The sequence below is a fragment of the Lepeophtheirus salmonis genome, chromosome 13 (genome assembly GCF_016086655.4).
Source record: "Lepeophtheirus salmonis chromosome 13, UVic_Lsal_1.4, whole genome shotgun sequence".
Taxonomy (NCBI): Eukaryota; Metazoa; Arthropoda; class Copepoda; order Siphonostomatoida; family Caligidae; genus Lepeophtheirus; species Lepeophtheirus salmonis.
Window position 1 is genome coordinate 23,684,079 of NC_052143.2, and position 144,179 is coordinate 23,828,257.

The following is a 144,179-nucleotide window of genomic DNA, read 5'->3' on the forward strand; positions in this document are numbered from 1 at the left end:
CACTTATTTTTAATATACGTATTATTGATTTGCCTGCTATAAGGATGTTTTTTATTACAAAAGTATACCTAATATTACGATAATGATGTCTTCTGTCTAAAGAAAATATTATTAGTAGCTTACAGTCTTAATAAACAAAGATACATGTTTTTTTTTATATATATCTACAAGCGTACAGTATAAAAATAAGATCAAACGTAAGTCCCAGATCAACAGCTATGCATACAACGCGGCGTTGCTTTCGGTTTATTATGTAGTTTGTGAGAGAAGTGAATTGACTAAAAATCTTTAATACATAACTAGTAGATTTAATCGAAATGAATTTTGTTCATAACAAACGGCCAAATATGTATATTTTGTTGTCGCTATAGTTTTATTAAAAATATAAATACCAAGAAAAACAAAAACTGAGTGTGTAATTCCTTAAGTCCTTTTTTTTATAAAGAAGCAAATGCTTAAACCTCTTGAGGTTCTTTGGGTGCGGATCGATCCGTTACGCAACCAGAATAAACTAAATCCTTCCATACATATTAAATATTTTTATTATTCTTAATCAATGAAAAATGATATACACAACCAATAAACAATCCCATTCATCTTAATAATAAATAACTTGGAAATCGAACTTGACTTATGAGTCGAAAAAGTTTTTATCATGGAATTATATACACTTGGAATTATCAAATATGCAGCTTATCTTGTTTTTCTTTATTTATCCTCTTGAAGGAATAGAGTATAAAATGGTTTCGACTATTTTTTTTTCTTTCTTCAACCAATCAATCCTTTTATATTCCCCTCAAGTGGGAATAAAAGTTCCACGTCTTTAGAATGTCATAGTTTTCATATACGTTTTATAAATACAATGTGATACCGTTACAATAAAAAAACACAATATGAAGTAGTTTAAATTAAGAGTCTAAGTAATTTGTGATAAGTATCTGGTATTGATTGAAGCTTTATCATATCTTCAATATATGTAAGTAATGGAGTAATACTAGATTATTTTAATTACTATTACTAATTGAATGGCTCATATTCTGTGACACATTACAAAATTTTTACAATTAATTTCAAATGCATACGTAGTATTAATGGTTTAAAATGAAATGATTGCATCAATTAATAGTGGGTAAGTAAATTACCTGGTGTTATAATTTGTTATGAGGTTATGAAATGTACAAATTGAAAATTGTAGTCAATAAATATATATGAAGGAACATACCATGTAGAATTACTAACATAAACTGAATGTATTTCATCAAAGTTCTCAAATAACATATAAAATGGATCTCAACCTGTCTTGTATTTAAACTCCCATTTTATATATACATGGTTGATCTTATCTAGTTGTACACATTTTATTTTTTCCCATTTTTCAAGAGTAAAATTTAAACGAGAGGATTTGAGAGAATATTTATTTTAACAAAATCCTCTGACAGTAGTGATCACTACAACTTTTATTCAATATGTGAGCCCTCATCTCTAATAATTACCTCAATGCGAGGCCTAAATCCTTTGTATACCTTGACTATGCAGTCACAGACTTGAGCTTGGTCCAGAAGCTCTAGAGACTGGACACTCCTGTGAGGAGTAGAACACACCATCTTCTCCAGAAGCGCCTAGATAGAGTAGTTTAAGGAATTTGCATTTGGAGAGGAGGAGTGCTACATTTTGAGGTACAAAATTCCGGAAAGTTGTCTCTCATGAATGGCTGGGTCTTAGCTGCACGATGACACGAAGCTCCGTCTTGAGTAAAAACCCTGTTGTCCCCGAACTTTTCTATGGCCAAAGGTGGCACTTTCCTATCTAGAAGATATATGTAAGCATCTGCATTGAGCTGCTCCTTCCTCTCCACAAAAATGGGAAGGCAGACTTCGCTTGTGTTGGTCACTGATTTTTTTGTTCTCAATACATGTCTCACTGAAGCTGAGTCATTGTCTGGATGTTTGGTTGTGATGTAGCGGCTGTTCTACTTATTCTTATTCACTGTGACATCAATGGTGATTTTTTTTTTTCATCAGAAAACAGCAAAAATTTGCCCGATTTTTTTTAGAATTTAAAATCGTCTTTGCTCTTTCCAACCATCTCAGCTTGCTCTGTTCAGAAATAAGATGTCTTGTTGTCCTCCTCCGTGATTTTGTACGAATATCAATGTGTACCACTAGATAAGATCAACCCTATATTAATATTTCTTTAAACTTATTCAGGCATGAGGATAAACAATACCTTTCACAAGATTCAAATACAGGCTATCAAGAGATTACACATTTTGTCATATTCAAATTGAAGATCAATACTTACAAATATAGGAATGTATACATAGCTCAAAAATAAAAGAAATACTGAGTATTTGGCTTAGTCCTCTCATTTATCCTAAAAATGTATACACAAATGCTTTGTATTTCCTGGTTTTCTTCTCGAATAAATAGAATGTACCATTAATAATAATAATATCTTGCTGAAACTTTGGTAACAACCAATATGTAAAGAAAAAAACATTGTTGGAAATTGTTTTCCAAGGAATTGTGAATAGAATTATTTATGTATCTGGCAGCCACTTTCTCAGAAAGTTTGTACAAGGTACATACATTGCTCAATTTTATGTTCATAAATCAGAGAGAACCTAAGAAATGTAGGCATGGGAATAAATATTCACAAATTTAATCCATTAATTTACTCTTGTGATTCTTTCAAAAAGTAACTTTTTGGACTATTATTAATGATTTCTACTTTCTAAAATTCATCCTTCATAGCTATTTTTTGGGAATTAAGCATAAAAGGAGATAATGAGGTCTGTATTTAACGTGAGCAGAAAATAAGACAAAAAATAAGTGGGGAGCTTTGTATTTATTGTCGAAGTGACATTTATGTTTGACATCTTGTTGGATGACTTTATTTTAAATTAAAAGATATTGGGATCCTGTTTTGTTATTAAATATTTTTATTATCAAAATCTATTTTTATAATCAAGATCGAGGCACTGAATGCCTCCCCACCACTGTAAAATAGGCTAAAAATTGCTTCATACAATGACAACACATCGAAGATTCCTGTTTAATTTAAAAGACTACACTCTAAGTTGAAGATGTTCAACTTTTTTCTTCATAGTTCGTTAATCACAGACTTGCTGTATTTCAGGCCTATAGAAATTATTAATCTCAAATATTTATCACGAGATTTAATTTGATTTCAATTGTATTGAGGCAATATATCCTACATAGTATTAAAAAAATTTATTAATATAATAAAATGAATTAAGAATTATCTTAGATCTCAACAATATAAGGATTATATTGGTTTGGTTTGGTTTTCTTATTTGATCCATCGGGTAAGACCGAAAAAAATATCTCCATAAATTGAGACCGAAAAAAATCGGTCAATAAAGTGAGACCAAAAAATTAGGTCCACGGTCTGAGACCGAGAAATCAGTCTCTAAAAATAACATAAGACCTAACTGAAAAATAAATCGGTGTTGGACCGAGTCTCAACACTAGTTTTTACTGTATACGGAGTAGGATTTGTGTTGTCTTTCTTTCCAATTATCTCAGGGGTACTCATAGATAATCGAATAAAACGTCATGACCACTAAGCTGCTATTCCCCAAGGATTTTTCAAATTGTCAGGGTGACATTGTTAATTATCGGTCTCTTTTTAACATACGGGTGGATATCATTATTATTTTCATCTCTGGAAGTCACGCCCAGACTGCTTTTACCTATACAGCCTAAATACCGTACGTTATAGAAAAAAGTAAGTTATCCTGCTTCACCTTGTACTGATAGGACTCGTATAGGTTCTATGATTTAATTTTGGAAAGTTCCGAACTTTAAATCACTTTATTCAGCCTTCGATCGTACGCGATTATAAAAATGTAAAAATATTTTGATTCTTTTTGAGAAGGAAAAAATGAGAATTTCCTCGATGATGACGTTAACGATTACAATCGTCATATTTGATTTTGGGAAATATTATAGCACTCTTCAATTGACTATTAACTACCTCGTAATTTTTTTTTTTAGAAGAAAGATTGAGAGGTGGAATGAAGATCACAATGTATTGGAGGATTATCAAAGTTCAGCCAATATACATAATTTTTTTAAAGTCAATATTTATTTTACTTTAGTGACATATTTTTCCTATATATTGACATTTCACAAGGACAAATAAGGAGTTTTAACTATATAGCATAAACAGCAACATTTTTTATATATGTCAGTTGATTTACAATTTTTTTGTTAAGGGTATTAAGTTTTTTAAATATTATATTATGTATGTTTGAATATGTGAAGCTTTGTATTGATTACTTTGTGATAGTTTGATTGTTTTTGGTTTTTAGGTTTTCGGAAGGAAATTAATTTTTAACTGTAATGTTAAATGGTGTTTTATGACAAACGCAAATGTCATTTTATAAGTTTATTTTGTACATCTTATACTTTAAGTAAGATCTTAAAAGATAGAAAGAAAATGATGATAGTTACTTAAGATGTTGTTCCAAATAATGAAAATAATTTTATGTTAAGTAATGATGAAAATTCACAGTAATTTTTAGCTCTCCTATTTTTTAGAATTAGATTTATTTTTATGTTTTATTTTAGTTATATAGATAAATTAAGAATATTACAATATGGTTTATAAAAAAATTATTTTTATAAATTCATATGTATACATTAAAGACCAATGACGCCTTTTGGAGTCCTATTTAAAAATTTTAAAAAATCAATTTGATCAAGTTTAGAAACCCCAAAAGACATTATCTTTAAAATAATGATTTTTTTAGACAGTGTTTTAATAATTCGACAAATAAAGGGATTTCAAATTCTTGTGTATTTTAGTTTTATGGCTATAACTTCTCATTGTTGTAGTACATAATTAACAAACTATTAATAATATATTTCAAGTCTAGAGCATTTTATCTTAATCTGAAAGTAAATGGATCCCGTCATAGTTTCAACCGTTGAATATATTCATTGTTCTATAATGATAAATAGATTCCACTAAAGTAAAAAATCAACTCTACTCTAGTATGAAACTTAGTTTTGTTCAGTTTCCTTCTTCGGCCAAATTTTCATGATATTACACTCCCGTAGATTTTAGAATTTAAGCATCTCTTGTTGAAGATAAAGTTTTTCTCGGGTCTCTTCTTTTATCTTAATTCATAAAGAAATTATCATCTTCATAGCTAACAGAGTTGTCTTGACAAGACGACCTATTAGCTGTATGGTTGGATATGAGTATATAGTATAATTAGCATTGGCACTTGAATGAATATCGGCTATTGCCGGCGGTTGGCCATAATAACATAAACATATATACACAATATTATGTTACACTTAATTGATATCTCTAATTTCACAATGGACTTTGAACACAAACAACTTTTTGTTATCTAGCACGCCCCCGCTTCACATATAAATAGTAGTCGGTTGGCCTCTACACACTTCAATTAATCAATGGACTTTTGTCTATGCAACAACACAGATCTATTCTGTTCAAATTGCGTTTGTTCTTGCTATCAATACGACGATGACATCTGCCCTGCCTGCACTAACGATTACAACCTCGCCATGTCCAACTCTACCACCCCTACCCAACAAGCCACACATTCGTCTACTCCCGAAGCTATACCTGGTCCGTCTCACGAATACAGTAATAGTCAGTCCTCTTTTGAGTACATCCTTGAAGGCGATTGCCGATCTAGGCCACCATCACTTCCTCATGTACTCAAAAGAGGACTGACTATTACTGTATTCGTGAGACGGACCAGGTATAGCTTCGGGAGTAGACGAATGTGTGGCTTGTTGGGTAGGAGTGGTAGAGTTGGACATGACATATTCAACAAACGCAGTTTACCAAAAGGAAAAACACTTTTATATTCATAATTTGTCCCTCCATTTACTCAAATATTTTTATATGTTATTTTTGATATATTTAAATTTTATTATAATATTCATGTTCGGATAATACCTAATATTTTGCTTAATTATAATAACGTATGGTACATCAAGTATTTTATTTTATTGAATTAGAATTGCAGTGTCTCAAAAAGGATGTATGATTTGACATTAACGAATTCAGGATTCATATTTTATCACTTAGTAATAAATGTAACTTTTTACTTTTTTTTAATAATCTTTTTAGAAACAATATTCCTGATTTATTTAAAATGAAAAATGTTTAATTTTTACAGCACCTGTAGGTGAATTGTTATTTTTATAACTGGCAAGAGTAATCTTTAATGATTATTGATTAATTACAAGTAGCATACATAAGGATTTTATTTTTTAGACAACTCTGAAGCGGGTTTGAGTAATATGATATAATATAAATCATTTATGCAATCATTTTTGGCACTATTAGTTGCAATTGATATTTCATATGATCTAAGATCTATTAAAAACAATACCCTATCGGAAATTTGAAAACAGATAACTATAAATACTTTACCATAAAATTTACTTTTTATCCCTCTGGAAGATATATAAATACAAGTTTTTATCCTAATATGTTTAATATTAAATGTATAGATAATTTAAAATCTCAATCAAGACTTGAAAATGTGTCTAACCTCAAGTTATTCTTTAATTTAATCTTCTTATTTCAATAAATTTCTTGATGACCTCTGCTATATGTTCTGATTTTCTCATCCTTTTCATAAGATCAGAGTAGTTTCATTTCAGCTTAGCAAAATGTCTTCAACTAATATTTCTATACATATGTGCTCAAATAATCCAAACTTATTTTTTATATATGTGGTCATTACGCATTTATAGGTCAGAGGAGGAATATAAATGATTTAACAAAATATACTTACTTGGCCTATTTTAAAATGCCAATAAGTAATCAAGATAAGTCGGTGTCAGGAAAAAATGAAAAAATGCAAAGGAAAAATATCAGGAAAAAGTAGAAGGAAAAGTGTCTAGGTGTCGTATCACTAAAGACCATTATTATTTATTACAAACATATAAAAATTCGTATTAGAAGAGGCTATAAGTCACTTGTTAGGATTCTCATAGCTTGACTTGATATATTAGAAGTATGAATTCACAGTTTTAGATAAACGACTTCGATAATTATATAATGTAGCCTGTTTCGTTCTCTTTGAACAAGAAAGAAGGTTTATGAAGTTAAAAGATACAAGATAAATAAATGTTTCAAAGTGCAACTTTTATTTGATCCATTACACCTCATTTGTTATTTTGAAGGCTATGTGAGATGACCTATTTTCCAGCAAATGGTACCATTAAACAAAGCAACGGATTAAACAAAAAAATTAAACTGGGTGAAAGATTAAGAATTTATCTACATTAAATATGAATCATGTGAAATTGATTTCCCCTCCTTTAAATAAAAAAAATAAAAAATTATGAGAAACTCCAAAACACTTCTAAACTTCTGCGCACGCCTTCCTCCTTAAATCAACTACTTTTAATATACTGTAGACAATGTTACAAGAACAAGCTTAGGCAACAAGAAAATGGCTGCGCAACAAAGCAGATTTATTAAATAAATATCCCTTTTTCTATTACTGGTGACGTGATAAAGATGAGTCTTGATTATTAATACTACATAAATTTATGGTATCATGATACCTAATGTAGTAATATTACCTGGTTAGAATTAATATCTGAGATTAGAAAAGGAAAAAATGCCTAGGGGCATTGTTCTTTTTTCGTTTTTGTTAATTCTTTAATAGATTGTCATGGTGCTAACATCTTACATTGAATGATGAATTTTTGGTGATTGGTAAAAATAATGGGGAAAAATGGTCATAATACCAACAATTCTTTGTAAAGTATTAGTAAACGTCTTTCAATTAAATGTTAAAAGAAAGAAACTATGAATACATCAGTATCCAAGATAGGAAAATGCAAAAATATCCACAAGCTAAACAATTTTTTGATACAATCTCTTAAAATGTTCAATTAGTTTGTTTTGTTTCTTTAAATGAAAAACCAAATTCATTTTGCTGACATAAGAAATATTTTTTTTTTAGGTAAAAGCAAGTTAAAACAACAAATCAATTCACTCCAATCCTTTATATGATATATTAAAATAATGCCTAGAATTAAACTTTATGAAAAAAGTTTGCGACAGATAGAAGGTCTTCAATTTTATACATTGATCTAACCGATTGGAATATCAAATATATAGAAAGGTTCACATAAACAAGTTAACTAATCAAATATTAAGTCCAAAATTCATCATAAATTATGATGTAGCAATTTTGCACATTGCCCACTCTTACGTGCATTTTGTACATTGCCAGTAACACATTCATACACATTACACAGACACTTAATTATTAATTAAATTTAATACGCTTTAAGGCAAGTTTTGTGTTATGGGTTTGTTGTAAGACCATGGGACCATGTTGCACGAACCATCAACATCAGTACACAATTGCATTGATATTTTTTGGGTTCTTAAACGTAAGTCATTAGTTACGTCAGAGTTTCGTCAGTGTTATATTATAATCTTCGTCAGATATCGTCATTGTTTCGTTGTAGTCATCTTTTATTTCCTCTTCGTCAGAATCTCGTCTTCGTTATAATTTTTGTCAGATTTTCGTATTCGTCATGATTTTTATTAGATTTTCATCTTTGTCTCGTCTCAGTCATGAAAAAAAAATTTGTTAAAGAAATGATTTCGTCCCGTCAGTCTTGACGAAGTTAACACTGGTTGTCTAGGTATATTTTATTTTATTGAGCAAAGTCTCCGAATGCAATCATCAAAGGATAATGAAAGTTAGTACTATACTTCTTTATTATTGAATAATTATTCGTAGACGTCTATAAATCCATAGATGAACCGTCAACTACCCAAAACAAATAGAGTTCTTTCTATAGAGCAGTAGCCCCGAAGTCAGGATCCTCTATTGTAAAAAGATTTTTTACAAGAACCAAGATGGAACAGCATGTGGGAGCAGTACCCCTAATATGGGGAAACATTCAAAGTCTCTTCATCTTGCATAGTTTCGTAAAGAGTCTAAAAAGCTTCCTAATATATCAGAATACATGTGTCGTGTCATAAAGGTACCCAATCCTCGAAAAAAGAAATTCGACAATCTTGTTTTGGAAATGATTATCTCGTAAGTTGAAGATTCTGGATTCCAAAATTTGGTCGCCAATCTTGATCCAGGATACGTTTTGCCTAATAAAAAGACAATTACTAATTATTACTCCCTCTTAAGTTCGACAAAGTGAAGACTCCTCTCATGGGTGAATTAGCAACTGCAGAACAGATATTCGGACTTCCTGTAACAACACCGCCTATATTATTTTGACAGCACAATTCATCAATCGTATGCAAAACCCAGATTTAAGTCGTTCTTTTCTTCAGCAGAAATGCCTTGCTTGTCATTCATTTATGGCCACTCATAATGCACATAACATTCAATCTTTCATTGAAAATACTCTCCACGAGCTATCCATCAAGGAAAAAGTTGTTGCTATTACAATCGACAATGTACATGTTATGATTCGGTCTATTAAAAATACCAACATCAAGCATGGCAGCTGATTTGCCCACTCTCTTAATTTGGTAGTTCAAGAGGGGAGGAAGAATAATACTGCATTGGATGTCCTTAGGAATAAAGTTAAGTCAATTGTAACATTGACAAGACAAAGCACAAATGCGAAGCGACTACTTCATTAAGCCTAATGTATTATTGTTTATTTTATGATTAAATAGCTATAAAATATATAACAAGATAAATGATATAATATTTTCTCGTTGATTACCAGCGGGTAATGAAAAATACTCGAGTATCAATGAAACTCTTTTAAGTACTCGAATTATTACACGGGTTTACTTGGGTCCAAAGATTCATTACCCGCAATTGCCTGTCCACCAAAAAAATATCCAAAACCCGTCCCTAATCATAATCAAATTCTTGAATAACAATCGAGTTTCTTCTCCATAAAATGTAACAAACAAATACATGCAAAAATTTTATATGATATTTTCTTACTTCATTTTGTCTAAAAAATTTATTAAATCAACTAATAACTACAAAAAAATGACTACATACATTATCGTAGTATTTTCATCTATGTTGATGAATTATTTAAAAGACCGAACCGATAAGAAAAAAGACTGATAGAGAGAAAAAAAGGCAGATTTGGAATGGAGACTTAAGACCAATCCAACACTAGTTGTAATCTCTTTTTTTTTTTTACACACAGAGCATTTTAATAAATTTTTATTAAAATAAATTAAACAAAACGATGATAACAGTAAGGGTATATTTGTTAACTTACTTTCAATCTCCTTTATTAAGTTTTATTTGATCAGGGAAAATCTAATACTTTGCTGATATTATTGTAAATAACGGAAATTTTGACTTTGATGCTTTGTTTAAAATGAGATACCGTTTAGAATTCAAGGATGTACGACAAGAATGTACAACTTTCATTATAAAGAGAGCCAAAAAAAATTTCGTGACTATCATTGGAGGGTCACATCAACATTTCTTTTTTTTTTTTTTTTTTTTTAATTATTATAAATTATTATTGATCTATTTGCGGGCCGCACTGAGTAAGAATAAGGGTCGTTTGCAGCCACCGGCTGCCAGTTTCCCATTCCTGGTCTACGATAATTGAAAATGGGTGTTATTTTTTAAATGAAGTTTTCGTTTCATTTTTACTTTTAAAGTAAACTAAGAATATCCATTATTATAATTATCAATAAATCAAAATCTCTTATGTAATTTCTACGTATAATTCGCAAGAATGATGAATTGTAATTCCAATTTCTTGGGTGATTTTAATAAATTTAAAAAGGTATTGCTAGTGAGATCACATTGTAATATTTGTAGAGAACACATAGTGAAAGAAATACTTTTGAAGTAGCAAAAATGGATTTTCTTCATTTTCTTATTTTTTTTAAGAAATTTTCATTGACTTTTAATTTATATTTTAGAAAAGCAATTTTATTCTTCAGAGAATTATCAGATGTTTTGACGGGATTTGAGTTATTCTATACCAAAGGAAGGGAATATCTGTATATAGGGTTGTAAAATCTAATCGTTTTTTAGCATGCGATTATTGTTATTGTTGCCAAGCTGCACCTGTTATCATGACTCTTTTTTCTTCAAGTGAGAATATTAAATTATGAAGTAATCATTAGTGCGTGAAAGAAAAAGAGTAGCACATAGGTTTAAGTCCCTATTGTAATCAAAGTAGAATTGAGGATTGATACTGTAATAGTAATTGCTGCCAATGTTATGGGATTTGTGTTTGTTTATTTCCTCTCACAGCTGTTTTAATCAAAATAAGTATTAATGACAGAGTATTGAATGACTAGAATTCTAAACGAGGGCCCTAAATTGATATAGATGAAAATCCAAATCTTATGTAAGAGGTTATAAAAATCAAAAATGACATAATCAAGGACATTAAAAGGGTTACTGCACAGTATATTGAGTGTAAAAACCCTCAGTTATTGCACTTTTTCTAAGCAAAAAATTGAAAAAAAAATCCTACCTCCTATACAAGGTGACTATATATAAGGTCTGTCTATAAGAAACTTGCAACGCAGTCTAGTTGACGTTCACTGAAAACTTTTTTGATGACAAGGAAGGTAGGATTTAGTAATTCTCAATTCTGATTGGCTTAAAATTAGAAGCTGCTACATGTTCCTCCAACTAGGTACGTAGCCAATGGGATGGGGGAGAGTAAAGGAGTGAGTCTCGCCTAGTGAAAAGAGAAGAATAATGGCGTTAGGAACATATTCTTCCCTGTGTTTTCGATTGAATTATTATTTTCCCTTGACCACTCTTTTCCTAGAGTCCTTAAGTGTTAACTCATATTATTCCAAGAATTATGTCTTCTTTTAGAGTTACCAGGCGTATTTGTGCTGTCGAAGCCTGTACAGATCTATCAAATGTCTACTATTTTTGTATACTTATTTAAAAATTTATGTGTGACATATTTTTCATTAAAAACAACTTCTAATTTTTTTAAACATAATTTTAGTACTAATCGTCGGAGAATAAAAACTTACACGTATAGTTGTGATAAATATTTAATTGTTCCGTTTGTTACTTATAATATACATCCGGTGGTTGGAAGCAAAACGTGGACTGAATAACTGATTTTAGAAAAATGGTAATACGATTTTTTGATAAATAATTTTGACTTCTTTTAATAAAACTTTAAGACATGACCTTCAGCAGCAATCACAGCCTCCATACGGCAGCGGAAAGCCTTGAAGGAGTTGATGATGAACTAATCGGACAAGTTGTTCCACTCCTTCACAATGGCGGCCTTCAGGGAGTCCACGTTCGAGTGAGATGTCCAGTTAGTTTCCCTCTCCAAAGTGCCCCACTCAACAAAATCCAACTGGTTCAAATGCAGCGAAGATGATGGCCACATGTCCTTTAGCCGAAAATCAGCCATGTTGTCGGCGCAGAACTTCTGGCATTTGGCCGATGTGTGTGAGGGTGCACCATCTTGGGTTCACACATAATTGTTCTCTGGGTAAGTGGCCTTGAGGTTATGGTGAATCTCAGCACCTTGTAGTATGCCTCCTGGCCGATTTTCTCCCCAGCCTTAAGCTTTAAGAAGGGAGGCATCTTCTTTCTGTCAGACGCTCCGATCACATTATTTGGGCCAGATGTTTTGAACAGTACACCCCCCCTTGACCTCCTCTGTTGATTCCCCAAGCCAACGGTCGTAGACCTGGTCCACGGAGAAAATTTTCTTGTCAGATAAATTTTTTACTGTGGATCAATTTGCTTCGATCCAAGCACGAATTTTTTTGCACCTCTGCAGTCTCCTTTCCTTCAGAGTGTCCATCAACAGGTGGCATGGGGTCCTGGTGTAAGAGGGAAACCCCAAGTCCTTCTTCACAGCCCTCCTGATTGTCCCCTCGCCCACGTTAAACTCGTTGGAGAGGCGATTCATGAATTCTGTGGGGTCCTCCTTGATCTTCTTCTTAAGGTTCCCTAGAAACTCAGAATCCCTTTTCAAGTTGTGTGCCCCACTTCCTTCTTTCCTTGAAAGGTCTTTTCCATCCTTTTTCATCTTGGCTACCTCGAAAATGAGGCTCCTGGAGCACTTCACAATGGCCATAATCTCTGCCACCTCAATTTTACCATCCAGAAGGTCTAAGATCCTCTGCCTTTTTGCTTCTTGCTCAATTATGATGAAAGATGTCAGAAATTTGTATTATTGTTTACTTAGCAGAAAGGACAGGAGATTCGGAATATGCAAAAAAAAATTACAAAACCTCTGTATTTTAAATACATGATTATGCCTCCTGTCCCAGAAAATATTTCTACATTAAGACGAGTACAAGGAATGTTTGCTCACTATTCCAATAGGTACATCATTTTCTGAAAAGCTAAGACCACTTACAGATATCCAACGTGACCGAGAAGAGTTAATGACATTCGAGACTTAAAAAATGAAAATTGGCAATTGGAGCAGTTCTAATACATAAACGGAAGACCTGTAGCCTTCTATTCACGAACTTTAAATAAAAGTGAAATTTGACATTTATCTATAGAAAAAGAAACCTATGCCATTGTAGAGGCTATTCTTAAGTGGCGTTATTATCTGATAGGAAAACACTTTATGGTAATCATTGTTCAAGAAGCCGTCTCTTTTATGTTCAAAACAAAACACTCAAGTAGAATCAAAAAATGATAAAATTCTTCAATGGAGACTCGATCTTTCGTGTTTTTCATATGATATTAGTATTACACATATATCAGGCAAGTAGAGCGCTACAGCAGACTTATTTTCCCGAATCTGTGCTTCAATTCAAACAATTGCGTGACCTCAAAATCTTACATGAAAATCTAGCTCATCCTGGAATCAGTAGATTAGCTCACTTTGTCCGGTCTAAGAATCTACCCTATTCTCTAGAAGAGATAAGAGGAGTAGTAAATAGGTGTAAAGTATGTCTAGAACTTGAACCAATCTTTTATGAAGGTCATAGTTCGATATTAGTCAAAGTAACTAAATCGATTTTAAGGGCCCTTTACCTATATCCAGATCTTCAAACAGATACATTTTGGCAATCATAGATGAATATTCACGCTTCCCAGTTGCTTTTCCATGTCGAAATATGACCTCACCCACCGTAATAAATTGTCTTGACGAATTATTTTCGTTGTTTGGAATGCTGTTCTACATTGAGAGTGATCTAGGAGCATCGTTCATCTCTAAAGAGTCAAAACAATTTTTACTAGAACAAGGAATCGCAATGGGTAGAACAACTCCTTATCATCCCTAAGGAAACAGACAAGTTGAAAGATACAATGATCTAATTTGGAAAAGTGTTTCCCTTATGTTAAAAACAAAATAATGAAGTTAAAATTGATGGGATTTGGTATTACCAGATGCTCTTCATTTAATACGTCCTTTCTTAAACACTACTATCAATTGTACGCCACAAGAAAGAATGTTTTCTTATCAAAAGCGATCAGCAAAATGCTCAACAGTTCCGTTATGGTTACTGAATCCTATAAAAGTGTATATGAAGAGGCATGTACGACAAAGCAAGTACGGACATTTGGTTGACGAAGTTGATGTCATCTCAACAAACCCAGATTATGTTGTTGTACCTCTTCCTGAAGGCGATACAAAAACTGTCTCTTTAAAAGATTTAGCTTCGAAATAACATAGCATGATAGTTCTTTCACATGGTACTGCAGAAAAATTAGATGAAGGAATTAATTAAATACAAACGGAAGATATCTTAAGATCTCAGGAAAGAAATAAAAAAATAGAATAACAACCCCTTTCTACGGAATCTGAGTCAAACTGATGCACAGGTGTTGCGAAGATCCAAAAGAAATCAAAGATCTCCAGCTTATTTATGATATTAGGAGGGTGTGAAAGTAATAAATATTTCAATTGTTCCGTTTGTTGTTTATAATATACTGTGTACATATATATAATGTTACCTAGACAAAAGAAGAGTAGTAAACATCCGTGAACCATGTCCTATATATGAAATAGAGGTTGTACATTTTTATATTAATTATGTTTGTTTGTAGTTTTTGTTATTATTATTAAATCATTATAGATTGTAGATATAGTTGAATAAAGCCTAAATTCGGTTACAACAATAGTATTGTCTGATGAGAAAATAAAATACTATATTATGTATTCATATAATTTGTTTGATCGAATTTCCTCCTAAATTGGCTCCTCTGTGACGTCATCGAAATAGAAAGTAAACAAAAGCAAGGAAATTTCTTATCAACACATCTGATATGTAGTCACCTTGCTCCTATAGCTCCATCTCTTTATGTTTATCTTTTTATTTACATTCAAAGGCAATTTCATTAAATTAAAAGGTTATAATTCAAATTATAAATATTTAAAATACAGTAGTTAATAAAAAATTTAAATTATAGCTAATAAAATACTACATACAAACACACTTCATTTTGTTATGAATTATGACATCACACTTTCAAGTGAATGCATTTTTATATAGATAACGTCATGACCTCTCTTGTATATTTCATTTTTTGGTTCTCGGTCAGTGATTTGTAAAAAAATTCCCAGTCCAATAATGGTTATGTCAGTAGACATAGTTTTATTAAATTATTCCACTTTGTAAATAAAAGTTTAAAGTTCTGCACGTAGGTAACCGGATATGTCCAAAAGCTAAGAAGAATTAGCTTTTTTCAAGCACAAATTATAAAAAGTCAATTTTGAATGTATTGGAGCTATCTAAAATTCAATTTTTCATACACAGAGTTGTAAATGATAAAAAAATGTATTCGTTGCCATCTACAAATATATTTTCTATGTCTCGGAGCCAACTAACGAAATATGTAATTGAAAATTAAATTTTTACATTTCCAAAATGTATGTGTTAGCTAATATAATTTTATAAAATTTTGAGGGTTATTTTTAATTTTTTTTATAGAAAAAACCCTTAAGCCTTCCGAGTTATACCTGTAGTTTTCCGTTAATATCTGAAAGTTGACGAAAATTAATTGTTTATAAAACGCAAATTTAAAAGTTGATTTTGAATGTATTATAGCCAGTATCTTAAACATAGATGACATTGCGCCCCTACCTTCTGGGGAATTTTTTATATTTATGTCTTGTCTAAAAATTTTAATTCCGTAATTTTTGGAAAAAAAAATCCCTTTTTAAAGATTAAAATGGTTATTTGTGACATTTTTTTCGCTTCCCAAAAAACTTATAAACTCTAAAACCACAAAAAATGGAGTAAGGTAGTTAAAAGGACAGCACACTCGGAAGATATTATTCTTAGAATTGATATCTTTGTAAGGGGGAAGAAGAGCACAAGGAGAAAGCAGGAGCGAGACATATGGTACTCCTGAGTTAAGACCCTAGTTAATATCAGCTCCCTGATGTATGATTTTGGGTGAGAAAAAGAATTACTGCTAAAAAGTGGAGTCCCTTCTACATTTAAAATAGCTTCATTGCAGGGAATATATAACAATTATATTTAAATTCATATATCTATTTTATTAGGCATTTAAAAAAAAATAGACCAAAGATAGGGGATAATGCTTACATAAGTGGGAGAAGTTAACACTACGATGACTTATTACTTTATAACTTCCTCATTGTGATCTTTTATTAATTTATAATTAGACTAGCAAAGGGTTCTCCGGCGTTGATGGCGCCAAGGAGAGGGCAGGAAATACCCTTCAATATGCTACATATATAATGCGAATATGTTTTGAATTATAAATGTTTAGACCCCTATGGTGCGGGCGAACATTATAATAAATGTACTATTATAAGATTGTGATATAAACTTTAACTAACATACCTACATATATTCGTGAAAAAAATTGTATGGATGAGAAATTTTTCTTTCATTTTTGTAAAAAAATGCGAAATAGAAATCCAGGAAGAAAATTGCAAAAAACTTTTTACGAAAATTTTGCAATTAGTAATTTATAGAATTTATTAACATTTTAAAGAGGAACACAAACCTACTAATATTTTTTATATGCTTGCATAAACGAAAAGTTACGGAAAATAATGTAGTCTATAAAATAACCCTCCATAAATGGGCCATTTGTGCAAATATTGCACAAAAAAAAATAGAAATAAAATGTTCCAGAAATTGAAAATACTACGATTAATGTCCAAAATGCATTGTTTTGTGGCATTTCTTCTTAAAAATTGAAAAGTTATTCAGAAAATGACAGATATTTCAGTTGAACATCAAATCTATTTGTCAAACTTGATAGCCAACGCATTTCCATTCAAATTTCTACAAACTATTCTATTTTATATACGAATCCAATATTCTATTTAAAATCCATTTTTTGCACCTGAAAGAATAAAAAAAAACTGAACTTCAATTTTGACCGATTTCTTTTTTTGCCCATAACTTTTTTGATTTTGAATCAATTTAGAAAATTTCCGTATTCGTTTAGTTGCTTTTTGCGATGCCACTCACTTTTCGACTTATAATTCAACCATTTATCTAGTTTCCTTGAGCTCCAAAAACAGCTTTTCTGTTTAGAATAAGCCCCCCTTATATGTCCCCGCCCACCCTCAATAAACAAAATCGCCATTCCCATCTTAGCTTGACCAAACTCAAAAGAGGCACTCAGGTAATGTTACAATTTCCTAGCTCTAACGGTGTGGGCACCCATAAAGCACACATACACAATAAATCTATTTTATATACAGCGTTGCTTTTTAAAATTGTAGCATAAAAAATTTGCTCAAAATCAAAAACATCAAGCTAAATTTTATTGAAATCTTTTAAAACATTTAATTTAACTATTACAATATTTAAAATATGAATTAATTTAATTTGGCCACCTTTACTCTTTTTTACAGCAACCAATCTCTACCAAACCATATTACAACTGGCATGTACTACATAATCTGAAATTTGGTTCCATTTTTTCTCTAGGGTTGACATCATTATTTCTTGAAGGACAAGTATCGATCTCCCTCTCTAGTATTTCCAAAATGGAAAAGTCTAGGGGATTTAAATCAGGTGAAGAGGGAGGCCACATAGATTTGTCCCAAAAATACTGGATTTTTTTTTACCAGTTTTGAACTGAGAGGGTACAATGAGCTAGAGCTGAATCCTGAGTGAAGCATACTTCTTGACTGGGATATGCTGTTTCAATCTAGGGATTCACTTTTGTCTTCAAAAAGTCTAAATAAATTTTTTGATTAATTTTTACCCATTCAGTAATCTGGAATATAGGTAATTTTGCCCCATTTGAAACCACAGCGACCCTAACCTTGATTGACTGTTTTTTGCAATTGAGGACAAATTTTTGACTGGAATCAATGCTGTCATATGTCTTTGTCTAGACTCAGTCATTTTGCTTGTTGAATTTCCGACTTAGAGTAAATAACTTTTCATCATAATGACATTTTTATGTACTGCATAACAGTTTGAGCAAAACTTTGCTTCTATCCTTTTCTTTGTAATGGTACCCTTTGACAAAAGATGACGCTTCTGAATTTTGTAAGTATTAACCGCAATGCCATCTTTAACAATCTTGGTCATAGTGGTTCTGCTTACATTGTGATCCTGGGCCAGCTTATGTATAGATCTTCGTAGATTTAGCCGATTTTTTTCACTGAGTGCCTTGGAGTTCTCACAGTTTTGGTTGTTCCACTACCTGACCTCCTATCAGACACAATTCCATCCTTCAATCGCTTTTTGCACCCGAAACAATTTTTCGATTGACCTTGGCAATAATCTGGATTGACTTGGAAGTGTGCCCAGTTTTTAATAGTATTAATATGCTCCCTTTGAGATTTTTCCTTTTTTTGCAAAAATTATATATCCCACGGCAATTATGGAATTTTAATATTTTGTTTACGTTTACTTTATGAAAAAAAAAAAAATATATATATATATATGCAAAAGCATGGACATATAGAAATAACACATAGACATGGACCATGTCTAATCTAGTCATTTATTCGCGTATCATTAATTATTTGAAATCGTACATTTAGCATTTCTTTCGGTCGAAAAATTCAACCTATACCATCGAAAATAAACATTCCGGATAGGAAAAATCTCATATCAAATGGAACTGCAGTCAGAATATCTTTAATCATATTTACAGACATTAGTCTGTAAATATGCTAATAGATACTCTGAATCTATTAAAAATTTATACAACAGTTTAATCGAGTTATTTTATTCCATACTACGTCAAATCAGAACAAAATTCCATGTCATGGTAACTTTCTCAAAATAATAATCGTACTTTAAAAATCATTGGTACACATTACAGACTTGCCAATCAGTGTATGAGTACTGTGTACACTTGTTGAAAAGTATTATAGCATTATGCTCCCCAAACTATTTAGCCAATGAATTTAGGAATGATGCAACGAGTTTATTTTAACTTATTACCAACACGAAAATTATCCGATGATAATGCGTTTATTTTTCAAAATATAAATAAATAAAATAAAAATAATTAATTTTATATATTTAATCAATTACATGTTTTTATACAGTTTACTTGATTTCTTATCATGGATATTCTACAACAGAAGTTCTCGTCAGTCTAAGAGAACATATATATGTAAATATAAATATTTGCTTATGTGTATAGGTAGTATACATAGATCCATATGATGTATGTATCTAAAAAGAAATGAACGAATTTGGTTGATATTTTTTCAGACTGCCCAAGAGTCTACATTCCGTAACTCAAGATAAAGCTCAGTTCAATATATTGTGTACCTTGTTGTTAAAATGATTTTCTTTACTATTTTTATTTTAAAAATATTAAATATACCCAAATTCATCATCGTCGTCTGCAGTTTTTACGTTGTCCATAATACTGAGTTTGTCATTCGATACATCCTCTAAGTTGACTTGAACATTTTCTTCAACCTTTAATTCGATTGAAGAACTCTCTTTTTTAGAACTATCAATGGATTGAAGGTATTTAATGATTTTCTCAGTTGCTTTAATTCCTCTACTACTAGCCACAGTCGATGATGCAGTAAGATTCATAAAATTGTAAAACTTTTTCAAAATTGACATCATTAACACAAAGTTTCCATTGGGCAAGAGTTGCCTCACAGTAAGTTCGTGTTCCTTGTTATCAAGGATTGTATACCCAACGATAAGTGTAATGTATGATGCAATCAAAGTATCTTCCATATGACGACCAGCCTTTTGAAGTAGTTTCGCAATGGTTTCGTCAATTACCTCTTCCCTAGATTTTTTCTGATTTTCCTCTTCCTTATCTTCCGACACTCCATCCAAAATATTATCTGTCTTGGATTCTTCGTGTCGGGCACTAGATTCCTTTTCGATGAAAAGGTTTACAAGTCCCTCGACACCACTGCAAGACTCCTCAGGAGTATCACTTGGTATTTTAGTAAGGAGCATTAACTTTCTGTTATTCTCACAGTTTTCTACCAAATTGATGAGAAGAGTCAAGCATAAAACTGACAAATCGAAGGATTTAACGATGGGAACATAGTTGGGAAGAATAAATATACAATGAAAAACAATATCAATAACATCAGACTGTCCACCCTTCTTTGACCCGATAGAAGTTGTGTGGTAGTCATGCACAAGATTGACGTATACGCGAATTACGTCTAGTAAAACCTCACATAATATATAGCCAATGGATTCTTTATCTGTACCATTTTTGTCAGGATATGAGGGAAGTGCTGTGCTTAATAACTTTAGTAAAGAATGAACAAGGTTAAAACATTTTCCTTCCTCATACATTAATAAATATAAGCAATTTTCTTCATTTTCTGAAGTAATATTTTCTAAAACCTTTAGAACTCTATCAGCCTTGCGTAGTTTATTAAGTAATGCTTCCGTCCACATAGAAATTTCGTCTGCTAATAAATAATTAACACACTCTGATAATGTCCTTACGAGATGATCTAGGCCTCCAAGCTCCCTTAAATCCTCCTTAAACCACTCCCCTGCTCGTTTGGATGTTAAAGACAAAAGCGTCTCCATAGCCAAATGATCTGCGCTAATATGATCAAGTGACAAACTTTTAGCATGTCCCTTTGTCTTTATAGCCGCACACAAATCCTTTACTTTTTCTCTGTTTTTTATGAACTCCTTCTCATCTATTTCAGAGTCAGCACATGGATCCTTGTTACGAGATTCAGTATCTAATAAGTTCAACATTAATTCCAGAGAGTTCTTGTCCAGATCCATATTTAATCGATCTTGACTTAATACGAATAAGACAGCAGCAGCACACAGTCCTAGACTTGCCTTTTCTGGAGAATCTCTCAGTTCTGTAAAAAATTTGGTTGCAGTACCATGCGCCCTAAGATGCATTCTAAAAGAGGATTCCATACATTTAGAAGCTAAAGTAACGGTAGATAAACAACGCGTCGATAAAGGATGTTGTGAGCCCAATCCACCAAGTATGTAGTCAACATCGTCGTTGAACTCTTGGAACTCACCCGAGTCCTGTATTTGATGAGCTTTTTTAACGCTTTTAACAACAGTGAAATAGGATTTTTGACTTCTTGTACATTTGATGGAAGTGATGGTCTCCTCTTCCTCACCGGGTTTATTTTTCGAAATTTTTACCAAGTTTCCATCAAAAGATTCATCAAACTCATTATCTACACCATATACATCCGATGTAGACAATGAGGCGTTAGATGAGGTCGAGGTTTTACCTAGACCCCCATGTATCATATCCTCTTTGTCTTCATGTCCACTTGGATTCCAGTTATGCCTATATTTGACCTTACGTGAGCCACCCTTGGACTTGAAAATGGATCTCTTAGAAGTGTTGTTGGTGATAGAAGAAGTCATTGTCAAGCTTTCTTCCTTTTCTTTAATAGAAGAAGTAGTTAGAGTATTTGTATTGGACTCTGAGATTAATCTTTCCAAGGGAAATGATTGTGATGCATCTGGACTTGAAGGATTGGATAATTCAGGTACTTTATTTTTTTCATTAGTAAGAGGGGGAGAGTCCGTCTCATTCAAGTCCATATGAGAGGAAAGCACTAACGAATTACAAGATGAACTTTGGTAAGGACTCTTGGTCAAAGGAGAAGTTTCCTCAATCTCGTCCTTGATGGAAGCCTCCTCCTGATGGGAGGATGAAGCTTCCTCATGTACACTGGGAGAAGGGCTTCCATCCCATAACTTTAACATGCTAATATCCTCACTATTATTATCCTGCGACTCATTCGAGTGTCTGGATGTCTCATCCTCAAAAGGAGTGCAGCTCTCAAAGTTGCATGAATTCAGTTTCAGTCTCAGTGGCGGAACTTTGAGGCTTTCCACTGGTTCCTCCACAGAATCGGAGGTCGTCATGGACCTCATCAAGTGACCCTCAGGTTCCTTGGCATTCTTTGAAGTAAAAAATCTCTTTTTCTTGGGCACATTCAGAGTTTCTCCCCACTTCTCACTCCGCGCTTCACGCAGGACTTCAATGTTGCTATTCGGAGTCTCCATGGCCTCATAAGACCCACTTTGAGCCACAACCCGAGGCTCTGTACGAGACTTGAAAAACTTTTTCTTTTTGGGGGGCTCAGAGGCGGAGGACTCACTTGGGCGCACAGAGGAAAGAGCGCTCACATTCCAACGGCCCACAACACCTTTTTGACATTGCTCATTCACAAGGCGATCGAAGGGAGTCGGACCCTTCCGCCCGTAACTTCGCTGCATTCTCTTCCTCTCACGATTTCAGATTCCAATCCTTCTCCTAGAGTGATAGACAACTCTCACTTACAGTCTGGAAGACTGACGAGGCTAATCCAAGCGAACAAGCCAAAACTCAACACTCCCCGTCAACTTTAAATCCATCTTCTAACATAAAAAACATTTCAAATAGAATTCTTCGGGAGGGAATTTTGGATACAACTCACGCAACCTCTGACAGATCCTCCACAAGGGATCACCTCGGCTCGAAACCCCCCCAGACCACTCCTCTCCCTTACAAAACCCCTTTTCCCCACCTTGGAGCATAAAAACATATCTGTCCAATTCAAGAACATTTTTATTCGTTTTCATAAGGATATTTTATCCTTGATATATATCTTTTTGATTCTCCAATCTGCGTATAGGAGTCATGTTTGAAGTTTGAGGGATCCTCGAGGTATCCCTACAGTGTGTAGTATTTAGGAGTAGCGTTACCGGCAGGACCTGGCTACTTCATTTCAGTCCACAAGTTCCTCGCGCTTTTTCCTGGAGGCTCGCCCAATACTTACTTATTATTTTTTGTTGTTGCCTTGTCCTCTTTTTTTCCTTTTTCCTTTCCATCTTCTTCCTTTTTGTTTCTTCTTTTCTTTTTGTTTCTTTCTTGCTGTTTCTAATAGTGTATAGGAGCAGCAGTGGGAAGCAGCAGAAGTAGAAGCAAAAGCAGCTTATTCTTCGGGTTTCTTCACTTCATTTGTCTCGTTCCACAACAACCTTCAGACTCTGCAGGTCCTTTTCTTTTTTCAGTGTTATTCACTTCTTAGATTCGTTGTTACTCGTTTCATATTGATATTTATGTGCTGATTCAATGCGTCTCTTTCTTAAATAGTTTCCTACAATTGAATAAGTCTATTGAATATTCAATATTGTGCTCCCTCGTCATCAACATTATCCTCATCATGACGTGTTTGGATTCGGATCTACGATTTGGAAAGACGTGATTTGTAGGGTAAGGTCGTTTTACTACTTTTAAATTATAATATTGAATGAATATAAATAATGGTTGTTAATGTTTCAAAGATGAGTGTTTCTTCCATGACCGGTTTGAGGCTCTGCTTCGGCGTCATCCCCTTTGTTTTGTTTTTATTGTTTGGACCTTGAGTAAGGTAAAAGAGGAGAGGAGAGGAGAGGAGAAGGGATTGCGGTCTCTATTATTCTACTACATTCAGTGGAAGGGAATATGTGTATATTTCCTGATCCAATAATTTACTAAGGATTGATTCATGTACCATGACCCTCAAATCATCGGTCTTCAGATGTCATACTTGCTTTGTTTTGATTCTTACAGATGCATATTTTGTCTTGATTTATTTCAATCTATAGGTACTTAACATATATGCAGAGATGTGAAAATGTACGCTTTTTTAAGCATACAAGGATGCAATTTGCGTGTACAAGTGAATATATCCAATCTGTAGCTTGTATAAGCTTAAAAATGCCTCCATTTTCACACGTCTTCACATATCTTAAGTATACATTTTTTTTCAAAAAAAAAAAAAAAAATCATATTAAACTTGCTAAACAAATCAAGTGTAAAAAAACAGAACAAATGCTTTCAGGGACACGGGTATATTCGTCAAATATTGGATCGGCAAATAATTCAAAGTGACAAGATGATATATCTAGCAACTTGAAATAAACGTATATTTTTGACCATGAGCGTATGTAATACATCCATTAATTGATCGGACAGGATTTGGTATGCTTATGAAAATTTTCGTATCACTAGTTTGAATAAAGTGTGAAAATTTGATCCCTCTTCCTCATGATTTTATCTTTTGAAATCAAATAGCCTGAGAATGATAAGGCACAATATTTCGTAAATAGCAAAAAAATTTGACAGACACTGAAAATTTATTAATCTTATCATATCAAATAAATATTTTTTACTGATTGCATCATAAAAAATCTCGCAATTTCAACAAAATTCATCTGATACCGATAGGACACGTCAAATACAGCTAAGAGAGATTTCTTACTTTTTCTAGGGGGAAGTTGAGGTAGTACTCAGATCTTGCTTTTATTGTATTCTTCTTTCTTAAATATATATTATCGTATAAAAACCATACAAATACTAAATAGAAATAAATAAATAATAAGTCGTTGAAGAAACGGATAACAAGTTGCAAGAAATGTAAGTGGACTTTATCTTTGGGCAAGTCCAACATGTTTTCCCAAGTTAAAAACTAATTATAACTATATGTAAACTCCATTTCCCCCTTTAATAGACGATTAATTTTGATTTACATAATATGTACGTTGTAGAATGATCCAATGACTTTTCTCAAAAGAAATGCTCATATGTATATATATATAAAGAAATCGTTATGATTATTTTAAGAATGCATTAGTGGATTATCATATAAATATAAAGTTTTATTCCTTTTTATATTAAAGCTTAAGAATTTAATGTAAAGCTTTTATAATAATTTTGACATAAATCAAATATATATATTAATATTTCTTGACGAATATTATATTTGTTTACCTACCATCAAAAGGTCAAATCATAAGTTACATACTACATGCTCATTGAAAAAATAATAATGTTTAAAATATTCTATACAATTTGCATTGTTTTGAAAACTGATTTTGAAGGAGGTGGACACAAACAGATTTCCAATTTTTATGTTTTGTTTTTAATATTGAATAAATTACAAATTTATCTTTATTGCAAATATATATGTATATAAATTAAGTTAACCTTATCTCTATTATACTTATACTATTTTTGTTTAAAGGCTGATGATGAGTCATATTCTTATTAGATTTCAAAGGAATTAAATGATTTTCTTTTAGACTCTTTTATTACAATAGGCAATATAATGATTGCATTAAGATTTGTGTTAGTCTCCACTCTTATTTCAAAGTACGTACCTACATTCAAGATAGCTCTAAATATATATGCTGTGTTACAAGTTGTAGCTTTTACAAATTGCAGCAAAAAAATGAGATGAATAGTTTTAAATGAAAGATTTACAGTACTTGGGATAAGACTAATTTAATAATTAATAGTCTATGGATTATATATATATATTAATGGTGCATTTTTTGACAATTTGATAAAAATAACTAAAATATAAGTATTCAGTGACATATTATTATGTTCAAATATCCATAGTTATTAATTAAAAGTTGATATCAAAATACAGGTTATACACCAAAAAAAAAATATATTACTCATACATAATTTCTACAAGTAGCAACCTTTAAAGACATCGCAATTTGTACAAACAATATATACATAATTTTTTTGAATTATGAATCTTCATAACTTTGTGTCCCTACTAACTTTTTTATGTTATACTTGTGCATATTATTTTAACATAAATCAAAACTAATTAGTTTCTTTTTTGTAACCTACATAATAAATAATTAAGTTGAAGGTTTTGACACAAAATATGTTAATAATATGTGCTTTAAAAAAAAAAACCTCACACTGATCAACATTATGCAATAATTTATGTGAAGCTTTTAATCATATAATTAATTGCTTAGTTTCTTTTCGAGATTTAAGTGGAATGATTTTTCTTTTGAATGCAAGTGGGTCTGATAAGTGGATAAGAGTTATTTATTCATTTATATAGGCAGATAATTATTAATCGGATGATATTTATTTAAGAAGAAGAAGAAGATAAAACACTTCCTCTTGGATATTTCTCTACATTTAGTAGACTAGAAAATTAAAATGACAGCCTCTGTGAAGCATTCTTTAAATTTCGAGGTCCAATAAGCAACCAAGTCCATTTAAATATTTTCTTCAATACATATATATTATATAAAATAGAGTTTTATGTTTTAAATCCGTTATTTTCTTTGATTCATCAAATTTTCTTTTATGAGGAATCGATATCCTTCTCATCTTCAGTTTTACTGCTCCATCATCATTTTTTTCCCTTATAATTTTCAAGAGATCTCCTTTCTTGTACATGGAGTTATTTGCAAAGCACACCGACAAAGAAGATAAATATAAAATATTCAGCAAGTTGGTATATTAATCAAAATTTAATTAATGACCAGGAAGAACAAAATATATATATATATATCCTTATATTATTTATTTTTGGACTTATAGAGTTGTAGTATAATTAGGTTTTAATGACAGCTTGGTTAGCGATTATATTCATAAATTTATAAATGAATATTTATAGTGTAGTATATATACTTTTGGTTTGGCATACAATTGTTCTTTAGATAGTGGAAAGAATAATAAAGGATTAACCTGGTTGGTTTCCCTTCTACCTAATTTTCTTCATTTCATATTTTGGTTTTTAACTAAACCATGAAATCATAATATTAATGGCACGTTGTTTAAACGTACTTCCTTCATATGGGTCGTATTTTTTAAGATGTTTATTAATTATTAGATATATGTACGTCGTTCACCATGTTGTGGTACTCTATTTTTTTTTTTGAAAAGGTCATCTTCATGCCCCCGTCATTAAGTTTCTTTCTTTTTAACCTTATTGTGTTTTTTAATTGAAGATTTCTTTCACTAATTATGAGGATATAACTTTTTTTAAAGTGAACAATCAGGCTACGTCATTGTTTAATTCCTTGTTTAATGCTATGTTTGTCATGTTTTGATGAATCAAATATGCTACCAAGCTTAAAAGAAAATTAAGTACATGGACATTGGACATACTGAAATTGTATATAACGAGTATTATGATGTATGTATGTAGATAATAGTGTTAGGAACTCGGTCTGGAAATCCACTTTTGTAAGATCGAACTAATTTGGTCCAATAATTTTTTTTAGGAAATAAATTTTATATATTACCGTTTATGACCTCTTTTTTTTTTAGAAAAAATATATCGGCCCACAATTTCAATTTTGATCCACGTTTTGAGACTGGGGTAAAGAAAAAATCTAACTAAAGACTGAACCGAAAGAAGAATTGGTCTTAGACCGAGTCTCAGCACTAATATATAAGATGTGGAACTTATTTAATTCTTTTATTATTATTATTCATGCAATATATGTATTTGCGAATAATTATATAGATAATGGGGGAAATACAAAAGGGTGGAACAAAGACTGTCTTTACTAGTAACATGCGGTTAATATGGTAGCTTCAAAAGAATGATAAATGATGTATCTGTGTATGTAGATTTGAATTGTTTGATGGATGAATCCTCTTTCATGCCTACTTTTATTATGTAAGAGAGATTCTTAATACTTTTGAGAAATCATTAATTTAGGGAGCTTTTTCATTATTTGGTCTCTGCATACATATATACGAACATACAAATTATAGGATTTTGAAGAAATACCACAAATAATTCCATGAACACATTTATAGTATGTATATACATATATTCCCGATATTTAATAAGAATAATATTCTATAAAATTCCCGAATTTTTAAATATATGTATGCGTATGTACATATATGAAAGAAAGATAGAAAAGACAAATACCATCATTCCCTATCATCGACTAAATGACCTTACATGATATTATTGCATTGATATCCTCTACTTAAAAAAGTTAATCGATGGATATTTATTGCTGAAAATTCCTCAATGCATATAATTTAATAGCATTAATGGATCTTATTTATGTATGTGCATAATTAATGTGGAGCTCATTTTATAAGTGGGAAGGAGGGGGTACTACAACTACAATATATATAGAGAGTTGTTCGGATATACCAATACTATAGTGCAACCAACAGAATACTCAAGTATTTGTTATGGTATTATATTAAATTTGCATTGACTCCATTACGATATAAAATATTGACAAAAAGTCCTTAAAGTCGTTCCCGACCTGTTCCTGTTATCAGTCCAATTTTAAAGCAACCTCTCCATGGCATCATTTTCACCAATATTACATTAAAGCAGTGATTCCCAAACTTTATTGAGTTCAACCCTTAAAATATCTTGCTATACAATGTGCGACCCCTACACCTCTCAATGAAAATAAATCCGATATGACATATTAGTGTTCTCCCTAAAACTGAAAAACTATGGAAATACAGGAACCATTTTTGGTATCGGAACGGGTAGGAAAATCCTGACATTTCGTTTTGTGAGCTTATTTGTAATAAGCATGTACAATTCAGGACAGTCTTCCCTATAAGGAAATAATACAAATTTGATTTGTATTCATATGGTATATAGATACATAGCCCTGATTTTAAGTATGTGTACATGTCATATAACAACAAGAATAACAACTTATGGTTCCTTATATACATACCTACGTATATGGAAGAAGACGCCCCTTTCTTATGAAGATGAGAAGCAACAGTTCATATTGTGCACATAAATCATCATGAATCAGCTTTTGATGTAGTGTGCTGTGCGGTGTTAGTAACTCAATATTGTTCTCTTCATTTGTCATAGTTTTTTTGTTTTTTTTTGCGTTTGTGCGCTATCATATTTAAAATATTTGATTTAAAAAATGGCATCATTGTGATTTTAGATTTACATATCCCATGTGAACTTTGACTTTAGATTAACTACATACATTTTATAACTTTATAATACATATTATATGGGTATATACATATATTTTGTGCAAATAAGACAATGAATCTCCATTCATTATCGGGACGACCCATTTGTTGGCTTGGAGAGAGAGAAATACTCGTTTTAACTAGTGTTGGCTGGCTTCCAGTATTACTCAATCTCGGAAAAACAACTACTCGATTTTACTAAAATCTACAATTTTCTCAAATTATTTCTTATGCAATACTGAACTTTACTTAAAATAGGACAATCAAAGCATTTGACCTATAATTAGTAAAATTTGTAGGATCACTCAAAAAGATAGTACAAAACAGCCACTATTAAATGAATAATTGATGTACAGGGTGGTCCAGATAATTTGGGGAAATACTTAAAGACTTATTACGAATGAGCTATATGGTGGGTAGAACCATATTTTTTTTATTGAAAACTACATTTAATGAGATCTGCCTCTCTTGATAACGTCAGCCACAGTATACTTGAAGCTTTGGCAAGCCCGGGCGACCTGTGTGGATCCAGTTTTGCCATTGTACTGATTCTGGTTTTGCATTTTAATTTACATTCCTTGGACAGATGGAGAAACCAAGGAAGAAATTACACTAGAAGTACAGCATGTCTAGGCCACCAAATGCCCTCACTTTTGGCATGTTAACAGCCCAGACCTGACCCTATGCGATTATTTCTGGGAGAAGGTCGAGTATGGGGCCTGTGTCATGTGTGATTCATCTGTGGTGTCCCTAAAGAAGTCCATTACCCGTACAATGGCAAGTTGGATCCGTACTAAATAAATGTAGCTTTCAAATAATAAAAAATATATGATTATACCTCATCTGGTTCGTTTATAATAAGTCTTACAAGATTTTCCCAATATATCAGGACCACTCTACATTAGAAAGGAGAAACTATTTTGCATAATATTCAGAAATCCTCAAAACTCGTACTCGACCAAACTCAAAATTTGATAGGGTTGTCCTAATATCTTACCCTAAAATGTATTTAAAAAATGTTTTTACATCGTTATACTAACTTATTTTCATATGGTATATAGAAATTAACTAATGGGATGTAAATTATAGTTTATATAATCATTTTAATAATATTAAATAATGAAATATAAAATATTTATCAAATAAAAAAACATTTTGAAACTAGAATGAGTACTTGGTAGAGCACTAACCTCCGCCTATGCTCATAAATTGAATTTTTTGTGTTATATGAAGCATTTTTATTCAACCTACATAAGGACACCCATTTGAGCTCTGTACATCAATAAGTTCCAATGTTATGATCGATTGTGCATTTTTAATTAACGCTTTGTGTTACCTTGACCTCTTACTGTGGTCATATATATGATCTTCGTACCAAGTGAAATCAAAATCTATCTACAACTTTTGTTGTAATCCAAGTAACCAACGAATAAACAGAAGAAAAAGCATAACCTCTGTTCAACTTCGTAGTCAGAAGTAAAAAGGGCCTTTATTGTTAAAAAAAACTTGGTTTTTTAGGCGCCTAAAATGACCAACATCAAATGAAAATATTAAAAGTAAGGGTATTTAAAAAAAATAATCATAATTTAAAAATTTTAACAGTGATACAAACATGGATTAATTCAATTGGAACTTAATACTTCCTCATTTTTTATCGAAAAAACATTTTTGGACTATTTCCTCCGAAATATTGTAGAAAAACATAAAAGAAAAATAATAGGAAAAACTCTTAACTTGAACTCGGCCGAGCTCAATTTTTTTTGCCTGGAATCCAACACTAGCTTTAACTGATTTTGAAAGAGTTAAATCATTGGGGAGGTTGTACGTCTGTGATTGAGAGATATCCTCTTACCTCTACTTATGAGGAATAAGAATTATATTTCTGACTGAATAGTCATCTCATGACAACAAACAAAATGACGGCAATGATCATCATCCACTCGTTGTGGAGGAGAGAGTAAAAGCAATCGTCCTTGTTTTTAATAAAAAAATTGTCAAAGAGAGATGTGGGCAGCAGGAGTGGCAGTTTTGTTTTCAGATTGGGTATGAATTTTTGGGTGTTTTTATTTTTTATCATCCTCCATATGTTTTGAGTGAGGGAGGTAAACATATCTACACCCAATTAGATTATGAAACAACAACAGAGATATCAATGTGGAAATGCGTATATTAATTGGTTGGGTGGGCCCTACTTTGTCAGCTCATTAATTATTATTATCCATGCGGGATATGTATATATATATATATATATATAATGTGTTGTACATAATAAATATTCTATTTGTTGTAGTATGTTAGAAAAAATGAGACAATATTGATAAAATAATATTGTATTATTATTATTTTGATTATGAAGTCATTGTCTTCTATCCATCTATTGTACTGCTATTGTATTATTAATATCATAATAATGTGATGTGGTGTATGCGATACGTACATACATACATCTATTGTTTACTTTTTGTCCCTTACAGTCAACTCGCTACTCTCAATAATACATATAAATATGTCTTCTAATAATCCCGTATCTGACTGTAGTAGGTTCATAATAATAATATATTATTCATAATGTTCATGATTTGTTTGTATCTAACACCAAATTGTTGCTACATCAGTACAGCACTAGGGGTGGTAGTACCCAGCATTGCTCAAAGTAATTAGGGGTCGACTAACAGACGAACTTTGCTTCAATATATAGTATCGAAAATAACTCCCCAAGAAGAGATCAATAGTGTAACTCTCCGTTTTTATGAGTACACTCACACGCGTATATCAATTCATATGACGTGTACTATCAAAAAGAATAAAAAGGATAATATTAAGAGTCTGAGAAAAAAAGTATAGAATTTAAGGGGATGCACCACAGAGTACTTTAGTCCCTAGAGCACTCACTGGTTGTGGTTTACTTACACGCACTCATTGCTAAGTGTGAAAATTGTCAAAATCCTCTTGAGCATACATTTAAAAAGAAGTATATGTTGGTAATCTGCAAAATATTAGTGCTCTTATTAGTTATGTATCCCTATTTTGAAAATTCAAGCGTAGTAGAGAGCAAGGAACACTATAGTTTATTTTGTGATCCTTTTTAGTAGAAATATCGTTTATCAAAGTTAGCAACATAAGTTTTTTTTATTTACACTCTGAGGATTTAGACAATTTTCACTTCCTTACTGATTGAATTTCACATTGAGTATTTCTTATTATATATAATAATTAAAAGAAAGTTTTCCTTGTTTACACGCTCAATGCTACATGAAAAACGCCTGCGATATTTCATAAATACGTCTATATTGATATTTCTAAGATAAAAAATATGTATATGGCATACATCAGAGATCACAAAATGCAATGCACTCTGTTTATACGCTCGATGCTACAGGCGAAGCCCACAATATTTCGTTAATACAACTACATTGTTATTTCTTAGATCAAAAGTGCCTTATTTTCATTCATACAGAGGAACTTTGTTTATTGATAGTGATATATTATTGTTGAGACTTGGCCGAGACTGATTTTCCCCCTGATTCAATTTTAAGTTATTTTTTCTAGATCAATCTGCAAACTGCAGTTTGAAACAGTTTTAAATTTGGTTTGTTTCGTCACATATCGTCCCTTCTTCGTCTTTGTTAAAAATAACTTTTTGTCGCAAAATAAATTCGTTGACGAATCGTCTAGTCATAGTTGACGAAATTAACACTGGTTTGAAACCCTGGATCGTAATTTGAATTATTTTTCTTAGTAGTTGTCATTATTATTTAATTCCTGAGTAATGAACCTCCAAATTTAAGTAGATTCAATTTTATTCAAAACCTGATGGAGGAGTTATAATTATTGGACTCAGTAGAATTGGGGATTGGCATTTGAGTAATTCTATCAAATGTCTTTGTTTATATCCTTTTCTCCTTCTTCCCTTGCCACAACTGATTGTAGCTGATCTTATGAAACCTCATGAGATCATTTTTTCTCTCCTCCAAAACATTCTTCAAATTGTCAGGGTTACCTTTTTGATATTTGGTTTTTTTTTTAACGTAACCCTTCTACACTGGGGTTTCACCACTGCGTTAGAAAGAGAGAAAAAATTGTGGGACCGGTTAAGACTGATTCATTCATTGACTTATCTTTATTACTTTTACAGTCCAGATCGAAGTATGACCGAGTGAGTTAAAATTATAATGGTATCAGACCGGTCTAGGATTTCCAGACGTAAACTTAACACTCATGATATAAAAGGGATGAACATCGCACTTGTGTCTGAGACTAATGCCTCTAACAAAACAATCATCCTCATCACACAATTACTTTCTTAATGATGATGGTGATGAGAAGGAAGGAGAGGGGGCTCCATTAGTGTGTCCATTATTCAGTGATTTACTAGAGATTATTATTATTGTATGTATGCATTCAAGCTTTCTTTCACATACATATATGATGATGCTATAATTAACATCCATGGTGATGACTGATGACTATGATAGTGGTGGCTGTAGTAGCAACATCATCGTTATTACATTAGGGTTGACTTATTATCATTATGGATTCCATTCTTCATTTTATTATTGGTGATGGGACAATTCCAAAAATCCCCATGACGATTCCAATTCTTTAATATTTTAAGTAATAGTTAAAAAAATACCATTTTGCTATCAAGGGCGTCCACAGGATTATAAATATATATATTTTTTGAAAAAAAAAAATCCAAAAATTAAATTTCTTTTTGGGAAAAAATCTGAAAAATTAAATTTTATGGAAAAATATTTCAAAAATTGAATTTAAAATATAAAATTTTTTTTGAAAAATTTTCGAATATACAATTTGATATACATTTTTTTTCTCGAAAACCCACAACTATTCACAATTTTTTTTTTTTTCAAAAACCCATGGCTATTCTCAAAAAATTAATTTTTTTGATAAAAATTTCAAAAATTAAATTTTTCTCACGATAGCGTTCCCGATTACAGAAAAAGCACCCGATTCCTGATTCCAATTAATAGTTATGGACCATAGATCGTTAAAGGTATATGGTGTTACAATACATTTATAAATGTATATTAGCGTTGGGTTTGAGTATTACTCCAACTCGAAATAACAATAAATCCACTTTACTAAAGCCGACAATTTTCTAAGAATGCCTCTCCCAAATATTTTGTGAAAATTTGACTTTACTTTCATTCTAATAATCAAAATAAATCGAAACATTCGAGTAAATTAGTTTAATTTATACAAAGTATCACTCAAAAGAATAGTCAAAATAGGGTGGCATCGGTCCTTATTATGAGGTCTAAAATCGGTAGATAGATCGGTCCTAGAACTGATTTCTTAATCAATCTCCCCCACACCCACCTTGAGTCTTTTTTTCCTGTATATTAAAATTGGAGCACTTCTTAACACAACTCGAATCGAATCCAACAATAATTTACTATGTATGGTCTTATTGGCTCACAACAAACTGCAAAAAACAAAATTAAAAAAAAGAACAAGCAACAACATAATATTATTTATGTATTAAGTATTTATTATTATTTTCCTCTCTTTAAAAGTGTGTTTTTTCCTGATTGCACGATACTTTAATTTTATTTTGCTCAAAGAAGATGGGTTGACCTCTGGGTTAATGGCGTTATGTGTATGTATATACATATATTTTGTATATTTACATTTCGTTATTAGTTTATTGTATTAGTTTTGGTACATACCTACGTTTTACATTGATATTATTATATAGTTGAATGGCAGGGATCGCACACACACACGAAACCACAAAGAAACCATCATCACTACTTTGTGATTGGAGGAGCAAGGCTTTACATACTACAATACATAGTTCAAATATAAATCAAATTCTTTGTGATTAAAAGATTTCACCTTTCCCCAAAGCCATCAAGGTTACATACATAAATATGTATTCCTTTTCTTATCTTCTATTTAAAAATATATACAAAGATAAAATAATAATATTAAAATAAAAAACAGCTTGGAATGATGAAATATTTCTAAATATATGTATGTAATGGCACATAGGTATATTTGACCATAAAGTAGGACGTAGGTAGGTATTTATATTCCCTTTGCAAAGGCTTTACCTATGTAGTGTTGATTGCCCAACAACATTCATGATGATGAATTAAATAGCTTAATAATATCATGTGTGTTTATATTACTATGATGATGATATTTAATCCGTTCCAAGTACTTAGAAACAGCTACTTCTGCCTTTCTCCTCTTTAACATATAGCTTATAGTACATCAATACTAAAATAAGTTAGAATTATTTCCCCCTAAAATTGATATATTATTAATTAACGATAGAATTTCAACAAAATTAATACTATAAATAGATATGTGCCTGATCTCTCTTAATAATTAATGAAACCCCCCTTAACGGCAATGATGGCTTCCAGGCGGCGGTGGAAGTCCTGGCATCAACTGCAGATGTATTTCTCTGGCATGGCAAGTGCTGGCACACAGTGGTTTTGACAGCCTCGTTGTTTTTTTGGATGACGGACACTGTAGGCCTTCCTCTTGACATGCACACAAAAGGTCGTATCGACGGCATTAGCATCAGGGTTATAGAGGGACCAGAAGGTGGCCAACCATTCCTGTGCCTTTTTTGAGGTGTGTGCAGGCGCACCGTCCTGCTGGAAAGCTATATTTCAATCAGGATTATTCGCCTCCAAGGTAGTCTCATACTCGGTTCCCGTGAGCCTGTACCCGACCCGGAACCACACCAGAGAGGGGCTGCCTTACTGTCAGAGGCCACAAATCCCAAGGAGCCAGGGTTTTTTTTGGTACTAAGAGTCTTCATTGATGTCTCTAAAGCTTAAGTACCAGTCATTCTGCCTGTTCCTCACGGGACCGACGGTCCAGCTCTTCTCGTCTCTGAAGATAATTACCTAGTTGGCTTCGGCCTTCTTGAGGCCATTCAAAAGAGTCTTGCAACGGAGGAGATACGTTTCTTTCATTGTTGGTCTCTCCTCTTTTCTAATTCTAATTTTTTTAATGTTTATTTTTCCTTTTAGAGAAAGGAAGTGATGCCCTTTTTTATTTGATATTTTTGAAGATGATTTTTTGTGTTCGCAACACATATATGTGGCTTTTTTAATTATGATACCAGCCATTTCAATTACCGACCATTAATTGATGCTAATGTTTCTTTTTGATGAATACAACTTAATTATTTACTAGAGATGGAGGCGCTTTGCCGGATCTTTGAATTATCTAAATGCGTCATAGAATATGTAGGAATTTATCATCAGATAAATTTAAAATGAAGTACTCCCTAAATTTATTGAGCATCCAATATAATTTCAGTGATTGAACAGCACCCATTATACATTGCTAGAAACTACACATTGTCACAAGCATTTACTGTCAATTCTATATTTAAAATAATCAATCGCATTTTTTGAATGTAAATTCATATAAAGTACATACAAATTACGATTTTTACATAATATAATTTATCTAGGCATAAATACTTACTTTTTTATTTTTTCTTATTTTGTGCAAGAATTAATGAAATTATTATATTAAGCAGTCTTTAAAAAATAACATTATAATTACTACTACTAGTTCTATCATGCATTAAAATAAATCTTAAAATAAGTATTTAATTACTATAATTTGGAGTTTTGTTTTCCCACAAATACATTGTTGTTTGTATAGAACGTTTTCAAGAATTAATAAACCTTTACTCCTTATTAATGAAGGAAAATGATGAATTATTGCCGTGTATTTGGATGCCATAAATCATAATAGAAATATAACTATATTTTGCGACCTCTATTTAACAACCAACTATATTTTTTGAATGAATTTTCTCCTCAACTAATCATTTGCTTTTAATTAAAACCAATACCACATGAAGGCTGAATCTAACTCTTTTTTATTGTTACTCAATATAATCGCCTTTTTGCCGTCAATCACGGCCTCGACTGGACCTCGAAAGCAAGAGCATGTCTTAATGACAGTCTCCTTTGGCAGATTCCGGATCCTAGACATCACCTTTGATTCTGTGTTGTAAGAGGATCTGTTGGTGTTTTGCTCAACTGCACCCCACATAAAAGAAATCTATGGTGTTGAAGTCCGGTGAGCTTCGATGCCAAACACTGGTTCCAACAAATTAAAAAAAAAAAAAATTTGATAACCAGGTCAACGTTTGTCTTTTGTGTTGGAAGTTGAGCTCTTCGCATCTTGATTACAAATGATCAGCCTTTCAGAACAGTTGAGATCCCTGCCAATGCCCCTCATCGAGTTGGGTGCCAGTCTGGCTTCATCTTGTGATCAGCACGCTTTGTTTTTAATTCATAATCACCTCTAGACCCTTCCTTTTTGACTCTCCAGACAAAGGAACTGACACCAAACACGAACAACGTCCTACCGGAGCACGTGCATGATGTTAATTGTTAAACAATGGCCGCATGTTGAATAAGGATGATATACAATAAGACACAAATACCTTCACTAAGTTTAGCTGGGATAGCTTATTTAACATAATATTTAAAAAAATAGTTTTAAACAAAATATTTATATGCACCTTTAAGATAGTAGCACGATGTATCCTTAGATCTCTTATTTAAAGCAACCTCGATGTTGAGAGCTACAGAAGGTTCTATTTTGAGTAGACTTACTGTTCTTAAATAATTTGAGTTAAGATCGGGTTTAGAGTATTTGGATTCGAGGTTTAGAATTAGGAGTAGAGTCTATGGTTCTACTTTTTTTTCTATTAACTGGATTTCATGGGGTACATGTACCAGTGGGAGCTACTTTTTAGGGGGGTTTTATAACGAAATAAATTGTTGGTACTTCAGGAATAGTTATAATTTTGGGTTTGGTTTTTTACCATCTAAGAAAAATACATAATCTCTTTACTATATTCCAGACCTTCTAGTTTTTTATTCAAATATAAATGTTTTTTTCTAATATTCCAGTTGGAAGCTATGCTAAAGTTTAGTTTTTTTCAAATTTCCTTCAAATTTGTTTGCGGGTTAATTTGTCCGTTTTGTTTGATATTTTAATAACTACACTTCTAATATGGTATTGCTTTCGATTTATTATGCAATATGTGACGAAATGCGTTTTAATTTGACTTTATCATTGTTGATGTACGCCATTTTGGGACATAAACAACAAAGTTTTATATCATTAAAAATTCTTTATAAATGGATATTAAGGAAAATAGTTAACTAAGGAATGTCAAAATGGGAACAAAAAATAAAGACATAGGGCATAACTCTCTTTCAAAAATGTATCCCTCTATTACCTAGTTTTAGGTTATATATTTGACTCTAAAATGTAATAAAAATGTGTTGTTACATCTTATTTCCATATTGTATAAACAAATTAACTATTACAATATAAAATTTAGACATTTCATATGGAATTTCAGTAAATACATTCTGTCAAAAAGTACCTGGAATTGTTAAATAAACACTAATTTCCCATTTATTCATTTAAAAATATATTGTCGCCTTCAAAGTTATCTCCATTGAATTCAATACACATATGCCAATGTTTTTCCAATCCTCGAAACATTTTTTATAGTGACTTTTTGGCATGGCCTTAAGCTCCTTCCACGAATTTTGTTTTATGGATTCAATAGACTCAAAACGGATTCTGCGGAGGGGCAATTTAATTTTGGGGAACTAAAAAAGGGACATGGAGTTAAATCAGGTGAATGTGGTGGTTGATCCATGGTATTTATTGCGTATTTAGGTTTGAATTCGCTCACAATCGATGGTGCGTTATCGTCGTGTAAAATTCACGAGTTGTTCTTCCATAATTCTGGCTGTTTTTGACGAATTTTCTCACGCAAACGCATTAGTACTCCTTATTGACAGTTTCTCCCTTTGGAACAAAATTTATGATGCACTAGACCGCAGATATCAAAGAAAACAATGAGTATCCCCTTGACTTTTGAGCGACTGTGGCGTGGCCCCCTTTGAACACTTTGTATCACTCATATGCACTGGGTTTTTGATAAAAACTTATTCACTACAACCTTTTTCTCCCATTTTCAACGCGTCATCACATGAAATTTCGTTCGTAACACAAATTTTAAGGCAAACTCTTTGTTCAATTATTTTGTTCATTGTATAAATATTGGAGCACTAGTGAGATATACTGAATAACCAACTGTTGCAAGCAAACTAGTCTACAGATCGAGCTCCAAGTTGGCCTCATAATGCAAGACAGTCCTGCCGACGTTGAAAAAAAAAGTTTTTAAATCCCTTTGAGATGGGTAATTTAAATTCATAATTCCCTGCACTTTTTTTACTACTTTGATTATATTCAAATAAATGTGTTAATCATTGGGATCAAGTAGTTTTCAGTTGAAGTGTCAAGTCCTTTTTTTCATTCTTAAAGCTTTTTGATGGAGTCTATTAAAGATTTATAAAAAATATCAACTTTGAGTCCGAAAGATGCCGTTTCCTTCATTAATGTAATTTATAACGTTAATGAAAACGTTCAATACATACATATGTCATTATGTATGTTATGATCACTGTACAAGTTTGAAGTTATATGAGCAGATTGTACAAGTTTCAACTTAAGTTCATTACGCTATATTTAATTATAACATTTTTGTCGTTTTTTTTCCAAAAAAATTCTATATGGAAATTAATTGTTTTTCTCCAAAAACTTAGCCCATCCCAAAATATAATCTTGCGGACGCCCCTGTTACGATTGTTATAACTGGTAGGATGGGAACATTGTAATATAACACAGAATACGTCTTATCATTTATTAAATTTCAATACTAAACTTAGAAATTAAACCATTACTATATATATGTTATGTTAAATTGTTCAACTCTCCGTATCACAAGTACTTTTAATTTATTCATCTCATTTTTGGCTTGAAACTTATACAAAATCGCTACTTGCATACAACATATACCTGTCCTACATATGAATCTTCCCATTTTGTTTTTACTACCTTTATTTTATAGATCGGATATCGATATATTTATATTGGGCAAGATGGATATTCGTGACTTCAACCACATGATATCTGTTATTATGTGTAATAATATAAAGAAAAACTATATATTTAATGAAAGATGTGTAGATAAATATCTCTCATGCTTCCATGGCTTATCTAAATTATTTTATGACAAATTATTTTGTGTCATTCTCTAGGAATAATCATGAGGATGCTTGAATTGGTTTTCATCTTTAACACTATGTATAATGTACATACTGAGTGTGTATTGAAACATAGTGCATGCATCAATTTTTATACATGTACATATATTTTATTCATGGGAGTTATTTATTATTATTTATATTTATTATCCATACTCATTTCTTATTTTCTGGGAAATGTCGGGATCCCGTTTGTAAATCATAAATGCTGTGAAATTGAAGTATTTCTCTTTATATTTTAAGAAGAAATGATAAATTTTACTCATATGATTTCGATGGGATTTTAGTAGAAATTCCCGATACCGATTCACTAATATTTTAAATAATAGTTTAAAAATACTACTTTGAAATAAATTTCTAAGAATTACAATTGATACAATAAAATGCCTTCCTTTATTTAATGTAAATAATATTTTAAATTTCAATTAGTTTCTTCTCAGTTTTCGTGCATTTTTTATCATAAATTATTTTATTACAATATGTATTTATAAAATTATATGACTCAAGTATCAAATTCACCAGGTCGTTTTGTATATCTTGACGGATATATTTCATAACTTAGGGAAGTAATAAATATAGTTAAACACCAGTAATAAATTATAATACATAACAATCTGAATTGCAAATTAAACATTATTTTCCTGATACTGATTCCAGAAAAAAAAAACACACACACCCGATTCACGGATTCCGATTAATTGTCCCCTCACTAACTAATACATTGTCTATTTAGTCTTGTTTATCATAATCATTAATATTGTATAGGTTATTTTTTAAAGCCTCCGGGTCCTAGTTTTTTTTAAAATCAGTAATCCCAACCCTACTCTACCAAAAATATAAAGAATTAAATAATCAGTTATTTACAAGCTGCATATTTACATGTTGCATTATATGTATGTAATTAAATGAAAATTACATTATTAAAGAATTTACCCTTTCCGTGACTAATTCGTCACATCATATATAGAAAAAAATAGTCTAAATTTAATACTTATTCAGAGAAAGTTAAATGTTTTTGGCAACAAAAATTTTAAATATTAAATTTTTTGAAATAGATTTTCAAAATCCATAAGTATTCACATAAAATTAAATTTTTTCGAATTTTTTTTTACAAATATTATCTATCCACACCCTAATATTAATGTTTAATTTTTTTTTAAATTCCATTTAAAAGTTAATTCAGTGGGTAAAGGGTTAAATGTGGTATTTACCGTATAAATATGTAGTAGGGAAATCCTACTACCCATACTTATATATATATTTAAACCTGTAACGTGGTTCCCGGTCGGGTAAAGGATTACTGGATCCGAATATGGGACTGCCTTGTAGGGTAACTATATGCCGTGGTGCAGGCAAACTATCCTGATGGAAATATAGTTTTCCAGCAGGATGGTGCGCCTGTACACATCTCAAAAGAGGTACAGGAATGGTTGGCTAAAAAATTATCTTCTGGCCCCCTTCAACCCTGATTCCAACCCCCTTGACTACACCTATTGGGTGCATGTCGAGAGAAAGGCCTGCTTTGTCCATCATCCAAACACTGTGGCCCTCAAAGCCACTTACAGCCAGCACTGGAATACCATGATGAGGACTACATCTGCAGTAGGTGCTAGTCCTTCCACCGCCGCCTGTAATCAATCATTTCCATTAAGGGCGTCTACATTAATGATTAAGAGAGCTCAGACACACGTCTATTTATTGTGTTGATTTTGCTGAAATTCTATTTTTAATTAATGAGTTATATCTTCTTGAATTTTAAAATACATCAAAATTCAGATTTTGATGGGGACACACATACACTTTATACTTGGATGCTCTCTGCTCAAGAATAATGATATCAGCTTTGGAAAATAAAAAAAACAGAGTCCAAGTTAGCAGTAACAACAATATCCCACGTTAAAAAATGCTTAGGATTTCCGACCCTATACATACACAACACATTTACATATCCTACTTCTTCATTACGAAACCCTTTAGCTCCCATGTATTAAAAGAAGTATAAATTTAAATTAAAAGTTCTTACTTGTCCTAATAATCATAAAATATTATAACCCTATTTTTTATATTGTACATATAATATTTGATGGCAATGAAGGCTTTATTTCATGGGAGCCCTTCTTCAACATTATCATCAGGAGAGATTCATATCTGAATTTGTGACTCCCATAGGAAACGCTTTTTTTGTTTAGCTTTTAAAATATATACATGTATTGTAGTTTTGATGGAGTAATAATACTTCAAAGGAAGGTGTTTGATGATAAGGTAGAGTTCCCACGTAAGGAAGAAACGCTGTTTTAACATTTCGTCCTTTTAGTTCTGTTGCTATTTATGATATTGTTTTTCATTAATATAAAGGTCTTCTGGACTAATATAAATACTTTATATATAGCAGTTTTGACATAATATTTTTTTACTTTGGTCTTAAGAAATTTTTTCTAGGCTGATCTGGATCTTAGGTGCTAACCCTTTCTTTTCTAAAAAAAGGGTAAAAAATGAGGTTAAAAGATTTTACAACGGTTCAGACTGAAGTTGGGACTGAGTTAGTTAAAATTATATCTGTCTCAAACCAGTAAGATTTCTAGACTGAAATCCAGTACTAATATACATACCAGTGATGAGTTTTAATTCTAAACAATCTTGAATAAAAATCAAGAAAAGGAGAAATTCCCAATTTACTTTTTTACATCTCAAAGACATATTTTCGTCAATTATAGCTATGTATTTAAGTTCCTGAGATTGGTTTTGTGTTATTCTTGGATAGTAATTTTAAACGACCCTCGATTCCTGTACCTAAACAAAAAAAAAATAATTGGGGAACATGGATGTACATACAATGAGTATTAATAGTGGATATTGTTGTACACGTCATGCCCTATTTTCTTCTTCCTCCTCCTCCTCCTAAATCTCCTCGTCTTTTTCTTCAGGTGGAGTAGTGATTGTTCATTTACGTAGTTATATTATGTACTACACTCATACATGGCTTCCTTTTCTTCCTTCTTATTTTAATGATTCATTGATAATAATGTATAAGTAGTATAATATATATTGTATATTTTTATCAGAGTCTTAAATCTCTTCTTTCATTTACTTGCTCCTTGCGATATATTTTTGTATTCTCTTTCCTCTTTGTTTTTTGTTCCCCTTGTTTAAATTGCTATTTATTTTTCATGAGGTTATTAGAGCTTTGTTGTTTGTGCACGGATTCCTCACGTATTTATAATTCAACCGTGAAATTGAACAATGACTTTTAAGTCTTGTTGTGTGGTGTGTCTGTTAGTAGTAGTTGACGACGACGACGACGACGATAAATAATAATAAAATTGCTATTAAAGAGACGATGGTTTCTGATCTGGGTTAAATGCTTTGGATACTTAAAAGGAGGAAAAAAGGTGTTGTAATATTTTGTTTGTATTTAATAATAAGAAATGAAGGAACTAACAATTGCAGCAGTCTAAAACTTTTTTTTGCTTCACGAAAGCGATAATGATCAGCAATGGCGGAGTAGTACAATTTTCAAAGGGGAGGTCCTGTGTAAAATTTAGCACCCTTCGTACGTTAAAGATTTCCAAAGGCCTATTTTAAAAAAATAGCTATTCGTTGCGAATAAAAAAAATATTGTATTATTTTTTTAGAAAATATATTTAAGATCTTCATTGAATTAGAAGGCACCTCTTCAAAAAAAAAAAAAAAAAAAAAATCAACTCCTTTAGTGTTTTGTCAGTCCTTATTTAGTACTGAAGACTTAAGTCTCGGACCAGTGCAGTTCAGTTCTGCATATCAGTCCTAAAGCTAATCAGTTCAGTACTCAGAATCTTAAGGACCGTTGGTCTTAAGTGCCGATTCTAAGAATGTACAGGGCTAGACAGAATAAACAAGGACAACTTTTCAAATTGTCGTCAGGGTTCCCAGGTTGATTGATTTTTGGCTTATTTTCTTTTTTTAACATACCCATAATGCACAAGATTTGTCCCCTCTAGTTTTTAGCATCCTATAAAATATTCATCGCATGCCCCCCTACCACTCCACCACTGAAGATTTGTCTAACATCATGAAATTGTGATAGAAGGAAGGTAGGGAAATATGTAAGTAGATAAGTACCTTCCTACTGTATCTAATTTGTGTCTAGCATGCAAATGTTTAAGGAAAAGTCATCTTTTTTCGATATTCATTCTTTGAATAAACTGTTTGTTTATTGGGAAAAAGGCTTCTTTAGTATATACCTATAGCCCAAAGGGAAGAAGACAATTCGGTTGGAAGTACATACATACATTACATATTCAATTCTAAAAAAATAACCATTAAAACAATCTACATTTATACGTATATGTATTTGTAGCTGATTCTACTATCTACATACCCTGTACGTCCACCTACCTACCATAGAGTGTCCTTTTCATTAAAGCTGAAAGAAGCAGCGTCGCTTTCTTTTTTCCCACTTCATTTAAATTTATGTATTCACATTTTAATTAGATGGAATAATGATCTGAGATGAAGGAATAAGAATAACATGTGTGCAAAATAATTACTCAACTCTTATATATATATATATGCCATAGGTACGTAATATATCCTCATTTAATATGTTGCTATATGTATTATTGTCTTAAAAAGGAGGGATGTACCTGCATAACTTAAGTTTGTATATACCTACAAGTACACACCATATTCATGCATATAAATAGCTCCTAATCAATTGTGAAAAGCATTAAGTGCCAGCCAACGAAATAAAGTACTTTGTAATGTATCTTCTATGTATTTATTTATGTACCAAGGTTAACCATATACACCTTGTTTCTAATATCCTTTGACTTATGTATAATATTATAAGGATTTAATCGCGAATTATGAACGCCTCTGTAAAAAGCTCCATAATGTGAATTTAACTTTTCATACCAGATTAAAGATAAATTCGTCTCATGGACAGTACGCCAGGTTATTAGTATTCCTTTTCTTATTCATCAAGCAAAGTTTATCTGAATGTATGAAAAATATCCACCTGGTACTCTGTATATAATGTTCCCTGATGAATATTATAAATAATTTGGTTGAAATTTTGGTTATTTACTGCATGTTAAAAAAAGAAACCGAAAATCACATTTTAACCCTGATTATTTGAAGAATGTTTTGAAAGGGAGTAGCTACAATCAGCTGTGACTAGGGAGAGGGGGGAGAAGGAAGTAAACAACGACATTGGCAAGAATTACTACGATGTTAATCCTTAATTCTACTCTGAGTCTAACAAAGACTTACAATTATAAGTGGGGTGATCAAGTTTAGATATGACTGAGCCTATAACTTTTTTATTTGATGTCTTACAGACAAACACATAAAAGTTACATTTCAACATGATTCTTCATGACTTTAATGTACTTGTACATTCTTTTAAACCAAGCCTCCAAGATGTGCATGAATCTCTCCTTGGTTATGGATGTCTCTAAAAAAAACCTTCCAGCAATTTTTATTTCCTGTTTGGTCCGAAAACGTTTTTCTCAATGTTTTTTTTTTTTTTTTGGGAAACTCCTTATAGCTGATCTAATGTAACGTGAAAACAGCTGAGCTGCATTGTCTTGATGCAGCAGTCATCCATTGACAATCTTCTCTGGTCTTTTCTTACTCAAATGTTTTAGAAATATCTGTAAGACATCTACAGGGTACTCTGATTTGAAGTTGTTTCCTTTAGAAATGTAGTGCTGGTAAATGATACCCTTGAAGTCAAGAAAGAAATGCTCATTGGATTTGAAACATTTCTTACTTCCAACCACTTTGGCTTTTATGGGAGGGATTACTGCCAACTGGAAGTAATTGTTTGGAGGATTCCTTGTTTTTTGAATGCAGAACTCATCACTCATCCATGTTGACCCAACTCTCCAAAAAGGCTTTTCCATGGTCAAAATACTGTTTCTTGAAGTTTCTTGCAATCTTCAGATGATTGGCTTTCTGCTCTTCTGTAAGATTTGCTGAGGTAGAGGTCATCATGACTAACTATATATTTAACCTAACTAGAAGCTTACGTAGCCGCAAACCTCATCACTTTTCTAAACAGAGTAGCCCTAAACCCCATATTAACCTTCTTAGTAGAAACCTTGAAAACTTCGAGTTATTTAAACCTAATATACTTTGTCCCATCCATCTAGCTATAGCCCCCCAGGATAGTCCTCCCCCTCTGATGTGTAACTCATTCAGACTCCCATGACCTTTCCACCCCAATAATGTCGATTTACTAAAAAGTCCTGTTTTTTTCGAAAAACCTCATTACCTTCACCTGCTACACAATCTTTTATTTATGAAGTGTTTAAATAATTTATGTTAATAGGGTTCCATTTAATTAATCCCAACCAATCTCATTACTTCATTGGTTGGTGGAGTAAAGGGCTCACTAACCCTTCCACTTACCTAAGACCTAATATCTAGCTAAGTTCGCTTTCCTGTAAATAAACTTAATCAACTAACACTTTAATACATGCATATTGAAAAATAGATCAAAGGCAATCTTCTTGTTTTTTACTCAATTGTTCTTGCCTTTAACTTTCGTGTAGAAATATATATTACACGCCAAAATATGGCTCTGAGTTGTAAATGTACTCCAAAAAACGTTATTTTTAAATATTGGCTCTAAAGGTAAACTTATTGTGGTTAAAGGTTTTTATGGTCCTTTTTGCGTTCAATAGCTTAAATAAAAATACTGAATGTTGATTTTAGCCGGCAGGGGAAAATGCTGTTGCATAGTGTACGAGGGTGGTCGTACAAGTTTCCGACCTAAAAAAGATACAGAACATTTTTTCTGAATCTTTATTTTTCAGCATAGTCTCCTTGTAACTCTACATACTTGTCCCAGCGATGTTCCCATCTCTGTAACCTGTCCAAATATTGCTCTGCGTTTTACCCCACAAGAAAAAGAAAAAAATCAAAAAATCGGATGGCATCTTCATTTGACGAAAATCGGTGCAGTCAACCGTATTTTTGTTTTGGGTTTATCCATATTTCATCTACAGTAATTCATGGGCGCCAAAACTGGAATTCATAATGCCTAAACTGTGCCAACAGAGAGATACTCGATTTTCTCCATTTTCACAAAAAAAAAAAGTCACAGCAACTCAGTCAAACGACTTTTACATAACAACTGCGTGTCCAAAATAGCTGAACTTTTGTTGAGTAACTGTCAACAGATGATATAGATATATGTGAATTTGCTTTCATTTACGTTGAGGTTGGAAACTTTTCCGAACACCCTCGTATGTATAATTGTTATTCAAATGAGCTATAGTGGCATGAAGTGATGGAAATCTACAATGATAAATCACTCCTACTTATGCATGAATGGGCGTATCCTACTACCAATCAATGGGTGATACATGAATGGATTAGGTAATATGCATGTATTTAATGACTTTCTCCTTTATTCTTTCTACGTAATGTTACATCATGATGTACAAACTATGTTTAAAGAAGGCAAACAAAAAAAAAAAAAAAAAAAAAAAAAAAAAAAAAAAATAGAAGAAAAGTGTGTGTATTAACGTTTCCATCCATCTGTCTTAGAAAACTTTTAAATTACCCCTGCACTTGGGTAACTATCATTTATTCATCATAATCAAGTGGAATAATAATTGTCTTCTTCTTTCTCGTACCTATTTACTTATGAAATTATATGACTCGAGTTTTAAAGTAATGATGGGGGTTGCTTTTTGAATGCAGGTATATAATTAGAAAATACATATTACATTTCTCTTACCATCTTTCTTCCTCTGTTTGTTTATTATGTTGCTTATTTGAGTATACACACTACAATCGTACAATGTACGTACATACTAACATATGTGTTATCATTATTAAATAATTAATTTAACATAATATGTCGTGTTTCTAATATTAATCATACTAATGGACTCAGTACTACAGTGATGTTTCAACTTCGTCATCATTTTTTAAAAGAAAGTGTAGGGATCTTTTCGGTAAAGTAATCGTTGTCTTAGAGTGTCTCATTTCAAGGGGCATTGTCCGTGAACAATATCCCGAGACATTCTGTGATGAGACAATGAATCGTAAATGCTGTAAAACTTATTCAAGAGATTCACTTCAGATACAAAAATGTATTCTTCGAAATGCCTCCCGCCCCTCTGCAGCCAATATTGTCTCTATACGGTCCCTGAATGCCTTGTACAAAGTAATCATGAAATCTTTAAGACATAATAACCCACTCCCTCTCAACTGCCCCGCTCGGCATAGTCGAGAGTAGAGAGGTCAGTAAATGAAAGAGCCCACATTTCCTATTTACAGAATCTCGCCATGTTTTTCTTGCACCAATGAGCTTTTGTGGGACATAACTGACCTTCCCAAGATTCTTTTTGTGATCAGGTCGACTTGGAGCTCCTTAGCAAGAGCTCACATGCTTGTCGATGGCTTGGTCTCGATTTAGCTGATAAACTGGGTAGGAACTCATCAGTCCGTATATTGTTATGCCCACTACTACCTGGCTTCTTGACATTAGCCACAAGCTTACAACAAGCAGGGAATGATATGGCAAATATCTCCAGCTGAAAGTTGTGCTTCGAAAAGGCGTGCTGCCTCTTGGACTCCATTTTGAACTGAGGTGTAGATATAAAAATTGTTGAGGGATCAAAATTGTCAAGTTTGAACTACTTATACAGTAAAAAAGATGTGTTAAAATAAAAACTTTAGAGATACAATTAATTAAAGTGATGTTTCCGTTTTGCTTCCTCACATTGTATTTTAAGAAGAAAACATATATTTTTAAGCTGTCGGAAAAGGTACATAATTTATCATCTGTTTCTTTCATTAGGAAGTGAAGACGTTATTGTTAAATATGATAATTTGTTGATTTATTCTCAAATGTGCCTCGTGTTTGGGCATACTTTTTTATGGATGCACATATCACATAATTTGCACAGAATACATCGGTAAAAACGTTATCTCAACATGCGAATATTCAATATTATAAATGTATTCTACTTTTTATTTGTTTAGATTATGCAATAAGTAAATGCCACATTTCCTGGTAATTTATCATACATATAAAAAACCGAGGAAGCCTGGTAAATAACCCTGGTGCCTCCTTACTTCTTATTTAGCTTTTATTAATCGTTGTTATACAAATTGGAAACAATTAATAAATAATTTGGTATTAACACAAATGAGTGAAAATACAAACATCTCAATAAATTAACCTGTAATATGTATAGTGATAGAAAGTATCCTTTTGAGCCACAAATATATATGTTTGTATTCGAAATTTTCTTAACCCACATAAATATAGTATTATATAAAATAAATTCATTCTTCATTGATAAAGTGAATCAAGAAACATACATGTACGTACGTATAGATTACTATTTCCTTTCTTTCTCAAAATATGTACCTACATTGTTCATATGTATGGACTTGGCCTTGGCACACTTGAATGATGTAATCACTGCGAGCAAGTGTACCGACCTACATGCCCTTAACGTGGTTTTGTTAGTTGATCTTTTATTGAAGAGGAAGGGTCTTCACATGTAAATTAGACAAAGCCATAATACCCCTTGATCTCCCTTTCGTTTACATGCATATAAGTCTGTCAATGATACAATATTCATATGGTATAACACATGTAGAGTGAGAAAGGTGTCTGTTGAAAATCTTTATATTATATATATATAATCCTGCAACAATAATTATCGATTTGTTCTTGTGAATTCATTTTCCAAGCTATCTGAATGAAAATTGGCGAGAAAAAAGTAAAATAACAGTTCTCTTATTTATTAACATAAGCTAAACGGGGAAACAAAACAAAAAAAACACCGGTTCCTATATATCTTTAATTAGTATCAAAGTCAGTAAGTTTATTTCTGGCCACCCTGTTGTTGTCTGTATGTCAGTTTCCCCCTTTTAAGTAGTGGCTATGATGTCACGGTTCATATTGTAAGTAAGTGCAAGTTAGTGCTTAAAGAAAGGTTAATATATTATGTACATAATATATAATAACCATCTCTCTATTCATACGTATGTACATGTGTATGAATGTAATTCCCTAAAAAGTAAGGGTTCATCTTTCCCACAGCACAATCAAGTCATAATTCATACTTCCTTTTTCTATTTTTTCCCCTCTTTAGAAAAAAGAAGAAGGGATGAGAGGGGAAGGAAGAGAGAGAATGATGCCAATGAAAAAGAGGTAGCTTAAAATGCAAATATGTAACCATGTTGATATATGTAGATATATTGTTGAGACTCGATCCAGTACCGATTTTTTTCCCGGTTCGGTCTGAAGTTATTTTTTCTAGACAGATTTGGACCGATTTATCGGTTCAGACAGTGGACTGATTTTGTTCGGTCTCACTTTATGGACCGATTTTTTTCGGTCTCAATTTATGGACCGATTTTTTTCGGTCTCATATGTTATGAAATACCTTTTCTTTTTCTAGATCAACTGTCATTACACGATAAGTTCTAGAACAAATACTGTTTACATATAAGAGACGGAGGGGTCAAAATTAATACGAGCTATCTTTGTTTAAACTTTGTATAGTGGCATTGTACTTGAAAAAACATATGATGTCATGTTAGAAACAATTTATCCTTAAAATTGGTCTAGTCAGATTTTTTTTGGAACCAAACTAGACCGAATTTTTCCTTTGGACCGATCTAGACCGAACTTTCCCTTTGGACTGATCTCGACTGAATTTTTATATGAGATCGGTCCAGACCAAGCTTTTTGTTGGATCAAACTAATTCCGTCCAACAAAAAATGTAACGGTCTCAGACCGGTATCGTATTTCCAGACCGAAGCCCAACACTAGTAAGTACACAGTTATGCTAATCAGTAGCATTTTGGGCATGCTAAAAAAAAGAAACCGAAAATCAACATGGTAACCCGGAATATTTGAAGACTGTTTTGGAGAAGCAGCTCAGCTGTTTTCACGTTGCCTTAGATCAGCTAAAATGAGCTGTGACGAGGAAGAGAATGATATAAACAAGAACATATGCTAGAATTACCCTGATGTCTGTCCTCAATTCTACCCAGAGTCTAACAAGGACTTACAATTATAACTACAGCAAATCTTCAGGGTTACTCTCTGTCTATTAGGATCACACGCAAATCCTCAATACATCTTACGTTTATATCAATGTATGTTTTAGAAATGGAAGTGACCTTTTCTGGGATTAAATAATAATGACAATAGCTTGGAAATAGAAAATTCACTATTCAGATTGCCAACTAAAGAAAACGGACAAGCTAAAAAATACACCCGATTTACATCCCTATAGATGCATATATGGTGGTTATGTGGGTTCGGTCCGGAAATTATTAACTGGTTTTAAATAATTATAACAAATCCATAGTCACGGTTTTTTTAATTGAAGTGGGGGGAGTCTAATTTGAGTGACTAAGGAATATATATATATATATCTCCATTAGTGTTGCCACGATAATAAAATTTTTGTACTGGTTTCGGTACTTTTAAATAATTTTTTGATTAAAAGCGTAAAACAAAAATGTCGGACTAGTAGGGGCGTCCGCAGAATTTTTATTCTGTGTAGAAATTAGATCATTTTTTTTATTGTAAAATAATTTTTATATATACAAGACAATTTTGTTTGGCATGTTGGGGAAATGAGGTAGGGGTTAATTTGCTACGTTATCAACCGGCCAAGTACTGGGGTTAATAACTGTTCAATATAGTACCGTTTTAAAGGAGTTAATACCTTAGAACCAGGAATACTATTATTTTTTTCTTTTTCTTTTTTTGCCCTCAGTTGGTCTAATTAAAGAACACTTTTTAGAGTAGAAATGTTATAAAATGTAAGAGGAAATTGAATTACAACCATTGTGTGATTTCAATGTTTTATGGAATGTTAATTATATATATCTTTTTTTTTGATAGATATGTTTACTTTGTGTTATAAGAATAATAATTAATAAATTAAGGTGTTTTTTTTTTTTTTTTTTTAATTAAGGCATTCATTTTACTATTGTTTTAATTCAATTTTCTTTTCTTTCATTTTATTTATATTCTTCTAATAGAAAAAAAAGAAATGAAATAATACTCTGTAGTTGGTCTAAAAAAAGAAGTCCAATCGTGTAAAGAAGAGTATTCCTTTCACTATAGTACCAGTAGTATCTCAAACTCAAAATTAATAGAACCAATACTTAATACAACTGAAAAAAAAATATAATGGTCCTTGGCTTCCCGATAATTATAACATCAGTGGTGTCTGCAGGGGGGAGGGGGCTGAGGGATATATATATATTTTAAAGGATCTCTTTAAAAAAAAAGTCATTTGATCAAATTATGGGGCAGTTAAATATATATATATACTCCAGTGAACGCCCTTGAGCATTGTACAATATTTTTTTGGAATTAACTAACCATAAATTTTGGCCATTAGTAAAATTTAGTATAAATGGGTATTATTCCCCATCAAAAAGCAGTATAAAATTAAACTATGAAATTGTTATTGATCCCTTGTTTTGGAAATAACATAAGGCACTTAGCACAATAATTTTCAAACCTTAGAACAGATTGTCACAAAATTTTGACAGCTGGTTTTTGCAGGTTGGTACTAACTGTAAATGAGGTGAATTTATAAAATAGCGCCATCAATGTGTGAAGCCCCGGAATTTTCAGCACAATTGTTAAGTTAACGTAATATGAAGTGCAGAACATTTCATATATGCAAAACTCGTATAATAATCCATCCATAGACAGCGTGACACTAAAAAAAGTGGACCATAATTTGATAACAATTAAAATTTGGTCTTTTTGGATTTTGACAAGAATATAAGTCCAAATCGGGTTAGAAAGAATCAATTAAGAGCAAACCGGGAAATAAATTTGTCTCAAACCTCGTCTCAGCACTAATACTATATGTATAGGTCCTTTGTATGGAGTTATTACAATTAAATAGTCTTCCTTCAATATTGGTCTTTTTCTAAAGCTTTATTTTAATTAAAAAGTATATATTTGATATAATATTGTTAATTAGCTTCTCTCTATTTTTATTTCAGGTAAGCTTATTTATGAATTAATATCTGGAGCTATATACTTATACATATATATTTCACATAGCAGTGAAAGGGGGTGAGTAAGGTAACTAATAATGATAAATTTTATTAGAACAGGGGCGTCCGCAGCGGGTAAGCTGGAGGGGCTGTATCCCGCGCCCAAATATCCAATAAATTAAATTATTCAATTAATTTTTTATAAACAAATGTAGATTTTTGAATTTTTTTCAAAACATTGATTTTTCAAATTTTTTAATTAAAAAAATTTAATTTTTTCTGAATTGTTGTAGGTTTTTGAAACTTTTTTCCAAAAAATTTAATTTTTTTGTACCTGGGGATTCATGAAATTTTTTCAAAATATTTTTTTTTTATAAATTATAATATTTGAAATTTCATTTTTAATTTTTTTTTGGATTTTTGAAAAAAGGGAATATTTGAAATTGAATTATTTTCCCCCAAAAATTGATATTTTAGTAAACAGCGGTGGATTTTTGAAAAAATTTCCAGTAAATTTAATATTTCAAATCTCATTTTTGAATTTTTTTTTACATAAAAATTGAATTTTTTGTGAACAGCTGTAGGGTTGTGAAAATATTTAATATTTGAAATTGAATTTTTGAATAGGAAAAAAAAAATGAATTTCATGTTAACAGCTGTGGAAAAGAATCATTCTTTTGTGAAGAGCAATGGATTTTTGAAATTTCTTTTTAAAAAAAATCAAAAACCAAGACAAAAAAAAAGTCTATATGTATAATAATGCTGACGCCCCTGTAGAGGTACCTATGTTTGTACTGCTTATCCACCATGTATTTTCATTACTCTGTCCTTTCACGTTCCTTAAAGGAATATGTACAATTTTACTGAATTGTAGCTAAGAAGAAGTATTCCATACTGATATATTATGCATGATGAATGATATCTATATATCTACGTGTACGTGTATCATGTTTACTCACTCACATACTCTCCCTCATCTCCTTACTTACTATCAAATTGCAATGTGTTGTAGATGACCGATCAAATAACTCTTATCTACATACATGCATACCTACGTATGTATTGTATACATTTCTCTGCAATATGAGATTCGCGTTGTATTTTTTTCACTCCCTTCTTTTCTCTTGCAAATTGATATTTATGGTCGTCGGAGCTTCTTGCCTTTTTTCTGTTTGTTTGATTACTTTTCATTAGAAGAAGGGAATCTTCTTTCTTCCCTTTTTACATTCGGCATTCCTTACTCCTTCAAAGCTGTTTAAAGCTCGGGATCCATTTGTAGTTATGTATACAAATAATATATACTGCGTTGTGCAAAAGATTTGAGACATTTTTTTAAAATTAATAACTCAGTGTATACACGACTAATTCCCAATCTCGACTGTCAACAGAGAAAAGATAAAAAAACACATAGTAGCTTTCCTTCTGTATTTTTCTTGTTGCCAACTGGTAACTATTATTAACAGAATATTTATTAATTATTTAAGTCATCATTATATCCAAATAAGTATCAATGACAGAGTATGAAATGTCACAAATTCTAACGAAGGCCCTCGATTGATATAAATTAATAATAAAATCCCAGTCCTGTGTAGTAACTTTTTTGAGATCATGATACGTAGAGTCAGCTGTTTTAAATCATACAAGAGTCAACCTATGAAAATTAATCAAAAAAGCTGAAAAGAAAATCCACTGCATCTTTATTAATTTCAAAAAGCTAGTCTTGATACTACAACAATTCTGTTATTTTTCACTTCTAGCTCTACATAGAGCCCGGAGTGTACTCTTTTTTGTTTATGTTAAATTTAAAAAGAATAGCAAAGGCGAAAGATTGCAATCTTGTCTGCGTCCAGAATGTCTCCAAAATCAGTTATTGCGGCGCAATATGTCTAAAGATCGTCTGGATAATGGAGAGGATCTCGGATCCCAGGAGAGGGCATCCAAGAAATTTGCAATGACATGCCCCTTTTCTTGTTCCCAACCAGGTATTGACTCAGTGTAAAGGACTACCTGAAGGTTTTGTTGGACAATTTTATCTTTCTAGTCTAGAAAAATCTTTAAATACATGGAGCCCGCCCAAAAAGTTAAACTTGTCCACGAATGGTTGGGATACAGTTCTGGGACAAGAACTCTTGACCTCCCCAATCTCTGATTTATAGTATCTGGTAGAAAGTAGATTCTTAGACCTGCAAACCCGCCACTCAAAAGTTGAGCCTTTAAAAGACTGTCGATGGGCAGTGGTTTGTCACGTCAGAGGTCAAAATCAAAAGTACCTGTAGCAAATTCCGCGGCTACCTGGAAGCCGTTATTGCTACATACAGTGGTCATATAAAAATAGATATCCTTAATGCCATTGCTATAAATTATATCAATATTTTTTCCCCGAAAAGGCATACAAAATTATACAGTATTGTTTATTTCCTTAATTTTAGTCACAACAATTTTGCAAAAATTGCTCTGATGATAAATAACCATTCTTGCAAAATTGTTATGATTAGATTGTTAATCGGAAAATGTTTTTTTCTTATAAAAAATAAAGTAAGGATCCGATTAGTACACTCAATTTTGTGTAGAAAAAGAGTTATAACTCCTTGGATGTTTGTTCAATTACTCCAATAGTACATCCTTACTTGCATTGCTACATAGTTTGAGTGTAAATGTGATTACTGCCATTTCCGTCTCTACCTATTTATGGTTGGAAAGTTTCCATCATACTTTTTATAAAATAATACAAATTCATCTTCTTATTTGGCAAGAAAATATATATTATATTATGTACAATACCTTCATGGATTCACTCCTTACCCTGCCTTCACTGCGGTTTAGTATATACCTACTGTATGTATTCTCTTGAGTTAGTTTTGTGTGTAGAAGGAAAATTAACAAACTTTTTTTTGGGGCAAAAATAAAATAATATTTTTTATATAAATTGTTTCAGAGAATTGTTATTTACTTTTTAAAGTTTTTTATTTATTATTTCTTGTTGTTTTTGATTGCTATAGAAGAGAGGATTGCATGTGGACTCCTTCTTCAACTTTTTTATTTTTTTAAAACACAATCATCATTATGACGTTGTGTTCATTCAGAGAAGAAAAAAAGTATGACTATTATTATTGTGTTTTTTTTTTAGTTGCTTTAATCTTCTGTCTTTGTTTTTTTTTTCATTCTTGTGTTATAAAGTAAAATAAAATTTCTATTTTATGATCCTTGTCTTGTGATCGCATATATGTACGTATTTTATAGCCACAAAACATACACGCACCTGTTGTTGCTCTTGTTCTATAGTGTAAATATTCTAAAAGAAGGGAAACCCCCCTTCTCCATAACCCTTTATTTGTTCAGATGAAAATTTGCAACAAATGAGAAGGTATATTCACAGGAGCGTCGCGGGGGTGGTTTGGAGGGGATATAGCCTTCCTCCCCCTCAAAAAAATTAAGGATTTCTTTTTTACTAGAAAATTTAATTTAATTTTTCAAAAAAAAATTTAATTTTCTATGGATTTTTTAAATTTTTCTCTAAAAATTTAATATCTGAATTATTATTTCGAAATATTTTATATTTGACCTATTATTATTTTTTTGTTTTTTATAAACAGATGGGGATTTTGAAATATTTTTCAAAACAATTTAATTTTTTGAAAATAAAAATGGATTTTTGATTTTTTAAACAAAAAAATTAATTGTAAGTGAATGGTTGTGGATTTTTGAAGGGATGCTTGCATATATAGGGTTATTATTGAACAATTAATTTTTTGGGAAAACTTTTTTTTTTTTGAAAAAGCCCTTGATTCATGGCTCAACAGCCACCCTTGCCCATGTTTATTAAAAAGCAGTCTGGCTAGTGCAAGGTGGGATGTATCTAGCCCGTTTGTCTAAGTAATCCCGTACCTTAATTACTCTGAGTACACAGGCAATTTTTGGCTCAAATCATGGAAATTACCTATTGTCAAAGTCTCATTCGTCGAACATTGAAAATAAATATTATGGCTGATGTCTAAGTAGAATATCTTTTTAAAAGACAAATTTCCTAATATTTCACTTTCTGTGTATTTCGGAAAAGTTTTTTTTTAAAACAAAACTGATATTTGTAATTTTAGAACACTTGGTATATTTCAATTACATAATCAACCCATCTATTTAACATATTCTGTTTACATAGCAAGTACATAGGTTGTCTTTATGGATATTTAATGAATTGGTTGTATTTTAGAATCTTTAAATAGTAAGATATGCATAAATTCTTAATAATTTAAAAATTTACCTTACATATTATAGGACAAAAAAAAAAAAAAAAGTTAATTATAGGGTTTAAAAAATAAAACACAATTATTTTGTCTCTTCTAAGAAAGTATTCGTAAACATCATCATATAATTTGGCCCTCACTTGAAAAAACATTCTGGTGCCCATGTATCGATTTGTTTCTTTATAAGAATAACGTCTTTTTTTTTATGGCACCGACCGAGATCGAATTTTACTGCGAGACGGGTCCAGACCGATCTAAGATATAATTACTTAAAATTATAACAATCTCAGACCCGTCTAGGACTTCCAGACCAAACTCTATATCATTTTCATATCGATCAGATATTATCCGAAGAATCAAAACTAACATATCGGATTGTGTCCGACTCCATTTACTGGGTGGTTCATTGAAATATTGCTAATTCAATAATTAAAATCATATTTCGATATATTGAAGCATAAGGAAATCTCTAGGACCACAATCTACCCCGTCAAGAAGTCTTAAACGTCGGAGAGGAAGAAGAGCTCTGTCAATAAGGCCAAACTGGACTGGAGGAGTAAAAGAAAATATCCCAGGCCAATCATAGCCCATGTAAGGGATCTTTGGGCTTCATGCCAGACTATCCATAGATCTATCAAAAAAGTTGATTCAGTTTTTTGAGTTCTTTTTTGAAAATTTAGGCCCCTACAGACATTAGTCCAACCTCCTCGGCCACTCCTTTTGGGTACATGTCAAGGAGAAGGGCTGCAGTGTCCGTGATCCAAACACCGAGGCTCTCAAAGTCACTTTCATTTAGCACTTTCAGTTTTTTCATTCTTGTGTTATAAAGTAAAATAAAATTTCTATTTTATGATCCTTGTCTTGTGATCGCATATATGTACGTATTTTATAGCCACGTCTTTTCGTATAATATTCCACTTCACAAAATATGGAATAAAAAACATTTCTATGATTTGTTTAAGAAATGCATACAATTACACAGATTTCCAGGCAAATATATCAAGAATGATTAAAGGATATATTCTGAGCTTAGGATAATTAATTTAGATTTGTTATTTTTACTATCTTTTAGATGAATAATTTTTATAATCTGTAAGTATGTCGAACGGAAGGAATTTCAAAAAAGAAAAGGAAATTACCCATATTGTATTATATAACTAATATCAAGAGTATTTGTTACGTACTGGAACATCCCAAACATTCTATATGCATGTTCTTATCATTAAAATTATATAAGAATATCAAGAGCACTTCTTATTCTATACAAGGTGCTCCAGAATAAGTCTCACATTAAATTTAGAGAGTTGTGTGCTACTCCAGTCATAAATGTTGTGACATCAGGATGGGGACCCAGACCACTCTGCCAAGGAAGTGCAAAGACAATTTCGACACAACCTTTTTCTCTCTCTTCATCTGATCTTGACTTAGTAATGTTGGGAATCCTGAAAGGGAAGGTCAATACAGTTTCCATGCACATAAATGACTCTAGCTGCAAGTCAGTGACGAGACGACTCACCCAAGTTGTTTAGAGTAAGGGAAAGTACATTGATATTAAACCTATAAAAAAGTACAGAGTGGAGAAGCAAAACGGAAACATCCCTTTTGTATCTTTATAGCTTTTATTTTAACGCATATGTCTTAATGTATCAGCGTTTGTAGTGGTTCAAACTTAACAATTTAGATACCACAACAATTTTCTATCTACACCTTGGTTCAAAATGGAGTCTGTCATACTTTTCAACTCACAAATCCTAACTGTATAAGAAAATGTGGGCTGTGGACCAGGGCAGGAATTCAAAGAGCAATTTATAGTATAAAACATTCCTGCTTCTCTAATGATGCTCGACGGCTTTGCTATCCATGAAAGGCCCATGAAACCTCATTGGTTTGAAAAGGGCCTAAAATCAACAAATATCTCTTCTTGAACGTTGTAAAGAAGGTAATTATGCCCTGTCTGAACAAAAACTACCCAGAAGGCAATTACGTTTGGCAACAAGATTCTGCTCCATCTTACAGAAGCTCGTTGATGTAAAAAAAAACTCGGTGTAATTCTGAAAATGGGAAATGTTTCCTCCATCTTTCAACTATGGTTTGTGGGACAAAGTTGGATGGAAGGCTTGAACGACATCTCACAAAAGTATATCAGGTCTAAAAGCTACAGTTGAGAGGGAGTAGGCAAATATGACCGAAGATTCCGTGATTTCCCCTTGATTGCGTTCAGGGACCGTATAGAATTACATATGTTAATACAAAGCATACTCTATGAGTTGTTTAAATTTAAATGGTCCTCTAATTCAGAACCACCCAGTACATACACCAAAAATAACTTCTACTCTATTTCCAAGCCATGACTTGATAATTTACTTATGTTGAGTACGCACATTTATGTAGTGTAAGTAGTTCCCTTCCTCCTGGAATACCTCATCCTCTTTGTGAAAGTTGAAAGCCGGACAAAGAAGGGAATAAATTAAAAAAAAAAAAAAAGAAGACTAATATAAATAAGTCTTGAGAATAAAAGTAAATGAAGATTTTTAATCTGTTCTTTGCTATTCAATCTATTTATTTCTCTCTCTTTTTTATTGTTACATACAAATCTACCTACCTCCTTCTCCTTTTATCATTATTAACACCAAATACTTTTAATTGTATATATATATATACACAAGTAGAAAGAGGTTTCTATACATATATTTATGGAGCAATGCATGCGGAGCTGTTGTCCATGGTATAGTGGCATTGTGGAATGTTTAGAATGATGAAAATAATGTCTTAATATACATACAGATATACATCTATGTTCGTGAATAATAACTCTATGCATGAATGAATCAACTTGTACATACATTTTGGAGTACAGATAGTTAGATATAAATTCATCATGCTCCATAAAATGTCGAAGCCATTTTCTCTTTCATTAACCATTAGCGCACTTAAAAAAATGAAAAAAGAGGGGAAAAATAGTGACCCATTTTAATGAAATATGGATTTCTTCTCTTGTTATTGTTTGGCTAGTGTTCTTTTGAACCCTTTCCCCCTCATCAAATCTATACAAATAACATATTTGTAGACTACATAGTTAAAAATATGTTTTTATTAAATAATTATGTTGCAAAAATGGAAGGGCGGAATAATCATTCGTGGTCCTAGTCACAGCAATAACCACTACTACTTCTACTACTCTAATTGCACACATATGTACAAACAAAAATCAGGGTATACAGGGTGTACATACTATATACGCCACCTCTTTGGTGTGCTCTCTTGTAGATAGATGATCTTTTTTTGTTGGAAAACTTGTTCAAACTTACACCAGTCGAAAAAAAAAAGGAATCCATCGACGAATTCGTTGTCCCAAATATTTGGAAAAGGCACGGATGCCTCCTTGTAATCCATCCCGGGAACAGTATCCTGGACGTGCTAGATACCAGGATAAAGCCCTGGATAAACGTGGTTGCCGACCTTACATTTGGCAGTAGGACTCATCTCTCTATAACACCTCAAAAAATAGTTTCAAATGACATTTTTGACGACTTCATCTCGCGGTACTTATGGCCATCAAACTCGCCGGATCTGAATCTCATGGAATTTTTTGTGTGGGTTGCGATCAAACGACAAAATAACTGAGCCTCCTCCAACATCAAAGAAGAAATGATTAATCGGATGAAGAAGAAGTTTTAGGATTTGCAAAGGAACCAAGTGGCTAAGACCTGCTGGCGCGCTCGGCCTTAGCCAAAGACTGTAATTGAGGCTGAATGAGATTTTATTTATTATGATAAATCTTATTCAATCCTGTTTTCAGAATCTGGTTTAATTTTTATGGTTTGTACACTGATTGGAGAGATAATTGTTAAAAAAAATACGGCACTCATAGTTTGTGCACCCTGTATAATATGTATGTGTGTTTAGAATAATTTAAACAAACCTCCCTCCTCATTTTCTCTCTCTCTTTTATATTTTTATTTTGCAAAAAAAAATAAAAGAGCAAAACTAGAATAAAATAAAAAATGAGCTAATTTATATGAATACACGGCATTTCATTTTAGCATGGCTGATTTTTATTATTATGCCTTTTGCCATTCTGCAATTCCTAGAAAAAACATATTTGTCTCCACGTTTTCTTTATCTGATATCGTACATACATTATAGAAGAGTCCTTAAGGTTCTACTGTAATTCCCAGGGAATTGTAAATTGTAAAACTATATATTTAATAGTATGATGCTGTACAGTATTTACTAGAATGGAATCCCATGCTTACTAGTTTATATCGAATTTGATTTAAGATTGACAATCTTTCTCTTGCTTTAAATTGACGTTCTCTTTCAGTTCACATGTCTAATGTTATCATTGAGCAAATATGGTATTTTTTAACCATTATTGAAAATATTAAAGAATCTGAACCGGTAATTTTTAATAAAATCACATCAAAATCGGCTTTGGGATTTTTTTTTTTTTTTTTTTTTTAATCGTTTCATCAGTAATTATTATATATATTAATACTAAAGATAAGCATTTTTATATGCACGATTATTTTATTCTTTTATGTCTACATACATAAAAGAATAAATGAGCCAAATATTGCCTATTATTATATAAAAAGAAGTTGAAACAAAGATAATATTGTGTAGGTACAATTTAATTTATATATAACACAGATCGACAAAAAATATTATTTTTTAAGTTTCATATCTAATTCTAGTAGTACTTGCCACTTTGATCATGAATCCGTAATGAATGGGTTTAAAAAAAAAATCAAATATAGTAAAATAGTCAAATACAATAAATTTTGGATTTGAATTTTCTGAGTATGATGGAGTCAATTTTTTAAAGTAAGAAATATATTCTACAAGAAAATAGACTCCTGTTTAAAAAATAATATTGTTTTTTATTTGTAAGTCATCCAATCTTTTAGAAACAGTTGTTTTAAATAAATAAATATTATATAGGGAAAATCGAGTAGTTATTCCTTTCCAGAGAAAATTCTTGGAAACCAGATTTAATAATAATAATAAAAAACTAATTACAAATTCGTGATCAGCAGGTAAAGTACTATAAGGATAAGATATTGAACTTACCTTTTTTTTTTCTATGTCCGATCCAAGATGTTTGAAAAATTACAATTTGTTGACTTGTTTAATAATTATAAGTGCTGTAGCGCTAGCAGAATTGTGCTACTCGAGTATTTTTCGAGTTTATAAAAAAACAACTCCATTGAATTACGAGCTAGACTCGTTACCCGTTGGTATACAAAATAATCTTAAGGGCGTGAAGCTTATTTTTACTTTTTATTAAATTTTTTGGCTAAAGAATTCCCCTCCTGTTCACACCCTGACGACGCCCCTGACAGTACCTAACACTTATGATTCGTTAGTTAAAAAATTACATTTTATATAGGATTATTAAAAATCGTTCGGCTTGGGTGAAGCAGCTTTTTTCCTGCTGTGGATGCGAAGTTTTTTGAATAAAAAAACATTTTGAGGATTTACATGCTTGAATATTCTAAAAAAAAAAAAAAAGGAGAAATATAATTTTTGACGAGTTACGAGTTAATACGTGGGACTTTAGAGACATGATCAGAGTTTTTCATGTCTTTTTTACGAGTTTTACTTATGACAAATCACTAGTAATTATGAAAAGTAATATTACTGAATCCCTAGAGATTAACATTTAAAAGTGTCCAGCCATCTCGAAATCTAAGGTATCATTTTGTACGTATATAATACATGTACGATCAATATCGAATACTCTATATATATTATGTCTAGTACAAATCAAAAGTCTTTCTGTCTTAGACCTTTCTTTAAAGGTCAGTTTTTATACATACATTCATTAATGTATTCAAAATGCTAATTTCTGAGTGTACATGAAAGGTTAGACAATTACTGATGGATCAAAACAAAGGAAAGCAAGACTCTCACGCAATTATAATATTATTATTCCTAGACCTCTCTTTGTTGTATATAAATCCGATGGATAAGAGAATGTCACTCATTTTTAATGTAAAAATATGTGTTTGATGATGATGATGCATTTGACTTTGTTTTATGTCTGAATTCCTTCTGTCATCTGAGTATGCAATATGTGTAGTACTGTTAAATTTATGTAGTAAATATTAAATTCCATATTATTCATTACTTCTTATATTTTGTTCTTGAGGGATGTGATATGATGACTGCCTGACATATTATTAAATATATATTCATAATCCTACGTTTACATTATATCCATTTATCACTCTATTCTGCAGGGATATGCAGAAAAATTAGGATTATATTCTCAGAAAATTAAAGATATTTTTATATCAAATTCATTTATTCATCAAATCTAATGAAATTTGTTAAAGTTGTTGCCAGGGATCTTGTGCTTTGATTTGTTTGATGTGAGCTCCTCCAGCTTTCATAACCTTTGTGATTCTCGGCTTTAATCATTCTGCAGTCTTGCTTACATGAGCTGGGATCATCCTGGAGTTCTTGGGGATGCTAGTCTTTAGGGAAAAAACACTGCTGTATGAGCGTTTGCTGACTTGTTCTTGAAATATGTGTCAAACATAGAAAACGATCATGTTTAAACCTGGATTTCAGCCTTCACGAAAAATGGGATCCTCTTAGATAGGAATGACTGAGTTGCCTTGAAGGGATGGCACGGGAAAGAGTCCTGGGCACCTACCACATTATTCAAGGCTAACTTATACTCCATCCAGAGTAGCAAGAAGTACTTCAGAATCTTCAGGTACTCGGCTGTGTTGATTTTTAGTCCAGCTTCGATGAAATGTGGTGGAATGATGGAACCATTGCTGGCCACAGCTCCAAAAATCCAATCCTGTCCTGGTTCTTCGACATTAAAACTAGTGGGAATTCAATTGGATCCCGGGCAATTACTCTTGCGTTTTACACATTAATTTCTGAGTCCACTGCAAGTTTTTTCTCATCGACGTGCACACATCGACTGTTGAAGCCCAATTGTGTTCAAAAATTTTCGACAGGCATACACTCTCATGGATCTTATTTCTCTTTAAAGAACGTCTCAAATGAAAGAAAGACTTCAGACAGTCACGGCAAATTTTAAGGCCAAAATTAAAAGCAAGAGCCGAGAATTAACAGTTTGAAAATTTCCCAATGTATATGTAGTGTCTGTAGAGCCTTGTATGTAAGTGAGTACATAAACGGGTATCTACTCGTAGCTAAGCATATGTGAATGTTTTGAATGGTGCGTAGGTTGGGAAAAGAAATGAATTATATAATATATTAATCTATATTTTGATCAGTTCTCTGCAATGTCAATGTGTAGTAGGTCCATTAAAATATATGGAAATAAATATTTTGCTCCACATAGTTTAGGAGTACACGAACATTTATTTATATACAAAAAGACAGAAAATCAAAAATATAAGGTTGGAAAAAAGGATTAAATATGTTGTAGGTTGTGCCTCTACATTAGTATATCGTTCAATAATTACATATTGGCACGAAATTTCTGAATTATGAAAATTATCCTTTACATTTATGGTTATGGACATGTGAAAAATACAAATGAGGGAGGGACGTCCGCAGGATATAGATTTTGGAATTTTTGAAAAAAAAAAAATCCAAAATTAAAATTTTTGGAAATATTATATTTTTTGAAAAAAAAAAAAATCAAATATTAAATTATCTAGCAAAAAAATCAAAATTGCTTATTGAGGGAACTCCCTGCGAACACCCTTGTAAGGAGGAGAAGTAACAAGGGCTTTACTTACAAATTCTTCTTCCTATGTATTCTACCTATAGAGGTAGAATACATGCCCTAGAAAGGGAGAACGGTTTTTCAATTTCGTAGTCTGAACATGATTTTTTTTTTTTCAAAGCTGCTATCATTATTATTAAATTATTGAAGACGGATCATTCTAGTTATCAGTAATTACTAGTGTCTGTGCTCATGAAAGAGGAAGAGTATAAAGGAGGGTTTGCTCAGGAGTTATAAGCTAAAGTCCTTGTCGGACTCTTAGTAGAATTTAAATCGACATTGGAGTAATTCTAATGTTTCCTTGCTATATAGGGAGTTGGATTTGTGTTTATATCCTTCCTCTGGCGGCTGCTTGCAGCTGATTTAATGAAACGTCATGACAACTAAGCTTTTCTTCTCCCAAACATTCTTCAAATTGACCATGTTAACATTCTGTTACTTTTATTTTTACATACCGGGGGACATATATTATGCATCACTGATTCTACATCATAACTATGTAGAACAATGTCCGAGGTGTCATGGGCGTCCTGAATGAAAGTTGCAATCCCCAACCTTTTTGTTTCCATCTTTGTCCGTAACATCTTGTTTGAATGATAGCAATAACAGATTTACATTAATGTGACCTTAATTTATGATTGAAACTCTCTACACTTATCAAAAATACAGTTAAAAGTGGGGTGGAAGATTTATTCACAACACAGGAGATGTTTATAAATTTAGTTAATTTTCTAAAAATGTTATTTTTTTTGGAATTGATATGTGGTTAATTGTAAAAACTGAAGAATTTATATTAATGTCGCTCTTATGCGAAGTCTATTATGGAATAATAATCACGGTTTTTGGGACGAAGAAAAATGTTTATTATATGAAATCTACGTTGTACAGAGACATTTTTAGTACTAAAACCCGTACAACGGAATAAATTATTTTTCAAAGTTCACTTTTTACCATCTTTTCTTTATTTGTTTTTTTTAGTATGGTTGGGACAAGAACAAAATTTTATTCATCATAATTCATTTAAAATATTGCATGCCAGACAAGAAAATTGTAATGTTTAATCTTAATCGTGTATTTACTAGATATTTAATCCACTCATTTTAATACTGTAAAATTTAAATAATCGGAACTTAGTCATTATTTATTCAGCAACCTTTTGAATTATAAGTTTATATAATAAGTAATAATCAAAAGTTTTAAGTATATAGTATGTTCAAAAATTGATGGGGGTATTCAAAATATCGGTTTTATAGTAAAAAAAAAATTTTTTGTCGGAATAAAATAAAATTTGGCTGATACAATCATTAGGCAATATTGAATGTTTATGATGCAATAATTTTCGATGATTGCATCATACATCAGTATAAAGGGGCTCAGAAAACACGACAGGATGTTAGTTGAAATTCAATATCCGAAATGGTGAGAGAGCACTCTTTGGAGACCTGGGCCAAGGCTGTAGGTATGATCGAGGGTGGATCAAGCCAAATAGATGTTGTTCAAATGTTACAGATTCCTCTTAGGACCATTGATAATTGGTGTAAGAAAAGGCAGGATGGACAAACCCTTGCAAATCAGAAGGGTCGATGAAGGAAAAAAATTTTTTTAGTAAAGTTCCAAAATTGGGGAAACTTGCAGAAAGACTGACTTCAAAGGCTATCCAATATCCAAGCCATCTGTCCACAACTACCTGAGGTACTCTTTGAATGCTTTGCCATTCAAACCTCATCTGCAACCCGAACTTTCGGAAAACCAAAGGAAGGCCCGGCTTCAATTCTGTCGTGAGCAGAAACTGCATATGACTGGAAATGTATCCTCTTCAGTGATGAAAGTCCATTTGAGCTATTTCGTGCCCCAAATCTCCAAACAGATCGGGTTAGGGCGAGAGATAAGGGAGATGTGGAACCCACTCCAACTATGAAATTTCCTCTGAAAATTCAGGTTTGGGCCCTTATCAGCCACCAGGCAGCGTCAGATCTTCACCTGATTTCACGAAACCAAACTGTGACGGCCGGGTACTACGTGACAGAGATCCTCAGCAAGTCTGTGATGTCAGCTTCGTCTCGTACTGAAGAAACTGGACCTCCTTTGAAGAGGAAAATGTTATCTGACATATCAAGAGCCATTTTCCAGGTAGATGGTGCCTTGCTCCCCACTCCAAAAAGGCACAAAAGTGGTGTTCAGACAACTTAGATTCCTGCCAACAGTCCTGATTTGTCTCATATTGAAAATTTGTGATCCTTGCTCTAGAGGGAACTTAATGAAAATGCGCCAGCAACTTCAGAGGATGAATTAAATAAAAATAAAAAAAACAGACAAAAGTTTGGGAAAAAATTTCTCCAGATATTTTAAATACTCTATATGAAGGGATGCCAAAATGCATTAAGAAATGTACTAAGCTTAAAGGTTGTCATATTGGGAAGTAAATAAAGTTTTTGCCAAAAAAAATCACTTGTTTAGGTTATTTTATGATTTTTTATATAACCACCATCAGTTTTTGGACATACTGTATAAATCAAATCAAATACTTACAGGACACTCCTATGTAAACTAATAGAGTTCTATTAAATTCATTATCATACTGTAATTAAACGCGATATGAGCGGAATATACAAACCCATACGGGTTGTCAGAATAATTTCAAACACAGCTCCATACGTAATCCACGGTGTTTTTTGAAACTGTGTTATGCGGGGACCACTTGTTTACATATTTTTTGAAAATTCAATCTTAAATGATATGGTGATTTTGTTGTTAGGGTATGATATATTATTTTATTTAGGATTAACAATGCTTCTGATACATGATATACTATATAATAGTTTAGGGGTAAATTTTATAGGTCACTCCAATTAACAGGTGTTTTATGGGTGTTCTGCATACATAGTTGAATAAGTGAATTTCTTTTTCTGCTTCTTTTTCATTCCAATTATCTCTCATTTTTTTTTTTTTTTTTTTTTTTTTTTTTTTTTTTTTTTTTTTGCAAAGTCAACTTGCTACTACACCCTGAGATAAAAAAAAATTCTTCAGATGATAAAAATGTATTTATCTTAAATAAATAATGTTTTTAATAGTCAATGTTTGCTCATTTGACACGTTTTGTACTTTTTCAATAAATCAATAAGAGAATTGGAATTTAATATCAGTTTGTAACAAGTAAGATGTCAATATTGGTCTTGAAACTCGGCCAGAAACCGGATATCCCCCGGTTTCAGTCTTAAATGATTTTGTCTGTACCGATCTGGATCTATATTTTCGTCAAAATCGCTTTCTGAAAGCGTAGATCGAAATTAAAATTGTTGACCAATGTAATCAAAGCCAAATTAGAAGTGCTTTGATTCCATTGTTAATTCATACTGGTAGGGCCGTCCCCAGGGGACGGCTGGATCGGCAGTATTCCTAGTATTGTGTTGGTTCTTATTTAACACTGAGGACCGCAGTACAGTCCAGTCCAATGTTTCAGTCTTTAAAGAGGGTAAAATCGATCCCTTGTGACGTCAATGAGGGTTTTACCTTTTTTAATTATTCCTTTAGGTAGTAAATAAATTATACAACTTATTCATAAATATAATATGTTCATATTATATTGCACATATCTTGCAAAAAATATTATATTTTGCAAGATATGTGCAATAAACTTAATACATATTTCATATATCTTCTTTACCTATATAAACCATCGATATTTTTTTAAAAATTCCAAGGACCGACACATCACTATGCAGGACCAGCCCCAAATTAAGGAATTTTTTATTCTTACTAGAACATTTAATATTTGACTTTTTTGTAATTAAAATTTAATTACAAAAAAAATAATTAAAATTCAATTTTGTAAATTTTTTCCAAAAAAATTTCAGTTTTTTCTGAACAACTCCGGTTTTTTAATTTTCTTTCCAAAAAATTAAACTTTTATGTGAAAGGCGGTGGATTTTTTAAATCTTTTTCCACAAAATTTAATTGGTAGTTAAAATCTATGGATTGAAAAATATTAATATAAGAAGAAATTTTCAACAAATTTTATATCAAAAATAGATTTTAGAATTTTTTTATTTCATTTTTTCTGAACAGCTCTGCATTTTTGAATTTTTGAGAGTAGCTATGGATTTTTAAAATTTTTTTACAACAAATTTTATATTTGATTTTTTTTTTTGCAAATACAATTAATTAATGAATTTTTAAAATTTTTTTTTTGCAAAAAAATTCCAAAAACCAAGGTTCCAATCTCCCCCCTCCCCCCCCAAAAAAAAAAAAAAAAAAGATAAATACATATTTTATAATCCTGTATACGCCCCTAACTAGATATTATTATAAGTCAAGAAAATTATGGTCTACAATTATTTCCTATTACTACATATTTTCTCAGTATATCAGATACACGTGACCCGACTTTTCGAAAATCCTTTGGTCAGTTAAAATCTTGCTAATGACTATCCGTACTAACAACATACACACCTAAATACATTACTGTAATTTAATTCCATGTTGATTAAACACAGCATTAAGGGGTACTGGTGCAAAGCTTAATTGGTGGGGGCTGGAAAAGGAGAAGCCTATGTCTGTGTTTTCTTTCCATAGACAAAACAAAGAAATAAATTGCTACATTCATTACTGTTATTGTATTAGTATTCACTATTCACCCACCACCTTTGATTGAGGGGGAAGGAAGGAAAGAAAGAGAGGGATAGGAGGATCTTTCCTCTGTCTCACTTTCTTTAGACTAATAAAGTCCTTTGATTGAAAAGTATCTAGTAATAAAAAAGTTTTCAAAGTATTTTATTAGAACTAAAACGACACACTTTATTGAGTAGGAGTATTAGTGTTGGGGTTCGGTCTGAAAATCATAGAACGGTCTCATTTAAATGGAGCGGACTTATTCGGTCTAGATTTTTAGATTTTTTTTGTTGAAAATGTGTCCTAGGGCAACTCTATACAGAGGGGGGGGGGGGTACAAGTGTTTATACAAGTTATATTTTACCAGTTAATTTGAACAAAAGCATTTAAAAACAACATTTATTAAATAAGGTTTGCTCTCAGTCTTCCAAGTGAAGGTCTAGGATCAGTAACGCTAAGTGATCCATAACTCGTCACAAAGTACAGCAGAAAGACGGTGCCCAAAAGCCCAACAAATGGCACTCGTGCTTTCTCCACCTTCTGTTGTCACTTGGACTTTGCGATTGAAGCTAATGGCGGTCATATCGAGTGGTAAGTTTTCGGAAGTGGTCCCTGCAGATTATTATTGCTAAAAAGTTTCTGCTCAAATAATAATTTAAAAAAATAATATATGAAGCTCCAAGGTTTTGTGTAAATACTTCGAGCCTCCTCTGTGGATGAATTATTGATGTCATCATGTTTGTTTTAAAATTGTGAACATAGGGACAATAACGTCTTATGAAGTTAAAAGTTTTGCATAAATTATACTTGTACAACACATAGAGGAGAAAATCGGTCTTATTAATTATAAATATTGAGACCAAATTTTCTTTTTATAGTTTGATTTAGAAAAAATCACTCAAGACCGAACCGAAAAAAACTCTGTATTGGACCGAGTCTCAACACTAGTACATATTGATCTAAAGCAAAAGTAATAAGGTCTAAAAGAATGAAAAAGTAAATTTAGTTATTTTACTTTTTATTTATATCACTAATTGATTTTCCTTCGTAGTTTTTATTTATTTATCTGCATGGTCGAATTAATAATATAATTTACAAATATAGCTCAAATAGTGAGTAAGAAGTTGATTTGGGAGTAGAGATGTTAATCAAGCAAATAATATGAATACACTCGTCTTTCTATATGTATTTATATTCGATCTGGGGATATGGAATTTTATATTTCGAATAATTATATTTTAAAAAATAGAAGGAGTCTGCTTTTATTCGAAATATTTTGATTATCGTTGGACAAAGTTTGAAAATTTCTTATTTTCTGTATTTTCATTTCTTTTTTCTCGGATAGTTAGTTTAACATCTCTATTTAGAAGTGACCTTAGTTAAATGACTTTGTCCTTCTTTTCAATTATGATCATAACAATGATTGTCAGTCCTAAGAAGAAATAGACCGGTCTTAAGACTGGACTTGACTGAATAAATAAGGACTGACACAACACGTCTTGCCATGGAATGATAGTAAACATTTGTATTTTAACAAGTTTTGATTTACTTTGAATATTACCTCGAGTAACACCTCATTCAGCTTCGTGTAACTAGTATAGTTCGTGAGAAAATTGTTGTTTTTTTTTTTTTTTCAAATGCAACAACCATCTTATTTTTGGTTCATCAACATTTGGATGTAAAATGTAGTTCTCCCTTCAGACGGTTATTACTCGTAATCCAAGGTATTACTCCCTATAGTCTATAGTAAACTTACATTTACTTGTATAAATATGAATATTCTCCTTTGTTTTCTGAACAAATTTGAGCTTAGTAATATTGCATGCTCCATACAAAGAAATAATTATAAATTATTCTCTGAGACTAAGTTGTTATGTCAATAGAAAGTTGATACTTTTTTATGAATCTACATGCTGTGTACAAGTTTCTTGTTTTAATAATAAGTTATTGTTTGTTCGTCTTCTAACGTCTTATTTCATTGTAACAACCATCGTCTTAATTAGCAACTCATCTCACTAACGTCTATTAAAATAACTTAATTATTATTTATTTACGAGAAATGAATATGTTTACCCCTTAATTACATAACTGTCACATACTTACTAATTCATTAGTTATTCTTATTTTAAAAAAGTCAAACATTTGGAATAAAATTGGAATATTAAATTTCATATATTACATTTTTTCGAAAAATCAACAGCTATTTACAAAATATTAAAAATTTAAAAAAAATCTTTGCTATTTATAAAAAATTGGCATAATAATTTTTTTGAAAAAAAATCCAATAATCAAAGTTTTATTAAGGAAACATTCATTAATTGGGGGCGGGGTGCAGCCCACGCCCTGCAGGCGCCCCTGTTCATGAACGCGTTTTGGTTTGAAAATCTGTAACATAATTTTAAAAAAATCATGTTGTTTTATATCATACAATGAAATTTTTCAATCTTATTTAATTTAAATTCGACAGCTTAATTTTTAAATTAATAGATTAAGGACACGTGGAACTTCATAAATTTATTATCAGTTGCTAGGTTAGATTCAATAATGTTAACAATCTCACTTATGATTAACCAAACTACGAATTAGCTAGTTTATTCAACTCATTTGTACATAAATACAATATATTAAAACGAATTCGTTTAGAAAACGTTATGAAGTGTAGTCAGGGTGCTTAAAGTCACATTCATTATTATAGATATGTGAGGGTGGTCTGAAAAGTTTCGGAACCCAATGTGAAGATGGCAGCACTCGTAAATAAAAGCTAGTCACATCTATCCAATATCTGTTCACAATTACTCATCTAAGTTTCAGCCATTTTGGACAGGCATTTGCTATGTCACAGTCGTTTGAGTGAGTTGATGTGAGTTTTTTTAGTGCAGTTTAGGAGCAGTACATCTGAGTTTTCACACCGATTAGTTACTGTATATGTAACTTTGATGCACCCTTATTTGGAAGGCATAAAAAAAACTACAGAACGTCTTCGCATAACGCAGTTTCAAGCAACGCTGATTTCACATAACGCGGCATTTGGAATTATTCTGTCTCCCCGTATATTGCGTTATATTTCCCTTTTATTGCGTTTTTTATATAATTATAATCAATTATCAAAAACTATATTAAGGAAACAATAATTATTGTTTCATAGGGGTGAGTGTCCTGTAAGTATTTGATTTTATACATATACTTAAAACTTTTGGTTATTACTTATTAAATAAACTTGTAATTCCAAACGTTGCTGAATAAATATTGACTAGGAACCGATTATTTAAATTTTACAGTATTAAAATGAGTGGATTAAATATCTAGTAAATACACGATTAAGATTAAACATTACAATTTTCTTGTCTGGCATGCAATATTTTAAATTATTTATGATGAATAAAATTTTGTTATTGTCCCAGGCATACTAAAAAAAAACAAATAAAGAAAAGATGGTAAAAAGTGAACTTTGAAAAATAATTTATCCCGTTGTACGGGTTTTAATAATAAAAAAGTTCCCGTACAACACGGATTTCATATAAAGGGGATTTTTTTTTGTTCCTCAAAAACCGTGATAAGCTCTATATTTGAAAAAAAAAAAAAATCCATGTTATTATTATTTTAGTGATGAAAAAGTAGGTATTAGTCTAGGTAAAAAAAATATATATTACACATTGACTTCCATTAATTATAATATAAGTTCTTTAAGAAGCTATATATTGCCTCAAATGATGTTAAATATGATATTTTAAACTCCCTTTTATTTTCATGAAATGAGTGTTTGAGAGACCAGTTAGTACTTTCTAGATGTTGACAATTATATGGCCGAAAACCAAATTTAACTAAGAAAGAAGAAACACTTTCTAAATAAATATAAATATAAAAGTGACAAATGCATGTTACCTTCTTTCAATTATGATTAAATTACAAACAAATTGCTTCCTTCTCTCTATGGAGAAAGTCACAGTTTGAGTTCTATTAATACAAATGAATGTATGTACATAATATGGAACTTTATTTTCTTTTCTTTTTTTCTGTGTTATAGATAAATATATATGTACATATATATCTACTACTATGTCTTCATCGTGATTCCCTCATCTGAGGTAGAGGGTAGAAGCCCTTTTTGTCCCTATATGTACATATTACAGTCTCTCCCTTCCTCCTTTTGAGACTTCCATAATAAGGAAATTCTTTCGATATACATACATACACTTTACGTACAAACAAGGGGGTCTGAAAAGTTTCCGACATAACAAATGTACAATACATTTCTTTAGATAATTTTATTTTTTTACAATGGTTTCCATTTAACTCTACACACTTCTTCCAGCAATGATCTCATCTCTGTAATCCGTCCAAATAGTATTTGGCGTTTTTTCTAGTAAAAACAAATGTTTCAAAAAATACCTCTTCATTTGACAAACATCTTTGCAGTCCACTGTTTAAACTGTATTCTTGTAATGGTGTATCCAAGTTACATCTACAGTAGTTAATCGATGCTGAAACTCGGATTTACTGCACTTAAACTGAGCATACAGAGCAGAGCGTCACTCGATTTTGTCCTTCTTCACGACAACACTCATATAAACTCACTCAAATGACTGATACATAACAAATGTGTGTCCAAAATGGCTGTAACTTTGGTGAGTAACTGTCAACAAATGCTTGGTAGATGTGACTAAAGGACTCTAGGCAAAGAGTGTGAACTTAAGGCAAGGAAGGTAGGGTTTAGTAGTTCTCAATTCTGATTAGCTTAAAATTAGAAGCTGCTACATGTTCCTCCAGACATGGAGGCCGCCTCCACTGTAGTGAAAAGAAAACAATAAGGCCGACTACGCCACAACAATAGCACGATATTATAGGTCCGTGTTAGGAACATAGTCTTACTAATATTTTGATTAAAATGTTTATTTTTCCCTTAACCGCTCTTTCCCTAAAGACCTTTAGATGTGACTAAATCATTACACCAAGTAGTGCATCGAAGGCTAACGTCATTATTAGCGAGAAAAAAAATATCTTGGTCAAAATTTACTTTTTTTACCCGCTAAGGGTATTATTGTTTCAATAATTTTGGAGAATCTTTTTTCTGTTCTCTCGTGAATGAGTCAACTACTGTACTGATTCTACTTTTATTTACTTCATTCTTAATATACTTTTTGCTTGAACAATTATGGAAAGTGAGTTATGATTCAAAATGATTTTAACTTAAAAATGGTCAGCAAGTTTCCAATTAGGAAGATATTTAAGATTTGATATCCATTTTTTTCTTCTTGCATCTTTTGCATCCTCTGACCCATTATTTTGGAGTAATTTGTTTCAAATTTGCTTTATAATAACATGTAAATATAAAATATTTAAGACTAGAATAAATTATGTACGTATTATTATTACTTATTCAAACTTATTAATACTAGGCAATACGTACAATAAATAAATGTGTGACGTAATATAAAAGCGACATCTTGCGAAAAATTCCGACAAATATTGACCATACTATTTCCTCAAGGTAGTGGTGCTCGATGCGCTACTGGGTTTAATGCTTTAGATGTGACTAGCTTTTATTTACAAGTACTGCCATCTTCACGTTAAGGTTGAAAACTTTTCAGAGCATCCGTGTATATGTCTGCCTCAGACATTTAGAGTAATATATACATAACATAGAGATGTTATTAAATACAAGATTGCTTTTAGGATTTGAAACTTGTTTGCAAACAATTGATTGACGTTTTTTTAAATATATATATTTATTTAAACATTGTTTATGAGAAACAGACTCTTTTCTCTCCTTCATTCCTTGTTTTTTAGAGCTAACTCTCTTCCTCGCTTGTGTACTTACATAATTCATGGGAGTCCGCAGGGTGAGGGCTGTAACCTCCAAATTTAGGAATATTTGATTCTTACTATAAAATATAATATTTGAAATGTATTTACATATTTCATATATTTTTCAAAAACTGAAATATTTGAAATTTTTTTCCAAAAAAAAATCATTTTTTGTGAACAACTCTGATTTTAGAATTTTTTTTCAAAACATTTAATTGTCTGTGAATAACTGGATTTTGGAGAAAAAAAAATTCAAAAAATGTGATATTTAAAATTTTCTTTCCTAAGAATTTATATTTGAAATTAATTTTTTGAATTTTTTTCCCGCAAAATTTAATTCTCTGTGAATAGCTTTGGATTTTTGGGAAAAAATTTCAAAAAATTTAATAGTTTTGATTTTTTTCGTAAAAATAAATTTTTTCATTTTTATCCCCAAAAGTTGTAATTTTTTCAAAAAAAAAATTGCGTGGATCCAAATCAACAGGCAATGCAGATCTATTACTTATAATATCTACAAAATAGACTATGTAGTTATTCATCTGTAGTGATTAGCGCTATTTTCAAGGTTACGTCGATAGAAAATGATAATGAGGTGCTCTTCTTTCAATTCTCGTTCCCTCCTCTTCATCCCTGGCTATTATATTTATACGTTCATTAATCTTGTTTTTTATACGTATTAATGTATTGAGATAGTTACACACACACACATACCAATCCGAAATATCTTTATTCCTTAAATAATAACTAATTAAGTTCATCCATGTGTTACTAATATTTTCTTTTTTAAATAATTAAAAAGTTCATAATTATGATATGTGTGTGACTTGGAGATTCCTCGATAATAGAGTCACTCACCCAAGATGCTCTCTCATCAATATAGTTTCTTATCTTACTTACAAGTAATAATGATCCTATGTAATTTTAGGGTAAAATACTGAAATCCGGCCCTTTTGATCTATTCACTTTAAATTAACATAAAATAGTAGTTTTTTAAGACAAAACAAATAAAATAGCAAATACAATCATTGAGAATATATATAACCCAATTAAGCCTTCTGTTGGCCTCAATAAATGCCCTTTATTTGGGTGATGAACCGTGTGCAGTCTCTGCAAAATAGAACCCGATCTAAATTCTTGTATTCCGGGACGATGCAGTCGATCCCGGACTTATTGGTGTTATGTGGACCTCTTTTGACCTTTGATACAAGGTAGCTCCAGACCAAATAATTCAGCGGATTCAGGTCGTGGGATCTAGGAGGCCAAATATCCTTGGACACATAGTAGTAGAAGTCTTCCTGGAGCCAATGAGTCGTGTAGTAGGAGTGCTAGGGCTAGAGTACTGTTGTTGATCTCTGTCATCTTTGAGTCATCATCATTTCTAATATCCGGATCGTTGTTCACCAATATCATCAAGTCTGACGGGGCGTTAAAATTTAAAGACATATGTGTATTTGGGGAAGCCCAAATGAGTTTTTCATAATTTTTTTCTAGATATTTCATACATACATTTGGATACATTTTTTTTCTATCAATAAATAGTTTTCCAGGCTCAGGGACAAATTTTAATCATATGATCTGACAAAAAAAACGTAATAGCCAATTTAGAGCTTAAACAGCAAATTTGTTATATCTTTCTTTTGGGGTTCCTTGTTTTTATACACTGGGTAGTCTATTCAAATCTAAACACTTACTAATTCAATAATTAATGAAGGTTGAGTAATTGAAATTAATGGATATTTCATTATGCTAAAGCATAAACAATTAATTAAAAAACAAAACAAAACTTGAGCCTTCTAGCTTACGTACAAGCCGAGAAAAGTAAACATGTTGTAGAGGAAGAAAGGTTCGGTCAAAAAAAGGCCAAACTGATCCCAAAGGAGTTAAAGAAAAATGCCAAGGCCAATCACTTCAATTCCATGAGAGCCCATGCAAAAGATATGGGTGTTTTGCATCCGAATGTCGAGAGAGCTTTCAAAAATATGGGTGGAAAGAGACTTGTGAGGGTGGAGAGGCTATTTTTAACACCAGCAATAATAAAAATCAATATCCTCCCCCTACATCCCTGATGCCAACCTCCTCTACTCAACCTTTTGGGTACAGGTCGAGGATAAGGCCTGCAGTGTCCGTCATCTAAACACCGATGCCCTCAAAGCCACTTTTAGCCAGGACTGGGACTCAATGTTAGAGGACTACAGCGTCGGCCAGGCTCTCCGCCGCCTCCTGAAAGCCATCATTGCCGGTAAGGGAGGCTATATTAATGATTTAGATAGCTCAGACACACATCTATTTAAAGAAATAATTTTGTTGAAATTCTATTTTTATTAATAAATTAAATCTTGTTGAAGTTTAAAATTCAATGTGTTCATATTTTTATGGACCACTCGGTCTAGAATAGTCTCAGGTTTTCATTTATATTGTTAATACATATCTTTGTATATATGTACGGTGGTATTTTTCTTCTTCTAATAATAATAATGATTATTATTCTTATAATTATATCCCTGTAGTTGGACCTGTTTTTTACTTCACTTTTTTTTTTCCTCTTCTTCAAACCCAAAAAATTTATTTGTTTTTAATTTGGCTTTAATTGATTTTCACAGCTTCAAGCTACGTTTATAAATAAATAAGTAAACATTGGGATACACAGATAAATATATGTTTAGTACTCATTTTATGGTTGATTGTCTCTACATACTCCCACGAATTGAGCTTAGTATTTCTGGTATTATGTACTATGTCTTTACAGTATGTCTCAAAATCCCTCAGACACTTGTATACTGTGAAGAAATACGTGAATAACTTTTTTATTGCTAAATAAACATAAATCTATTTTAGCAAATTAAAAATACATTTGGAGAAGTGCTATTTTTCTAAAATCTTCCATTGGTGGTAATATACCTTTCCACTCTGATTCTATCCTTTTGGATCACTCATTTAGTATTTATATTACGGAGTGGAGCGGGTTCTTTTAAAGTACATACCGGGTTAAAAATACGTTTTGAGGAATCAAGACTTGCAGTAGCAGTTAATTTCGATCTTATCCCCGTTCATTTTAATTCCGAGGTTTTCATTGGCAACAAAACAATAACTAAAAAACAAGTCTTATCACATGTAAAAACGTCGGAGCAACAACAAAAAAGGCATTGCGGTTGCTATCTCCTCTGCTTTCGTGCTAGTACCAAAAATGCTCCAGAGACCATTGGCATATCCTTGTGGACTGCTTACAACATCAAAAAGTCTTTTATGGATTGGGAAATGTATTAAAATTTGTATTATGAATCTAAATATCATACATTTCTTTGAGCAACGATATGGCTGATATCCATCCTGCATCCATGTGGCCCTCCTCCAGCCTTGACTGCAACCCCTAGACTTTGCAGTTTGGGGTATCTTGGGTAAGAATGTCTTCCACATCTTTCATCCAAATTTGGATTTGTTCCGAGCTGCCATCATGATAGTGGGGTATGCCATGGACACAGCCTTTGTATTGGAGAGTATTAAAATTTCTTCTTGACGATGACGACACTGTTATTGCTTGTGAAGGAGGACATATTCAACATCAAATTTGGCTAAATATAGCATTTAATCATATCACAGTGCTTCTCTGTCGATCACATTTTGGTTGTAAGTAGCGCAGGCACATAGTAATCAAAGGGTAACGACGGAAGCCAAAGTTCCTCCTGGTCTTAATTTTTTTTCTAAATAGAATTGTATGACCTGGGGTGTGTGACATTTTGAGGGCACATCCAATCCCTAAGCGCATAGATATAGTTGATCACAGGAAAGAAACAATGTGGTTCGAAACACTTTTTTGTCTGCGAACTACCCATTGTGTCATTAATCCAGACTGGAGGGAAGGAGTCACTTTCTATTAACCTTTTCATATATTTCAGGTGGGGCAAATCTTCTTGATTCCTGGTGCTCCTGGAATTACCCACATAGTTCACTATACATATTTTATCATCTCATTTCCAGCCAGATTCTTCGTGTGCACTTTCCCGTATCTTACAAATTTTCATCTAGCTTTGTTATTTTATAACATAGAATAACAATGAGAGTCACAAATTATAATTAAAGCTCTTGAATCCACAAATGTTTTATTGTGATTAAGTACTAAAGAAGTTGTTATCGTCGCAACCAAAATTTTTGGAGTTCATTGAAGGCATTAATTGTATAAATTTTATGTTACTTGTTTGAGTCAGGATCTGTATTGAATAGAAATAATTATTTTAGCTAGTGAATTAGAAATAATTTATGTTAATCAAGAGTCTAATCATCACCTATTGATCAAATAAGGATCATCATCCATCATAAACGTAAGGATTCAGGGATTTCAATTGAAGAAGGAAATAATTAAAATAATAAGTTGTTAATGAATTCGAGGTCGAGATATAAAATCCCATGATGATTTTCATTAAGTTATAAGAGGGGGGTTCAGAGTTCGTGTTTACCTACAATTAGTTATGGTGGAACTTTGTTATTTATACATTATATTTTTACTTACTTACTTACTTACCCACTCTTAAGTGTACACGAATGAATTATTTATATATAAGTTTTTCCCTAATGGTGCTCCTCAGAGAGAGAGTCAGAGCAAGAAGAAAACGACCGACTGTAATCAAATTTATGTTGCTCTTTTTCTAAATATTATATTTATATATCGTGTAGTTATTTTAACAATGAGCTTTGAGTGCAGGCACGTTTTGACGACTAGCCAGATGTGCTTGGCGTCAGTTAAGAAAAATAGCATCGATCAACGAAGTATTTATTCGACAATTGTGGAAAAATCTGCAGAGTGTTCTTGTTGCGATCCGTGCTGGACGAGACAATTTTGAGATTGAAAACCAGTACAGTTCCTTTGTCTAGAGGTGATTATGACTCTACTCCATGCCGCACTGGGGGAAAAAAAACCTGATCTGCTTTTTATATTTTTTTGCTGGACCCAGTGTTTTGCCTCCTACCTCATTGGACCTCAAACTCACGGACTTCTTTGTTTGGGGTCAGTTGAGCAATACACCAACAGATCCTCTTGCAACACAAAACCTATCAGATGTTCTGGATCTAGGAGGAATTCTGGAATCTGCCGAACGATACTGTCATCAAGACCTGCTCCCGTTTCCGAGGTCGAGTTTAGCCGTTATTGACGCCAAAGGCGATTATATAGATCTGATGATTCGTTTAGGAGAAAATTTATTTAGAAAAAGACGTGTTGCTTGTTAAATAGAGGTCCACCCTGTACATAATACATACAAGACCACCAGATAGTGGGCGTGATTGTCCATGAATAAAAGACCTGATGAATTATGGTGTGTGTGTGTGGTCGTTTGACCAAAAGAATTGACGTTTTGATGTATGTGTGTGTTTTGTGCTTCGTACCTATTATTTTATTGTATATTTAGTGATCGTATCCGTGATTTTACATTCACCCCCCTTAATGTTCTCTTATTAGTGTATTCTTCAATTGTTTTTTAACTTGCATACATTTCCACTCCTCCAATTCTTTCAGTGCTTAATTTATTAATATATCTACATTCAGTTTTTTTATTGTTCTATACGTATGCTTTTTGCATTTTCTCTCTTTCTCTACAAGAAATGAGGTCAGATAGAGAGAGAGGGGCTGAGGTATGTACACATGTAGTAGGGTCCAATATTTCTCATCATCTCTGTTGTTGTTTTATTGTACCTACATAGTTCTATGCTATTTTGGAAATACAACATACAACTAACGGTTACATATTATATACAGTGATGGTTTTGTACATCCTTCTTTGTGGCCCCAGGCTAAATGTTGTTAAGGGGCTGTTGGTGTGTATTAGGATGACAAAAATCACTATTTGTTTTATGTAAAGAACATTTTTACTAACGTCATAATTGAAGACCACGCCAGTTCAAAATTGATATTTTTCTTACATAAAACGAACAAATTCCCAATAAATCTTCATGAATCTTCATCTAATGTCTTGAAGAATTAATAAGAACTTAACACTTGCATTGAATACTACTTGATGCCAATGATAAACGGAGATACTTGAGTAAAATAAGACACTAATATGTAATGATAATTTCCATTAAATGTCTAAACTTGTTCTTTTATTTTTATGGATTAGGGATAAGAAAATTTTGTAAAATTTTCTTTCCATTGTGATAGTTAATTTTTAAAACATCATTCAAATATTATTGCATAACGATATAATAACATATTTTGAAAATCATTTTAAGGACATATATATATTATAAAACTAGCAAAAAGGGATACCATTTTTTAGCAAATATAATGTCTCTGTAAGTTATCATACTTTGTGTGACATTATCTCAGGTCTAGTTTTTACGCTCAACACAATTTAAACAATATTTACATCCCACAGTCATCATATGTCTTTGAACACTTGAAAAATGAGCTTGAGTCCTACTTACTACGAACATTGTTGAAAAATAAATCAATAAAAAATATTTGGAACATCCTATGTACCAGGTTTTCTCATTTCCCAGGTAATTATTCTTCATTGAGACCCCAGGAAACAAATTTTTGAACTTCTGTGATGAGATATTAAATAATAAATACTGTGAAATTAAAATCAATTAATTTCATATTTTAAGGAGAAAATATACATTTTAAACGAGTCGTGAAATATCCAAAAGTAATTAATGTCTCTTACTTTAAAGGATGAAGTCATAATTAATTATTCATCAGTTGAGTTTCTATATTAACGCTACATTGGACATATTTCTTGGTCAATGCGCATGATTTTACTGAGTTAATATTCTTCAAAACTTTAATTTCAAGAGAATCTTAATATATATAAAACTTATCATTGAAGGAATGACATGAAAATAGTTTATATGATTAGGAAATAATTAAATGCCAAATTTCTCGGGAATAAACTTGAATAAAAAAAAAACAGCACATAAATTATTCAATGTTCATTTATATTTTTTTCTCCAAGTGCATCAATTACTCGTCAGAATCAAATAAGTCATATCTACGTTAATATATTCACTTTATTTATTGATATTCAATAAAACATTTCATCATAATTATATATGTACGAACACTTGTGATTTTTTTTTTCCATTTTTTTTGCTCCTAAATACGAATTAAGTCCAATTTTCAAAGGGAAAAGTCCATGAAGACTGTATAGTAGTGTATGGTATACCGGTACTATAGTGATACCGGGCTTATGATGTATTTAAAATAGTACTATACTAAATTGGAACCATTGATCATATAACCACCCCCAAAAAACTTTGTCCTTTATAAAAGAAGCAAAAATGAAAATTTTAATTGGGACAGGAAAAATAAATCCATTATTTTCCAATAAATGGCTAGTGTTGTATGAGTGCAATCGGTTTATGCTAGAGGATGTTAAAAAGATCAAATTTCGTACTAAAAAACCTTTTTTGACAGTTTTGTGATTTTTTGACTCAGTGTTGATTGAGTGTATGTATTAAAATTGACACTAGCTAATAGAAAATACACCATATTTGATAGCTTTTCTTCAATAAATGAGAAAACGCAAACCAGGCTGCGGAAAATGCGAATAATGTTTATAATCCTAATACTGTTAAATACAATTTTGCGCAATTTTGGTTCGGTTGATTCTGTTTCGGTAATTTTTATGTCAAAGATGCACCGCGATCTGGAAGGTCAATTGTCGAAAATGTGGATTAAATAATGGAAATCGTCGAGTCTGACCGTCATGTATGCACGATTTTGAATGCCAAGGAGATTAATGAGATATATTTTTTTAATCCATTCAAAGTGATGGATTTCTTATCAATTTCATCATACTACACCTAATCTATAAAGTCATCAAATTTCTGAGCTTGCCCCAACTCAAACATAAATATTCCAGACACCTCTATACAACATTTTTGTTAAATATCGTTTATTTGAAAAGTACAGAAATACAGATTACTATTTTTGTACTGGAACCGGTATGAATATATTGGTAGCGTGAGTTCACTAATGCTGTAGAGTGTATACTAAACATAAAGTCTCATATATATGTGGAGATTTTTATTTGCGTTATATATCTTTCTTTTTTTATTTAAAAATAGCAGAAACACAGTTTAAAAAAAAAGAAAAAAAGCATGACTGACAACGACAACGACTCTTGAAGTACATATTCTACAACGTCATGGATAACTATAATCCCTTCTCAATGACTGAGTTTTAGGATGAATATAAAAGTCTAAAATATATTGACACTAATTGAATAATCCAATGGATTGGATACTCTTTTATTTTTATCAAAAACAATGAAGAGAGTTAAAGGGATTAAATCAAACCTTTCGTAGATTAAGCAAATGTATATGAATAATCAAATTAGTAAGTATAGTTATAATGCTATTACCAAGAAAGTGATGACGAACTGAGCTTTAACCAATCATTTGGGACGTACAATATTACTTCATACGGGGGTAGCCATTAGTGTTGTATCGGTCCTTAGTCCAGTCCCACTTGTTGATCCTTAAAGAAGGTAAAATTGATCCCTTGTGACGTCAATGAGGGGGGTCCTTAATTGAATCATTCTGTGATATAATAGAATAAATTATATTTACAACTAAGTAACGATATAATATGTTCGTATTATAGTAAAAAAAAACAAGATATATGCAATAATCTTAATATATATTTAGTATATCTTATTTGACTTAATAATCGAGTGATATTCTTATGAAAAATTCCAAGGACTGACGGTCCTAAGACTTGACTGGACTGAATAAATAAAGACCGACACAACACTAGTAGCCATATGTACTGTTTTCGTATTTTTGACCAATTAGTTGTCAAATATTGTTTTATAAATGTCTCCCATTCACTTTTCCTATAAATTTTCTGTATATGTCACTGATTGTATATGTATCATGTAATTCAATTACCAAATCGGTCACTTGAAGTATCAACTCTTAATTTATGTTCATTTTAATCTATTAAAGTTACTCAGTTATTAGGTATTTACGAATGATACAACTATGGGTTTTTGAACTTTTTGAAACAAAAGCGATTCATTTCTGAAGGAGATGTATAGCTTACGTCAATATTAAGTGCCAGCCATCGTGGTCGAAAGCCAACGAAGCGGCCCAGACTGTGACCAAGCCAGGAAGGTGAAGCTGTGGGTTTGATGCAATTGACATGGAATAATTTACTGTGAGCTGCTCCCATAAGACCAAACGCTCTCTACTGTAAACAACTTGACCGTTTGAGGGTGGCGATCGAACAGAAACGGCTAGCATTGGTGAATAGGAGATAAATCTTGTTTTATAAGAAGCTCCGAGAGCTCGGATGAGAAATTCTTATGCATCCACCCTACAATCCCGACCTGGTGCCAAGTGACTACCACTTGTTCCTGTCTATGGCCCCAATAGAGGCCTGAGGAAATTGGTTGTTCCATTTTTTTTGCCAATAGGGGTAAGGACTTCTACGAGGAGGGCATTTAGAAGTTGAATTCTCATTGGCAACAAGTTATCAAACAGAACGGGTCATACTTGGCTTAAATCGGATTATTGTAACACTTCTTTGATTGCATTGAAATAAAGCGAAAAATAAAGAATTACTTTTGCCTCAACCTATGATTATTTAATGAGGCTTCTCCTTTTTAATACACCAACTATTCTTTTAATAAGAAAGGCGCGTCTTTAGTTTCTTACTGTACTTTTGAGGAATTTAACACATCATTACTCGAATGTTTTTTTATTATTGGAGTACATTTAAAATCAAATTTTCTCATTAAAAAAAAACTTCAATCGAGTCATTTACAGAAAAATGTAACCTATAGTAAAATCGAATTGAGTTCAATTAATACTCAAATCCAACACTATATAGTTCTACCTTCTTCACAAAATATATTCTTATGATAATGGTATCGTTTTATGGATGTTGATGAAGTTTTAATGTCTCATACACATTCTAGGTAATTTTGAGGAATATTTATTTACTTACTGCACTTGGAAGTATTTTTATATTACAAATCGATTTATCTAGAATCGTCGAAGAAGTTGAAGAAGCGTCGTCAATATCGACTATTGACATACCAATCTGCTACCAATGTCATTTATGTATTCCCCTTGTCTCTATTTTACTGCATTATTAAGACGTCAATTTATGTAGTGGTGTGAAGTGTTGTGACTTTGTGCCAAATCGTATTTAGCAATATACTGTGCACCTAATATATTTTTACTTAATTATTTGACGGAATAATTGTAAAAAGGGAAAACATCTTCAATGACGTCAGGATCGACAAGTGGGAACGGACTGAGCCGTAGCCCCAAATAACGTACAACACAACACTAGTTGCATATTCATCTTTGAAAAGAAACAATATTTATTTATACATCAATATTTATGTTGTCCCCTTCAAAGTAATTCCCATCAGATACAATACACTTGTGGCAACGTCATTTCCAATCCTAGAAGCACTTTTCAGTATAGCCTTGAGATTTTCCAGCGATGTAGTATTTATCTCTTCAATCGTTGCAAATCTCCGTCCTTTTATAGGTCTCTTCAGTTTTGGGTAAAATGTTATGGCACGAGCCCACCGCTATGTCAGTATTCTCAGCTACATCTCTGATAGTGATTCGACGATTTTCATCTGTTGTTGACGGGCTTGGGCGTCCAGAGCAGGACTTGTCATTGGCATACCAAATGTACATTACCCGCAAAATTTGAAAAGTGACCTTACTTTTTGAACACATCTCGTACATATTTTGGTCTTTATAAAAGAAAAAAAAACAGTACCAAGAATGTTAATTACCCATGTTCAGTGTACCCATATATAATGTTTGTTTTTTCTCATGCCCTTTCATGCTGTAATTAGGTATCATCAGCATTATCACTAACCTACTTGTTTATTGCTATCAACTTTCTATGTAGGTATGTATTTTAATCGACTCTACGGCTACTATGTAGAATGTAAATTGTTGGTAGGTAGGTAGACGATTTGTAAGGGTCGTAAAGCGTATAGAAAATTCTCATTTCTTAATTGATTGCATTAATATTAAAGTACATAATGTACATGTGTATTATTTATGCATGTTTACTTGAATGCAAGATGCTTAAGAAAGGTGAGAGGTGCTTAAGGAAGAAATAAAATTGTTCTTCGTTGGAAGGAAATTGTTTCTTTATTTCTTAAAGGATCCGTAAAAAGTATGTAAGGCAATGATTAAGAGAATAATTAGAGTTATATGAAACAATTCATAGAATGCCTGAGCGGCTTTTTCTAGTTGATAATCTGAACAGGATTTTTTATTTTCTAAAGCTGTGGGTATTGTTGTTTAATTCCTGAAGACGTAACATCGAAGCATACAGTAATAAGTGTAAGTGTTTGTACTCATCAAAAAATTTCACTGGAACTACATCGCTGCTCATAATAATACTCATATGTAGTGTTTAAAGTAAGAATATAAAGCTGTAAATAGATATTATTAGTGACCAAATCTTCTCTTTTTTACATCCTGTTTGAGGATATATATATCGATACTATGTCCGATTTTATTAGGGAAACCCATCAAAAATGGACTTAGCCTTTAAAAGCTTTTTGTTCCGAATGTAAAAGATATCACTAAAACGACGATTATTTAATATAATATTCAATAAAAATATGTCTAACTGCTAAGTTACATCAGCACAACCCTTAAATAGTTCACTAATTTATTGGGTGTCACAAACGATTACCTGTTTCAAAAGTATAAACTTTTATAATCTAGTCCTTATAATTTGTATTTACAAAGTATTTTATGATTATTTACTATACGATTATCATGTCATGGGGATTTCAATGCATATATTGTAGTGTTATGTGCTATATAATATGTACAATTTTATTGATCTTATTTCTTATTTTCAAATGAGCAACAAAATCAATTAGAGGTAAAATTTCATTTTTTGACTTCATAATTTTCTGGGCTTTAATAGAAATTGAATAAAAAATTTGGAAGAACAAAAATTGTTTTAATTTAATATAAACCAAGTAAGAGTCATCAATTTAAAAATATATATCTTTCTCATAATCTGATCATCCACAGTTGTCCTCATTTTTGGAAATCAAAAAATGCTGGGTCATCCTAATAACTATGTATAAATAAATCAATGTAATGTTGTTTATATTCCGCAATTAATATCCTACTATTAAAACTATATGTACATATTTCTATTTCAGATGGTGGTATGAAGAGAAAACATCTTCTTCGCTTCCTCCTACGACTACGTAACTCCTCCTCAACCCTTTACCACTAGTTACAACTCTCAATAATTGTATAAGAATAATATAGCTCTATAATACTACTAGAAGGTTTAACAACAGAAAATACTTTAAAAGACGAATTATATGCAAAAAGGAAAGGAATTTGTTTTACATTCTATATAGAAGCATCTACTTTTTCGAAACTTCTTCTTCTTCTTCTTCTCTACTCTGCCGACTACAACTCATCATCTCTTCTCATCTATTAAGAGTATAGACAACGAGGTAAGTGATTATTCCGTGGAGCATACTTTAAAATTTCTACATAAATGTACTTTGTACAATGACGTAACCACAACAAACAACTGTTTGTATACTTAATTAGACGGAATTAAAGATACGAGCCCTTAACGGGAAGGGTAACTCATTAATAAGAACCCATACAAAATCCTTGACAAATTACTTTAAATAAAATATATCAGTCCTTTATCTCGGACTTCCTGTTATTAGTTCTTTACCAAGTGGTCCATTAAAATCTGAACACTTTGAATTTTAAAATTTAACAAGATATAATTTATTAATTAACAATAGAATTTCAACAAAAAATAAAACTATAAATAGATGTGCGTCTGAGCTTTTTTAATCTTAGTGGCATTGATGGCTTCGAGACGGCGGAAGGTCTGGCCCCGTTGTGGATGAAGTCCTCTGCCATAGCGTCCCAGTGCTGTCAAAAAGTGGGTTTAAGGGCCGTGGTGCTTGGATGCCACTACTGCAGGCTTTTCCCCTCGACATGTAAGGTAGGTTAGTCGAGGAGATAGCTGGGGGGCAAAAGTGTCAAAAAATAGTCTTGCAGAGTAGAAGATGGTTTTTTTTCGTTGCTGATGTCAAAAATGGCCTTTCCAACCACTCTTTTACTCTTTTGATAGCTCTCTGTACAGTTTGGTGTGAAACCCCGAGATTTATTGAATGGACGCCTTCAAGAGATTGACCTGGGCTGGTTTTTTTAACTCATATGAGTCCAGTTTGGCCTTTTTGAGAGAACTCTTCTTTCTCTCCAACGTGTTTCATTTCCTCGACTTGTACGTAAGCTAGAGAGCTCACGCTTGTTTTGTGTTGTTTTGTAATTAATTGTTTATGCTTTAATATATGGGAATATGAATTCATTTCAATCACTCAACCTTCATTAATTATTGAATTAATATGTGTTTAGATTTCAATGGACCCCCCTGTAGAAAGCAGTATTTTAACTAATACTAAATTAAAACAGGTGTCTCAGTTTACCAATAGTGCATGAGTGTTGTTTTCTTATATTATTAGTTTGTATACCGAGCGTCTTGTATAAAAATAATACAACTCCCTAAATTATAATCTCATATTATATAAAATATAAGTGCATGTTACTCACTTAGAGGGATATGCGAAAATTCTTCTAGCCATGCGCCATATTTTTTAAACAACAAGCTACAGACTTTCAGACCACCTCGCGTTTAATATATTTTTTTTAGTTGACTAATGTCCTATTGAATTAGCTTAGTAAAACTTATAAAAGTATTTTTTATACAAGGGAATAATAGTTTTTCCATTATTATTAATTTAGTACTAACCTAAGTATTTATTATTCCTATAAATATTGGTTAACATTGCTATCTACTATTTATATGAGACGATTTTTGCGTCCGATTTGGACTGTTTCTTAATATTTAAGACATGATGTCATAATTTTGAAGCCGCTAGATCCCTATATAAACGCTGGAATTTTAATTATTATCATCATGCTCTTGATATATGCATACACTATGTTCTAAATGTTTTTTGTCTCCAATGCACTAAGTCAGTCTATAGGAACTTTTTATTTTATCTGGGATGTTCACTCTAAAATGAACGATTTATGCGTTGACTTGTTCACAGTTTGTTATTGGACATTTGACAGTTAGAAAGTAATTGGAATGTATAATTTCACTGATTATCACGGCAAGTGTTTTTAATAGTTATGTCAGCAGACAAAGTATTTATTTGACAAAATATACAGCACTAGGAAAGTATGTAGACAGATGTATTCAGTGAATTTGTTGTGCTTATCAAATCAGTTTTGCTGTTTTTCAAAGAGTACTGAGACCTCTCTTTTTAAATGAAAATAAGTATTTCAAACCCTTTTCCAAACTTTAATTAAAATTCTATTGTCTATTATTTGTACATTTTATATCAAATAATTGAATGACACTCCACTCTACATTGTAGATAGTAATATGTATTAAGTTCACAGGGGCGTCCAAAGGATTATATATGAATAAAAGTTGTTGTTTTTTTTGGGGGAAGGCTTTTTGTTTTTTGGGATTTTTTTGAAAAAAAAAATCAAATTTTTTTTTTTGAAAAAATCTTTAAATACTCACAGAAAATTATTTTTTTTTAGATATTTTTGAAAAAATTTCAAAAGTACATAGCTATTCTCAAATAGATATTATTTTTTTTCGACAAAAAATTCAAAAATTAATTTTCAAATATTATTTTTTTGGGGAAAAAAGCTTCGCAAAATCCATCCCTATTCATAAAAATTTGAAGAATATTTAAAATATTTGGAAAAAAAAAATAAAATCAATTATTAAATTTTTTGCTCTGTTGTATAATTTGGGCGAATGACTGGACAAAATTTCTCGTAAAAAGTAAAAAATCATTAACAATTGAGGGGGCTACAACCCCTATAGCCCACCCATGCGGACGCCCCTGGTTCATATTCTTTTCCCTTTTGGAATCTTATGAGTAATGTTGCGTCGATTGCGTGTTGGAGTTAATCCTTATTTTAGAAATCCAGTTTTTGAACTAGTGTTGTGTCAGTCCTTATTTAGGACTGAAGACTCTAGTCCAATTCAGTCTGCATCCTATACAGTTTGGTCCTTGATGATGTTACACAGCTGTTTATTTTAAGCCAGTTCTAGTAATTATGGTCTGAAGGACCAGTCGTTTGGACCGCCCGCCAGTACTAGAGCTGATTAGAAAAAGAAGAAATAAAGTTGAGCGACGTAAAATTAATAAGTTGCAGGACTGAGCGGGACCGGACTGAGAAGGAACTGAACAGGATTACAGATTTCAGTCCTAAACAAGGACTCACACAACACTAGTTGTAAAATTGGACTTGACTGATTAAATAAGGACTTACTCAACACTACTCATGATCAAAGTAAATCATCATAGTCGTAGCTTTTTTGCTATCTCTTCATTCAAAGGTGGATGTTTTTGTTTTTTGGGCTACGCCTCTTTTTATGATGATCGTACATAAATAAAGGATAATACATAGTGCGAAGTATTGTTTTTATAATTAATGAGATTTTTTTCCCTCCATTTTTAACACGAAATGTTTCTTTTCTTACTAATTAAAAAAACAAACTTTTTTTCTATCTCTCTTTTCCCCTTTTTATACTTTTTCTCTTTGATTTCTTGCTTCTTACTTATTTATCACATTTAACAACAATATACCTACATACATACATCTACCTAAAAGAAGATATCAAGGATGGCATCATCCTCACTCTAACCTATTCCCCCTTTTCTTTACAATGACATCTCTTGTGAGCCAGGAGCCATCCTTGGCCACCATCCCGGAGTCTCCCACTAATGAGAGTGCTCAAAACTCGGCCAAATTCTTGTAAGTTTAATGTTCCATTTAAACCCATACATAATACATTTATTGCACGTTTCTCCTTTTTCCCTCTTTTGCATGAATGATATTTGTTGTTATTGTCGTTAATTCATATTCTTTATGTAATGTCATCATGCTTTGTTATTAGTGTTATATTATTATGTATGTATGAATATCAGTGTGTGGTGATCTCTTTTCTCTCTCCGAAACTCTAGCTATGTAGAATGTTGTACATATAAAGAAAGCTGCCTGAAGAAGTAATAGAGCCATCCATGGCTTCACTCGCTTTTTCATCTTTTTATTTTTATATCATTTCATAATTGTATTTTATTCTTATCAGGAAAATAAAAGAAGGAAAATATACCTACAACTTACTTTTTAAAAAAAAAAGTTGTTTTTCACTTTTTTTTCTATTATAATTTCCTTCATTTCAAAGTAAATATGTATAAATGTGTGCTCAAAGGCGCTTAATTGATCGATGTGATATAATTATTGTTGTGCCAGTGCTTATTTATGACTGCTGCTGTCCAGTTCAATCCCACTTGTCGCTCGTTTAAGAATGTAACATAAATCCATCGAGACGGAATTGCTTTTTTCTTTTTTTCTTAAATTAAGTTATATAATAGAATAAATTATATGACAAAGTTAAAATATAATATATATTATATGCTCGTTTTAAAACGACCGTTTTCACGTGACATCAGTAATGTTAATGACTGCCACCAAGTTTTATAACAAAGGAAACCTTTTTTTTTAATATTGGATGTCAAAATGGGACCAACAAATGAAAGGGCTCTTAAGGGTATTACTGGTTCAAAAATTATATCCTCTTTGCCTAGTTTTATTATATATTTGCCTTTTAAATGTATTCAAAATATGTTATTACATCATTATAGAGTCTTATTTCAATATTCTAGACAATACATTCAGAATTAAAAAGATATTTTTCTATAACTATCCTACTTTTCTCGTTCCGATCAAAACAAATCTAGATATTTCATTCGGGTTTTCAGTACATAATATTTTGATTTAGTTCAAAAATCACTGTTTATCATTGAAATCAAGTATTATTCAATACAAGTGTTAAGTTCATATTTATTCATAATGCTATTTCATGGAGTTTTAACGAGATTTATTCAAAATTTGTCCTTTAATGTAGTAAAAATATTAATTTTGATCCACCAAGATGGCGTCTCCTTCAATTATGATGTAATTTAAGACTTCAGTGAAAATATTCTAATGAAAACATGGATATTTTTGGCAAGATCTGTGCAATGTTCGTAATGTATATCTCATATATCTTATTTGGTTTAACTAGCCATCGATATTTTTAGGAAAAGTTTGAAGGACCGACAGTTAAGGGCTACATAATTATGTTGGATTAAATTTGATGGAATCATAACACTGCGGTTCTACTAAAATAATTTTTTCTATCTGAAACTTGAAGGTTTGATTTTGTTTGTGATTAATTGGATTTCGAGAATCCGGTGTTTTTTTCTTTAATCGGAATCGGTATCGGGAAAATAATGGTTAATTTGCAATTCCGATTCTTATTTATAGTTGTGGATTTTAAAAAATAATTAAATATCAAATTGTATATTTGAATTTTTTTTTTCTTCAAAAAAATACCACTTGCAAAATTATGGTGTTCAGTTTTTAGGATGTGCCGTTAAATTATTTTTGACAATACATAATCAAAAAGAAAGGACAGTCTGTAAATACTCAAAAAAATTATTTAGATTATATATGTCCTTTCAGTACTAAAACAAGCTAAAATTGAGTCTGGTTTACATATATAAGTAATATATTAATTATAAAAATAAAATGGGAATGTCTTTATTTTTTTTTTTATTCAAAATATTTTTGTGTTGACGCATCACATATGTAAATGAATGTATGAATTTGCTGAGTTTTCTATTTGCTTAAATGCTTATTTATTCTTGGAATAAAGATGGTACATTTATAAGTTTCTGGATTTGACTTTATAATATATATATGTTTTTAGGTATAGGGTATGATATAACATTGTCAAAATCATTAGTTGTCATCCCCTGATCCGTGAGAGGTTTTAATTCTAGCCCTTCAATCTCATATCTGGTTTTTAATTATCGTGTTATATTTGAATAGAAATATGTTTACTTCAAATTGTGAAATTTACAGAAAAGCTATTTTTTTTTATGTTCCTTCTGTTGGTCAGATGGAGTTGCACTGATTCAATATAAGTAAACAATATATGATTACTCAATCTGATCTAGGAATCTTCTTTTAAACCGATATACATACATAATGTATACTTCCTTATCTAGGAACGACCGGGGCGCGAACCTACGCACATTGAGGTCAGAAGAATAACTTTTACTGTGCGAGTTGTCGACTGAGCTACGTTTTTTGAATTAGTAGAAAATGTCGATGAATTCTATTTTCTATAACATTTTTATCGTTTTTTTATTATAAATTGTAAGTTATTGAATTCCATTATCAATCTCAAATTTATGTTTTTATTATGTTGGTACACATGCCCACAACGTATGTTGATAATATCAGCAATTTTGAGTTGTTAGGTTTTTTTTACGGATAAAAAGGTTGGACATCTTTTGTAGTGCTCTGCAATTTTTTGTTATTGAAAAAAAAAAAAAGTAGAAAGAAAAAATCAATTTAGGAGAAAACTCTTCAAAAACTTTTGAAATATTCTTTATTCCTCCGAAATATTGTTTTCTTTACTAAATGCAAAATTTTGAAGAATAAGCAATCCGCCAAAAGTTTTTTTTTGTAGAGTTTTCTCCTAAATTGATTTTTTTATACTAGAAAATTGTGGAGCACATTTTCAACCCTTTTATCTGTCAAAAACGAATTATCAATGCTTTGAACTTGTGTACCAACAAAATAAAAAAAATACATTTGAGAATCGATTAATAATTGAATTTAAAATTACGAAGTATTGGTTTCTTATTGATCAAAATATATATGTATAACTTATTTAAGAAATTACATATTAACGTAAGAGTGTGTTTCTAAATGTAGTATGTTGTAGTTGTATTTAATTATATGACAAAACGCGTTTATAAGGAATACTCTACATATGATGAATTCAAATCAAGTTTCTACAAACTCCAAAGTCAATTCGTTTTATTCTCTTCTTATTTTAAAAGTCCTGTTTTGGCGTTAGTTACATAGAAAGACTGGCAATGAGTCTTTAATGTAAGAGAGCCATAGAGACTATTAATTTAATAGTGAATTTCATTAATTTACAATTTACAGAAGCCAAAACGAGGTTTAATTCTATTTTTCTCCCCCTTATTCCTTCCTTCCTTTCTTTCTTTACTAATACATATAATGAAATTGGATCAAATTTGATTAAAACATAAAAAAGTGCATTTAAATGCTGTTGAGTAAGGTTTACATTTTAAATAAAGTATATTTTGAACCCTTTTATTGTGTGTGTATGTGACAGTGTGATGTCGCAAGTAACTTTCTTATAAGGGATGAGTCTTCCATATACATTATGTGGGTAATGAAATGAGGTTCATATATAGGTATATTTAGCTCAAGCCAAATGGGTTGTCCCTTGTGATCAAAATATTTATTTTCATTTTATACAGGAGCTCACGGGTTGCCCTATAATTCCTTTGACATATAATTTATGTCTTCTTAATGACGTAGGGTGGGTGGGGGAAATTTGGAAGTCAGAAAAGGGGAGACATTAAAGTTTGTAGGATTTCTTTTAAGTGTACCTACATTTTTTCTTTTCTTTTTTTGATCTAGATATCTTTAACTGGAAACCTAGTCGTACTTTCAATGTATCTTTAAATTATGCGTATGCCTTTTTTTGTTGCCTCGTAAAAAATATATATAATTTACTTACTCATTGCATGCTTACTTTATGTTCATTTATGTACTTGTAATTCATTTATCATTATGAATATCTTCTGTATGTACCGAGTGGTCCATTAAAATATGAACATTTTTAATTTTAAACTTCAACAAGGTATAATTTATTAATTAACAGTAGAATTTCAACAAAATTAATTCTATAAATATATATGTGTCTGAGCTCTCTTAATTATTAATGTAGCCGCCCTTTGTGGCACTGATGGTTTCCAAGCGGTGGCAGAACACTGCATGCCTACTCCTCAACATGCCCCACAAGTATAGTCGACGTGGTTGGCATCAGAGAGGTACGGTTGGAGGGGAGGGGGGCAAAAGTGTCACAAAAGAGTCTTGCAAATAAAGAGATGGGGTTCCTTCATTGCTGGTGCAAAACGTGCTCTCTCCACACTAACAAGGCTCTTTCCACCCACTTTCTTGATATCTCTCTAGACAGTCTGGTATGACACCCTGAGATCTCTTGCATGGGCTCTCATGGTGTTGAAGGGATTGGTACGGCCTGTTTTAATTAACTCCTCTGAGTCCATTTTGACCTTTTTGATAGAGCCATTTTTCTTCTTCAACGTTTCGGTCTTGCGACGGCGTAGATAGTGGTCCTGGAGACACTCATCTCCTTGGAGTACGTGAATGGAAATTCCTCTATCACGTTCAATTGCCATTTTCTCAACTTGTACGTAAGCTAGAGAGCTCAAGTTTTTTATTTTAACTAATTGTTTATGCTTTAATATATCGAAATATCAATTAATTTCAATCACTCAAGAATTAGTAAGTGATCATATATCATTGGAGCACCCAGTACATTATACTATTGAATGAATTATGTTATGGAAAAATAATGATGAAGAGAAAATATAGAAATGGAGGTCATTATCCTTAATATAGAAACTACTACTTTTTTAAATGTGCATTTAGTTATATTTCCATGGAACAATTCACTCAAATATGTTATAAAGTAAATATATTTGGAGTGAATTGCAAAAGTTATCGTATTCTATTCATTTTTTGACTTTTCAACTTAAATTTTCAATATTGCAGCTGAACTAGACCTTTTAGAAACAAAAAGTTTTTTGTAAATGAAACCCTAATTACTTATGCTTCAAATAAGTTCCTTTGGCATAAAAACAATTGAGAAACCGAATTATTATTAATTTTCTTTTAAATACCTTAAGATATGGCGCTTTTTTTTCTCTTTTCATGATTGGATGATTGCACATAAAATATTAGCAAATATGTAAAATGAACAAAAAAAAATTTCATAAACAAAATTAACTTTTATATCAGCTGTTGTTTTTTTTATACAGTGAAGAGTAAATATACTCAAAATTTCGAATGTATATAATTCTCGAAAGTCGTACTTTATACAAAATAACTAATTACGGATTCGTGATTAACTTTTTGACTTGTCTAATGTATATAAAATTATGTAAATCTAGATATTAAAGTACAATAAACTCAAAGATACTGTTTATTAAAATGATTTAATTTGTGAAACAATCTTATGTACATATCAGCTCGGCTGAAAAGTTCGTAGGCTGATACATAAAGGGTGCCTCTATAATTAAATAACATGCTTTTTAGTTAGCATCAACCTTCAAACGATACGTGTATAAGTTTGTCAGGAGTCTGACAAATGTTTCGTGAGATTGTGAGTGAAGCCACTTATGTTATTGTTAAAGAAATTGACAAAAAGAATTTCGTCTTTTAATGAAGTATTATTTTTAGTAAAAAATAAATACTGTTGAAGCCAAGGCTTGACTTGATAAACATTATTCGGACTCAGTACGAGCGAGATCAACCGTTGAAAAATGGTTTGCAAATTTAAACAAGGGGAAATTGAGTGTTGAAGACGATGCACGCAGTGGACGTCCAAAAGAGGCAGTTACATCAAAAAAGTCTACGAAATAAATTTGAATGATCTATAAAGTGAAGTTAATTGACATATTTGAGACTCTCTCTCTCTCTCTCTATATATATATATATAACGTGTTGAACATATTGTGTATGAATATTTGTACATACAGGAAACTGTATGCGAAGTGGTGTGCGAACTCATAATCGATCAAAAACAGTAACCTGTTCAAAGTAATTTTTAGTGAAGTTCAGCCGTAACAAATACGGCTTTTTATAAATTTTATGTGACTGCGGATGAAACCTGGCTCCGTCATTACACTCCAGAGTACAATCAATAGTAGGCTGGCAAGTTAATAACATCTGTCTTCTGGGATGTACATTGTATACTATTAACTAATTATCTCCAAACAGCAATTATTACATGGCATTGTTGGAGCGTTTGAAAACGGTCCCTATTTAAAGAAGAAAAAAGTGATGTTTCATTAAGACGTGTGTTACAATTCTCTAAACAACGATCGCAGAATTGAATGGGTTAGGCTACGAATGGCTTTCCAATCTGCTCTATTCTCTAGATCTGGTCCCAGTGACTTTTTTTTCTGTGAGCAGTCCTCAAAAGAATGCTCACTCGAGAAAAAAAAATCAGAGGTAATGAAGAGGTAATCGGGGGAAACTGAGGCCTATTTTGAGACTAAAGAGAAGTCGTACTAAAAAAAATGGCATCAGAAAATTGTATGACCGATTAATTATTATAATCGTTGTATCGCCTTCGGAGGTAATGATACATTAAATAAATAAATCGAATTTTACTAAATAAATTACTTTGATTGACTACGAGCTTTACAGACAATCTGTTACATATTAGTTACACAATTAAATCATTAATTATAATTATTAAATTATAAATCATATTTAGTTATAATAAGAATGTATTAAAATAAACGTCAATCTCGATCTTCTTATTCGCTGTGCTTTTCTTTTGGCATGATCCATTTGCACGATCCTCTTACATATTAATATGCATTTATCACTTGCACACTTGCATTTACATACTAAATTCATTGGTATAATATATAAGTAATCCTATATGTGAACATATGTGCATAGAAAAGAAAGAAGAAAAATGACCGTGAAATAAGCGATCTTATGCATACGCAAAATAATGCCTTTCTAAATACCATGTGGTTTTCTATGCCTATGGCTCTTATTTGAAAAAACTTCTCTATATAATCATAGAAGAGAGTTGTAGATAGATATAGAATTAACACCTAATACTAACGTTGGTATTAGAGGAGTGCTGCTGCTTCTTCTCTCCCCATCGTCAATTATTCAATTAAAGAAATGGCATTTCCTTCCCCTGATATAATAATTTAAAAGAAAAGAAAAGTTTCGACAACATGCATGTATACTTTGTGAAAATATGTGTTTAATCCTAATCTGCAATGCAGATATGTTTAAATATATGTATGTATAATGTATAAACGGAGAAGAAGGGAGGGAGAAGAACTAGCCTCAAGGGGCTGTTGTAGCTTGTACATTCGTACATAGTCCTTCCCTTCAAATAAAAAGCATCCTTCTTTTCTTCTATGTATTTTTATTTCTTTATTTTAATTTCTTAGTGGCGGGGGGGAAAGAAAGTACCTACATACCATTATATTAATCTAATTATTCGTATTCATTAACTAGTTTATTAAATCCCTAAATAATACGAGGAAGGATATTTTGAACCTACTGAATTTATTAATTTTTATTACTACTTTTTTTATTGTCCCACTTTTAAAGAGGTTGAGATGGAATATTAATAAATGAGCTCAATATCTATGTACAGGCCTCTGCAGGATTATATTAATGTTTTTTTTTTTTGAGGGTGGGTTGATAAAATAAATCATTATTTTTTCCAAAAATCCTTAGCAATTCTCAAGAAAATTCTAAGATAATTTTTTTTTTTAACTTCAAAAAAAAAAAATCTAGAGTTATTCACAAAAAATTATTACTATTATTTTTAATTTTATTTTAAAAATCCAAAGCTTTTCGCAAAAAATTCCAAATATTAAATTTTTCATATCAAAATTCCACAGCTGTTAAAAAAAAAAATCAAATATTAAATTTTTTGTAAGTGCCAAATGTTTTGACCATTTGTCCCTGTTTGTTGCTACTGCCAATGTATTTTTCTATGTTTCTCTCACTACCAATAATCATAAATATTACTATTCAAAAATCCATATATAATTTAATTTTCTTGAAAAAAAATTCAAAAATGAAGTGACCATAATTTTTTAGTAAGAACAAACATTCCTTTATTTGAACGGAGCTACTATCCCTCCAGCCCACCCCCTGCGGACAACCCTGCTATGTATACAATACATATGATTTATGCTATAACAATAATGATAAATTGAGAGACCTTCACACTGCATGGCTAAACGTTGTGGACGTTCATATTCATGAGACATTATACAATTATTTTATATATTTATTTACATAACACGCTACTACTCCAATAATATGTACATCATAGGTACATGTTTCAATTAAATCAAATGTATGTACATATTATGTAGATTGTAGACATTGATTTATGATGTATGCATGTACATATATTTGTACAATAATAATGAATATACCTACAATTATTAAAATGCCTCTTATATCCTTTCAGGCGGGTAGCTGGAATAATGAATGGCTACGGAAATCATCATTCTCCTGATTCAAGTCAACTCTCTGGCTCCAATCTGGGAGGAGACCTTGAAACTACACTCATTTCCCGGACACAAAAGCAGCATACCACGCAACAGGTAAGGTTAATAGATCTTTAGTTGGGTAAATATTAAATATATATATTGTGTACAAGTTGCAAATACAAAATGAGATGACTCATTTTAAATGAAGGAACTACAAGATATTACATATAGTAATGGTATCATTTTTGAATATTTTAATACAAGTTACTAAAATGCAAGTATTCTATGCCACATTATAAAGTTAAAAGGCCCAAAGTTATACTACTAACAAATACATACTATCAATGTTATTTTAATAGATCAAAATTAAAATATAGTATCAATTAATAGCTCTTTTTTTTTTTGGGGGGTTTATTAATATTAATTTTTTTGTAAAAATAAATCAAAAAGCCATAGTCATTAACAAAAAATTAAATTTTTTATAAACAAATTTCAAAAATTTAAGTTCGGATGTTAAATTTTTTTGTCAAAATAAAATTCAAAAATCAATAGCTATTCACAGAAAATTAAACTTTTGGAAAATAATTTCAATTATACATTTTTTGGAAAAAAAAAAATATATTATTAAATTTTTTGCCTGTTGCATAATTTTCCCGAATGAAGACAATATTAATTAAAAAGCAAAAATTGCTTAGTTTGGGTGGGGGGCTACAGGCTCTCTAGTCTACCCCTGCGGACGATCCAGTACTTGGTCATTAGAATGACCAATTCTGTAATTAAATAATGCATTTTAAGATGAAGAAATTGAAATTTGGACAATGTGATTGTATAAGCTGCAACTTGTACACACCATATATATTGAGTGTTACGTACTATTTATAGCTTTAAAAAATAACGAAAGCAGGCTCTGACAATTCTAACGGTGTGGTGAGTTTTTTAAAAGTTTTATAGTTATTTGAAAGCTTTCATTGTATCAAAGAGTTAAATACTAAATAAGAAAACTTGTTGCACGATTAATACATTGCATTGCATATTTGCCACTTTTTGTATTTATCAACTACTAAATACATATTACAAGTAATACTAGTACTTAATAGGAACAAAAATGTCAGCAAATATTTATTTAATAAATTGGATTTGTTATTTAGTAGTAAGGAAGTAAGTGAAATATCTAACATATATGTATACTTTTTTTTATCTCTATCAGAGTTAATGTGTTGCCATTTACAGGGAGTATATATATATATATAGAAAGAAATAGGGAAATACATTCAAGAGCCTTTTTATTTTATGTTCTTGTAAATTTGGTTTACATATATATATATATATGTAACTAAGTGTTTGTAAAAATATATATTGAAATAATAAGAAAAATGAGAGAAATGGGGGGGAAAGAGAAATGAGAACGAACGAACGAACAACGACATTGAGGAGAGTAAAGAAGAAGGGGGGACATTATCTATGATGTACGTACAAGTTGTGTAGGTTATAAAAGAGAAAAGTTGAACAAGTGTGAAAGAAAGAAAAAAGAAATTGTTAATGACTTTCACCTCTTACCATAAATAAAAAGTACACACCTAACTCTTAAACTATGCTCATTTATTTGATAACAATGTAACAATGATATGATGAATGATATTAATATAATTGTATAAATTTTTTTTTTTTTTACTTTTCTGCTTTGCAATAAGGTCACAACTACAACAAAGACCGTGCGAGAAGTCCAGTACCTGGGTCCAGATGGCACCCCCCTTTCATATATCCCACAACAGGCAGCAGGTAATAATGGAAACGGTTACCGGATAGGCGGGAATTCAACCTATGAGCCCGTCAACACTTACTCCTCTCCTCCATCCAATAGTAGCCATACCTACGGGTCCGGTGGGGGTGACTATGAAAGTCATCGTTTTAATGGGAGTGGAGATCCTCCTCGTCCACATTCATCACTCCATCATTCATCTCTACATCTCAACGATGGGAGTGGGGAAGAAATCCCGGCAGACTATCCCCATCGACCTCCTACTCCCCCATCCCCCAGTGATAAAAGCAATTCTCCACCGCCACAGTATCGAGAACCAGGTATTTACATAACTCTTATTTCTAATTTCATTTTTTAGATATAGAAACACTATACTGTATGTATGTATGTAGGTATATATGTAGGTATTTATTGTAAAACCCTTTTCCAGTGTGGAAAGGACCCCACCCCTGGGGGATGATGAGCGTTGAGTATATCAGATATATACTGTATAAATATGTATTGGAGTAATATTATTATTCAGTCTATGTATGTATAACTTATAAGTATATAATATGTTTCCAAGTACAATACTACATAATGAATGGCGGTGTGGGCATGGTTTAACCATGCTTATAAAGTAAAAAAGAGAAGGAGAGAGTAATAGGGGAGGGGAGGGAATCCAACTATAGACTTTCCCTCCCCCCTTGCATATATTTTCTTTTCTTCTCTCGTCCGGGCTCTTCTCCTTCTCCTGGGCTGGTAATCCCTTGCTGTCGAAAAGCAAGAGGGAGAAGGAAAAGGCGACAGAGAGCGGAGAAGAACCAAAAACACTAGCCTCCTTTAAAGCAGAAGTAGTAGTAGTTGTTTCAATACCGTCAATGAGTGAGTGTGGTGTGTCCATTTAAAACATCATCATCATCCTCCTCCAAATGTGCTTACTAGTTACTACTTCTAATACTACTGCACATATTCATGATCCGTGATTGAGTGAAAAAAGTATGGTGAATATTTCCCCCACCTTTCTTCATGATGTCCACCCCATTGCTCAATGCATTGAATGCTCCACACACCTCCTCTCCCTCATCGTCTTCTTCCGCTCACTTTAGTAGAAATAACTTATTCCTAGCGACATCATCTCCTCAACCTCCTTTCAATCCAAAGGTGGATGGATCACCACCATCAAGATGAAAAGAAAAAAGATTTTTGAAATTAAACAACTCAACAAAACTTTTTAAAGGATAGTGCAGATAAAAAGTGTGCAGAAGTGTCTCCAATTTCTCTATATATACAACTCATCTCCCAAGTCTAAAAAAATAACCAGTGAAAGCATTGACACTTAGTCGTACACACTCACCCTCCTTCTTCCCCCTCTCTCAATTTAAGATAGATAAAAAGAAAAGAAACGATCTTCTGTGATAATTATACATTAATAATAGAGTAATAGTTAATAATAAATAATACACGTTCAGAGAACAGAGTAATACTAATAGAAATACCAGAATGCCAAGAACTAACACAGTGACTTTTGCTGATGAAGTCCAACCACCTCCACCGCCTCAAGGTAAGATCAATCCCGTCTCTCTTACCTATCAATCATGTATCATCACCATCACTCATGTTCCTACATGTAGTTTTCACGCCATCCAAGCACAAATAAATAGAAAGCAATTGAATATTTAGGTGATGTAGGTACATAGCTCAAAAAATCTAGTTTAAATTAATTATCAAATATCTACACCATGAAAAAAAGAAAGAAGAGACGCTATTGCATTTGTTTGTTGCAGTTTATTGGTGGATAAATGGATTATAACCAACAGAATAAAAAAGATTTTGTACGTGATATAATTTTTTTATTTTTGAGGCTCTCTCTAAATTATTTTCCTTGCATGTAGTAATTGTATTTAATTACCAAAACCCAAGAAGAAGCATAGTAGGAATATATATAGATAATATAAAGAAGACTTATATACATCTATCCAATAGACGTCCTCTGTTTACATATAAGTTGTACCTTCATCTCCATATCAGTATAGGACTATTGATCTCCATCTGTACTCTGTAGTCGTTGTTGTTTTCGTCAGGTGTGAAGGATAATACAAATGAACTTGTACTTTTAATAGTAACAATCATATCAATTTGTCTCTTTCTTTCATGACTGAAGGACATTGACCGATTAACTTCATTTCCCAAAATAATAGAGGTTATAATTAATGTATTTATTACTCAATGCTCCATTCTATGTATTTACATACATACACATATTATATATACTAAAAGTATCATCCCTGTAACAATTGTTTATATATACATACTCCATACTTAATGATTTTTCCAACACTCTCACACTCATACACACATTATACACTTTTTTATTCAACACTCAACTCCAATGTTTTAAAAAAAAAAAGAAGAAGATATTACAAAAATATGTATCAGTTTTCCTTCAGACTCCGTCTTGTTCTTCATTTATGCATTTTCATATAGATTCATTCTTAATAAATAATCATTTGGAATGAAGAAGTTGTTTATCAAGTAGATACATACATATAACAGTGGGAAAGAGGGGTTAAATCTTCATACTTACTTACATACATACATACATATATATTTAGTGTTCCTCTTATATCAATCATGTTATGTAGAGTATTAGAGATAGATTGTCAAGAAATCACTTCAAGGAAGTGGAAACATTTCCCACAATTAACATACATACCTATTTCGGAATCATTCTCCTTTCTCTCACTCTAGACTATTTACGCTCACAAAACAACTCCGGATCCTATTACCCTCCAAGGTCGGGCTATGACGAATTGGATACGACGCTTATGCCACCATCCACTCTGCAGCAATACTCATCCAATGGAGGAGGTGAGAGGTCAACCCCCCTCAAATACAAACTGACTATCAATTTGTTAAATAATTATTTTTTTTCTTCATATTAATTTAATAATTAATTACTGTCCCATCCATTTCATATATTATTTTATTCATTCACGGTGTATTCACAATTAGGGCGAGTTGCACGTTATAGCTCTGTAGACGAGTCAATAGTACAGGGATCCTTACACAGTTACAATCCTAACGAATCCGTTTTTGAGGACCCACTTGAGGTCTCACCTAATTTCTCATATCATCAGCATCCACACTATCATCAACCATCACATAGTGGTGGTAGCGGCGGCGGAGGTGGTGGCGAAGAACCTCCTAGAGCTTTATTTGACGACGAACTCGATGAACCCATTTCCTCACAAAGCCTCTCCATCCAACAACCCATTTATTCATCACACCAGGCATCACCTCTACCACAAATGTCCAGACCTGATCCTCGTGGTTGGTTACACTACTTTTCCCTTATTTCCTTCATTCCTACTAACACACACTCCTTTCCATTATTTTTTTATGTTTTTCATGGTTTGATTGGTTTTTCTTTCTTATCACTTGATGTGATCACTACATATGTATTTTCTATCCATGGCGGCTCTTTCTCTTATACATAGCCAACGATGCTGCTGTTTGTAACTTACTTTAATGTTACTCTAAATGTTGTTCTTTAAAGAGTTACAAATAAATCTTCCAAAAAATAATGACTATAATAGGCTTGTGTACGATTTTCTTCCTTTTCTTATTTTAAAGTTCTTTATTTATAAAACATAATTTATTGCTTTATTTTCTTCTCTCACTAAAATGATTTCTTTATCGTTAAGAAATAAAAATAATAAAAGTAATGCTTTATAAATGAAAATCTAAATCTACCTTACTGTACACTACATATACACCATATTTGAAATCTTAAGAACTTGCTCTAAACATCTTGGACTTATGTACATACTCGAGCTCCTTACTAACCGATTTCCATGTCTCAGGGTTCAATTTGCTTTCTCTTTCTATTTGAATTGCTTTGGACTGCTTTTTAATTCACAAAAATGATTATATTTACTTGTATATATTTTGTTCTTTATCTTTAATTATTTCTCATGTCAATATAGTGACTGGTGTTCATTGGAGAGATCCGGATCTCCATGAGGTGATCGAGTTTCTAAGCAATCCCAATTCCGTGATTAAAGCCAATGCAGCAGCATACCTACAACATTTGTGCTATATGGACGATCCAGTAAAAGCAAAAACCAGACAATTGGGTGGGATCCCTCCCTTGGTAGCTCTTTTGGCAAACGATGTACCGGAAATATATCGAAATTCTTGCGGTGCTTTAAGGTATTTAAGGTATTATTCTCATTTATATTAACTGGTGAGTTATTTTCTTTACAGAAATTTGTCTTATGGAAGACAAAATGATGAGAATAAAAGGGCCATTAAGAATGCGAATGGCATTGTCAATCTTGTTCGTCTTCTAAGAAAAACTCCCGATGATGAAGTCAAAGAGTTAGTTACAGGAGTGTTATGGAATCTCTCGTCCTGCGATGTAAATCATAATAATTTCTCGCTGACTGCTCTGTAGATATTTTAATTATATTTTTCATGCTATAGGATCTAAAAAGGAATATTATTGATGAAGCTCTATCTGTGTTGGTTAATGTTGTTATCATTCCTCATTCGGGTTGGAGTCCTGCCATGCAGCATGCAGAGACTTCTTGGACCACAGTATTTCGTAACACCTCTGGGATCCTACGGTACCTATTTGAAATATCTTTCTTCTTTTTTTTTTTTTTTTGTATTGACTTATACAATTGCTGATATAATTGTGATTTTAGTAACGTGAGCTCTGCGGGAGATTATGGTCGCAAAAAACTTCGAGAAATTGAAGGACTCGTGGATTCCCTTCTGTACCTAGTTCGAAACGCTATTGAAAAGGCAAATATAGACAATAAAAGTGTTGAGAATGGTGTCTGTGTTCTTCGAAACCTATCTTATCGCGCTCAAGAGATAGAAGATCCAAATTACGACAAAAAACAGTTCAATAATATGTTAACAGAGAATCGAGCAGGAGCCAAACCTACAAGTGATAATCTCGGATGTTTTGGTGCTTCAAAACACAAACGAAAAGATTCACCAGCCACAACTTCTTCATCGTCTTCCACTTCTAGTCGAGGGAGATCTAGTGGTGGGGGAGGAGGTCCTGTTAAAGGAATGGACTTACTATGGCAACCAGAGGTAGTATGAAATATTGTCACTTTTCTCTTTGAACAATTTTATTTTGATTCCCCCCCTCTAATTTAGGTTGTCCAACCATATTTAAACCTCCTGTCTAATTGCTCGAATCCTGAGACTCTAGAAGCTGCTGCAGGTGCAATTCAAAACTTATCTGCCTGTTATTGGCAACCTTCCATTGATGTACGAGCTGCAGTTAGAAAAGAAAAAGGGCTTCCTATTCTTGTTGAACTCTTGAGGATGGAAGTTGATCGGGTTGTTTGTGCAGTTGCAACTGCACTCAGAAATCTAGCTATTGATCAACGCAACAAAGAACTAATAGGTGTGTTTAAATAAAACTTGGTATGATAATTGAGATTAACATATATACTACCTTAACTATAGGAAAATATGCAATGCGAGACTTAGTTCAGAAACTCCCTGGTGGTAATGCACAGCATGATCACGGTACATCTGACGATACTATTGCTGCTGTTTTGGCGACTCTTAATGAAGTTATTAAAAAACATCCAGAGTTCTCCAGGTAGATTGCGTTCATATGTGGCATTCCCTGCAATATGTTATGCTACATTTCTGTATTTGTAGGTCATTACTGGAAGCTGGTGGAGTGGATCGGCTCATGAATATAACAAGACAGCGGCAAAGATATACTCCCCGCGTCGTCAAATTTGCAAGTCAGGTTCTTTATTCCATGTGGGTCCATCAAGAACTACGGGACGTTTATCGAAAGGCAGGATGGAAGGAACAAGACTTTGTTACCAAAACTGTCGCAGCTCGAAACGCCCGTCCTAATTCACCAACAAATTTAAATTCCACTCTTAACCGACCTATGGCTTCACAGTCTGGAACACGGTATGAAGACCGAACGATCCAGAGAGGAGGAGCACGATCCGTCACAGGGCCTTCCGGTGTTTCTTCTTCCTCCAACAATGTCGTGGCTTACAATGTATTCGTACTTAATACTTGCACTCTATTTTTCATGAACTAATTTTTATCATAAATTATAATTTCAGCCTGAGGAAGTTCCCATGGAGAATTTATCTCTATACGGTAGCCAAAGAACTCACCAAATGTATGCTGGAGGAAATCATTTGGTAATTACTATTTATTAAAACATATTTAGATTTACTTGATCACTTTTAACACATACAAATATATATATATTTACACACCTAATTGTGTGTTTGTGTGAAGCAATAACTTTGAATCACTGATCTTTTCACTTAAATTTATTTGTAAGTTGAGCAAAAACAAAAACTTACTGCAGCAATTTATCTCGCATTAGTTTCGTTCATTACTTTTGTTTTATACTCAAAATATGTGTAAGGTGCTTGTATTTTGATTCATACAAAAGTTGAATTTTATACTGAATTAGGTACTTACCAACAAATAATGATTCTTTATTTTTTTTTATTCTTTATTCCATTTTTCCCTCTTTCTTTTTTTTTCTTCTTTTTTTAATTGCTTAGCCTGAGAACAGCTATTAAACAAAGGAAAATAAATAGCTTTTTCTTCATAGACAGACACAAACTACATACACTCTACGATCACATCTTCAAATATAGTTTTAAAAAACTCTGTTATTGTTTTCCATTTAATGTTTAAATTTTATATGTATGAAGAGAAATTGCTTTCCATCTTGACGACAGTATCAAAAAGGCAGACATAATTAGATATCCTATAAAGAAAGAAACAAAAATCTTTTCTTTTTTGGGAAACAATATTATCTCTCAAAAAGCGGTGGGTTTTTCTTCTTTATAATCTTTATCATTTATTTATAAATTGTTTATTAGAGTAACAAATAGGAACCTCCTCTACATAAATGTTCGATGTTGTTTTATTCTTTTTTAGTCAATTCTAATTTATTCTAATTTGCAATCCTTTTTGTTAAATGTTGGGAACATCATTTATATATCGTTACATATTAGAGAGCAGTAAAACTTGTGCTCAGGGTTGTACTTTTGAGTCATTGCTCCGTAATTTACACGCCATTTAAGACTCCATGTTAAATTTGTAACTGAGAGTTCTAGATCGAGTCTAACGCATTTTTAATTGAAGTTACATTTTTCTTGATATTGACCATAAATTCATACTGCCACCTTATAATGTATATCAGGGGTCGGGAACCTTTTTTGCCGAGGGAACCATGAACGCAACATTTTTTTAAATGTAATTCCGTGAGAGCCATACAATACGTTTAACCCTAAATGAAAGTAGATGTGTGCATTTTATGTAAGACCAACACTTTTTAAGTACCAAAAGTCTCTGAATTCTTATTAGTATATATTTTTTAAAATTCCAAATATTAAAATTTTGGCTCTGCTGTACATATCATTTGCCCGAATGACTTATTTTAGAAAAGAAATCCTCCTATTTTAGAGTGAATTTTTTTATTTCTCACAAATAATTATTTTAATAAAAACCCAAAAATTCAAAATGCATTATCCTTTTTTTTAAATTAAAATCTGTCTACAACCCATATACAGTCATCAAAAGAGCCATATCTGGCTGGTGAGTAATTGGTTCCCGACCCCTGATGTGGATGAACAAAGATGGAAAAATTGGCTAAATCTTCGTGAGTGAAAGTTAAAAAGAAAAGTTGGTAGTCTTTGATAGACTACATATCAACTGAAAAAATCACTTATTTAACTATGCGCTCCTTACTCGCAAATACGTTTCAATCTTCAAAATAGTGAGAAATAATTAATAAGAGCACAAATATCTTGCAGATTACCAATATATACTCACGAGGATTTGGAGAATTTCCACTTCCCTACATATGTATGAATAAAAGAGAATAAAATTTGAATGAGTTGAGCATATTTTATGTTATGAGTATACTATGACTTTTTTTTCATTCTTCATAAATGTACATTAATTTTATTATTAATAATATTATAAGTAGATAAAGAGGATTAAAAATTAAAATTGAAAAAAAAGATTCTTATATTACAAGTGGCTATTATTTTTACTACTATTTACGATTTTAATGTTTCTTATTTCAAATATTATGTATGAATGTGACTACATAATATATTTTAATGGAATAAGAGCCCCTCAGCGGGAGCTTGTTTTAATATATTTATACTTTTTTTTAAGTAAGTAGTTGGAACAAGCATGGATTAATTATTATAACTCCTTATACCTCGTTTCATTCACCTCATATTTTATGCGTGTTTTTTTTATGAATGCAAACGTATTCGTGGGATATTTTGATCTACAAAGGTCCAATCCTTTCATATGATGTGTAAAATATAAGTTCAGAAACATCTTGGCGGGCATTCATTAATTTTTTTTTTGTTAAAATTTGAAATATTTTATGGAATATTTATTTTTATTTTTGTCAAAATAGAAAATACATTCAAACAATGAATTAATTATGCTGTTTTTTTTTAAAGTTTAAGAATTTCTTTCCTTTTTATTCAAAAAAAAAAAAAAAAAAGGTCATACATCCTTAATAAAAAAAATAATAAATTTTTATCAAAAAAAAAAAAAAAAAAGTAGAAAAATCTTAGTCATGGCAATGATGGATGCTTTATCATATTGTTGTTCTATCAGCAATATTTGTCCATGACTATTTATGTATAATACTCGTAGTTAAATATTTTATTGAAGGGAAGGATTTTGCATGCATATATATCCAAATATAGTTAGATAATTATCCTTAAAAATAGTTACTAGAAATATGAAATGTGAGGAAAATGAATTAGAAATTCACTGCATGTCTAATTTACAAAGCCATTCATTAGGGACGGCGTCCACATGGGGGTTGCTGGAGGGATTTTAGGCCCCCCACCATATTTGTTTTCAATTAATAAATGAATTTTTGCTTTTTACTAAAAAAATTAATATTTGAAATTTTAATTAAATTTTTCAAATTATTTTTCCAAAAAATTAAATATCGCTACCTAGCTATGGATTTTTGAAATTTTTGTCCAAAAAATTTTATATTTGAAATATAATTTTTGAAATTTTTTTGTTAACAACTGTGGATTTTTGAATTCTTTTCAGAATAACTATGGATTTCTTAATTATTTTATTTTTTCCCGAAAAATTTAATATTTTGTGAATGTCAGTTTATTCAAAAAGTTTTAATTTTTGGTTTTTTTTTTCAAAGAAAATCCAAAAAAAACCAAGCCCCCCAAATAAAAAAATATATATATATATATAGTAATAATATATTTATATTTAACCTGCGGACGCCCCTCCTAATATGTAGTAATTTTTCCCTACCTAATATTAGATGTAATCAATAGCATGTGTACCCACGTTCTTTACCATTCTAAACACTCTCATTGACATACTATATATACATTTCATTTTTCAGGGAGGTTTTGGTGGTGGAGAGCCCGTCTATGCTCAAGTGAATCGAGATCGTAAAAAGAATCGCTCAGACTCTCTAGTAGGACATCCTCTATCCTCCCTCAACAATCACCATCATGTTCACCATCATCATAACTTGGACTATTCTAACCATTCCGACCATTGGCATATGGGAAATGCATCGCAGCAGCAGCAGCGTGGATTGATTCTGGATAGAGGAAATATTTCTAGCACGACTGTTATTCCTCCTGGTCAAAGTTCAAATTCTGTCGCTGGAGATTCCTGGGTGTAAAAATACAAAATAATGAATTATTAATAGAGACATTCATTTATTACAACATATTTATTATACCGCTATAACTACTACTATTATTATAATTAATAATTATTATTCATTGGTTTGATATAGAAGAACCTTTGCTCTTTAATTTTTCCTCTATTTCTCTCTCGTCTCCTTCCTCAAAATGCAAATGTTATTTTTCCACATTTGTTTCTATATACTTATTATATAACGTATTTTTTAAGAAAGAAAATTTAGCCTCTGAAAGTTTTTGTTTGTATTTATTTATGTATATATACAGACATATTATAAATAGATATGCTAATTACACATTTTACAGATATTATTCATTCTATGATAATTATCTACATAACCCCAAGGCCCCTCTCATTCTCCCAATCCCTTATCACCGCCCCATTGATGTATTGTCCCTTTTTTTCTACTACATACGTCTCTAATGTTGTGTTTAAATTTATTATGAACTTAAGACTTGCTTACGAGAGCCACACACTCTGTACTGGAAATAGGTGAGCCATTTGGGATATGTTTTCTTTTTTTATAACAATAATATTATTACGTTGAATTTTTTTTTTTTTTAAAGCTCAAAACGTTACAACCTAAGAACGTGAAATAAATCCACCCTGTACCACATGCGAATCTCTCTTTTCCCCCTTGTTCTACAGTTTATATTCAATATTATTATTTCAACTATGGGATGTTTTCTATAAATATATATTTTTTAAAATAATTCTCGGTTGTACATATCACAAAAAGAAAAAAAAATAATAAATAATCTATTATACAATTACATCTGTAGTAATTATAATGATTCCAAGGTCATTGAATATATATATATATATATATATCATTAATTTTTATACATTTTTCAGAAAAACGAAACAAAAAACGGAATTCATAACTTAAAATATATTAATAAATGATTATTGTTATATCTCTGTTATTATATGATCCCATAGTTTTTGCCAAAAATGAAAAGAAAAAATTAAATAATAATCATGCCTAATGAGTAAGACATAATAATATGTCAACGACTGCTGAATGCTGGTGGTGGTACTCTTGTTCCATTTCTCAAAACAAGCAAATATGTAATGAAAGAGCTACACTTGACTTATTCATATAAAAAACATCGTATTTTTTAAATAACTTCATTTCTTTGCTGCAGAATCTCATATATATTTATATAATATATTATATTTTCTATTTTGTTTTTATTTATGTAAGTGTCGCGTTTGTTATCAATCCTCAATTCGTTCCTAAAAAAAGTATATCCATTTGATTTGATATATTACTTGAGGTTGCGAGGAAAATTTGAGAAATAAATAAATGGTTACTACTGCGTACTATGTTGGATTTATTTATGTACCTAAACAGAGTTTCCCATATTTTGTTTTTACTTCATCAGATTTTTCCTTTAGATACATGGAGTTTGGTTTTTGGTAGTCTTTAGTATTGTAAAGTAAGTAATTGTCTAATAAGTAAATTAAAAAGGGTATTGTGTTCTTCTTTTTCCCCATTTAAATTTAGGTCGAACCTTTGGATTAGTCGCTAAATTCAATATTTTTAAGAAAGATGGCAGACACTTTAAAAATTATTCTTGAAAGTCACGTCAAATTGGTTACTCTTAGAATGGATCCGCTCTACATTTTTGTTTATGTATTCTATCTTGTGTTGTATCACTCCATATTAATTTGGAACAGTCCAGTCAAGTCCTTCAGACTGTCAGTACTAGAATATTTTCAGTGCTATGCTGTTGGGACCAAGGAGGCCGTAATGAATAACGTTACGAAATTCTTTAAAATGTAATAAAATATTTTTGGTTCCTTTAGTTCAGATCTGCCTCTGAATTCTGGACAAAAGATGATTCCATTTAACATTATGAGTTATCAGCTCATGACCTAACCAATCAGTTACATAATTCCACTAAAAAATAATTATTTCTTCAGTTTCCAAATTATTTTAATAATGATAAAAAAAAAGTAGTTTCTTTAGATAATCATAAACATAAGGCAAATCAACAAAGGATCCTATTTCCAAAATACCTTAATTTAAGGAGAACCCTTAATCGTTGGTTGGCTGATTTAATTCAAGTTTTTACTGATAGTAAAAATAGATCAAAAAGATAATTTATGTAATTAATTTTATTTTTAAATTGATAATCAGTGGTCGCTTTATAACGGGCAATTTTTTTATAAAACAAACTACGGAGCCCGAATCAGTTAAATAGTTTAGATTACGCCAAAGTCTCCCCTTAACGGTAAAAATGGTGAACGGGTCTTAGGCTGATATTTGAGTCCTCAACTCTGATAATTGCCTCAAGACGAGTTTTAAATTCCTAGCAGACCTTGACTATGTAGTCAGACTCGAGCTTGGTTCACTCCTTCTTGATGAATGGATCTAGAGGCACCCTCTCCTGTAGACAAGCCTAGATAGAGTAGTTTAAGGAGGTTATGTCTGGATAGGAGGGCGGCCACATGTCGAGGTCCCGAAAATTGTCTCTCAGGAAGGTTTGAGTCTTAGGTGCGCGATGACACAAAGCTCCGTCTTGAGTGAAAACAAAGTTGTTCCCGAACTTTTCTCTGGCCCAAGGTAGCACTTTCTTTGCCAGAAGTTTGAAGTCATCCTTTGCATTGAACCACTCCTTTCTTTCCACAAAAATGGGAGCGCAGACTCCACAAAGCCCAAGACCATGGTTCCGGCTGGATTTTTTGTTCTGAAGCTGAGCCATTTTCTACATGTTTGGTTGAGATGTAGAGTCTGTTCTACTTATTCATAGTGGCATCAACAGTGAATTTTTTTCATCTTTTTGTTGGCTTTGAAAAAATTGGAATCTTCTTTGTTCTTTCAAGCCGGCTCAGCTTGCTTTGTGCAGAGATAAGATGTCTTGTTGTCCTCCTCCGTAATTTTCCAACAATATCAATTCGGATTGAAATAATAAAATGTGTTCCACTTGAAAAGACAACCCTATATATAATAAGAACCTGATTCTTTAATCAATATTTTTCATTTGTATTGGACAACAAGGGATTTTTATCTTGCTGTTATTAGACACATCCATTTCCCCTCCTTTTCTTTTAGGACTGTCTGAGCGTGATATGACCTCTTTTCCTTCCAATCAATCCTAATCAATAGTATGGGGCAACTAAATATATATATATATATATACGTAAATGCAAATATACATAGATTGTCTAATATATCAATACATGCTTGATTGGGTATATAGTTGTTTATTTAACAACAAAAGACAGTTCAAATATTTCAAATGAATAGGATTTGATCAAATTTTGTACATATGCAATATATACCAAATGTTACATTTCTCCACTCCTAATGAATCTTGTCTATTTTTGCTGTTTGAGTGAAAGCATCTTCAATTTGCATGATTTTAATTGTTATTCATTTGTAAATATGTATTGAAGATGAAAGTTCTTCTTAATTAGGCTATGTTGAGCACTATAATCAAGTTTATGACTTAACGTATTGAATTACAGTTTTTGTCGAAAGTTGCATATGTTGTTAACAACAATGGCCTAATTTAATGAATTTAAGGATATTTATTTGTAGAATTCCTTTGATTACATATTTCTGACATCAAATGATGACATCCATTAACTTATAAAGCAGAAATATGTATAATTTCTTTTGAATTTGGACCTTTTTTGAAGCTCCAACTAAAATCTTAACTGATGTAGCAACGAATATACTTAAATTTTTATTTATTTATGTGTTTACTTTGTCGAAAAATGTACAATATTTTTTACTCTTGTCATAATTTATTCATTGTTGGCTCCATTTCAATGATATCAATTGACTTTTGAATTTATCGTGTTAGTTTGTTTATCAATTCGTTAAGGAAAATGATTCATTTGTGTTCGATTTAATACCTTTGGAGTGTTACACAGATTCAAAGCACTCTACCAGGATTAGATTTACTGCCTTTTCAGTTCAATTCTACTGTAGAATGTAATATATCTTTGTGCCATCTTATTATTTATACATCTATAGAGAGTGATTAAATATAATTAATTACACTGATATAATGCACATTTATTATGTATTTTTTTAAATGATAGTTGAAAAATCTCAGATATGTAGGTACTAGGAAAGCTTATCTGGGGAAAATTGATAGTTAGGAAAATTGCCCGTATTTTGTTCAAACCTCATGATGAATAATAACTCAGTATAAATAAGTCACTTAATATTATTTATGACAAATATCTAAACATATTTGTTTGTTCCATTCTCCAAGGGAGTACCTTCAAGTGTGAGTAACATATTACAATACAATTTCCTTGCAATTTTTTTAAATTCAATCCAATCTTCTAAAAAATGGATCGAGAGCATTGGTTAGGAGGAGTACAATAAATAGTTAAGGGCCTCTTAAGTTAGGGTTGAATACCCTACACACTGGATTGCCCCGGGGGTAGTGTATGATAGCAAAAAACTACCACCAATACATCACATGAACTCCTCTAATACCAAACACATAGTTTTTAGCCCTCGGTTTGCAAATTGAAAACCGCATTTTTTCTGTGTTTTTACGTCATTTAACTCTTTTTTCTTATAGATGCTATATTTACATGTAAATATACATTATTTGTATTTCAATAGTCATATCAATAATTGTTTTTCTTTAATTAGTAATGTGTACACACTATTTTTAATTACTTTTATTTCCAATTTTAAAAGGTTAGAGTATCTAACTGATTTTTTTTTGGAAATAGTTTAAATAATCCTGCGAGTAAATTGTAAATAAAATAAAATTTTAGTAATTATGATTTGTTCAAACAAATATCTATATTTCTAAATTCCTACGTAAAATAATCCAATAAATTTCTTATAATAATTTTTAAAGGCCTAAAATAGATGCAAATTATATTAAAAATCTTTTAAAAATACATAAATAGTAAATTAATAATATTAAGTGAATTTATAATGTGTTATTATTCATCATTAAGTTTGAGCAAAATACGGGCAATTTTCTTAACTGGCAATTTTCTTCAGGGCAATTTTCTCCAAAGCAGTTTTCCGCGCACAGATATATATTTAGCTTGTGTTTAAAAAATAAACTACTAAGCTTCATTTTTCTTTAACCTATATCAATTCTCTCCTTATAAGCTCTTCGTCAAGCTTTATGTATTTGAAATACTGAGTCATCAAATATATTGTTTCTATAATAGAATACTACTTATGTAAGCATTTAAAGTATAAATGTTTTTCTAATTTTGTCATAAACAAACGAGAAAAATAACAACATTGGTAAATAATTTTATTTGATCGATTTTACAAAAATATGCATCGAAAAAGTATTTTATCATACATGAACATATTTATTGCAAGCCCCATAGCTTTTTTAGGAATGAACTTAAAAAAATCAATTTAATGCTTACAAAATGGAAACAATTCTATAAATTATATGGTATCTTATATTTATAATACATTATAATTTTACTCCTTTTAGATAAAAGTCGTTATCAATGCTTCAAGGATGACTAATTATCATCAACATCTATATTGTCCTTTAAGAAACTTATCATATGTATAAATTATATAAATATCTCCTAAAAAGTAATATGTTAGATAAGAATAATTACTTTCATTTGTTCTTAAAGCCTTGAAAATTTAGGTTGGCTATTAGTGAGGCTAAATTCAATAATAATGATTAATGCTTTAATAAGATCAACTGTTTAAAAGATACAATTATTTTATAAATTGTGTAATGTATAGCGGACCTTAGGAATATTTATATGCTCCAAAAGTTGCCATAGCAAAAACAGGATTCCACTCTTTCATGCAAGTAATTATAATGTAGATAGGTCGTGAATACTTGTTTTTTTGTTCTGATTTGGATCATACAAAATTTCATATAAAAAATAAAGTAGTTTTCTGCTCCAAGAAGAACCAATGATATTAGTAGCATATTTTGAAAAGCAGCACCTTATATACAACCAATATATTTATGGTACGTATAATTTTATATCCGAACTACGTTTTGCTAGATTAAGATTGTTATTAATGTATAAATTTGAATTAAACTACTCGTAAATTTATACAAATGACGTCAAAAGGGAGTTTGGTCAAACATCTATAAAAGTTTCCTTATTCAAATACACTGGAATATGTAATTCTGATCCAAGATGGAAATACAACGTATAACTTGTGTGCACTTTTCTACTCTCTTGTTCTTAACTTATTTATATGTATCTATAATTTGGATATAAAAATATACATGAAACTTAAAAATTTATCAGTTTATAGATATTTATTTATTACTTTTTTAATATAGCATAATTTATTATCACGGAACTTTAAAAACTTTTCGCACTTAACCTCGAGTGACTTTTCCTCAATAAAATTGGAAGGAAATACTCTTCTATAAAGTTTGTCTGTACATCTGTATTTTTTATATAAAGTCATTTTTGAGTGCATTTTAGGAAAGCTTAGATACTTGGTCTAAGAAATAACTAAAAAATTTACTGTGCATGTCATATTAAAAAAGAAAACAGAGAATATGTATAAAGTTGTATGTAAAAATGAATGAAATCCCGTAGGCGTTTAGGTCAACTTATATTTTATCCAACCCTATAGTATAAAATATGAGTTGAGGACTCTTTTTTAACAACAAGCGTGTGTACCAAATGGTCCATTAAAATCTGAACACTTTGAATTTTAAACTTCAACAAGATATAATTTCTTAATTAACAATAGAATTTCAACAAAATCAATACTATAAATAGATGTGTGTCTGAGCTCCCTTCAAGATTAATGTAGCTGCCCTTAGTGGCAGTGATGGTTTCCAAGCGGTGGCAGAAGACCTTGCACCTACCGCAGATGTAGTCATCTGTCATAGCATCCCAGTGCTGGCAGACAGTAGCTTTGAGGTCCTCTATGTTTTGATGACAGACACTACAGGCCTTCCTCTCGACATGCTCCCAAAAGTAATATTCGATGGGGTTGACATCAAGGCTGTAGGGAGCCAAAAGTACCCAAAAAGAATTCAAAATAACTCAAAAGACTCATTCAATATGGTCTTGCAAGAGAGCAGATGATTTTTTTCATTGTTGGGATCAAAAGTGGCCTCGTTATCCTCATAAGGCACTTTCTACCCACTTTTTTGATAGCTCTCTCGACAATTTGGTGTGAAACCCCGAGTTATCTTCCGTGGGCTATCACGGACTTCAGATGATTGGTGTGGGTTATTTTCTTTAACTCTCCCAGGTCCAGTGTGGCCTTTTTAACAGAGTCCTGCTTTCTTTGCCATTAGCCTCCTTGCTAATGGTGGTCCTGGAGATGCTCAACTGCTTGGAGTATATTTGTCAATCATGTGTCATTTTCTTGACTTATTCGTAAGCTAGAGAGCTCAGGTTTGGTTAAATAAACATTAGTAAATGTGACTTTAGACGAGGTTTAACAACGATTGTGTGATACTTTAGCTCAGCCAGGGAGTATTTTAGTCACTTGGCTAAAGTACTCACTGGCTTATCATGTCATAAAGAAAAATTATAAAGCTGTTGATATTATTATTTTATTTTGAAGAAGAATCTAAGTATTGAGTAGCTAGTTGTGAGTGTGTTCATGAAAAACAAAAAATCACACTGAAGATTTCTTGGGGAGTTATTTTCTATATTATTTAAGCAAATTTTGTCTGTTAGTCGACACCTTATACCTCCGGGCAATGTTGAGTACTATTGCTAGTGCCGTTTGTTAATAGTCAATTATTTACACTCCAAATGCATTCCATTGAATAAAAAACTGAGGAGTAGTTCCTTTCAAAAGAAAATCCTTAAAAAATATTTTTTTTTCCAGTTGAAATGCATTTTCTCAAAGTAAAATAATTGTACATATTTGACCCATATTTGAAACTTGGGTATAATTTTAAAGAGAATAGGTTCTTTTTTTGAAGATTACTGATTTGTTTTCTTACTCAAAAGTTAAGACCATAATCCTTTTCAGTAGTAGTACTAATGGTGAGTCATCCGTAGCCACTCAAATTAGCCCCTCACTAAAAACCGTGAATACGGCACTGCGTAAACCTATAAAAAATCAAATGGGATATTTTAAAAAACCAGATTTGACACAAAAAAAATATTACGGATTCGTGATCAACGCCTCAAGTGATACAATAGTTATATATGTATGATACTAAGTTTTTGTAAAGGTCCAAATTTGTTGTTTAGTGTAATCAAATAATTGTCAACAAATTAACAATTCCGTCAATCTCAAATATCTCACCGTTCTTAATGTTTACTCGATACTAGCGGTTCACAACTTTTCGGGAGTTTTGTTGGTCCTTATAGGACCTCAGTCCAGTCTGGTTCCATTTGTCAGTCCTTAAATAAGGTAATATTGACATTTTTTCTGACGTCAATGAGAGTATTTTTCCTCTATTTAATTATTTTGTTATATAATAAAATAAGTTATATAACTAAGTAACAATATAATATGTTAGTAACATATTGCAAGATTAATAGAAATACAAGGTTAGATCATCATGTAATCGGGTTTGCTAGAATTTTCAATCTGATGTATTGTACAGGCTGCTGGGCAAGATAGGCAGATTTTGACAGAATACGCAACGACTCATAGTCTATGACGATGTTTGATATTGAAGGCAGTGAATATAGGGCAGGGAATTTTGTAAAACGATGTCGCAGTAGTTTTTTAATTAAGCTTCATGAAAGTTAAACTAAAATGTCTTTTCTAAAAAAGAATAATTAGATACCCAATTCTTTCGTTTTATGTAAATAGAACACTATTTTTTGTAAATCTGTTGTCTAGTGATTTATCTTAAATTTTATTTTCGATAACAGTCATAAAGACTATAAATAGCAGTTTGACTTTAATTTAATAAATAATAGATGTGTTTGACAGACGTAAATGAAATATTATTTTGAACATTTTTTTGACGCAGCTTTTTCGACTTTTGAATATAGACTTATAGCTCTGCTTTAAACTATTTTTAGAAATATGATCAGTACTAGAGAATAGTATTAATGAAAATTATGGGTTATTCCACGTCAAGTGTACACACCCTCACTGCATGCCCATTACCGATTTTGATGACTCTAACAAAAATTACGTCAAAAGATGCACAAGAACACAAACTTTAGCTTATATTATTATTTTAATCAACAATAAAAGTTTGGCGCTCTGGTGCGGCCTTCAAAATGACACGTCTGCCAAGCAGCAAACCCGATTTTGTTTTAATTTGGCAAAACATGACATAGCTAATGCTTTCAAACATATCCAAAATTCAGAGGGAATCTTAATGGAATCACTTCCCATGAGAGCATTAACTAGAGTATTTAGATCCGCTTTTATAGTATATTAGTATTATTGTTCTATATTTAAACTCGTATTATAAATAATTTACATATTTTCTGTTGATTAATAAAATAAATGAGGATTCTTATTTAAGTAAGTATGATATAATTGAGAATTTAGTGTTCTTGTGCACTTTTTGATGCCATTTTTGTTAGAATCGAGCAACTACGAGCAGAGTTATAGCCTTCTCAACAACACCAGCATTAGGTCCAGCTTTTAGAGGGCATAACAGTCCAGGTGAGTCAAAGAACCCTAATATATAACCCACTCTCTTATTTCATATAAAGCCTTTAGAAGGGTAGCTCACCAAAAATCATCAAAATCGGTGATAACTATCCCTGAAATTGCAAAAAAGTGAGTACACTTGACGTGGAATGACCCAAATATGTCCAAAATTGGACGAGTTGAAAGTAAAATCGAAACAGTTCTGGAAACAAATCAAGAAATTTACCCTAGAAAATCTGTACATGTCCATGGCAAACAGAATTAAAGACATAATAAAATGTAAAATTAAGTTCCTTTCAAATAGTTACTTTATAAGTGTTTTTTTTCCTATTCATAATTTAGAGTACTTTTTATTGAGGCAGGATTTTTTTACCTACACTCTTTCAGTTAAATAAAGAAAAAATGAGATAGAACAAAATTAATCATATTTGACGCTTTGTTAAATTTTATATGAAGTCTATCAATGTGCCAATTCCCCTGGACACTACAATTTTTTCTAAAAATCCTTAAAATACTCAAAATTAAAAAGGATGTATGTGTTCCAACAAAAAAAAGAGTCTACTTTAGTTTCATTCTATTCTAGAGAAGGAGATTAGGGTAAGCAGTTTTTGTTTATTTAACATAATCTCTTAGATTGGAGCCAAACAAAGCAGTAGCTATCATCTATTAAGATTTATCAGGGGAGTTTGTTTTTTTTAGGAGGGGAGGTGGCTTGGTTTTTTGAATTTTTTGAAAAGAATTCCAAAAATGAAATTTTTTTGAAAAAAACTTTGACAAGTTAAATTTCAAATATAAATACAGCCCCTCCAACCCACCCCCTATGGACACCCCTGTTTATCCTGCTATTAAACCCTGAAGATAAGTCCTTCTTTATGTTGAACCATTTTTCACAAAAGTAGGCCATTTTTCTAGAAAATAGCATTTTCCCCATTGCAATAGGAAGCCATATTTTTCCAAGATATTATTATTCTATATATTAAATGCGAATGTATGTGTGTGTGTGTGTGTTTGTCTGGCAATTACTCCCAAACCAAAGAATAGATTTTGCATAAATTTTTCATGTAGCTTATTAAGGCCCCAGAAACGGTTATGGTAACAATTTTTTGGCGGCCTTTAAATAGCATTTTTCTCAAAAAACTTGTTTTTTTTTACTTACAAACGTCTACTTAATAACAGAAAAACTCGTAAAACTAAAAAAATATACTGGCTAAAATATACAAAGTTTAGAGAGTAAAAATATAAATAAGAGAGAATAAGACAAAGGGTTTTTGACAATAATAGAAAAAATGAGCGAACGATAGTTCATGTTGAATATTTTTTCTTATCTAAACCATATCTCCTTTTAAAAAAAACTGATGAGCTCAGAATTAATTTTATTTTCAACGCCAATTTCTTAATGACTCAGAAAACGGCGGTCAACCCTAATCTAGTACTTAATAAAAGGAAAAAAATAATAGGTAGTGGCTTGGATGGTATTTATTTTGAGCCTCCCTAATAGGGATATTGAAATAAAAGAAGTCATATTTAATTATATAAAGAAGCTTCCAAAATAAGAAGTAGGTTTTAAAAATTGATCAAAAGTAAAAAAAAAAAAGTTATATAAAAACAATTCACGTCTTTAAATTAGAAAGCCTTTTCTTACATAAAAAATATAATAAATCATAGCATGTAATCAGTTTTTATTTGTGTACGATAAACCTGGTGGTGAATATTTACTTTTTTACTTTTTTTTCGACTTTGCTTTTGATAAAATTGGTTTTTATACAAAGTTATAAAGTTTGTTAATTTCATCTTATATATATTCAGCATACTTTTCTATTTTGCAATATGTTGTTTGAGTTATTTTAATCCAAATAGATGTTATGGCTTTTGTTTTTCCTTTCTATTTTATGTACATCCTCTGGTTGATAAAAACTTGAGACGTTACAAATAAAAAGATCTTAAATATTAAATTATTATTCGATAAAATAATATGAAATAATTAGACTAGGAAAACCAAAGCGTTCTGAGATAAGATGTTACATAAATGAGCTATTTATCATAAGCAATTAGTTTTGAATTGATGAAAATATAATTAAGCTGTCATCATTTACATATATATATATCATAGTAAATAAGAGATCTTATTACATCATTTACGAGTAAGAGATTAAAGCCAGTGATTTTTTTTCTTTCATAAGAAAGAAAACCTATATGTGTGGAGCATTTTCATAAGACATCTTCATTTTGGCTATATCAAATTTTATAATCATATTATATTTCTCTTTCTTGATTAAGGAAAATGGTGAACTATAGTCTTGTATTTTAGTATTATAAACCAACTGACATAAGGATTAGTGTTGGTTTACGTTCTGGAAATCCTAGACCTGTCCGAGAACTTTAAGATTTTTGTTAGACCAAATTAATTCGGCCCTTTAAAAAAGTTCATTCTAGAACGTTCTCATAGAAAAATGGGCCTAAATTGGTACAAAAGTAGAATTCTGTCTAAATAGGTCCAAAACAAAAATTGGTCTAGACTGGTCATAAAGAAAAAATCGGTCTTGATCAGTACAAAGGTGTGCTCGGTGTAGTTCAGTTCTAAACAAATAATCTTCTTTCAAATTCACTATAGACCGATTTTACATATAAATTGTTAATGAAGCCATATGTGTTTTCAAATTGTGAAGACTGTACAATGACGTAATATGAAGTTTAAAAGAGATAGCTCAGATAAAATTTTTATCCTGTCGTCCCTCCCGAAATACGGAACTTCCAATTCGAGCATCGCTTGAGATGAATGAGCAAGTTAAAAGTGTACTCCGTTGAGTCCCTTTATCTTCCTATAATTGTAACAGTTGGAGAGCATAAAAGTCCACTAAATACGGTCTTAATGAATTGAGGCCTTCGTAATTGTCAAATTAAAAGGGTTTCTAAATTTCAATTTGTTATATATTTTATCTTATTTGTTATAATTTCATTTTTATAAATAGGTTTCTTTTAGATTTTTTGGAAATTGATCCAATTTGTTTAATACAGGGCTGCGGAGACGGTAAAATAAATGTCCGACTCCAACTCTGACTCTAGTAATTTGAACATCACCAACTTCGACTCCAACACAATAATTTATAATTATATATTTTATAGTCTATATTATTACATTGAGTCATTTCAGTTAAGAGACTATAAATATAGTTTTATTTTATAGCTATAGGTAGTTATTAGTTATATGTAGTAAATAATTGTGCGAGGTATAAATAAATAAAGGGAATATGATATATTGAACAGGAAGAACAACAAATGAAATGGGTCCTAAGCTATATGGTGCTAATATATTCATAAGCTTCTGAACATAACTTATGCACTCTTAGCCAAGAAACGACAATACCCACAACATCTCACTGGAATATGACACTTTTCTCTGATAACATTGACTATTCACAAGACAAAGTAATGATCTAATATGGCTAATGTCTATGCTATACCCTACATAATAATTTAGACTTGAGAGATGTTTGGGAATTGTCATTGCATAAGTCCATGGAGCACGTTTGAAATTTGTGAAATAAACTTTCAAGTTCTATAAATTAATAGTACTTAATACCTAGAATTTTAACCATTTATCAAAAAAAAAAAAAAAACTTTTATTTATATAAATTATAATAACTTTTGTTGCTGGAGTTGAAGTCGGTACAAATTTTCTGAATTCTAACTCCGACTCCCCCAAAAAAGATACCGACTCCACAGTCCTGGTTTAATAGATATATCAACATCCATGCTCCTAATATGAAGTGGCTCTCTGTTTATTATGCAGTCTATAACGTCAGATATACCTTTTTACATCAGTACATCACTTGTAATGTGAGACACTTGGTTATGTCGTGTTTTGGATTTAGATGGTGTTTTGGACCTTTCAGCCTTCTTTCTTGTTTCAATCACTCTAAAAATATTAAACATCTTAGACTAGGACACTACATTGGTAACCTTTCAGTTTCTTGTAACTACATAGACATGTTGATCTTTGTAATTAAATGGTTAATAATTCGTTTAAAATCGTTGTACTTTGAAGTCCGGTTTGGTTAACAGGAACTTCGGGAGCTCAGACTATTATTAGCAACATTTGTGCCAGATTTCTTAAATTATTGCTTTAATTTGGAAGTGGAAAGGTATATTCAACTAAAGTAATTGCATTTCTCGTTCTATTGATTATTACAATGAATTCAATTCTCATTTACCCCAATTTCTTAAAATGATTAAAAATACATACTAAAAATAAAAACTCCAGACCTCTTTCAACTTTACTTAAAATATAGAAAAACAAAAACTCAAAAACTAATATATGAGTGGTTTACCGATTTTATTTTCTGCCTTTAAAACCTCTAAAAATTAATTGAACAAAACTTTGAATATGATATTACCAAATTTTAATGAATATTCTGATATATTATTTACTCACGACTGCATATATATTAAAACTAATTCAATAAAGGTACATATAGTAGTCGTTTTTTTATGAAAATTATATGTACTTGAATGGACCAGTGCTCCATAATCAATGGGGGGGTACTCGTTTTTATATTATAAAACCACAACGAAATAGGTAGAATTGAATGGTGTAACAAAAAAGTATAATGGGTAAACATTCCAAATTATTTTGTTCAATTGGTGGACATGTTGTTTTTTAGTGAAGTATAATTTAGGTTAATATCCATTATTATTAGGTTTTTTTTTCCTTTTTGAGATAAAAATGTCTTCTACGTAGCTAATATATTCTATGTGCATTAAAGTGAACTGAAAAGGTCCTTCATGGATGCATTTTGATTTAAAAAGCTGTAAAATATTAAAAAAAAAATGATTTTCTCATGCTATTCCTTTAAAATTATCGAGTTGAATCGAGATGCCGGATTTATATTAAATTAAGTATTTTAGATAAGAAGTATATCTTATAGTTTACAGAGTTTTAAATCAAAATACGTTCATAAAGGACCTATTTATAGGATTGAAAGTTATTTTCTTGTTTAAAGAAATAAAATGCAAAACAAAAAATATCCTGCAATATTAAATTCTGAACTTTTGACATAATGGTACATATTATGTTATTTATCCTTAGATGCATATAAACTAAAGTAATTAAATTTAAAAAAGAATCCGTCTAGTCTATATCTAAGCATATAACTCCATGGTTTAACATATAAAACACTACATTTTTCATTTTATCGTAAGAATAAAGAATCAAAAGACTTTAATACTATTTTATTCAATATAGTTTAATCAATTATTCAAAAACTAGACATTTGCACATGAATGGAATACGTCTTCTTGTCATATAAAGAAAGGTCATTGTCTCTATAATTATTTGACTCATCGAATGAATTAGTAAATTTTCCATACCTAAGAAGACATTTCTTCGCCTATGTCAGGAGAATGTTGATGGTGGTGGGGGGGAAGTTAAAGTCTTTGTTTTGTTCTCCTTCCAAAAGCACATCTGTTCTAAGAAAAGAAACGCACATTCTCTACATACTACAAAATAAGAATTATTTACTTTTATTCAATAATAACAAGCGACGTCTTCTGTCTTCACCACTCACCCACCCATCTACCCCAGTACTCCTCTCTCTTCCTCTCTTTCTTCCCCCACCACATCCCCACCTATGCATCATTGGCTTCTCCCAAACTTCCTTCCTTCTTTCTTTAGTGCGTAAATGACTTGTTCCCCTCTTGTTCCATGAAATAAGTTTTTTTATTTACAAATCAAGCATCTTTTAGTATTTATACTTGTAAATCAAAGAATGCATCTTGCAACAGTTTCATTATTACTATTCATTGGAACTACGTTATCTCAAGGGATAGAGACTCCGAGTATTGGATTCATTACTCCAGACATCATTGGAGACATAGGTAAATTTGAGACTCATTTCTTACTAAAAAGAAAAAAGAGTAGAGTCCCTACTTTTTGGACTAATCTAAATCCATCTTTAAAAATTACTACTTTATTCATCTATAAATGAAAAAAATAAAAATACTTTCAATATTCAGAAGATATAGGATCTACTTACACAATATATTCTTCTTTAATTGCTTTCCATAGGACAAAATATCAAATTAGAATGCGTCATTCAAAACGGGGAGGATTATCCAGTGAATTGGATGAAGTTAAATGATCGTTCATCCGATGATCTCATTTCCACGGGTTCCACTCTAGTCATAAAGGATCCCCGTTTTCATTTAAAGTCGGAGGATGGAACGTATATACTCACCATCGAGGAGCTTAAGGAGTCGGATGCATCTAAATATCAGTGTCAAGTTGTAGTTTCTCTTAATGATAAGAAAACGGCTGATGTATCTGTTAAAGTAAAATTGCCTCCTGTGGTTTCAGATGATACTCCAGTTAATGTTCAGTCCGTTGAAGGTACTTTTGTATTCACACTTATTCATAGTAGAGGATTGTATTAAATAGAGAGCTCTTAAAAATATATTGTAGGAGAAGGTGTAGATTTAATCTGCGAGGCCTCGGGTTTCCCCACACCCAAGATCACATGGAGAAGAATGGACGGAGCTCTTATGTTCAATGGAAATAATGAAGTCATTGGAAATATACTCACTATTAAAAAAGTTCAACGAGGGGATAGAGGTATGTACAATAGCATCCTTCATTGGCCATTCCATGGAATAATCCTTCTTTCAATCTTATAGGGACCTACATTTGCTCTGCAAGTAATGGAGTTGGTGATGATGTAGAGCATGCCATTTACTTTGAAATCGGATTCACTCCCGAGATTTATATTGATCGACCACGAACATCACAAGCACTTGGGTATGATGTGGAATTAACTTGTAAAATATCAGCTTTCCCTACTCCTGGCATAACATGGTATCGCCTAAGTAATAACTCAACAGACAATATTCGTATAGACGAGGGAAACAATTATCAACTCTCACATTTTGCTCAAGACAATGGGCTCTTTGTCACACAATTAAAAGTATGGCTGCATTTCGTCCAAATGGAACAGTATTCAGTATTTATTGTATTCTTTGCTTACAGATCATTGGCATCACAGAAGAACAATTTGGATCTTATATCTGCAAGGCTGTGAATAAATTCGGCTCTGCTGTTCAAACAATTGAATTGTATACCTCTACACTTCCAATTTGTCCTCCTATCTGTAAGAACTACGAGCTAATGTTTCTATCATCATCCAAGGGTCCGTTACGCAATCTAAGTACCTTTTTGATGTCATTATTATTTACCTTTTTATTAAATACATGAAGAGGCTACTTAAAGTTTAGTATTCAGGTATTTGACCGTGATTTTCCCCTCTCTTATTTATTTTAAGGTTATTTTTATGTTCCAAGTAACTTTTTGTAATCTACCTATTTTTATACGTTTGAATGAAAATGAAATAAACGATTAATAAACAAAAAGATGCAATTAAAACTACTTTTATTAAATGAACATGATCTTCTTAAAACTGTCAAACCAAAAAAAAGAAAGTCAGTTTTTATAATAAAAATTGATAATAATTAATTTAATACAAAGTACATAAGAGTTAATTAAAGAATTATTTCCTATTGTAAGATTTAGATAACTTTCTTTTTTTGAATTAGGCAGTCAAAAAAGTCAATTTCTGGGTACATGGGATCAATTGATTGAAAGTTTATTAGGAGTGAAGAATCAAAATTGTCAATACGACTCCTCCAATCAATATCTACAATTCAAATATTAAATAAATCACCATTTAAATGATGTGTATTTGCCGGCTTTCTCTTTTAGTGACTCCACAAATATTTCAGAATTTTGTTTGATGAACAGCTTTCAGAATATTTCTTCTCTCTTTATTTTTATTTTAAAATAAAGATGCATCTGCATTTTTTTTCGAAATCTTATCTTACAAATAATATCTAATATATACAATATTCATATATTTATACGCACTAACTGGTGCAACAATATTGAGTTATACTAAGCCCGTCGTCTTATACTGTGGAGATTCAAATGCACATTATGTTATTAAAAAAAGAAGAATGCAATTTATTATTTGAAAAAAATATAGAGGAAAATAAATGAAAAATTATGTTTAGATCTAAGACAAATGTATTTATAAGATGTAATATCGATCCAATTCAATTACTTCTTGGGGAATTTATTTTTATTTATTAAAAGTTTGTAATTTATGTTTGTACAAATGATATGAGTGGGCCCTTCCGAAAAAAAAAAAAAAAAAAAGATACTAAAAAGAACAAAATTAATTAATACGATAAAAAAAGAAACAAAAAATTAACATGGTAACTCTGATAATTTGAAAAATGCTTTAGAGGAAAGCAGCTTAACGGTCATAATGTTTCATCGGATTCGCTCCTAGCATATGAGAGAGGAAGGACTTAAACACCAATCCTATTCCAGGGGTGTGATCATATATCTATATATTTTTTCAAAGAATAATATAATCGAATGATTTTTTTTTAGAAAAGAAATCCATCCATAAAAAAATCCTCGATAACCTTTTTTTTCTAAAATAAAATCCCCTTAAAACATTTATTTTCTATATATTTTTTTTTTTTAATTTCTCCATTTTTTTTAATTTGTCGTTATTACCGTTAATTTAATTATAATACAATCTTATCATAATATAACACAATAAACCAGAAAAATAATTCCTTAAAACATGAAGAACAACGAAAATTAAAAATACTTTTATAAAATATAGCACAATTAAGACTAATAAATCTTTAGAAATAACATTAATTGGACAATGAACTAAAAAAGAGTTTCTATCTTCAATAAAACATTTGCATTAAGAGTAGTAATATGTAAAATTCCATCAAGGTTGTTTTCTTTATTATTCACGATTTATAGACTATATATTGCGTTTTAATAATAATTGGATCCACTTTCTCATTTATTGAATTAGAGAGAAAAGCTTCTTTACCTAGTTGATTATTGAATAATGTACTAACCCATTTAATAACGTCTCAATAAATTTTAGATAATCCATCATTTCTTACCTGAAGATAAAACGAATCTGCAATTTTCACCTATTTCTTATTTTGCCCATAACTTTTTTTGATTTTGAATAAATTTAGAAAACGTTGTTATTAGTGTAGTTAATTTGTGAGACAACATTCACTTTTGGATTTTTAACTCGACGCCTTATCTAGTCTCTTTGACCTCCAAAAAAACAATTTTTGAGTATAGAATAAACCCTTCTTATATAACCCACCCAAAAATTAAGACATCTTTTAGCCTGACCAGCCTCAAAAGAGGCACCCATGCAATATGTCAGCCTCCTAGGTCAACGGTGTGAGCCCCAATAAAGGACACAGACAAAAAACTCTATTACATATATAGTCTTAAAGCAAAAAAACCTTTCCCTATTAAAATTACATTTTTAAAGTCACTCCTTTACATTTTGGAAAGTTCCATATTCATACCATTTATTAAGTCAAAATTGGTGAAATTTACTTCAATTAAATGAACTGATAAATTTCGAGATGATTCATTTAATATTAATTTTTGTCTGCCAGCAAGAGTTATTTTAAACCAATGTTTCATCTTTTTTCGCTTGAAAAGACTTTTACTATGCATTAAATATTTATATTACGTCATCATATATGATTAAAGCCTCATCATATTATTGGTGTTTTTAAAGAAAGTTAAAAAAATAAACTTTGAAGTTAAGATGAAAGTATTTTTTTATCCATGGATTATTTCAACCTTCTGTACTTTTGAAAAGTTTTTAGTGGTTAAATCGTATTTTGAGGGTTTTTATGATTTTGAAGACTTTCACATGTGAATTGGGAAAAATTATTTCTTCAGCTGAAAACAATTAGTATTCTTATTTTTTATAAAATTGACATAAGACTCCAAAAAAAAATACAGTGGAGTTTCTCTAAAAACAACAATCCAATTTATGCTACTTATAAAGTATTTATAATCAAATATTGACTTCCTCATAACTATAAATAATTAGCCAGAAGTGTTAGCTCAAAGTGGGCAATTATGGGCTCTCATAAGCAAATATATTCGGGATTTCGTTAATTTTTTGTAAGTATTTTTGTATTTAACTTCGAGAAATCTCGGGGTCTTTTATGATATATATAAACTAAGATATATATTTATATGGCTTTCATGACAGAACAATTATACCTTTTACCTGTCATATATAGAAATTTCCATTATTCTATAAGACTATGCAACACAATTCAGGTCTTTGAATTCTTAGCCACTAGAACCCACATTTATTATTGTCATTTAAGCCATAGAACAAGAAATTTATTTTTTAAATTTCAATTGTAAAAACCTTTTTATAAAACTCTAATTTTGAGTATAAATTGGATTCAAGGATATATTTCGATATGAACGAGGTTGATATTATTTAATGGTAAACATTTTATAACTTTCAATACGGAATGACATTGATACAAAATCATGGAATAAGACAACAAGACATCTTATTTCTGAACAGAGTAAGCTGAGACGGTAGGAAAGAGAAAAGAAGATTTTAATTTTTCTCAAGGCCAAAAAAAAATTCGCACAAAGTTTTGCTCTTTTCTTGTAATTTTATTTCCGCTGTTGATGCCATTGTGAATAGATAGAACAGCTGCTAAATCACAATGAACATCCAGTCAGTATCTCAGGTTCTGTTAGATATTTCTTCAGAACAAAAAATCCAGTGGCCAACAAAGGCGAAGTTTATCCTCCCATTTTTGTGGAGAAAAGAGTGGCTAAATGCCGATCAAAAGTGCTACCTTGGGTCAGATAAATGTTCGTGGACAACTTTCTTTTTTCACTCATGACAGAGCTCTGTGTCATTGCAACACCTAGGCCTTCGTGAGAGACAACTTTCTGGACTTTTGGGAACTTCTTGGAATACTCTATCTAGGCGTGTCTGGAGGAGAGGGTGTGTGCTACTCCTCACTGGAGTCTTTAGTCTCTAGAGGCTTCCATCAAGAAGGAGTGGACCAAGCTCGAGGCTTCAAGATCTGCAAGGGATTTAAAACTTGTATTGAGGCAATTATTAGAGCTGAGGACTCACATATTGGAATAAAAGTTGTGCTGGGAACTATTTTGAGATTATTTTGTTAAATAAATTGCCTCACAAAACTTCTTGTTTTTTAATTTTACTCTTGAAAAATAGAAATTAATAAAATGTGCACCACTAGATAAGATCAAACCTGCATATGGATGAAAATTTAGATAAATGACAATTAATAAAAAAACATTCCAGCATTCATGAGATAAAATCTTTAATACAGTTCCTACAAAGTGAGTATACGGGGCAGCTAATACTTTTGGTATATTTTTTTTTCAAAAATAACATCACATTATACCTAAAACTAAAGAATAAACCATATATAACAACCTCAAAAAAAAGTTGTATTTTCATTGATTTTTTCCGTTTAACGAGTTGGGGGGGGGGCATGGGGGTATATTCTATGTTATAATGTTTAATAAATCAGGAATGTAAGGTTTCGTGAAACTGTTTCTAAACTATATACATAATTAAGTTAGTTATTTTAGTAATTGTAATAAATAATTCATATTTTAGATACACTAAAAATTTAAAATTAAATATAAATACTCCAATTTAATTACTTAATCAATAAATACTAACCCAATCTATTGAATATGAAAAATATGGAAATTTTAAATCAAAGAAAAATATCTAATAAAATGTTCCTTACAAAAAATCATTTGAAGAGGTGATATAAGGTTTATTCCTTAAGGCAAGTTACCACATTTAAGTATAAGTTTATATAAGGTAGGCTGGGTCTCTTCTCCCGATATCATTTATATATTAGGCTTGATAGTACTTTTCATTTTTTTTTGAAAATCAAAAAACGGTAGTGTTTTATTACTGTGTTTATTCACATAGATTTAAAAATGTAACTTTCAAAAAGATAAGACAACTTTAATTTGCATCCATTTCTTTTTGAAAATTAGAGAAATGGCGTTTTTTTCTATAGTTTACAGCGTTAGCTTTCTTTATGTAATTTATAGATACTCATATTAAAGGAATGTGTATTCATTGTCCTTGAAATAAAGAATTCAAATAAGAAAATTTTGTAATATCTATATTATTCTAAGGTAGTTATTTGTGCACTTTCAAATTAATAAATAAGTTGTCAGTTTAATACTGTTTTGTTTGGAGAATAATTAAAAAGATATAATTTTATTTATTAACCTTATGATATACGTCTATTGAAGCTATATTTCATCAGTTATTTATTTTGATTCTAAATATTTAAGACGAGAAAATAAATATTATAATCCAGAATAATTTATTTTCAAAAATTATGTTGGATTAGATGTTTAAATTGATTAAAATTACATTTTGAATCAATTAAAGAATTTCAACTTTTTCTTAAATCTTTCTTATAATTTATTTAATTTTAGAAACTTATAGAGGTCTTTCTTGGAGTCATTCTTTGGTATTTTTTTTCTGCTGGCATCCTGAGTCCTAATTGTTCCATCTCTCTATTCGTGTGAGAAAGACTGTAAAAAGCTGCAATGATAATATAGATGCCTTTTAACAACTTTGTGGCTGCATGGCCATTTCAACACTTTTTTTAGTGTTTGGATAAACCTCTTCAACTCAGAAGTTGTTTAAGAACAGTTCAGAGATGACTCTGACACTCCTTTTTACCGTTTCATCAGTTCAATGATGCTAGAAGCCCCACTGTTTATAGCAGGCGTTTTTCTGATGCTGACTGATAGGCTACACGGTTGTCTATTTGATCCAGTCTCTCCCCTGATTACCGGGATTAGTTCTACCCCAATGATTATCTCCTTCTGGTCATCAAAGCAAACCAGAGCTTGTAGGATCATTTTATTGTGAGCATACAAAACAGAACTTTACACGATTGGCATCGCGAGTTCACGCAACTCTTTTTTCTGGGACTGGAGACAATTAAGTTGAAATATGTCATGGCTTTGCCCTTCTATCCAACAGTACTTTACCTTGGTATTGAGCCAACATAGACAATTTATTATTAACTCAATTATAAGTATCATATTTTTCTTCTTCAGTTTATACTTGATACCCAGATTCTTAAGAAAGGTATGCCCTTCATTTTACTGGATTTTTGTAAGAAACTGTATTCAAGATAACATAATAAATATTTCATCTTTTGAGAGCTGAAATGTCTTTTATCAAATGATATTACTTTATATTTTTATCTACAGGGAGCGGGGATCAAATTGTCGCCTTACTTTAAACCTTGATAACTTGAATACGACATTATCAAATAAAAAACTGGTTACCAAATAGGAAAGTTATTCTTGTCAGCTGACGATACGTAGTTCATTTAGCATCATTCCGTCATCATATGAGGAGATAAAGAGCTATAAGTGGAACGAAGAGCTGTCGAGGTCCGCCGTAGTCATGGCATTGGCTAATAGTGGAGGTGAAATCTCCAATTCAACGATTATTAAAACCTTAGGAGTGAATTTACGGACTTTTCAGCGTATCCGTAAGAAGCCTAGAGGACACCTGGGATGTTGATGCCACAATAAAGAGGGCACCCAAGGAGGAGGGCGCCGACAGGAAGGTCAAGGACACCGACTTTGTCGACAAGGTGAAGAAGATGGTTGAGGATGACCCTACCAGGTTCATGAAGGCTGGAGACAGGCCCTGGGTGAGGCAACAGGACTCAACACCTTACCATATGTCCAAAATCTCCATGCAGTGGTTAACCGAGAACTATTATGACGTCGTAACCAAGGATTTGTGGCCTCCTAACTCTCCCGACCTTAATCCTTTGGACTATTTTGTCTGGGGCTATGTCGAGAGACATAACCAACAGACATCCCCATAGCACCAAGGCCAGCCTGATGGACTCCATCAAGGAGGTATTCGGCAACATGGACAATGAGATGGGCAGAAGAGCCTGCAGCCGGTTCAGAGGCCGTGTTGAGGCCGTTATTGATGCCAACGGTGATTATATCGAATGAATGGCTACTCTATACCTATATGCTCGTCATAGTTTTGATTTTCAATAAAAAAGTTAAAAAATGTATATTTTGTGTTGTTTTTTGTAGAAAAATATTTTGGCGACAATTTGAAAGATTAACTTATTTCAAAATATGGCACTGAATTAAAATTATACTCAAAACAGAGATTTAAAAAAAGATAAATTCCTTTTTTGGCTTGAATTCATTTGTACAAAATGAATGTTCCCTTGTACAGTTATTGCGTATCAGCAAAAAAAGAACATAATGATTATTATGATCTCTGTCAGTAGTTTTCTAAAAGCTACCATATTGTTAATGACATTCTTTTAGGCATTGTTTTTTAAGCTCTATTCAATTTAGTCAATATTCAATTCCCCATTTATAACTAATGTTTTAAGTCCTAAGCAGTTTTACGGTACAAGTTTTTGTTGTTGTTGGCAACCTGAACAGAGTTTTTTTTTATGTTCTAAAGCTGTTATCATTATTGAGGAGCGATCATATAATTACAAATTAAGGACTCAAGGGAAAGAGATGGCATAGAAAAAATCTAAACCAACAATAAAAATATAAGGGAAACAAATAATATCTTCATCTAAAATTATCCCACTGTCTGATATATAGTTGCTTTTCTATCATGAATTAATTTATAATGGTTATTTAAAAAAAATTCTTTATTAAAGAATTCAATTAAAAATTTAATTTTTGAAAATAAATATAAAGTTAAAAAAGAACCAAGTTTACTTTCATAATATTAAATACTTACAGGGAATTTAACACTATGATTTTAAATCAATATTATCAGGAAATAATACATTTAAATAATTAATTATATATAAATGTGGCCAATAATCAAGACATGTGATACAAAACTTAATGCATACTTCCACTTTTACTAGCCCGAACATTATTCCTCATTCCTCCTTCTCTGTTCGTCTCTTTCGAGAAAGGTTTGCGTGCATTTTAACAGGAACTTGACAATATTTTCAAATAATTTTGGTTTTATATTATAACAATCGGTTAGGGATATATTTGTTATTTCTATTTTTCAGATTTTTTTAATTAGATCTTGCAGGATTTCAGTTTTAATTCTATAATGATTAAACTTTTGAGTTTTCACAAGGTTGCCAAATTGCTTCTCGCCAGTAATGAATTTATTTTCGAAGACTTCCTTGATACAGCTGCATAAAAATCGACCCGTATAATATTTTAGATCAATTGGTTTTGAATATGGGAAGTATCCCTCGTGTCCAAAATAACATAACTAAGACGTTCCGAACAAACAGAAATTTATGTCTTAATTTGGTTAAAAATATATATCCATTAATATACTATAAAATATCTGTTTGTTGTTCAGACAACACAGTATCTTTTGTAGCTGAGGAGTTAGTTCTTAAAGAAAAGATGCATTATCCGCTTTGTCTGATTTATTTCTTCCTTCTTTTAAATCATCTAACAAATCAATTAGATATTCGCCGTCACCATCTTGATTATTTGAAGATCCCTTTTCTTTCACGAACTCGCTTAAAACAATTATTCTATGATTATTTTGAGCCTCTGACGATGTTGAAGTTGGGCTCTTGTCTTTTTCTCTTTCCCTTGAGTCCTTTAAGTATAAAGTATAAGCACGAGTGCGTGTGTCCTCATAAATGATGGAAATTGACACCCATGAGGTGATGGGGAGTTATAAGTTCTTTTTGACTCACAGTAGAATTGCAGATCGAAATCGGAGCAATTCCTTCTATTGCCCTTGGTTTATTCAGAGTGGACGATTGCTTTTTCCTTCCGCTTATAGCTGCTTCCAGGTAATTTAATGAAACTTTATCACAACTAAGCTTCTCTTTTCTCAATTATCCTCGAAATTGTCTGGATTCTTATGTTAATTATCGGATACTTTTTTTACATACCGAGAATGAATACGATTTATAACCTTATTCATAAAAACTACGTACAGTATTGATTGTATAAAAAATCATAATAGTTTCTATTGGGTAGGTTATTTCTATTTAGTGAGTTAATCAAAGAAATGGATGAAAATCAATTATACACACCGGGTGGTCCGTTGAAATCTGACCCTTACTAATTCAATAATTAATTAAGGTTGAGTGATTCAAATTGACTCATATTTTATACTAAAGAATAAAAAATTATAAAACAAAACAAATCTGAATTCTATAGCTTACGTACAAGTTGATAAATTACACTTGAACATGATGCACGAATTTCCTTTCGCACACTCCAAGCTGCAGGAAGAGAGGAAGAAGGGCTTTCTTTTAAAGACCAAATTGGATCCGGAGGAGTAAAAGAAAACAGAACATTAGGGCCATGCAGTAGATCTCTGGGCTTCCCAGCAGAATGTCAAGAGAGCTATAACAAAAGTGGTTGGAAAGAGCCATCTGAGGGTGGCGCGGCCAATTTTGACACCAGCTATGAAAGAAACCTATCTTCACCATTGCAAGACTCTTTTTTGATACTTTTGCCTCCTACATCCATAATGCCATCACCATCGACTACAAATATTGGCTGTATGTCGAGAAGAAGATCTGCAATGTCCGTCATCTAAACACCAAGACCTTCCAAACCACTGTCAGTCAGTCTTGGGACGCCATGACACAACACTACATCCACAGTTAGTGCCTGGCCTTCTGCCGTCGCTTTGAAGTCATCATTGTCGTTAAGGGCGGCTACATTAATGATTAAGAGACCTCAGACTCACATATATTTAAAGTACTAAATTTGTTGAAATTCTATAGTTAATTAATAAATTATATTTTGTTGAAGTTTCAAAATCAAATTGTTCAGATTTTAATGGACCAATCCGTGCATAGGGAAACTATAATAAATATTTGTTAATCTTTATAAAATAATTAAATAATATTTGTACACTTTTCTTCGGAATATTGGATACAAAATAATACTAAGGATAATTAGTAATTTTTTAGATGATTTTGTATATATTCAAAGAAAAATCTGCATCATAACAATATGGAATTAAATCGTGTTATAATTTAAGCGCTACGTTGAGGTCAATCAATTATGGTTTTAAAAGATAATTGGATTACGAGCATTTATCAACATAGACATAGTTGTAAATCCTAAGCACTTTTTAGCTTACCAGTTTTCTAGTTGCTGGCAACTTGAAGAGTGTTTTTTTTTAAACTTTCGAATGCTGTTATCAATAATTATTCTTTTCAAAAAAATTAAATAAGTACTTTATTCTGTGTACATTAGTTTCTTATATCTATAAATTCCAAAAAAACACATAGTAACTTTATTATAAAATAATATTCATTAATTAATATAACATTATTTGCAATCATTTGGAATGGAATCATTTCCATTAATATCGAACCTCTCCAGCATTTCTTGAGAACTTAAGAGGAGTCTGTCCAGAATAGTAGGTACGCAAGACTTCCTACTTCTTACGGCTTAGAGAATAAATAACACCTTAGTTATTATTAATTATTCTATTTTGAAGTGAAATCTATGTTTAAGGATTGATATTACAAGACATTCCCCAATCTTTATTTCTGAATTGTAGTATTTCCTCAAAAACTCAGTTGTCATGTGCACAATGTTAACCACATTTGCAAAATCCCAAAACAGATGTGTTGAAGTCTCTAAACCGAACTTACAGAATGTGCAGTCTCTCTTTGTATCATCGACTCTCGATTTATTTGTAAAAAGGCAGAAGTAGCCATCCTGTAGAGGAATTACTTTTTGTTTGAGTACATGAAAGGGTTGCAAAATATTTTTTTTTCAGTTTTTCAGTTCATCTTTCAACGGTTTATCGCGTTTACGCACCAAATCAACTGAAGAACCTTCACAATTTGGGTTTCTATGGCTTACTTGAAGACACTCGAAATAGATATTGCTTCTTAAGCCATATAGCACGGTATGGGGGGGGGGCAATAAAAATTTGTATAATACGGCTTAATCAACTTTTTTATTATTTTAATATGTAAAAAGGTCGTTAGTGTGACATCAGTTGTTGTGGTTGTGCGCTCATGAATGACGGAGAGTAACAGGGGAGTCATTATCTAAGTCTTTGTTGTACTCAGACAGGGGGTTCCTAAGGATCATATTTTTTAGGGATTAGTTTCTGGAATTTAAAAAAAAAATCAAAAATCCACAACTGGTGAATAATAAATTCTTTAAAGAAAAAAACTTCTATAAATTTTGTGGAAAAAAATTTCAAAGATCTACAGTTCTACACAAAAAAATTTAAAAAATTCGTACCTATTCACAAAAAAATTTTAGATATTGTGAAAAAATAAATTTGGAAATTTAAAAAAAAAAATTCTACATATTGAGAAAAAAAAATTTAATTTAAAAAAAAAAATTATTTCTTCTGGAAATTTTGATATTGGTGGGGGGGGAGCTACAGCCTATACACTGCGAACGCCCCTGTCCTGTCAGAGTATAGTTGATTAATCGACAAAGGAGAACTTCCTACTAATACCTTTGTTTGATATGGCGTGGAATTTGTGTGATCCCTTCCTTTTTAATGCTGATTACAGCTAATCATATGAATCGTCATGACAGCTAAGCTGCTCTCCTCCAAAATATTCTTCAAATAGACAGGGTTAACATGTTCATATCTTTTATTTTACTCACCAAAAATGCATAAAATTTACAACTTTAATTAAAATAATTATTGGAAGTATGATTCGTTTACGTACATTTTCTTTATTTCCATTATTATCTCTGCAACAAAGTTGAACGGAGGTTATGTTTTGCCTCTTTTTGTTTTTTTGTCACTTACCAGTATTACAGCAAAAGTTACGGATTACTCTTTTCAAACTTGGTAGGAAGATTATATATGGTCACAGTAGGAGGCCATACATTTTTGAGAAGTTAAGGTGACACAAAACGTAAGAAAAATGTATAACCGACCATAACTTTGGAACAAATTGAGATATATGGTTAAATTTGATTCTATGCGGAGGTGAAACACTTTACCGAGTGCACATTCTAGTTATTATTATTTTTAAGTAGCAACTCTAAAATTTTGTGAAAAAAAGGGAAGTCTAATAATAATGGCAAAAAGGGAGAAGATTTGCGTGTGCAAGTTAATCAGTGAACCCACTATTATTGCTTCTAAATTTATCATTCCTATCAGTTCATTTTATAATCTATTATAACAAATGAAGGAACCATCTTCATTAAAAAAAAAAAAATAAAAGAAGATATGCATTTTTGTTTTATTTCATGCTTCCCTCCTAAATTATTATTAAAATATAATTTTGTTTTTCAATCATATCAAACTTCAATTTAACTTTCCGAAAATGATAAAATTGCATGGAATATTATTAAATATGAAACCATAGTTTTGTACATATTTTGTTTTTCCTTTGTTCTAATTCCAACTTAATTATCCCTTTCTCACTTATTTCTACAGATAATTAAGTATTATTTTCTAATATATGTATACACAGTAATTCTGAGTTTGTAATTAGTTTTCTTTTCTAAGGCCTTAAAAATGATACTCGTTGAGAAATTAAGTAACATTGGAAAAAGTGAAATCAATATTAATTTCAAAAATATTATAAGAGATATATATTTTAGTCTTGGGGTTTCAGAAGAAGAGGAAGTATTGATTTGATGATGGTTAAATTTAAATTAGAAAATTAAATTTGATGTAGTCGATGAAATAAAATCTAATCATTGGATCCATTTAAAATAAATAAATTGTTCAATCATACAAATACAAATAAATTAACCTAAAAATGATAAGTCATTCGGAAATTAATCTAACGGATTGTTTTTACACGAACGGTTAAAACTTGATTAATTTGCACACTATAGTATCCTCCAACTGTAATGGCAGCGTAACAATGTTCTTGGAATATTTCAGCTTGTTCTATATAGAGCTCGTTTCCAAGATGAGTCACTTCGCTCGCTCCGACTAAATATTTTCATTGTCTTGAATTTTGCTTACCTGGATAAAATATTTTAGAAGGAAGAGCCGATTACAGAGGCTTACATCTGTGCAACATAAAACGTATATCTCTGGCTTAATGCACTTTAGCTAAAGTAAGACCTTTTTGAGTACTTTTTGCTGCTGTTTGTAAACTTATGGGGCATTTATAATTGAGAACGGATTCGTGATCATTACTTTAGGATATAATTAATGGTAGATTATGATTAAAAAAGCTTATAGTTTGTATAATTGTGTATTATATTTATGTCTTTAACCCCAATAAAAAATAGTTATTTTAGAAGAAAAAAAGATGGGAAATGTGTGTACAAAGATCTAGGATGTCATCTTTCATATCTTACATCAAGTCTACATCGTTTCCACACTGTTCAGTATCAGTTCAGAGAATAAAATTTACATTCATTTCTGAGAATTTATATACCAATCCTATATGATAAAAACTAGTTTATTCTCTTGAAAAATGTTAGATAAACGAAATATTGAAATAATTTTTGATGAGATGCATAATTTTTTGAAATATTAAATCAGAACAGAGTGTACATGAGAAGGTAGTATAAATTTTGTATAAACATTAGCATAAATATACATAGAAATTTTTATGAATTTACTCTCTTGCGGAAAATAGAGACAAAGTTTATTCATTTTAATTTATTGCAATGCTGTCTAATTTATTCAAATTTATTGAACCGTAGGAAGAATTTTTTGTTGATGTTAATATAATTAGTGTAGTATAAGAAAATTCATTATTTCCCCCAATAAACGTCTTTAGTAATGTGTATCTCGCGTTGTATAAGTTCAATGGGGTTACGTTAGATGGCGCTATAAAGATATAATTTCGTAGTAAATACTTTTCAGACAGTTCTGCGATTGTTTGAGAGCGCGTCGAAGATGAATATAAGTAAAGTTTAAATACGTCATATATTACAGTTTTTCTTCGATAAAAGGCGAAAATGTAAGCCAGGCGGCTAAAAATATGAATAATATCTATGGTCCTGTTGCTGTATCAGACAATCACGTACAATTTTGGTATCGTCGATTCCGTTCTGTTAATTTTTATGTCAAAGATGCACCACGCCCTGGAAGACCAATTATTTAAAATTTTGATAAATTGACGATCTTGTAAGAACTGTTTGGATTGCCATGGTTATAAGCATTAATGGAAACAAAAAAAAATTGAAAATAATGGATTTCTTTTTTTCAACAACTTATATATGTTGAATAGGTAAAGTATTAATTTTTCAATAAGTAAAACCTTCACAAAATAATACATATCTAGGTACTTTATTTGTAAAATATACATATACCAATAGTGAAGATTCCCTATCAAACAATCCTGATTTCTATGAGAACAAAAATATTTTAAGGCTTTCTTCATATAAATATGATGGATTAGTAAATATTGGAAAGCTTTTGATAAAAGTATGAGCTAAAATTATGTGTATTTTCATCATTCACTGTTTGATTGAGGAGTCAATAACTTAGAATCTGAATACTGCGAATATTTCATATTACATTAAACAGAAAAAAACAAGTATCTCAAGGTTCGAACAATTTTTTTCCATTAAGAGCGCTTCAACTTATTTTATAAATAAAATACAAAAGTTTTGCATTCGAAAAGTTATCTCAGAGCTTTTCTACGTCGCTGACTTATTGGTGTAGACTAATTACTTTACGTGACCACAAAGAAAATAATCAACAGGAGTTAAATCGTACGATCGAGGCATGGCAATTAACTGTTCAATTTTTCGAAATAACGCGCTCATCAAATTTGCTTAGCAACAAATCGATTGTAACGTTTCCTGTGTGACAAGTGGCACTGGGGGACAAAAAAACAACAAAAAAAACGTTATCATTGTAAGATAGTGATTTGTATTTACGGTAACGTGGCTATTATCACCATCAACGAAAAAAACAAAAAAAAAAACTGGTTTAATAGTACCTCCAGCATGAAGTTCACACCAAATACTATTTTTTTCTTAATTTCAATGTGTCTTAGAACCACTTTTAGATTGCTGCTTGACCAATAATACATATTTTGCTTATTAACAAAGCCATTGAGCCAAAAATGAGCTTCATCACTGAAGATAATTTAGTGATGAAAATCAGCATGAGCATTGAATGGTTATTTTGATTATACATTTAGATAATGTGAAATCGCTGATCAAGTGTATATCGCTCTAGGATGAAATGTATACTAATGAAGTTTCTAAATGTCGAAGAAAGAAAATAAATATACCATTCCCGTTAGGGAAAAAATAGAAGCGTTCCTATATGGAGAAATAATTAGATGAAGAAAATTGTGATAATATATTTTTAAATGGTTAGTAGTATATCTGTTGATCAACCCCTGGCGACTCGTGAATGCTAGAGATGACTATTGGGTTAATTAGACTCCTTTTTTTTCTTTCAATTATATGTATTTAAATTCACGTACTGAAATTTATATGTCCAGCAGAAAAGGTTTAACAGTTATAATTATGAATACCCAAAATTATACCATCCCTATATTGATCATCTAATATAATTACAATCATTGCATCATAATTATAATCAAAAGTATTGTATATACCGTACTTCATCTCATTTTTGGATTTAGAATTTGTACAAAACATATAGCGGGCATTGAATAAGTCTTGCGCCACCTTCCATACTCTACTTCATTTCAATATGAATGAAGAAAAATAACCTCAAACATATGAGGTTTACTGGAAAAGTCCGTGAAAAGTCTGAGAGATCGAACGACTGGTGCTTTTCGAGGTAATGTTTTGTTGGTAGCATTTCTTGGAAGAACTCACACCAATTTATAGCCAGATCGTTCCATTTCTTTCTATTTCCATTCCTTATTCACCGAGGAATTGAGGTGGGCAATGTGGTTGAGGTGGATTCTATAATCCAACGGCTTAAAGTCTTGGCTCTGGGGTGGCCATAAGTTTATTATGAATACTCCTCCACGCCCCATACAGAATTCTTGATGCTTTTGAGTAGTGATTGGACGATTAATCGGAATCGGAGAATCGGAAGTTTGTCTGGAATCGGGAAAACAATGTTTAATTTTGGATTTTGAATCCTATTTATTACTGGTTTTGAACAATTTATTACTTTTCTAGGTTATGAAAAAAAAACATCAATTTTAAATGTTAAATTGTATATTTCAAATTTTTTTCCAAAAAATTTAACTTCTCAATTTAAAATTTTTTTTTTTCCAAAAAACCAGCCTCCTTAAAATATAATCCTATGACCGTTTTTGATAGCAAAATGTTATTTTTTAACTATGATCTAAAATTAAAAAATTGTAATTGGTATCGGGTATTTTTTTGGAATTGTCCTGTCATTACTTTTGGGTCAAGAATGGCCTTTCCTTTAACCTCTTTGTCTTCTTTTAGCAGCATTGACCACTTTTGGTGCAGTAGATTGGTGTAAATACTTATTTTTGTAAATT

General features: G+C 31.4%; 3 protein-coding genes across 10 annotated transcripts; 2 read left to right on the forward strand and 1 right to left on the reverse strand.

Moving 5' to 3' along the window:
• Positions 1-19,417: 19,417 nt before the first annotated feature.
• LOC121127903 (protein wings apart-like) lies at positions 19,418-22,845 on the reverse strand. Its single transcript, XM_040723480.2, has 2 exons — positions 19,745-22,845; positions 19,418-19,689 (listed from the first exon to the last, which is right to left on the reverse strand). The coding sequence occupies exons 1-2, from the start codon at positions 22,621-22,623 to the stop codon at positions 19,674-19,676; spliced, it is 2,895 nt and encodes a 964-aa protein (XP_040579414.1). The 5' UTR covers positions 22,624-22,845; the 3' UTR covers positions 19,418-19,673.
• Positions 22,846-23,248: 403 nt separating this feature from the next.
• p120ctn (adherens junction protein p120) lies at positions 23,249-112,113 on the forward strand. Of its 6 annotated transcripts, none has more exons than XM_040723476.2 (16): positions 23,249-23,382; positions 23,483-23,602; positions 87,787-88,092; positions 99,834-99,969; positions 101,547-101,934; positions 104,345-104,464; positions 104,609-104,926; positions 105,583-105,808; positions 105,863-106,016; positions 106,082-106,224; positions 106,306-106,705; positions 106,772-107,024; positions 107,087-107,225; positions 107,288-107,648; positions 107,716-107,796; positions 111,030-112,113. In XM_040723476.2, the coding sequence occupies exons 4-16, from the start codon at positions 99,850-99,852 to the stop codon at positions 111,315-111,317; spliced, it is 2,991 nt and encodes a 996-aa protein (XP_040579410.1). In that variant the 5' UTR covers positions 23,249-23,382; positions 23,483-23,602; positions 87,787-88,092; positions 99,834-99,849; the 3' UTR covers positions 111,318-112,113. The 6 variants fall into 6 exon arrangements, 4 of the variants coding, with proteins under 4 accessions (XP_040579410.1, XP_071749010.1, XP_040579409.1 ...); XR_011783272.1 differs by lacking the exon at positions 104,609-104,926 and adding an exon at positions 108,172-108,442 and having other exon boundaries at positions 23,260-23,382; XR_011783271.1 differs by adding an exon at positions 108,172-108,442 and having other exon boundaries at positions 23,270-23,602.
• Positions 112,114-117,147: 5,034 nt separating this feature from the next.
• On the forward strand, positions 117,148-128,933 carry LOC121128323 (lachesin). 3 transcript variants are annotated; one of them, XM_040723909.2, is made up of 6 exons: positions 126,402-126,749; positions 126,940-127,260; positions 127,333-127,482; positions 127,545-127,831; positions 127,894-128,145; positions 128,457-128,933. In XM_040723909.2, the coding sequence occupies exons 1-5, from the start codon at positions 126,641-126,643 to the stop codon at positions 128,116-128,118; spliced, it is 1,092 nt and encodes a 363-aa protein (XP_040579843.1). In that variant the 5' UTR covers positions 126,402-126,640; the 3' UTR covers positions 128,119-128,145; positions 128,457-128,933. The 3 variants fall into 3 exon arrangements, with proteins under 3 accessions (XP_071749011.1, XP_040579843.1, XP_040579842.1); XM_071892910.1 differs by lacking the exons at positions 126,402-126,749; positions 128,457-128,933 and adding an exon at positions 117,148-117,288 and having other exon boundaries at positions 127,894-128,273; XM_040723908.2 differs by lacking the exon at positions 128,457-128,933 and having other exon boundaries at positions 126,542-126,749; positions 127,894-128,273.
• Positions 128,934-144,179: the final 15,246 nt, after the last annotated feature.

Coding starts and splice junctions, on each gene's coding strand:
- p120ctn (XM_040723476.2), top strand. CDS start 99,850: ATGAATGGCTACGGAAATCATCATTCTCCTGATTCAAGTCAACTCTCT. Junction 99,970..101,546: donor AGCAGCATACCACGCAACAG/GTAAGGTTAATA, acceptor CTTTGCAATAAG/GTCACAACTACAACAAAGAC. Junction 101,935..104,344: donor GCCACAGTATCGAGAACCAG/GTATTTACATAA, acceptor CTCTCACTCTAG/ACTATTTACGCTCACAAAAC.
- LOC121127903 (XM_040723480.2), bottom strand. CDS start 22,623: ATGCAGCGAAGTTACGGGCGGAAGGGTCCGACTCCCTTCGATCGCCTT.
- LOC121128323 (XM_040723909.2), top strand. CDS start 126,641: ATGCATCTTGCAACAGTTTCATTATTACTATTCATTGGAACTACGTTA. Junction 126,750..126,939: donor AGACATCATTGGAGACATAG/GTAAATTTGAGA, acceptor TGCTTTCCATAG/GACAAAATATCAAATTAGAA. Junction 127,832..127,893: donor TCTTTGTCACACAATTAAAA/GTATGGCTGCAT, acceptor CTTTGCTTACAG/ATCATTGGCATCACAGAAGA.